Below are 143,342 nucleotides of genomic sequence, written 5' to 3'. Positions count from 1 at the left end.
GTTCAACAATGAACATACACTTCTTACAGCGAAAAAATGAATTGTATTAATAACTACCAATGACAGTTACCACTTTTTGAGCACTGTGTATTAAGCATTATTTCAGCACTTTGTATGCATTATTTTTTTTCAATCCTTACAACAAATCGATGAGAGAGCTGCTACTACTGTTCCCATTGAACAGATGATGGAACCAAGGCCCAGGTGTGACGGGACCTTGCCCAGGTCTGTGAAAATGAGCAAGTGGTAGCACCTGGACTACACCCACTAGCCTCAACCAGTGCTCATTACTCTTCAATAAATACAGAAACAGACTCAAAGAAATTGAATAGGTTATCCAAACAACAGAGCCACAACGATGGAATTTAAATTCGGTTCCGGCCCAGGGTCTGAGGGCCTCTCACTTTGCAGTAAGAGGCCCCAGAAAGTGACAAGAGCAACACAGTCAGCTGGGGCCAAGGCTGAGCCAGGGCGCCTCTCTCCCAGCCATGCAAGACAGGTGAACTGCTCTTGGGGAAAACGGAGGCGGAGGTTAAAACCAATGTCCTAATGTGAGAGGTGAGGTTTACACAAATCAATTATCTGCTGATTTATGTCTCCATATTCTATTCAGTGCGGAAAGGGACGAAATGGACGATGGCCAAGAGGCATCGAACAGAAGGCGAATGACTCCCCTCCCCTACGTTACCCTCGGCCACAGGTAAGGAAGACGCTGAGCTGTAGATCTGCAGGAGACACCACAGAGCCTCGAAGGTCACGGCTGTCTCAGTCGCTCAGCGATAACCCGGCAGAAAGGGGACACTTGTCAGAGGCACTGGGAAAGCGGTCCCCTTGATGCAGGCCTTACATGGACTTCCCCACAGACCCATGCGCAGCCAGCTCGTCCTAGTACGGCTTTTTCGAGCAACTTCTCATCCCACGAAGTCGTTTCACGCCTAGCCTTATGCCTTAAAGTATCTATGTTTTCATTTCAGAAATCTGACACTACTTGGTACATGCCCTAACACTCACATACAGAGTACACGTCACGTGGAGAGGGCAAGTGGCGCGTGAAGCCTCCATCTCCGGTGACGACGCCCGCGCCCAACATCCGTACGACAAACCACTTTCACACACGTATCTTACCTAACTTAGCATACGTGCAGCCTGGAGAGAATGAGAACATGTTACAGAATTGAAGCACTCTGTAGATTGTTCCCCTTGATTATTTACAAAATACAAATGTCAAGTTGAAGATGCTTCTATCAGCCTCCAAAACCCAAACACACTCATTTCTTGATCGCAAATGCTCCTTCCCATTAAAAAGCTAAGGTAGATTTGAGGACAAGAGCTTATTTATCTAATCTATCAGCCAGGCACAGAATACTTCAAATAACTTGTTCAGAAAATGGGGCCAATTTAATGTTCTGGTAAACAGTGCTTCCCAGAGTGCTGGGAAACAGAAAGCCCCCCTGCTGACGCAGACCCAGTCCGTCCACGCCTCCATCGCCCCCCACAAAGCCCAGCGCTCATGCTGAGGGCTGACTGCACGGCAGGGAGGCAGTGCCCACAAATGGAACGGGTGCCAGAGACATGCCCATCCTTCAGATGCGTCCCCCGGAAGTCATCAGTGTGACTGGCTACAATACGTGCTCATGTCCTCTCTTCAGAAACAATGCTTAGAAAGTACCACTAACTTTCCAAAACCACACGTTTCCCCATTCAGTTGTTAATACAGCCTTTTAATGAAGACTATGACACTTCAAAACACAATTCAACTTATACAATTAAGATTCATCCTTTGAAAAAGAAAACAAACATGAGGATAACCATCAGAACCTCAGATTTTTAAAAGACACCTTCCAAGAAAGTGGGACGGACACACATTTAATAATAAAAGGGTGTAGGGACAACCACCAGAGCTCTGGCCCAAGTCCACAGAGAGGCCCAGTGCCTGCGCTGGACAGGCCTTGAGGTTGAGACCAGAGAGGTGATACCTAAAGAAACCGAGAATTTAGAATTTATCAGCTTATCTAAGTAAGCTGAGTTCTAGCCTTAAAGAACACTCCAAAACACTAAGAGACACATAAAAATTGCTCTACATTCATTCCAGAACTATTGTTAAGAACATGATTCACTCGATGTGTGCATTTACTGACATAAACGGAGAGACATATTTTCTCCCACAGAAAAACATCTTTTCAAATTAAAAGAAAAACCACCCTTTCCAACCAGAGAATGGTTAACACCCCCTTCTGATTTTAAGACTTGACTGATCACTAGCCTGACTTGGACAAATTCTGAAGCCCAGATTCCAGAGCACAGAAGTCTCCGGAAAGGCAGGCGAGGGCTGCACATTTTTGCGCTTTCCCAGCTGGTCCTGGCACCGCCGCCCCGGGGACAGGCATCTGAGAACCAACGCACCAGGCACCAGACGACGTTTCCCGCCCACTACGTTCCCAGATTAACCAGCACCGCGCCTTCTCTCTGTCACTCCCCATGTCACTCCCCATGTCCTCACCTATCAAACCACCAGCGCAATCTGCACCCCCTCATCTCGAGCTCTTCCCCGGCTGATATGTGGGTTCCATGTGGGATCGGCACCTGTCTGATCTTCTGGTGCCAAAAGAGAGAGGGACCTAAAACCCAAGTTGTTTAGCTGTAGGCTACGAAATTTTCACCAGAAGTTAGGAGGTGCCCACCAGCTCACCCCGAAGATAAAATTCTGAGTTGTGGATAAAAATGCGAGCAACAACAGAGAACAAAGCTTCCGTCCCTTTTCTCGTGGCTGCGGACTGGCCCAGGCGGGTGGTGTGACCCCCATCTGTGGCTTCCTGCCACCCAGGCAATGCCTGTGTGACAGCGGCTCTCGGCCTATCTCTACCCTTCTCACGCCTCCCTCCAGCAAGGCGCCAGGCTGCTCCCCAGACCCCCGACGGAGCCCCCTCCCTCGTCTTCTCTCTTCAGGGTCTGCACACATCCCGCTCTGCAAACAGGGCCAGGCTCAGCCAGGGGCGGGCCCCCCAGAGCTGCCTGAGCCCGTGGGGGTAAGCCTGCCTGCTTCTCAGGGACAGAGCGAGTCCCCTGGCCAACAGACCGAAAGCCACCTTCTCCAACAGCTACACCAATAACAAGTTGGATCTTTTTCAGTTCATGAAAAGAATATTCCTTCCTTTAAACATACAAATTCAAATCTTTGAAAATGATATATAACTAATTAATGCATCAGACATACTATATGTCGAAAAATTCTCTTGAAATTTTTTTAAATTTAAAAAAAAATGGTTAAAAGGTCTCATTAGTTTTCACGACTTCTATCAAAACAAGACAGAGACGTTCAGTTTTCTCCTTACTTGTCATTGGCCAGATGATAAAAGCGCCTGTTCACACACCCAGTGCACAGCAGGGTCATAGCATCCAGGTAGGACAGTATCTTCAGCAAGATTTCTGAAGGCAAGCTGAGAGAGAAGGGGAGAAATCGGAAAAGTGAGTGAGTTTAATCTACAAGTAACCCAGAAAATAACCAGGTGGTCATCTCCAAAGGGAAGGTGATAAACAGAGCCTTCCTGTACAAGGCAACCTGCACCCTCACCTTCAATTATGCGACTGACATGCTCTGCTTATTAGGATTCTCATGACATAACCCAAACCAATACAGAGACAGGGTACAAAGAGCTAACTTCCTTGGCATTTTAATCATGTTCTCGCACTGAATCAAACAGGCAGGATTTCACTGCCTCCCTAATGAAAGTATTACTATTTGATGAGATAAACGGAAATGAGACAATGCATTCTTAGCTATCAATAAGAAAAATATAGAATCTTCCCTCAAAACAAAACAACAACAAAAAAAAACACTGTAAGTAGAAGAGGAAGTATCAGCTCATTTTCCACCTGACCGATGCCACTCTCTCTTCCTGTGGCTTCAAGCAGACACCAAGCCCTGCAAGGTTTTCTGAAGTATCTTTTTCTTTTTCATTTATGTGCCTAAATAAGAATGATGCTGAGATTCATTTTCAGTCTCCCATGTATTTCTACGATCTCAGAATTTTACAAAATGCTGAGATCGTAGAATTTTACAAAATGTAAGAATCTGAAAGTGTCTAGAAAGCATTAGTGATGACAGGAAGTCAAGAAGGGGTTCATGAACCTTAAGCAAAAGGAGCAATGAAGAGGAAGCTGTAGAAGATTGGGGGGTCCTCTCTATGTACTTCTGGCAGAAGTTGAGATCAAAGATGTTCTTAATTATTTTTCATAAAGTTTCCTCGAAGCCAGTGTAGTCAATGCCCACAGGCAGGCCGGGTTACTTCCTTTTGGTTTCTAATTATCCCATGCTGCAGCGGGTGGGCTAGGGGAGGTGTCAGAGCACGAAAATCTGCTTCGGGTCCACATGCCTCCCTGAGAAAACGGAAGGTCATCTGTGCGTTCATTTCAGGTCAGTAGCATGACAGGTCAGGTAGGAAAAGGTCCTTGTCCCCGTCCCATACTGTGGATCCACCGCGATGTTCCTGCACTTGCAGCTTTCTGCTCCCGGTTCCATGAGACAGCTCAACCCCCTTGCCAGGTCCCTATCTGGCCCCGGGCTCTGGGTCCCCAGCGTCCTTCCATTCCTGCCTCCCTCTCCTGTGTCATTCAAATCAGCCTCTAAAACACCCCCCCCAAATCCTCACCCTAAAATGACATTCACCCTGATCCCCCATCTCCCTCCAACCACCACAGGACGATTTCTCTGCTCCCTCTACTACTAAGCTTCCAGGGAAGAACAGAACGAGAGAAAACAAAGCCTGTCTACACCTGCTGCCTCCACGACCTTGCCTCCCACTTCCTTTCTGTTTGTCACATTTTGGTGTGAAATAAGACAGACAAAAAACATATAAAAGTAAGTGTCCGGCCCATTCCCACCCCGCTTGGCTGACCAGCTCTGCGGCTGCCCCCAGCCTCCCCGCCCTCCCTCAGCAGTGCAGACCCGACCGCAGCCTCGCAGCCATCTCTCCAGCCGCACACCACCCCACCTCACTGGTTTTCCCAGGCTCCTTGGTTGGTTCCACATGTCCCAGCCCCTCCGAGCCTCTCCTGAGCCCTGTCGCTCTTGCCTCTGCCCACTCCCCAAGACATCCGGCCCAGCCCTCGGCCGCAGATGCCTCCCATAGACTCGCACAGCCGCTGTCCTTTGGGCCTCCTGGTTCAGGTGTCCCAGGCCGCTGTGCCTCCTTCCTGTCCCGACCCCAGTGCTTTTCCATCCCAGTGAGTGGCATAGCTTAAATAGTTCCCTTAATTAGATTTCTGTTCAGCTTTTTATTTCTTTTTAAAAACCCACTACCAGCATGTACACTGTTAGCTGAGCTAGTTATGTTAGAGTACTAAAAGCCCAAAACTTGAAATCAGGCAACTTATGTTTTAATCTGAATTTTGCAATCTGTAGGCCACATGAGCCCGCTTCCTCCACTGTAAAGTGTCTAAGACAACGCCAAGCTTTCAAGGCTGTACACGGCGCTTAGCACATAGCTAGTGGCCCATCAGTATTTGTACAGAATGGATCCATAGGCACATCAGCATCAATTTCAAAGAGTAATTTAAAAAAAGATTCTACAGATCTTGCTGGTGAGGTCACAGTATAGAATCTTGCCATGACAAAATGGGTCCCCAAAATACTGAAAGCTAAGAAATTCAGAGACCTCTTGAGCTTTTAGAAGAAGACACTTTAATCTTCTTTCTCCTTTTTCAAGGGTCCTTATCAACTGGAAAGTGAATAATTTTGAAGAACATTTTTAAAAAAGGAAAAATTTACTTATCACTTTTAGAACTTTAGCTTCATAAAACTAGTCTAATAATGATGGTGGTGACAGGCTGATGACTCACATCAAATTCTCTGCGTTGTACATTCTTCCTACACAATTCTATTCTTAGAGAGCTCAAAATGGCAACCTGGTGTATGCGGCATCATAACTTTCTCTAATAACTCCATCCCTAGAGCCCCCAGAAAAGCGGCAGAAGACTCCTGCTACTGACCCGTCCAGAGACACGGAGCAGTGAGCCGAGGATCTCTCACGGCTCCTTTCATGCCTGGCAGACTGCTTCAGAGTCGTGCAGCCTGCAGCAAAATTGTCTCCTGGCCCTTTTCTGAAAGTAAACATGGAAAATGCAAATTAGTATAATGAACGCTATAGTGGCCATTCTGCTCCAAAATTTTAAAAGATTCATAAATTCCAAAGAGTATTCACTGTGAAACTCATCTCTGCAAAGGAAGGAAGGGCGGAAGGGAGGGAGAGGGGACGGGAGGGAGGTTGGGTGGGACTGGGAAATATTCAGTGTCCTGAGTCAGTGAGCCTGAAAACTGGACTTCACTCTGATGTGTTCTGAAACTAAAATTTAACACTTACTCTTATTATAGGCTGTCAGCATCAAAGAGGAGCTGTAAAATACATTTAATGAAAACGAAAGTGAAAAGATGAGTGTAGTGATGGGCCAGTTTCAATAACACAACAGAAACCTTATGTAGAGTAAAAAAAAAAAAATTGTGAGCTAAGACTGCCAACACAATCAACGACCCTACTGACCTTTGAGGGGTGATGACTGGTTCCAACTCTAGCTTTGGCAGTCATAGCCATAGAAGTACCAAACGCCCACAAGTGTTTCCTCATTTTAACATCTCACATTCAATGGAATATACTTTAATTGTCCATCTTTTTTTATTTTAGTGATACATAATAGTGAATCTTATAATCAATGGCTTTTATGATTAGTGAAATAGGGTATATAATATTTTATGCATTTAGTCCTTTTCAGAAGTTTCTAAAATAATTTTTTTATTAAAATCAGCCGTCAATACCAGTAGCATTCAGTGGCGGCTACGTAGGGCTCTGAAACACCCAGAGAGTCAGAGCCCACAGCCTCCACTTCTAGGCAGCAGCCTGCAGAGGCAGCTCCTGGTGGATATGCTTTTTCCCTTGGAAAAGTTTGGAAGTGGCTTCTTTTACCACACACACATCAATTACTGACCCTCCTCCCACCCAGCATATTTAAGGGACTAAAATCTAGAGTGCACTTATGCATATGCTCAGTTCACCAGCACCATCATTATGAGTATGTCATTTGTTCAACAAGAGTTTAACCAACATCAGTTTCTTCCATCACGCTGATTCCCTGAACACATTTGGACTAACATTCAAAGAAGAAGGATATGGGCAATAATTGGGGTCTCCAAAGTGGGAAGTCCCAAGAAGTTGGAAGAAAGGGCAATAATTTCTCTGGAAGCTGAAGAATGAAATCCACATAGACAGATCTGAACACAGGATGGCCCTCAAACCCTGCACAACCAGCACTTAGGAGGTGTGGGGACTGTATCACGCATGGACTCAGCATAGCCTGTTGCCTACTGAGGAGGTGGGCACACCAAGGTGCACACGTCAGCAGGAGTTCTAGTTGTCCAACATTGCCCATGTGCTGCTGTGCAGCCAATGAATTTCTCTTCCTTTGATAGAGTTTTCTTTTCAGAGACAAACATGATGGCTGGCACATGGCAAGCCCTCAAACATTAGCACACTGGCATCCCAAGTCAGAAGGTTGAATACTGAAAACCTTTCCAGATGCTGGAGGGTGACGAATTCACCAAGATAGGAGAATAGGCTGACTACCTATGCCTCTCCATTCCAGATTCAGCAAAAGGTACTCAACATGCGTTTGTCTTCTCTAACTAGTATGTACTCGGGAAATGCGAAGCAGTCAGGCTGACCCAGTGGATTTCAGTCTGTGCTCTGCAGAACAGGAAGGAGAGGAAGAGAAGGCAGGAAGGTGCTGATTTGGAAAGTTAGTAATGCCCCAGCCACCTTTAATCAGAGACTTCCACCAGTGCCATACATTTTTGTGCTCCTGCTGAAAAACATTTTTAAGCAAAGACTTCCACAGCAGAGAAGCTTCAGCAACACTGACTTCGCTCTAACAGTCATCGGAGGCAAACACCATTCCCTGCTCATGTTAGTTTCCTAGGGCTGCCTTAACAAAGTACCTCAAACTAGGTGGCTTAAAACAACAGAAATGTATGGCCTCACAGTCCCAGAGGCCCAAAGTCTAAAACCAAGGTGCTGATTTTACATAACGCCAGCGTGACTTCAATCCCTGCTCCATCTTTACACAGCCATACTCTCTGGGTGCATGTACGTCTCTGTATCTCTTCTTACAAGGACATCAGTCATAATTAATTTAGAACCAACTCTGATCCAATATGACCTCATCTTACCTAATTACATCTGCAAAGACCCTATTTCCCAGGAAAGTCACATCCTGAGGTTCTGGATGGACGAAGTTTAGAATTAGTGGAGACGGGGTACATCATTCAACACAATATACAATTTTTAAGTACATATTTTTTAACTTTTATTTGAGTGTAGTTGGTATACAATATATATTAGTTCCAAGTGTACAATATAGTGATTCGACATGTTTATATCTTACAATGTGATCACCCCACTAATTCTAGTGATCATCTGTCACCGTGCAAACTTACCACAATATCACTGACTGCGTTCCCCTTCCCCCGTTCACTCCCCGTCTCCTCCTCCCTCTGGTACCCATCCCTTTGGTCTGTTTCTGAATGTTTTTTTTTGCTTGTTCTGTTTTTTTAGATTCCACATGTAAGTGAAAGCATATGGCACATTTTAAAATGATTAAAAGCACTTTATATTTTAAGTGATTATTCTTGTAGTTCTACATTGACCTGTGTCACACATTCAAAGACAAAATACCTTCAGTTGACAGAGGCATCTAACACTTAAGTTTTAAGGACTCTCTATTGCTCTCCCACCAAATCACAGTATCCCTAAGGAGCTTCCAGCCAGTGCCCTGTCGATCCTGCCAGGGTGAAGGGTCACACCAACGAGTCTGTACCCACGCACTGTGTGAAGACTCGGGGGTGTCTCTCACTAAGGCCAACGAGTCTGTACCCGTGCACTATGTGAAGACTCGGGGGTGTCTCTCACTAATAAATTTTTTAAACAATATTTTTAATTAATAAACTCTGCTGTGGTTAATCAAAAATCAGTTTATAAGCACTACTAAATTGATAACAGCTTTTTACCATTATGTATTTAGTCAGTCAAAAGATGTCAAAAATAAAAAATAAAAACTATTATCCCAGGCCTTTCCAGGGGAACTGGTTTCAATCTAGCAAATTAGCAAAGAGCAAATAAATGATAAGGACCAGTGAAGGCTGCTGCAGATAAACAGGCATTCTCATTCATCACTGGGAGCAAATTTGGTGCAAAAGTATGGAAAGCCAAACCTGGTAGTGTATGTCAAGACCCTTAAAAGGCACATACATTTTTTAAGCCAGGGATTTCACTTCTAGAAATATATCCTAAGGTGAGAAAACGCACCCTGTGACTTCACTCAAGAATCTGTCTCAAAGTTGTCTCTTGGGGAAAAACACTAGAAACAATGTAAGGATAGGTTAGGCTCCCTGGCCTGAGTAGTTAATAGTGTTCAGCCAGTTAAAATGTCATTTCAACACAGGTGAAAGCGTTTGAGACAGAAACAAGTTCATAATGTCTCCCAGATGCCTGCATAAGGTGCTCCCTCGCCTCCTTCAAGTATTCATTCAAACACCACCATCTGAGAACTTTCGGCTACGCTCTAAAACTCCAATCACACGCAGACACGCACAAACTTTGAGCCCCTTCCCTATTTTCCTCCTTAGCACACATCACCATCCAACACTGCGCGTTCTACTTATCTACCTGGTTCACTACCACGGCATGTAAGCGCGACATGGGGAGGTATCCTGCGTGGGTTTTGTTCACTGCTGATTCTTCAGCACCCACAACACACCTGGCATGCAGACGGCATTCCGTAATATCTGTTAAATTCATAACATAGCAACTGAAAAAAGCAGGTTAAATCAGTAGAAACATATAGAATCTTATATAGTCTTATTTGTGTATTTCTCAGGAGAAGAACACATACATACAAAGAAAAGAGGTCTAGAAGGAAAGATAACAAGATGTTAACCAGTAATTACATGTGATTACAAGGATTACAAGGTAAGAAGGGGTTTGGATGATGGTTGCTTCTGAATGAGGGCTAGACAATTGAAAGGACAGAATTCTATATATTTTCTAATATTTAATATATTGAATTGTGGAGTTTTTTGTTGTTTTAATTTCAAAGCTGAGAATCCCATACACAAAAATGTTCGAAATCACAGTTTCATAGCACAATCCTTTAGGCATTCATAGTATTCTGTGAAAGAACAATTCTTTTTTTCTAGCAACAAATTTTGCCCGATCACTTTGAGTAAGTTCAATATTTTAATAATCTACCTCCTGGGCTTGACTTTTAATGCCCGCTAAATCAACAAAATAAGACCAAGTAGAAATTAAGCCAAATTGATATACTTTCTGCTATATTTCTTAGCATTAATAATATTTATATATATTCACATTTTGTGTTAAAAGGGGAACCACTGATTCCCTATTAAGATCGAATTTTTCTGCAGAAACATTAAAAATAAACACCTACTTAGACCATAATTGATCATTCTTAGCACCTGACTTTTCTTTACCAAAAAGAATGTATATATCCCCAAATCACAGGCTGACATGCAGGCTCCCATGAAAGGCATGATGACAGGCCCTCTAATTACATCATTTCACCAGGAAGTATAGTCAACTTACAAAGTAATAGAAGATTCATCTTATAAAAATCATTCTACTTCTCACTAACAGAGGACTATATGTAAAAGCTAATTTTAGTAGTAGCGGCAAATAAGTTTAAAGTTCAAGCTCCCTATTTAAATTTCAGTCTTCCTCTCCTACTTAAGAGAATTTCTGCAGGCACTGTCACAATTTTATTTGTCACAAGGCTTGTGGTATGTCTAGCATTACAGATATTCACTCAAGAACCAACTATTACCATAACACGAAGGGACAGGGCCCTGCCTGTGAAACCAGGGTGATGGAACCCTAGAATGGTCACGGGACAGTCTTGGAGATTCGGGAAAACAAAAAGTACTGAAGTGGTAGGTATTAGAACCCTTTCTTATGCTTAAACATAGGCGTTTGATATATTAGAACGCATAATATGCATAACCCTTTATACCTGTAAATCAAGACTTACAAGCAAAAGATAATCCTCAAGAATGCGAACTGCCCTTCGCGTTATCCCGTCACCTGGTGAACTAACTGGAATGCTGGGTACAGAGCTAGGAACAGCTCGTGATACAACGAAAGGGACCTAATGCGGTACCACGATGAGCGTGGATGCTTCGGACATGCTGGATCGTTCACTTTGCGGGGAGTTGGGCTGACGACCCTTTCCCGGCCCCTCCCCGCCCCACTCAGCGGCCTGCCCCGGCTGTCGCGGAGCGCCCCTCGGCCCCACGGATCCCCAAGAGACACGCAGGAGCCGAGCCTCTGGATCCCGGAGCGAGGATACCAGCGGCCCCAGCGCTTGGGCAGGGGGACTGGCAGAAGACGAGGTGCAGCCCGAGGGGTGGCCGTCCCGGGGGCGGCCTGCGTTTGCTCGGGGCGCGGACTTGGCCCCGGTACGGAGAGTGGAGGCACTAGCCGGGAGCGGGCGCACCCTGACCCAGCCGCCTGCGGGGCGGCCGCTGAGGGGCGCTGTGGCCGCGGCTCACGGGCCGTGGGCGGGGCGAAAACCACGACGCCCCGCTGAGTACTCTCCTCCTCTAAGTGACAACGTCACACGAGACCCGGTGATTCCCGGTGTCAGAGGGAGGGAGCAGCTTTGGGTGCGCGTCCCGGAAGCCGTGCCCTTCCGGGGCCTGCAGGTGGCGACCGTGATTGGCACCTGTCTCCGCAGGTGAAACTCGCGCACGGGGCGGGGCCTCCGCGAGGCGCTGCGCCAGGGGCGAGGGGCCACCCACGTCCGCATCTCCTCACGGTGCCTTCTGCCTGACTGAACGGAAGGACAGGGGCTGCTTCCCGGGGGAGCTACTCTCCAGGCGCCATGACTTGGGGTAACCCCATGTTTCCAAGTTGAAGAGACCTCCGCCGTCCTTCCAGACCTTTCCCGCACTGAAAAGCGCGGCGAACAGGGCGCCAGAGCGGGACCAGGGAACGTGAAGGGGAAAGGGCGGTGAGGCCGGAGCAGCGAGGGGCTCCCCTCACGGGGGCTCCCTGGGCGCGCACCCCCGCCGGGCGGACCCCACCCGCGGCCCCCCGACCTTCACCTGAACCCGCCGCTCCCAGGGGCCGCTACGAGGCCGCCGAGAGGCAGGTGCAGCGCCTGAAGGCCGAGGCAGAGCTGCCGCAGGAGCCGGCCGCGTCCGGTCGCCATGGAGACCCGACGCGGAAAGCCGAGGCGGCAGGACGACCAGCGAGAAAAGCGCGCCTCACCAGGCCACGCCCCCTGACGCCGGCGCGCTCCCGGACACGCGTGCGCAGAGGCGGGACCGAGGGCCTGTCGATGCGCTCCGGGAGTGGTTTTAGGGGCTGCAGGGCCGGCTTTTTCTCACGACAGGAGTCGAGGACGCCGTGCAGCAAGTGAGCCCCCGGGGCGCTGTGGCCACATGCTGGCTCTGCGGTAGTTCGCACTACTCTGTCTCGTTTCCTCGGGAGGAAACAAACGCAAAGGCTACATCATTTGCCCGTGAGGAACGACAGAGCCGCAGTCAGAGCTGAGAGTTCCCAGTTTACCCACGCAGCTTGCGATTGCTGATTTGACTTTTGCAAGTTCTTGAACTGTTTTCCGCCCGCCCTCGCAGGCGGCCCCGCCTCCCTGCCGTGCGCCGACTACGTGCAGCGCGTGCGTACGCGGCCTGCGCAGGGTCGTCTGCGAGGCGGCGCTCTGGCCGCTTTGCACTGTGGGAGATGGAGTCCTCATGCCCGCCCCGCTGCGGCAGATGTGCGAGAAGTGAGATCCTCAAACTACTGTTCCCTGGCCCCTCCGGGGCTTCCCAGCTCGCTTTGCAAAGGCATGGCGGGCAGAGCGCGGAAGTTAGCGTAGAAGGTAATCAAAGCACCTTAATTGAAGTGAAAAGAGGCCCAAAGAGGAGGGCACGTACACAGTGACTTCGGCCGTGCTGAATTACCGGCGTGAACTTGCCCACGAGTACACGTCCGGCCGGGTTTGTAGCGGGTGGCGAAGCTTTACTAACCGTCGTTGCCATCTTCCCTAAGCGGAGCGGTTGTCTGTGAACATGATTTATACTTTTCTGCGAGTTGTACAGTATACGGAGAAGCTGCACAGATCCGCGGGGAAGCGGTGGGTTTTGCCACCCTTTTTACTTAACAAAGCTTGCTTGAAGACTGAGCCCAGTTTGAGATGGGGGCTGCACGAGCAGAGCAGAACGGTGCGACCTAGGCGTATCCTTGGAGTCACCCAGAAAACCATCTGGACGCAGGGACAGAGCCCCCAGAGGGCGAAGGAGGACAGCAGCAAACAAGTGTCTGTGCACAGTCAGAGAGGGGAAACTGCCATCTCAATGTCACAGAAAGGTAAAAGGGAATTCTCCAGGGATGGTCACTCTTTCAACAAACGTGGCAAGAGTTGCCAGTGCCCTTTTATAGAAGTTCAGTGCTTAAGATGGGAAGACAGTTCACACAAATTAAAAGGTAGAACTGCAAAACGACTTAGAATCTGAGAATATAGATCTACAATTTTCGTACATCTGAACTGAAACTTGAAAGTTGATTTTGATATAACTGTTGAATTATGTCTAGAAAAATTTTCTCAACTTTTATTCTGGTGTGGAGACAGCTATATAAAAATTAGCCATTGTTTAATACTTTAAAATAGTCAAGCAAGTGGCCCAGATGTTATTTCATCTATTTGAATCTCGCGTTCACGCTTTCAGACATTAGTAACTCTGTGAGGCACACTTCCCCAGTTCTACACAACTGAAAGTTAAATACAAAAGTCCCTAATCTCAGTCTTCTAAAACCCACTGTTCTCTGGACAACCATTCACAAGGATTTCTTGAGCTTCCATTTTCTCTATGCTTAGAAGGTGAGCAGATGCTAACAGGTATGGCAAAGAAATCCTAAATTCTTTGAGAAATTGGAAAGAAAATCGATACAGAGTGTGAAACGGTGTGCTACAAAGAAAGAGTTCTAGGGCGCATATGATAAAAAAATAATGGATAGAATAAATAGAATTATGGAATCATCATCCATAAGGATTAACTCATGTAGATAATTCAGTAAACACTTCTCTTGAGTGGCTGCTATTGTGCCCACGTACTGAGTTGGACTGCACATAACGACAGGGTTGAAGGTGTCCCACACATTCCTTCCTGTGGCACATGCATAAGAACAACTGTAAAGAACTTGCCTGTAAAATAGGAAAGGTGAAATGTAATGTCAGAGAAAATCAGTTTTCACAGATGAGATAAAGCATTTTTATTTATTGATGCTTCATTTCACAAATAATTTGTAGAAAAAATAAGTAAAAAGGAAGCAATTCAGACACCCATGATCGTACCACTCAAAGGCAACTTAATATTTTGGTTTCTGTCACTTTAGCGCATGTACTTTTTAACAATTTTAACAAAAAAATTTAGTTTTTGCAATCTGCTGAATATGTCAAAAATATAATCTAGTGTTTCATTCCTAATAGCTGAACAGGGTTATGAGGGATGATTAAAAGTTCAGCATGAACAAAGAGCTCGTGTGCAGAGGTCTAAGGCACAGAGGTGTCAGACAGCATGTGGCAGGTCATCTGGGTCACAGTACAGGCAGGGCCTGCTGCAGAGCCCTGTCTGATCTGGACCTCATTCAAAGGTAAATGGGTGGCATCAGGTAAAACTATATGTCTGTTGTTGTTATAAACTCTTCATACTGAATTTCACAGTTTTGGATGTTAACTCTAATGGCAATCAGATCACTTAATTTTTGTTAACTTTAAAATGAAACATTCTGAGCAAATAAAAAATACCATTTGAAAAAAAAAAAAGGTGACTGGGAGGCATCAGCATTCCCCAACGTGGGACTTGCTGCCTCCAGAGTCCGAAGAGGCCATCACGCATTGCGGCAGGATGGACGGGAGCAGCGGTTTGTCTTTTACTTGGGATGGGGCGCCCCGCACGGGCACTGCTGAAAGGCTTGCAGGTGTGGGGGCCGGCCCTGCGTTGCTGCCCAGCCCATCCCCCACACTCGGAGCACACTTATCCTACCAAGCTTCCCAACACATGTGCCACTTGTTACCGTCAGCTCCAGCGTGATGGCATAGTGGGCAAATGTGATGTTTCACAGAACAGCGTTGCCCAAATCTCTGCAGTGATGGAAGTGACCAGTACGTCTGCTGCCCCAATATGGTCACCATGAGCCACCTGTGGCAGTTGAGTACTTACAATGTCACTTGTGTGGAGGAACTCAAATTTACTTAATTTTAAGTTAAAGTTAGGTTAATTTTAAAGTTAAATAGTCATGTGTGGCATATAGCCACTGTATTGGACATCCCAGATCCAGAACGTTCAGGTCACTTAAAACTGTATGACAGGGTGGGAGACTTAAGGGATCCTGGGCAAAACCACAAATGTACACTTTTATTATCTGTTTCATGTTACTACAAACTAGTACTGTTGCTTCTTGTCATTAGAGGCAGAAATTAACGCACTGTCCATGTCAGCGGCCGATGCCATGAGGCTGTGCTGATGAACTCACATAGTTACCCTCTCTGTACGGGGCTACTGCTCACTGAGCTAACAGTGCACCGGTGTCATCCTCTAGGGTGAGCGTATCTAGGGTTTTCTAAGAGAAGGCTGGTGAGTTACATGAGAATGTGCTGGGAGCCACCACCCCATATCTTTAGGCCTAAGAGTCATGCTAGCTCTGCCATCCGCTCTTAGATGCGACACGGTTTTGATTGGGTTCTGAGTCACAGGAGATTGGAGGACAGCTGCTCTAGAACACACATAGTCCCATTCGTTGGGACCTGAGTCCACACCCCACCGACTAGAAATACCAAAGGTTCTCGCTCGTGCCCTGCACTCCTGTGACTCGGTGGTGTTTTCTCTTTGCAGTGAAAGAAGCTGGAAGGGATTTTACCTACTTGGTAGTGGTGCTTATTGGAACCGGCATCACAGGTCAGAAACACAGCAAGTACGACGCCCTGAATACCTGGTCTTGCTTGTGCTTTGCTTGATCTTTTTCTGTGACTTTCAGGTGGCTTGTTTTACGTGATTTTCAAAGAACTCTTTTCTTCATCCAGTCCTAATAAGATATATGGTAAAGCCTTAGAAAAATGCAGGTCACATCCTGAGGTGAGTTTATGTAATACTACGTAATGCTTGAATTGTGATTATTAGCCCCGTGTTCTGTACTTGAAACGTCTCGATGAGGAGCACCCAAAGGCCCATGTCGGGGTGTTTTCATCCTAAGTGTAAGAGAGTCGTTTTACTAGTCGTCATGGATAATAAGTTCTTAGAATATGCCAGAGCATTAAACCCATGTGACAAGTGTCCAGTCTTTTTTTAAAAACCAGATTCATGACCTCATGATCACATAGTAATTCTTACTGAGAGCCTATCAGGAGCCAAGGACCGTGCTCAGTGTTTGAGTGGAGTGTCTTTATTAAATCTCACAGAAACCGTTTGTCTCAGGTACTGCTGTTATCCCACCGACAGAAGGGGACACCAACACTGAAGGGATTAAAATAAATGTGTAGGGCATAATTAAATGTCAGGACGCATCTCTGAAGAGATGAAAAGTTGCCATGTTATTCACAAACTCAGCCTCTTCTAGATCATCAGCGTTTCGAACAAAACGAAATATACAGAATAAACAGAGAGAGTGGGCTGTTATTAAAGTCATAACTTAATTTGCCGTCTATAAGAGCTCTATGAAGAATAATCAAACTTTAACAACTCAATTTTGTCAACGTTTATAAAGGGCCTATTCTTTGCCTAGCACTGGGCCCGGTAGAAAGGTAGAAAACCCTGAGGTTCTGATACTGATGTGCCCGCTCTGCTAAGTTGTTTGAAAAGTTGTTGTGTTTCAGCTGTACCGTTCTTAAATCTCTCTCATGTTATACATTTCTTTTTTATTTATGCCTGAAAAATGTGACACTAAAGATGCTCCACACAAAATAAGAAAAATTTTATAGACTACAGGCAATATTTTTGTTTGATATTAATTTTTTTCTTAAAGGTTCCAAAGTGTGTGCATTTTAAATTCAATAAAAATTACATTTCTACTTCATTATGAGTTTTCCCGTTAGAAATCATTGATTCCCAACTCTAGATCTAGTTTGTTTTTAAATTGTTTTCGTAGCGTTTAGTATTAGACCCTCCCCCCCATTAGATAAATTCCACTAAAAACGTTCAGCCATTTCACTGTTTGAACACTTTCTTTCATTGTATCTGGGTTTTGGAAGGGGAGTGGGACCAGCTTCACTCAGCCTACACCATTCCAAAACTACAAGTAGTACCATAAAGTTCTCGGATCAGTCCTTGCACAGAAAATATTTCAGTTATTTCTGGGATGATTTTTCCATGAGAGCTTTCTTCTTTTCATCATTGGAATTGTCATTTTGAATAGGTCCTAGGCTTATTGATTTTTTTCTAAAATAATCACTTGGTTTGTCAGAAAATATCTCCCTAGGAAACTTTAAAAACATGGCATTTACTAAATAAGACATTGTCTTTATTCTGCAGGTTATAGGTGTCTTTGGCGAGCCTGTTAGAGGCTTTGGGGAGGTGACAAGGCGTGGCCGAAGGCAGCACGTTAGGTACTGTGCATTGCTTGAATTTGGAGATCTCGGGGGTAATTTTTAAATGAAAGGAATTCAGGCCTGTGTTCTCTCATTTTTTTTTGACAGTTTTGTTGAATATGTGAAAGATGGGCTGAAACACATGCGTGTGAAATTCTACATCCAGGGCTCCGAGCCCGGGAAGCAGGGAACGGTGCACCTCGAGGTGAAGGAGGTGAGCGTCACGGTGGGCCTGGGGACTGAGTGCGCAGCTGCGGGAAACACCGGGGAGAAAAATGACACCTCACAATACTTTCTTTTTTCCAGAACCCAGAAAACGGCGAGTATGAATTTCGATATATATTTGTAGAACTTGAAGCCTATCCTGGTAGAACTATTGTCATTGAAGATAATCGATCCTAAGGTAATGAACTCACCGGCCAGCACGCTGTCTCCTGAGGGCTTTCGCATGGGTCGGCCCTCAACTCGGCTCCTCATAGCTCTTCTGGTCGATTCTGAATGAGACAGGAAAGCTCGTAAAAGTGAACGTGCCTGGGTAGTTGCTGGGCTTAGACAAACTGAATTACAGATTTCCTTGTGTAAAAAGTCATAAAATAGAGCATATTTTATGTCATCTTACTGAACCGTCGATCTTGGGCAGTATTTCTGCTCTACTTATATCTTTCATCGCAAGGGAGTTTTGTTAAAAATTTTACACCGTGTAAGTAAGAAAATAGAGTTCAGTATTCTGTGCTTTTTATGTTGTATAGCTATATAAAATCTGTGAAATAAAACTAACAGAAAGACGTGAGAAGCAGCTTCCTTCCATATACTTTGGAATCTGACTTGAGACGATCATTTAAAAATATTCGAGAACTGTAGGGAACCTGGTGGTGAGTACACGCCCTGCACAATGCTCCTATGAGTTCTGGTGATCTCTTTTCTCCTGTTTCCTGTGAATCGGAGGTGTCATGCGCAGTGGGAAGGTGAATGCTCTAGAGTTGGGGGGACCTGCCTTACTGTTGTGGCTTTATTAGGACAGGTGAATGAGATGCAGGCGCAAGTGCCTGGACCATAGGAGGCACCCATGGAGGGTCCCCACCCCCTTTGGAACGTGCGCTGGTACTTCTTACTACCAAAAGCAGCATGGAAATGAATGAGTCATGTACACACATCATGCCTTTTTTGGCTATGGACCCCCTGTTTTATCTAAAGTATTTACAGGGCATTTGGAGAAAAGTGACCTTAACTTACAAAGTGTGATCATTTTATCGTATCTGTATGAAGCTCTATATGTGCTGGGAAAGTTCTGAAAACGTCTTTATCTGTGGTAGCTTCAGTGGTGACCCCTAGAAAACACGTCCTTCTCCCTCAGAACATTCTACAGAGGACTTTCTGATATGCCCTTGACATTGTAGGATATTTGGGAGTGATGGACCCCCAGGCAAGCTATCTCCCCTTTTCAGTCCATCTCCCTGCTAGTTTGGTTCCTGCTTGAGCCTGTATTCATCTTTATGTACCTCCCATTTTATGATATACCCATGTCGCTTTAAGACGAGCTTATTGTTAAGACACTTTTATAGTCAGAAATAAAGCAATTATTTTTTTCCAAAAGGAAGAAAAATCTCGGAGGGTCTTCTGTACCACCATGAGAAATGTAACAGCGCAGTTTTTCGATAGCTTTGTTTTCCTTCCCTCTGATGTCACTTGATGCTGCACGTTCAGATTTCTTTTTTAAAAAGAGCTTCTTCAGTCAACTTCCGTGTCTGATTCTGGCCCCCGTTCATGGGCTCACTCCCATCTTCAAAATCCTTTCCGACATCCAGGGTCCACATCTAACTGTGCAGTACCCTCTTCTGTCATTTATGTGGATTTGGAAATAGTCATTTTCTTCCCAGGCTCACGTCCCTTCCTCCCCAGTGAACTGTTCTGTCAGAAGTCAGTCTAGAGCAGCGCGTCGTCTCTCGTTCCTTCACGAAATCGTTGGTGAGACAAGAGTTCGTCAGAGGTTCTGCTTCTAGCAAAGTGAGATTCCAGCCTGCGTGCCCCGCCCCCACAGCTTCCTGCCAGTAACCATCTTCCATTTAGAAACTTAAGGTGACATTTCTTCTGTGTCTCTCATCCAAATATGGTGTCACAGCTCCTGTCTCATGGCTTTCCACTTTGGGTCACACTTAATATACTACTACTTAATGTACTTAATACAGTATTAACGTGTTCCACCTGTTAGATTTCATTCATTCCACAAACGTGAGGACACGCAGTATGTCAGACCCTATGCTAGGTGCACAGAACCCTAAAACAAAAAGCAACAAGGGCTGTCAAGTGGGCAAAATAGAACAACGCAGTGGCTCTAGATCTGACCCAGAGGAGCGTGGCACCTGGCAGTCAGTGGCTTCAGACTGGAGGCACCGTTAGACGTGAGGTCGGTAGGTGGTAGGAGTTTACCAGGCCACCGAGTGAGGAGAGGACAGTCTCCGCCACCAGAGGAAGAGCTGGTGCTGAGGCCCAGAAGCCCCTACAAGCACCAGGTTACCGGCGTGGAGCACGGGACGGTGCTGAAGTCTCAGTGGTGAGCCGCTGCGGACAGGCCATCACCGGGCTACCCAAACTCACCACTGGGGGTACCGTGGAACCTGTGGGGACCCACCTTGGCCCCATTTGGAAAAGTTGAGCACGCAGATCTTGCATAATCAGGACTTCTCCCATAGGCGTCCACCTGGCACACGCACCTGGAGCCAAGTACCAGGTATGTAAGAACAAAAACCCGGGGAAGAGATTGATACAAAATACTGTGGTGCAGTTTCAGTCGGCATGTGCTATGGTCTTACTGGTCCCTCCAAAATCCATGTTGAAGTCCTTACCCCCAGGGGACAGTGTTAGGAAGTGGGACCTTTGGGAGGTGATAACTCTGTAAGGGAGTAGCACTCAATGGGATTAGCGTCCTTATAAAAGACGCTACCTGTCCCCTTCTGCCATGAGACACAGCAAGAAGTCTGCAGCCTGAAAGGGCCCTCGCCGACCAAGCGGGCGCCCTGATCTCAGACTCCTGTTTCCAGAACTGAGAAATGAAATTCGGTTGTTTATAAGCCACCCAGTCTGTGCTAAAAATTCTGTGATAGCAGCCAGAGCAGGTTAAGGTGACAGAGGTAACAGGAAATGTTCCAATATGCATGCATGTCACAGTCCTGTGCAGAGCAGGGACCTCCTCTAAGGAGACGATGTGAGGGAAGGGGCCAGTGACAGCCACAGCCTTCAGTGCAGAGGGATCTCAAACACTTTGAGCAAAAAAGGCAAAATGTGCATTTTGACATCATTTATATATAGAGTCCAGAAATGCGCAAAAGTAAGTATATATCTACACATATGTACATTAGTTAGAGATGCATACAAACACGACAAAACTCCACAGAGACACGGGAAGCTAAGCCCGCGTTCTGGAGAATGGCACTGTGGTAGGAGACGGGGTGGGAGGCGAGCTTCAGGGGGTTGATCACAGGCAAGTTCTCGAGCTGGATGGCAGGGTCCACGGCTGTCCATTCTATCTATATTATACTTGACACCTTCCGCTACTCATGGGCGATTGATTACCCAGAAGGTAATGAAGCTAAAGTTCAGGGTCCCTCCCCTCCCCAGACCCCAAAGCCTAGCACCTAATTTCATATTCATAATTTTCTATGCCCTGTCTTACAGAAGACCCCCAAATCTGAAGTCTTGGGGTCCTCAAATCTCGGATCCCCACCCCTTGCATTCAGCGATAATTTTTAAATGCACCGAGTACTCTCAATCTTAAAATGAGAAAATCTGGCCACTCACCCTACCAGGCTGTGTTCCAGGCCTGAGTGTATCCCTCAGCCTCTCATTAATGCTGATGCGCGTCACCCCAAGTCTGCATCAGCGGATACCGTATGAAAACCCTGGGTTTTGTTCTCTACTGTAACATCCTTACGTTACCTGTTTCTCTTACCGATGATGTCCTTTCTGTATTCTCAATTACACCTAATTTTATAATTTTGGTTACACTTTTTTCTCCTTCCTCTTTAAATTAGTTTTTAACCCATGTCCCACCCGTGTCCCCAATGCCCCCTGCTGTGTTAGCTGCTCCTAGCGGCTGTCCCTAGGAAGTTAGAATCGTCTCCTAAACCGAGTCTCTGCCGGCAGTGTCTCTGCAGTGGACCTTCGCCCCGCCCAGCACAGAGCCACTTCTAAAACTCAGATCTGACCCTACTGCAGCCTTCAGTGGCTCCCGCTGCCCTGAAAAGGTGCAATGCCCTCAGTAGAGCTCCGATGATGGAGTCAAATCCCAGTGTCCTGCCTCAGTTTCTCCCTCCCCAACCATGGCCCAGCCACCCCGGACAAGTTCAGACGCCACGGGCTCGCGCCTCCGTCCCGTCGTGTTCCCCTAATGGGTTGCTAATTCTGGTGGGTTCTGCCAGAACGTTCTCAGCCGCTCAGCGTTGTCTTAGTACTTAACGTCAGGCCGCGCGTTCCTTTCCCAGCAAGTCCGTCGTGGAAGCTACAGTTCATCGCATAAGGTTTCTTCTCTCAGAGGCATTTTCAAAAGCCTGCTACAGAATTCCATAAAACCCCACATAAAAACTGGGGCCACAAGACGTCTTCCATGGCCCAGCACATTCACAGTGCACAAAAAGACGGCCACTGGCCCACAGCCCAGGCCTCGTCCTTGCAAACCCGAAGCTCGCCGAACATGCTCACTCGGCCCCCCGGCTCCCGCACCGCCCATGGGGAACGTGGAGCTTATTGGTCCTTGGGGACCGGAAACAGGATGGCGCACGCCCGCACTCAGTCCTTCAGCACCTTTTAATGCCTCCTGGGTCCACTGGGACCCAGAGTGAGGACCGGGAGCAAGGAGTCACCACCCACTAGTGCACTGGAATCCCTTCTGATGCCCACTTAGGTTCGCCTCCCGCCACGCCCCCGTCATGGTACAGACGTGACAGGTAAAACTCCGCCGACGAAGCAGGAGGCAGAGACAGGGGACCCGCTCGGGAAGTCACTCACTGCTACTTCCGGCTCAGGCTGTCACGGAGCTGGCGAACACTGGACTCGTCACATAGGAGAAGTCACAACGTAGGCATGAAGAAGTCACAGCATGAGCCCACAGCCGGGGCTGAGTGGTGTCCCTTCCCCGAAACCGAGTCCTCAACGGTGCCAGTTCCAGGCTGAACTGGAAGACCCAGATGGACTCACCCTCTCAAGGTCGTCCACGCACTCACATTTTAGCCTTCGAAGGTCACGCCACATGACCTGGGCATTAGAGTGTGGACATACCTTCTAGAACCCACCATTCAGGAGGCAAACAAAGGCGTCTGCTAGGGCAGTGACTGGCTCAAGTTTGTCCCCTTCGTGTGACCTCGGACCCGGGTTTTGACCCCAGGCCTGTCAGATTCTCAAACCCTAGGTGTTTAACCATCCCTAATGCTGCCTTCAACCTTCCTCTCTTTCTCCAGAGTTCGGTTTCTGCATCTCTGTTTTTATAAGGCTTACGCGAAGTGTGAAGGTGTTTCATCCACAGGGCTATATTGCAACTATCGGCATATCTCTTCCTTCCGCTTAGGCTGTAGCTAGCGAAGGTATCATTTTCATTTTTGTGCCTCTAGTTCTTAGAGTATTTGGAAGATAGCGAGTTCTCAAAAAAGTTTATTAAATCCAAGCCTTCGAAACATCTCTGGTTCTAATGCACAGGCAACACATTATGCAGAAAGTGACTTAAAAAGCTGCCAAGTTCCTGGTGTGCCGGCGATTATAGAAAACCGCAGAAATGATGGGTGTGGTCCTGTCGCATCCCAAAGCAGCCCTACGTTAGTGAGCCAAAACACCAACCAAACACCAGAGATCGAATGCTTGGAGAGGGCTGAAACAACCCCAGGGGCCAGGGTGGTAGAAAGAAAACATACACTGTCCTCAGGATATATTTATCAGGAACCAAAAATGGTTTACGGAACGAACAACTTGTATGTCCTACTTCACCATGTGACAAAACAAAAATGCAAAGAAAAAAGTAATGTAATGTAACTGTTAATATGAAAACTCTACCTTAAGCAGCTCAGAACAACCATTCACACTAATCAGATACAATGGACATTCTGCGATTATTCATTGACTAACTGGAGTGGCATCCTGACCACATCTAGCTTTTCACCGTGTGACATGTGACACTCCTGGCAGTCGATTATTTATGTGTAGCTAGTAAGAAACTTACTCCCCAAATTCCCCAGAGAGCCAACCTGCGTAAGGAGCTCTGCCCCATTTTCCACCAACACCCCATTTCCAGGTCCCCACCCACCCGAGAAAAAGGTTCATCCGTGCTTCTCTGGTTATCAGAATACTAAGATCTCTGACAAATTATAAACACCTCTCCCTCTCCTCTTCCTGTTCTCTCCCCTTTTTCTTGGACTTTGTGATGAACTTTTGTTAAAAACAGTGAACAGAAATGCTAATACCTCATCGGGTGTTGAACGTGTATCGACACCATTTGTTACTTCGAGATCCGAGGAATTAAAAAGAGGGTAAAAGCAAGCACCCCGAAGTGACGGCTTCATCCGAAAGGCCAGTCGTGGAGTGGGGAATCCTGGCATCGCCCCTGCAGTCGGCACCAACAGCCGCGTGTGCTGCTCACACCAGCAATCGCCTGGGGGCAGGGGGCAGAGAAACACGTGGGGGCAGGGAACTGAGGGTCGATGGGTTTTCAACGAGAGTTACTTGCCCCCACGGCTCCCGCTGCATGGGCGTCCGGCAGTGAGGGTGCTCGTTTATTTAGGCAAAGTTGCCGGTACTGTTTTGGAGAGAAGTAAATGCTATCAACAAATAAATGCTGAGTGAGTCGTCTGGCTTTCTGCCCATAGAGGAGACGCTAAAGGAATATGTATTGATTTCTCAGTAAAGCAAACAGGACACCTTGTCTTTGGCACAGATGACGAAAATGAGCTACGTTTTTCCTGGAAGCTGCCGGCTGCTGTGTGTGATGGACTGCTGGTGAATGCTGCCAATTCAGACAAAAACCATAAACTTATTAAGCTAAATGTCACAGTCATTGATATCAGTTTGCATTTAGCCTATAGATACATGAAATGGACATAATGCATAAAAATAATATATGTCCTTTCAAGTAGTTTCAAATAACATAATTGGATTGTAATAGGTTCATTATTTTTCGTGTCAGAGTTATAAAAATATTTTTGTCCTTATCGAATGTGATTGCATCATTATTTGTGTTATTATTAATATCGATTGGTTTCATTTCTAATTTATTTAATCCAGAAGTGCCAGTGTGTTTGAGGACATTCTCGTCAACAGCGCCACCTGGCGCCTGAGGCTCTTTCGGTGCCCTTCTCGGGGGATGAGTGGGGACGCGGTGCAGCACAGGCTGGCCTGCATCGGTCTTGGAAGCGGTCTCGATTTGACTCCTGCGGTTGCAGCCCTGATGGCATTTTCATGCGGGCTGCTGGCATTCCTCCTATGTGACAGGGACCTGCACCCTCGAGTCTGACTAGAGACTTGGAATTCCAGGGTGTGGGGAGCTCTGAACAGTAGTTACACGGGGGACAAACACTTCGGTATCCAGACCGCTTCACACAGAAGCTCACGCGCCCGCCCCCAAATGGCAGGGTGCCACCTCTAACTCTCATTGAAAACCCATCGACCCTCAGTTCCCTGCCCCCACGTGTTTCCCCTCTGCTGTGTCCGCTTCTCCCCATCACTGGTTCTGCCTCCTACCTCTCCTCTCTCTCGCCTCCCTCCTTCCTCCTCCACCCTTTCATCTTCTCCCTAATCTCTGCTTCACAGACTGTAGAAAGGTCTATGCCTACCTACAGGCCGTCTCGATAGTCCTTTATGTCTGTTCCTTCTTGATTTCAGTCAGACAAGATAAATCCTGTGGGTCTCACTGGGTCAGAAGAGAAGAGTCTCACTGTTTGGAAGAAGCATAGAATTAGAATTAGAATTAGAAATGAGCCATTCCAGCAAGTCAGCGAAGGACGCAGAGAACCCCACCGACCTCACCACGGCTGACACGGGGGCCCCTCTCTTTCTTAGGCCAGCTCCTCAAATGTTTAGCTTCCTTTTTGCAATGAATAGGTCCAGGGACTGGGTCTGTTTTTCTTAAGAAGGAATACAGCTTTCCAATCAAGCATGTTCACTCAGGACTCAGACAGCCTTAGCTGAATTAAAGTCCAATCCTGCCTGCCACCGTGATAAGTGATTTACTCTACTTCCTGTAAAATGGGATCATAATGGTATCAATTTCATAATTTGTTCCTGAGATTTCATTGCATGTAAAGTGCTTAGGAGATAAAACAACCAGGAAATAAATTATAAAGAAGCATTCAAGAACGTCATCAAGGACAACTCAACATCTTACAGAGGGAGACAAAAAAGACTTGAATAAAGGAAAAGGCATACTCTATTCTTGGGGAAAAATATTAATTCCTTATATAGATCATCTTCCTGTGCTTTCAGATACTAAACAGTAAGTGAGAGAAATATTGAGAATAAGAGCACGATCTCACATGGGAGATTCAGAGTTCCAACTATTCCGGTAGCAAGCTCCAGCAGGTAGAAACAAAAAAAAACCACAAAGTACTAAAAAAGAAAGCAGTCAGAGAGCAAATAAGCACATGAGAAGATGAGCTACACGTCATCAGATAAGCAAAGCAGTCAGAGCCTGGAAGTCGTAGGACTGGGCTCTGTGAGTGACAGCGGCTGCAGAGGAGTCGGTGTAAAGAGAATTGGCAGGAGCCAACACCTCTACCTGAATGGTGTCTGTACACCTGTGACATCTCCGGTGGCCGGCATCTCCCGCCTTACTGCTCTTGGAAATTTTCAGGGTCTCAGCTCCACCGCAGGTGACCTGAATCAGTACCTGGGGACGTGGCCTGGGCATCTGTGTTTTGAAGTTCTCTGTGTAATGCAATATACAATAGGTGTCAAAAACCAATGACCAATGACTCAGATGGCACTTCTCAAACCTGTGCGGCACCAGAATCGCTCCAGAGCGTTGTGAAACCAGATCTCAGCACAGCACAGTCTCCTCGTGTAGGCTGGGGTGCGGCCTGCACCACTCTCTTGCGGCTGCCGAAACAAATGACCACCACCTGGCTTACGACAACAGAAAAGGGGACCAGAGGTCCAAGAACGAGGTGAGAGCAGGGTCATGCCCCTCAGGGGCTCAAGAGGGAAAACCACATGCCTCTTTTCACTTCTGGTGGCTCCAGGCGCCCCGGGCTTGTGGCTGCACGCCTCCAGTCTCTGCCTCCCGCGTCACACGGCCTCCTTCTCCGTGTGTCTCTCCCCTTTTCTGACACCTGTCATTAGATTTAGAACCCACCTTACAATCCAGGACAGTCCCATCTCAACATCCTTAATTCATCCACATGCAAGAGACTCTTTCCAAATAAGGCCACATTCACAGGGCGCAAATATTAGAATTCGGACATATCTTTGGGGGGAGGGGCACCATTTAATCTACGATGGGGCCCAAGAATCTATAATTTTTAAATGGATTTCCAAAGTCATATGGATGCATTGGGAGCTACCCACCAGTGGCTCTAACTGCCTAGCAAACTCCTCCTCCTCCGAGTGTCTTGCGTGTGTTCACTTGGTCTCTCTAATTGGGCTGTCCTTGTTACTGGGGACAGGAGCCTTAGTGAGGATTCAGCACACATACGATCGTGAGGTCACACAGGGCTGTCCTTGACAACTGTCTCTCCAGGACCCAGGCGTGGCCGTTCTGTTCCACACCTCTGCCTCTCAGGGGCCTGTGTCCATCTGCTCATGTGACAGCTCCGGAAATCTAATAAAACCTGGCACACAGGTGACTCTCTCTCTGAAGGTGATTTAACGTGCTGCACAGGTAAGTTATGTGACTACACCTGGGGAGAGCAGAGAACGTTGCCCTGGAGGCAGCTTCCGTCAGGCTCCACAGGTGCACACAGGGAAGCAGGAAGCTGAGGGTCTGGCACCTGTCCTCCAGCTGAGCCTTCTGGGTGCTCCAGGTGGAGGAAAAGCCGTTGAGGGCCAAGTGTCAGAAAGTAAAAGACTGTCAGCTATAACTAACAAAGCACTACAAAAAATTTCGACTTTAATAGTGCCATCTCTTTTTTTCCCTCTGAAAAAAATAAAAACATGGATGCTATTATGCCACAATTATGGTGCTGTGTAATATGGCTGATCAGAGGTTAGGGGCCTTGGTTATAAAACACCACAGGCACCCAACTATAGGTGACAGCTACAGTCACCCGTCTCTTCAAGGTTAAAACTGCAGTCATTTCTGGAGTTCAAAAAAGTAATTCAGGTCTTTTTACAGATGTCCCCATGAAGTCCTTGTGACATGATTGCCAGAGGGAAAGATCGCACATGATTCTTCTGCTTACCTGTGAGAGTCTACAAGTACTCATTGGCTACTTATGTAAATTATGACATTATGAAGTCGTATTCATAGAAACCAACAGTATGTTACAATTCACAGGAGACCAGCCTTCGATTCAAGCATATTTGCAGAAGGAGATTGAACTGTAAAATATGCTTAAAGGGTTTAGCTTTATCAAATTCTGTCTTTTGCTCAAAAACTTACAAAGCAAAAAGGTAATAAACCCTTCGCTCAGAAGCATTTTTAATCTGCCATTCAAACACCTTATTTGAAATTATACTGAGCAGAACTGTTTGGAAAACTATAATAGCTATTTTAAATAGTTTATATTTAAAACCTTGTCAGAGTTCGACTATCGTGTGAAACTACGGTCTGGAATTATCACTGGAAAGTAGAAGTGATTTCTTTACCCTAAGAAACCTCTTCTCCCGCTCGGTGCTCGGCACGCGGTGCATGGCACAGAGCCTTCTCTTCCATCATTACTGTTCGTCATCATGATTTCGGCCTCAGGAGTCCTGTTTTGTCCCTCCTTGTGATTATTTTCATGTGAGGGAGGATGTCAGCTGCCCAGTCTCAGAAGCTGTAGGAGTGGGGAGGTGCGATCCACGTCCCCAGGGAGGTGACGTCCCGTGTCATGCTCCCACTCTGTGTTCCGGACAAGACCGAGACCATCGGCCGGCAGGAGGGAAGATGCTCCTCCGTGAGGCTTTCCTTTCACGTGTGGCTGCACACACGTTGTAGAAATTATCAGATAACCTACATTTCCATTCTTTAGGGAGAGACAGTTTCTGAAAAACCTGGACAGTACAGTAAAAATCAAGAGTATTAAACTATAATTGTAGAATTATTAAACTTATTCTGGTCAGGTCGTTATAGGTACAGCTTTAGAGCTGGATAAACCCAGGAACGACATCCTCATTCTGCCACTGACTTGGCTGAGTGACATGGACAATATCATGTCACCTCTCTGAGTCTCGATTTCTCTCCAGGTGGCATGGGGACCAAAAAGTGTGAGGGTCAGAGGTGAACATGCATATCCAGCAGAGCATGAGTCAGGAATACAGGCAGCTCATAACGTAATCCAAAAATATCACTAATATCTACTTGCCTTTGCTCAAAAATAACTATTCACACCGACGAAGACTAGACGTTTTAGAATCAAATGCCACATTTTCCTATACGGTAGAAATTCATAACCATGAAAATTCGGCTTTGTTTTCCAGGGACAGTCTAACACACATACCCAAGAATGTAGTGTCAAAATGGCCTCTAACCACTAAGTCCCACTACAACAAGCCAGGATCCTCTGGTCCGGCTCCTGGGATGGGGGATTCCAGGACTGGGCTGGCAGGGTATGAGATGAGCCTGAAAGACCTTCTGCCAAAACACAGGGAAGTGTGCCAGGAATGATGGAGATGCACCAAAAGAACACAGAAGCCAGCCCGCAGGGGCTCCCCCTGGCCAAATCTGCACAGCTCGTGCCTCGAAGCGGATGGCAGTGGAGCGCAGCGCACTGCATGAGACGGGGAAGCCAGGCTGAAAAAAGCAAAGACGTTGAAAGCGTTGTGAGAAATGGGATTTTTAAAGTCTGAAAGTACCACCCCAAAGAGTCAGTATTTACTAGCTGCACAGCGGGCAGGAGTGACCTGGTAGGGAAGAAGCCGGCAGACCCCACCTTCGTCAAGCGCTGCAGGGGACAGTGTCAGATGAGGGGGCAAATGGAAGGGCACAAGGTCACGGCACCACGTCTGCGATGCTCCTGCCACAGACGCATGACGCCGGACACGGCCGAACGCAGGGACGCTAAATAACTGGCCTGTGACGTTCGAAAGTACCAAAGTCATGAAAGTCAGGAAAAATAAAATCCTGGGAAGCCATGCCAGACTGTGAGAGCCTAAAAGGACGCAACGGCCAGACGCGCCACATGACTCTGACGGTAGGTCACACCAGGCGGCGCTGGGGCCACGGCGGAACGCGACGGGCAGTTGAGTGTCAGCAGCAGGAGCGGGTCGGTGCCACCTGATGCCGAGGTTGCGGTTTTGTGTCGCAGGCGTGACGGTGCACAGCGTGCTGGGGCTGCCAGGACGAAGGACCGCAGACCGCGTGTCTTACACAACAAAACCGTAATTCCTCATCGTCCCTGGGGCCGGCAGCCCGAGGTCGAGGGGTCGCCAGGGCTGGTTTCTTCCGAGGCCTGTCTCCTTGGCTTGTACGTGCCGTCCTCACATGGTCTTCCTGTGCGTGCCCCCGTCCTAACCTCCTCTTCTTGTACGGACACCAGTCTGATGGGCCCAGTCCCCCGCGCCCACTATGACTTCATTTTAACTCAGTTAACGTCTTTAAAGACCCTGTCTCCAAACACAGTCTCACTCTGAGGGTTGAAGTCCTGGGGTCAGGACTTCAACATAGGGATTTCGAGGGGATACAATTCAGCCCATAAAAGTAGGAGAATGTCCTCGTTTGTAGGAAAGACACACTAAAGGATTTGGAAATAATGTGACATCACATCAGCAGCTTATTCTCAGACGATGTAAGAAAAACATTCTTTGTACTGCACTCACTTGCAACTTTTCTGTTAGTTGGGGATTTTTTCAAGAAAATTGATAAAGAAAAGTAGTCAGTGAGGGGCATTTAAAATTTTGTTAATAATTGGTGGGTCTACCAGAATGAGCTAAATGAGGCCATGACACTTTGAAATCTCAGCTCTGAATTTGTCCTAGCTCTTTCTTCCTATCCTTTACCAAGAAAAATGTTGCACTAAGCGGAACATTCTTCAGATACCGCATTATCAAATGTTGGCATGAATTCTTAATATTCTGAAAGAAAATGATCCTGGAAAGCATAAAATATTTACAGCCCGCTGTCTGTGCTGCCTCACTTGAGGAGAACTCTGTACACACATGCTCTTTAGCATTTGGGAACAGATGGCGGAGAGTAATAAAAAGACAGAAAAATTAGAAGCAGGAATCGGAGCACAATGCCCAGCAGAGGGAAGCCATTTTTCATGGGGAGCAAGAGTCTTTATGCTCTTGAGATAAAGAACATGAACTGGAATTGCAGTTTTAGTCCATCAGACTCTGTCCGTTACTCCTCTTAATTTTATATAAATCTCCGCTCCGTCCCCTAAAAGGTGAGTTATTACCCAGGGAAAGTGTCTGACTGCGCCTGGACATTATCATTCCATAGGGCCACTGCACAGGGCTGGGACACAGGCATCATGGCTCCGCACTCCTGCGCAGGACAGTCGACTTTCATGAAGAGACCATGTGTGCAGGCCCCTGTTCTGAATAATCCGTCCAAAATACAGCCACCTTCTTCGCTCAGCTTCGTTCTTCTGGAAGTTGCTGGCGGCGCCCCCACTGTGACCGATGCCCGCTCACTTCCGTCATGTCCATCGGACACCACCAATGACAATGACATTGTCGTCGTAATCAAAACCTGCTGTCGAAATTCCACTGTGACGTTCTCAGCTGCATGTAGGCCTCCATCGATCCGTCCACCTCGGCAAGACCGTGAAACGAGAACACACCCAACTTCGTAAATAGACACAGGCCTAAAAGAAGAGCCGCACACAGGCACACGCACGCCAGCTGTGCCCGACTTCCTAAGGCCACCAAAAATCCAGCGTGCCCTACTGCATCCACACTGCTTTCTGCTGCTTTTGATAGTAACGTATCCTTCCTGGGCATCGTGACAAATCCGCAGACCTTCGAAAACGGATCTTATTTGCATTAAGAGCGTCGCTGTCTTTTCGATGCTGACACTGCTGTCATTAGATTAGCAGAAAGCCCTTCGTGCTGGTTCCTTTGTCCCGATACCACTGAGAACTCCAAATACAGAGCACATCACCTTCCCCAGAGCACTGGTTGGGGGCAGTCACACCAGGGACGATCGCCTGGGCACCAAGTGTGCACAGGGAAGTTGGGTGAGCAGAAGCAATGCTCCTGCTGCCCTTATTGGGCCACTTTTCATAATAAAATTGAAGAAAATATTTATTTTCAAAGTCATAATTTTAAATTACATTAAATTAAATTTCATTTAATTCAATTAAAAGTGAAATTAAGTTTGTTTAAATAAGTATTTTTAAATTTTTAAAACCTTTTCCGAGATTCCATTTCCTCTAAAACCTACATATTTTCATCATAAGCCTTTTTCCAAACCTATAGTCGTACCCCCCGCTTCAACATGCCCCACGTTGCTTGGCAGCTACCACTCTGCAGTCAGTTAATTGGCAGTTCCATTCATGAAACCTATCAAACTTGTGTTTGCGGAATTCGCACCTTAAACCAAAGTACGCGAGCTTCGCCTGTGGAATAGAAGGACACAAGCCGGAGGGGAGGGGAGTGTTTTAGGAGACCAGGCACGCATCCCAGTTTCCCCAAGTCCCCTGCCGTGGAGCCGGTGACTCTGGCGGCCAGCGCAGGAGGCTCCAGGATCTCCCTCAAAAGCTGCCATTCTGCGGACATCTCGGGCCACCCCAACTCAGTGAGGCCGATCCCTGGGGCCTTTTCTGTCTTGCAGAAAGTTAGCAGAGCAGGATTCCTTCCTCAGGCTTCTCGGAAGCCAGGGCAGCAGGTTTCACTGCTGTGCTTAGTGATGCTGCGGGTCGCATCCACTAGGAAGGAGTACGTGCGAACCGCTTTCCTCCGTCCACTAGGAAGGAGTACGTGCGAACTGCTTTCCTCCGCTGGCCTCATTCGTCTTTAACGCCTGCCTGTAAGTAACGAGCTCTGAGTCTCAGAAGAACAAGAGACACCATCTTTGGGAGGCGGACCCGCTGGCTGCCGGGGAAGGGCCAAGTGCTTTCTTTTATTTGCTGCTTCTATTTACTGTTCTCCTTTGAAGAAACACAGATGTGCCAACTGGGGAGAGAGAGGTGCAGCCCAGGAACTCTGCTCTCCAGCAAACTTTTCGACTCAGTCTCTTTTAAAAGGCAAAACCCTGGACGAAACTTAGTGATGGCTTCTATACCATGGAATGCCATTAATAGTCACAGAGAGGTGTGACTCACACCTTTTAAAAGGCCTCATAGCGCAAAAAGTTTGAGGATGAGGGTTTGACCACTTCCATCAGCTGATGTCATCCCAGGTGGACCTGGCGCTTCACCTTCCGCCCAGGGCATCAGAACAGTCCAGAAGGGTTTGGGGGATTGTGGCTTAGGGTCAATTTCAGTTTCCTTCAAGGAGAAAAATCTGGTTATTTATATCAAATCATTAATAATGTTTGTTCTGTAGCCTAGCTGTTCTTCCTCTGTACATTTGTTTTTTAAAAAAAATTCATAGATTCCCTAATCCCCAGACCTTTCTGCTCCCAGTGTTGACAATGACTACCATTAAAATTTAGAAGCATGTTGCATATTTTTATTGTCACTGTTTCTAGGATGAGATTCTTTTCAGGTGTCAGAAAATAAAGCTTAGAATCAGAAAATTAAAAAACTGAAAGTTATTAGAGAAAAAATGAAAAGATGTTATTATTGAATAAATATTTGAAGGTAACGATGAAATGCCAGGAAAAACATATGTCACATGGTTACCGCGGCAATAAAGCACAGGGTTGAATTTATCACCACCATCTACTTCCTTGTCCGCTGTAGTTTCACAAAATATTGAAAAAGGAAAAACAGACAAAATACATTCAGCTAATTATTTTATCTCGGTGACTTTGAGGTCCTAATTATCTTGGTTAATTTTTTTAACTTCTAATTGGGTTCAACCATTTGATTTATACAGTGTACATAGGACGATTTTGTTTTTAAGTTGTCATTGTTGAGGAAAAAAACAGTGTTCCTAATTTCGTAATTGTCACAAACATGTGGGATAGAGTGGCCAGGGTCCGAAACACAGGGTGTCGGGGGCGTGGAACAGAGCAAGCCCACTGGCTGGCACCATGGATTTCTAAGGATACATACTACTGTTAACTGAGCTTTTAACAGACATAAACTAAGTGGAAGGCTTTATTTTCTGTAGCTTTTCATGAAAAGGAAAAAAACCCTAACATGTGGAAATAGCAAAAGAAAAAGCAACAGCTGTTCATTAAATGAATGTTGTGTATCCACATCAGGCAGGGGATTCTGTGCCAAATTCGTAAGTAATAATAATGAAAAAACGAAGAGAGTGGCATTTAAAAAGCTTTTCATTTTTCGGCAACTTGGAATTTTCTGCTGCCTTGGTGGACACATAGAAGATATACGAGGGGTGGCGGGGGGAGGGGAGCCAGTGACGCTGAGGCACAAAGGTCACAGAAAGACGAGGTGGCAAGAGGCTCCCGCTCAGCGCCCCGCTGCCCTGAACGCCGTCGCCCTGGCCGGGCGGCTCTGTGCGAAGGCGCGCACGTCCGTATTCCTCCTCCTCCACGTGTGCGCTGCTGGGCCCCTGGCCTTTTTCTCCTGACTGGTCCTGGGGACTGCTCCCCGTCAGTACTGACGGAGCTGTGTCATCCTGGCCACCCACTGCATGACGGTCCTTTGTCGGGACCATTCCGCTCACACACGTGTCCTTTGCCCGCCTTTTGCTGTTCCAGCGAAGCTGTGCTGTTTCGGCTTCGACGTCTCCCAGTTGGCGAGGCTGTTCGGAGTCCCAGCCTCCCTTCCCGACCCCGCACACCAACAGAGCCCTGGTCCTTCAGCTCTGCTGGCCGCCCAGCCCAGCGCCCAGTGCCACGCAAGGACCGCTCAAGAGATGGACACAGAGCGGCCCTCTGCTGCCATCTGATGACTGAGACTCCCCGGGGGGTTAAGAGCATCTCCACTCCCACCTCCCCCCACCCGCCATAGCTGAAAACGGCCAATCTAAAAATCTAAAATCAGAATTATTTTAACAGAATAAAAAAAAAAAAATGGTGAGATAAAATGATAATGTTCTTCAAAACATTAAGGATTGGTTCCTTCAGTGGATGGCGCTGTGGCTCCTCCACTATCAAAACGGGCCTTGGCTGGAGCTGTGCGGCGCCCAGCGGTGGGAGAACTGGAAGCTGTCTCCCGAGGGACCAAGTGGAGTGAAGCCCGGGACCCCACCACACCTCAAGCCAAGGTGGGGCGAAGCTCGGGACCCCACCACACCTCGGGCCAAAGTGGGGCGAAGCCCGGGACCCTACCACACCTCGGGCCAAGGTGGGGCACAAACAAGACACAGAGAGTGGAGACACACAAAGAATGGAAATGAGGGAAGGAGAGGGAGACTGTTTTCGAGAGCATCGTTTTCCAAAGCAACGGCCCACAGTCCACAGGGCAGAGATCAGCACGGCAGCAGACGAGGGACAGAAGAGACAAAGTCCTATGTGACCAGAACGAAAGCTCTATTCCTGTGACGCACCCACCCTCCACAGCCGGCCAGTCCCTGGAGGTTCTGGCAAAGGAGAGAAATTCCGTCGCACAGGCTCTAGAGGGCTCGGGGGAGAGCTTGGCAGGGAATGGGCTGATGCTCGTCGGTGGCCGTCCTTATGGACCAGGGTGAGGACTCAGATTCTAGCCTCTGGGAAATGGAGCGGTTAGCACTGTAAACACATGATTACATTTAGTACAGGGAGGTCGCTAGTCCTCAAAGTGGCATCTGTCGTCTGTTAGGGACTACGGGGTCTCAGCTTTGGGACCCATAAGTGACCTTCTTTCTTATAAAAGCAAGACGTACAGGCGCAAACTCCGATACTTGGAATGCCCACCCGCCAGGGGAAATACTTTCAAGCGAATCCACAGCTTCGCCTGGCCACGAGTATTTCAACGGCTTCGTTTCTTGCCAGGACTACAAATTATATAGTTGTTTGTTCTGCTTCTCAGTTTCGTCTGCTGTCAATTATTTGTGACCCTTGTAACACAGGGTTGTTGTAACCCTGTATCCATGGTGATGTACAGTTTCCATCAGTAGCATTCTTGTTCCATAATTATGTAATAACAAGTGTTTAGTAGAAGAATGTGCTAAAGTTCAGGTAAGAATGATTCATGCCCTAACTGCTGAAGCAGATATATCCAGAATGTTCCCCCAAATTTGCTTGCACAGTGTGTCTGCTAGGATGCTTTTTAATGTAACTTCAAGTTTGAATCAAACTGGCTTAATAAAGGGAGATTCTTTATAACCGAGAAGCCCAGCAGTGGATCAGGCTTCGGGTGGGGTGAAATGCAAGAATCCAGCCTCAGCAGAGACCGTGTTTTTCCAGTCCCTCCACTGGGCCTGCTGAGGGGTCAGCTTGATCCCAGGTCTGGTCTTTCCCAGACCGAAAGACACCTGCCGACAGAGATGCCTGGCTCCCACTTCCAGATGGAAGGATAAAGAACACCTTCGCCGAAGACCAGAGTTTCATTCTCTCTGCACCTGCTGAGACCGTGCACCATCCTCGTGCACGATCACTGAGCCCAGGAAAAACCTGGGACTGAATGGTTTAGAAAGAGGTTCTTGTTGACCCCTGAACCAACAACTGCAATTCTGCCTACAACTAGAGCTGGGATTGAGCCTACGTAAACTCAGACAGCTTGGTTACTAAGTCGTGGGGAGGGGAAAAGGGATCTTAGGGAAGCAAGTGCAGTTTGCCAAGTTCCCCATCCAGTTATTTTTCCACCGAATATCAGGAATACACGTGGCATGCAGGATCTATAGTCTTTGACCATATGCGGGCCAAAGTAAAAAAAAGTTTGCGAGCATGCAAAGCTTGATACGGTATTTGTGGAGGGCTGATGCCCTCTAAAAACTCATGTCCACCCAGAACCTCAGCATCTGATCTCATTCAAAAATAAGGTCCTTGCAGATGTAATTAGTTAAGATGAGATCATACGGGATCAGGGTGGGCTTTAAACCAAATATGACAGGTGTCCTTATAAGAGGAAAGGACACAAAGACACGCAGAAAGAAACGGCCAAGGGACACCTGCAGACACCAGAAGCTGCAAGAGGCGACACGGCCCTACCGATGCCGTGAATTCAGACTTCTAGACTCCAGAACTGTGAGCAAATAAATATCTAGTGTTTCAAGTTACCAAGTTGAATAAATATTGAAGAGAATAATATATAGATTGAATAAAGACTTGGAAAATCTTTTCTTCCAAAATAATTTGGAAATGGCACAAATATTAGCATCTGGGGAGTGGCTGAGAGAAATGAAAAGAGAAAAAATATCAAAAAGAAAGCGAGGAGGGGGCAGCGCATAACTGGCAGGAGACGCTCAATCAGCTGGAGCTTCTGGACTCGGGAAATACCTGCCGGAGCCGCCCGATGTTTATTAGGAGAAGGTTTCTTTCCAAGAACATAACCTGGCACTGCCTGCCTCAGAGTTGTAATAACTTTCTGCTCTTATCTCTAATTCGTCACCTTCGGTTAACTCCACAATAGATCTAACTCCGCATCTCAAGACGGCACGGAAGAAATCAACACGAAATTATTCACCATCAACACATCTGTTCTCTAAAAGTGACGATTCGAAATTTGGTCCAGTCAAGCACAAACGTAGGGCTGTGTCCACAGAAAACCCATTTCCATCTGCTACTGAAACAGCCCTCATAACACGTCCTGGGCTTTGGACGATAATTTCATTCGTTGTGATCCACCTGTACATTTCGAAATTATACCTAGTCGGTCCCCAAAATGAAGAATGTCTGATGGCTGCTGTCAGGTCCCTCCCCACTGTGTGTGCAAGTGTGTGTGCGTGTGTGTGCGTGTGTGTTTCCGTTTTGTTCAGTGAAAACCGTGGCAGACGATATTGGTGCCCACCCACATGCCCGCACTGTGACCCCGTTAGCGCCATCACCTGGTGTTGACTGCCAGCACCTGTAGGTGTTGGCAAACCACGGCTGACGGGTTCTGAGCGTCGTCCCGGCTTCTGGCCTTGAGAAGCTGGGTCTGTTTTCTACGGCTGCCATGACAAACTGCTATCGACTTGATGGCTGAAAAGTACACAAACGCATTCCCTTACAGTTCCGTGGGCTCACCTGGCTAAGACCGAGGCATCGGCAGGAACGCGATCCTTGCAGGGAAGGTCGGTTGCCTCGCCCATTTGGGTTGCAGCTGTAGGACCAAGGTCACCGTTCTCTTGCTGGCTGTCACGTGGGGGCCATTCCCACCTCACTCCTCGGGTCCTGGTCCCTCCCTCCATCTTCACAGCCCACAGGTGGGTGGGTGGAGTCCCTCACACACTCGGAATCTGTTCTCCTTCCTCTCTCTCAGACCCAGTCAGGAGTGAGTTTCTCGTGAAGGGGTCACGTGGTGAACTCCGCCCAGTGTCCGGTAAGTAGCGGCATCTGGTTTGAAACCCAGGTACTTCGGCCTCCGAGGCCACATCTGTAGCCACTCAAAGGCACTGCTTCCCTAACGACATGCGTCTGGGGCAAAGAAAACTGCCTTGCTGAGCCACTGGAGACAGAGGCGAGAAATCGGTACTGCTGGTCCTGTTTACCTGAGATGTTGACATTTTGTTTGTCATGGATATTTTGCACTAATTCTTATTTTTTAAAATATTTCTAAAATATTTTATTTATTTCGATTACTGTTTTTGACACAGTAAAAGTTACTGTACTTTTGTGTTGTTGACGCAGTGGTCAGAGTGTGCGCCTGAGGCGAGGACCCTGCTCCCCTCTAATCCAGGTATGCAAACCACCTGCCCAGGTCCGGACTTATGTGCTGCTCCGAGTCATAACATGATTCCACTGGACAGAAAATGAGGCATGAATCCAACACCGTTCCCGGTGTTCTGACACATCGGAGTGATCAGTCCGAAGAGGGTGCTCTGGTTTGTGCTTCTGGCGTCTCAGGTCGGGGGGCCTTCGTTCTGTTTTGTAAACAGAGGAACCGTATTCAGGATTCTTCGATACCAGGCCGAGTTACTGTGTGAGTTGACGCCACTGTCCAGTCTCCACACGGAGGGTGGTTCTCCCAGGCCAGCAGCCACCTGAAGACGCTCTGCCTCTTGAGCCTGGAAGCAAGCTTTAACCCGTCGGGGCCACAGAGGGCCACCCACACTCACTGTCATGAATTTCAGATTCACAGAATTTAGTCAGCCGGTAATTATTTACTCCATAAAGGTATTCTTTTCAGACGGTCGTTTCTTTAGCATGGTCTTTTAAAGATACTCGTTTCTTTAGTATTCGCATTATACAGCGTTCATTTAAATTCTAAGATCCCCTAGTAAGTTAAACTCTGAAGTTACTTACACAGCCTCCCCGTGTTCAGCGAACAGGTGAGCGCTGCGTTCTGCATTCCGCACGAGTCTGCGCTGGACGGGGAGGCCACGGAACGGAGAGACTCGATCCTCGTCTCTAAGGATCGGTGAATTAGAAGCATAACTAGTTCACGGCAATACTGGATGCTAAGGGTCAGAGAAGATACTTTTTACTTTTAGGAATACTAAAAACAAAATGCATTTTCTCCAAAAGCCATGCCACGTCCCCTGGTCCGGGACCATCCCTCCACTCCCACTTTGAGAAGCCGGTGCAATCCGAAACATGCCTGGTTGTCACCGTGTGTCCCACCTGGCGACGTGGGGTGTGTCTTCTCCTCTGTTTGGCATAACGGGAGCTGAAGGGGCCCTTAAACAATGGGGTCCGAACACAAGCCACGAAATTGCTGCCAGTTCAGAGGTCTGAGCTCTGCCCTTTGTCCCCCCTTTCCTCTGGCTCAGGCTTCGCGCCAGCTCAGATCAGAGAGCGGTCAAGGGCCTCCTGGAGTCCTTGGACGCAATCCAGCCCCCTCTGTGCCCAGGAGCTCCTGGGGCGGGAAAATGGGGTGCGAGCCGGTAAAGAAACACCTGACACCCATCCGATTCTTACTCTCAGCAGTCAAAGCCAGAGGGCTGAGGTGGCGTGCCCCACGGGGCTATACGCCCAGACCCACCCCAGACCCTCTGGGGGCAGAGGGAGTGTTTGCAGATGTAATTAACACGTAAATTAAGGTAGGTTGTGCTGGACTTAAATCCGATAACCCGTGTCCTTATGAGAAGAGGAAATAATGCACAGAGGGACACACAGGGCAGGCGGCGGGGATTGGAGGGGTGTGTCTGCCATCTGAGGAGCAGCCAGGATGGAAGCGGTACCAGAAGCTGGAGAAAGCAAGGACGGGCCCTCCCCCGAGCCTTCAGGGGGAGCGGGGCCTGCCCACCCCATCCCTGATCTGGGACCTCTGGCCTCCAGAACTGTCAGCTCTGAAGCTGTTGTTTTTAGCCACCCAGCCTTGTGCTTTGTTATGCAGTCCGAGAAACTCACACAGTAATAATCCTAGTTCACAGGCTGCTTGTGAAGATTGAACGAGATTACGTAAGGAAAGGCTTAGGAAGTATTAGATATCTTCCTTTTCTCTCCTCTTCCCCAGGGACTGAGCATATAAGTAGATTCGAGAAGCAGGGCCTTTGATAGCCCTGCCGTCACCTGAGAACTCAAGTAAGAGAGCTCCTGGCTTTGATTAATTTGATTCAAAATGCTCAGCCAAAGTACACACAGCTGCTTCTCCTGACATCTGGCCACCCAGGACGAATTCGTGGTCTGAGCTGGTGACTGGTGGCTTCCATGGGCCCAAGTCTTGGCCAGGTTGACATGGGAAGTTTGGTGATGAGTAGAAAAAAGCTACCGAGCTAACTGTCCAGATCTGTGATAGTAGAGGGACCTGCGGCCAGTCCCCTCCCACCTCCAGTAACAGGTCTGTAAGGTGAGAGACACTGGCCAGATGATTCCTAAGTCCCCTCCCATCTCTGGCTTCTGAAGCAGTGTGAGTCCAAGATTTGGGAGCCCAGAAACCCCAAAAGACCAGCCCCCAAGGTGGTAGCACCTTACAAGTCATGCTATTCCAACAAGAACAGCTCAAAACCATTTAAGAGTCACCTGTGTTGTCCTCCAGGTTTTAAGACAAAAGCGTTAAAATGCAAACGTATCCAAATATAAAAGGCACTAGTGAAAGCAAATGAATGTATCAGTGAGTAATTGTAGTTTGTTATGATTGAACAGTTTAACTTATAACAGTGAAAGTCTCCCGGAAAGAAAATGTCTCATGAACAAGAGTCGTGAGCATGATGCACACAGTTAAGTGACCGAAAGTCAGACAGAGGGCGCGTCCCTTACAGATTTCACTGCTGAAGGGAAAGAGCTTTTGTGTCGTTTTAATTAAAAAGAATAAAATAAAATAAAGAATACACCCAAATAAGTTGAAGTTTTAGATCCCTTTAAGCTTTGAAATTGTTTAATCAAACACCAGTGTGAGAAGAACGTTAGCCCGAATCTACATACTAGATAAAAGGTCAAGTACATTCTGAAAATGTCTCTAAAGGTGAACTATTCGGGAAAGATAAGTTTAACATCTCCTTACACATCTTTAGAAAACAACTCATCTTGAAATGTAATTTAATAGTTGATGAATATAAAAACGTCTGTTTTTGTAAATGACAGGATTGCCTTCTTATGTTTAAATAATACTCCATTGCATATATATCACATTTTCTTTGTTTATTCAGCCACTGACAGACGCTGGGGTTGTTTTCCTCTCTCGGCTATTGTGACTGATGTGGTGACTGTGACTGATGTGGTGACGTCTCTTCGAGATCTTGTTTTCACTTCTTTGGAATGAATACCCAGAAGCAGTAGTTCTTTCCGTTTCGATTTTCTGCGAAACTCCACACTGTTCTCCACAGCGGCTGCACACATTTATATTCCTGAGGGTCCCTTTCTCCCCGTCCTCGCTGACACTTGCTATTTCTTGACTTTGGTCGTGGTCATCCTAACAGCTGAAGTGGCGTCTCACCGTGATTTTGATGAGCATTTCCCTAATGATAGTATGTTAGTATGTTAAGCATCTTTTCACTTACCATGTCGGCGACCACGTGGATGGACCTCGAGGGCACTGTGCAAAGTGAAGTAAGTCAGACAGAGAACCACAAATACTGCACGGTCTCACTTATATATGTGGGTTCTTAAGAAAAAAAAAAGTCAAACTCATAAAAACACAACAGAAAAGGGGTTGCCAGGGGCCGAGTGCGGAGGGAACGGGGAGGGGGTGGGAAAGGGTATCGCCGTCCAGCTGTAAGACGAATGGACTGTGAGAATCTGATGTTAAACATGGTCGCCACGGCTGATGCCACGTACTGTGTAACCGAACCTTGCTAAGAGAGCAGAGATTCAGTTCTCACACAGAATAAAAGATAAACAGGCGAGATGATGGTCCATTAACCACATGGGAGAGTCCTTTCACAATATGTACACATATCGAGTCACCATGATGTACAGTTTAAATATCCGATGATACCTTGGTAAAGCTGAGATTCTAAAAAACGTGTTTTTAAAATATGTCTCAGTGAAAAAGGATGTTACACTCGGAAAGGTGTTTAGGAGGGTGGTGTGTGTGCCTCACAGATTCCGGAGACGAGAAAATGGAAGGTGAGGATTTGTCGGCTTGTGTGTTGCACACACGAGTGTCACAGTTATTAGAAGTGCCATAGGGACAAGCACGGCTGTGCCCTCGGAGCACCCAGGTCCCTTCACACTGACACCAGCTCACCTTCTAATGGCTACTTCAGTTGAAGTCAAACACAGCAGATATACGTGTCTGTGTGTTCAGCAATAAATCGACGCAGCACCTAACAAATAAAATCTCGTGTAAAGAGGCTTTTTCAGCTTCAAGTGTTAGAAACCAGCTCCAGCAAGTTTCCAGCAAGACGAAATTCAAGAGGCCCTGGGACCTGAAATGGGCTTGAACAGCCCAGTGCTGGGAGGTCACAGACGCAGCTGGGCCTCAAGGACACCTGGGGCCAGGCCTTGACACTAGCAGGAAGCTTCCTTGCACGTCGGCCCCGCTCTCCCTCGGTGCAGCTGGCTTCCTTGGCTGCCCGAAAACTCCTCCATGTTCCTGCTGGGGCCGGGCCCCTTCTCAGCCCCACTGCAGAAGGGTCTAGGACACCAGCACCTGGACAGACCACCAACTGTGCTCTTAGTAGGAGCCGGACAATTCCAGCAGAGCCACGTGGTTGGCACTGGGAGTGGCGGGGGAGGGGACCCATGTCCCCAAAAGAGTGGCAGGCAACACTTAGACACCATCATCCCCTCCGTGGCGGGGGTGGCTGGCGGAGTGACACCCATCACTCCCCAAGGCCAGTCACTTCCCAAGAAGCTGATTAGTGAGGCCACCAGTCTTAAGGACTAAAAATGCAGACCCTGCATAAGTATGAAACCGTCAGGGACTCTTATCACAAAGTCTGTCTGAAGCAGCTTTGCATCTTGCCTGTCAAGTACGACCAGATTGGACCAGTTTCACCTCAGCACCGAAATATGAGCAGCTCATTTTTTTATTTGGTATCCGCATGATAAGTAAGCTGTCTTGGAATGTTTTTTTTTTTTTTTTCAAGACAACTTCCTGGGCTCAGAACATACATAACTCAGTCTTCTCTACCTTTTCAATCAAATATGCTGGATGTTGAGACCAGCTACTCAGAAACAGCATCCCCACAATGGCTACTGAAGGCACGTCTAGCATTGACAGCTGTCATGACAAGTGCTGAGGACCCAGGGACCAGAGAGGCCAGGTCCTTCTTAAGGAGGCTCAGTCATTGTGTCAGTTAGCCTCTCAGAGCCTCGGCTTCCTCATTGGAATAATCGAGATTATTCACACTCACCTTCCCCGCTGTAATAAGACATATAGCCTACTTCCCACCACTCTTGAACACATCCAAGATTGGTTTTGTTTGATTAACTTTTTTATGTTAAACATGTATCACTCTGATTTATTTCTGTTTTGGAAGTCCAATTATGGCAAATCTTGTTTACCTGAAGTTTTCCACAATCTTAAATTTGTAATAATTGTTATAAATTCAAATAATATTTTAAATGCGACAGTTGGGACAGCTTATCTTGTTGAATTAGTTAATATTTAACCAACGATATCATGCCTTGGTTATTCTGAATAGCGGTTTAGAGTAATAACAGCAGAACCAGAACGACTAAGTCTTTGGAACAGAAGTTTTAAAAAAGGAGCAGTTTAAAATATTTTCAAGGTTTTCATGTGAATAAGGTCACTCGAGTATACAGAACTCTATACAATGGGGTAGGTTTTGACCTTGTTGATATTTTATTTTTTAGTCAAAACTTAGTAAGAAGTAATTGGTCATGGTCTTCTTGTTTTAAGAGCACTTTTGAACTTCCTGAGAATTAAAAATCTGCCCTACTTAAGTCACCTGAGAGTAAGAGCCAGGAGATTAGTAGGAATTTTGTCTTTCATGGCCTAAGACTGAGCACCCAGGAAACGCTTCTAGAAAATTTTACTGTATCAAGAAAGATGGCAGTGATGGGGGATGGGAGTTGGAGGCAGTGGGTGCCAGGGTTTCCTGTAGCCATTTACACCCAATACAATATCAGCAGGGCCCAAGTTGTGGGACATTCAGTTTTTCTTTCCAAGGAGCAAATGTTCTATGATCTTGAGAGTTGTCAACCAAAAATGAGAAATGGTATTTTACCAGGAAAACTATACTATTTGTGTGATATAGGAATATTACTTCTAAGTCCAGGACACATAATCAAAAAGGGGTACCATGTCCTAATGGTAGGAATTAAAAAGCCCAGAAAAGGCATGAGTGTTTGGTTCAGTAAACAGCGGATAGTGAAATTGGTCTTGTTCATTTTGCTCAATTCAACTCAGTGCTAGAAGCAAAAGCAGCGTAAGAAAATGAATACCCACATCCAACAATAAAAATGCTGAGTATTTAACAATGATTTTACCTAGTTCCTTACAAGCATTCATCAGTAAGGTGATAGAATTTTATTATGCTGCATGCATTCAGAATTAAAGATCTTTATAGGAGACATAAGTAAAATAATAGAATCATTACAAACTGTTCAATCTGAGCTAGTGCCTTCTGTGTAATTCATATTACTTTTGAAAATGCAATTGTGTACCAAAATAACCAGACATAGCTCTAACTGTGGAAAATGATATTATTTTTAGATCTGAATGTCCAATAATGGTCCTATTATTTCAATCCTGGTCAGTAATCCAGATTTAGAATACTTTCCACTCTCAAAATAGAGCATGTATTGCTGTGTGAACTACATCTCAACAGGGCTGTTAGAAAACTAACAGGGCTTTGACAACTGCAGACAAAGCAGACACACCTTCAAGAAGTGTTCCCTAAACTATGGCTCATTATTTAGGTCTCATCAGTCTAAACGTGCTAAAATTCCAGCACAGAATACGTACCTAGACAAACATCACCTTACTACCGAAACCCTGAGAACAGCTGACATTTACTGAACACTTACTGAATACCATGAAATGTTACAAACCTTTTACACAAACTGACTCACTGAATTTTCACGATAACTTTAAGAAGCAGATGCCATTCGTTCTCTATTTTATGAAGGAGAAAACTAAGACACAGGAGTTTGTACAAATTGCCCAAGGTCAGCCAGCAGGCGAGGGACAGAGCCAGCATCTGAGCTCAGGCAGTGTGGCTGCAAGTGCACGTGCCTGGTGCCAGTCTTGGTTCGGACAGCCCTGAGAACCAGGTATCACATTCTTGAGCTTGCTATTACCCAATCAGAGCCCACCGGGAGGCCCCTCGGGGGATCTGTGACCGCATCCCTACACACCTGTGCGTCCTTTCAAATGTCCACATAAAGATGCCATGGATAGGTGCTGAACTGGAGTCAGAGTAAGGGGCCTTGGAAGAAAGTCACCGTGAGACACCGGCGATGGCCTGCAGGGCGGCTAGGATACCTCGCAGAACCACCATCACAGCCTCCTCCAGCCCTGGGGACTCCGCGGACTTCCTTCCCTCCAGGTCTGCAGCCGGGCCAGGGACCTTGGAGGCAACATGCTGCAAGGCAGGACGGCCTGACTGGCAGGTGGCCTGGTGCTAGATTGGCCCCTCCACAGGTGGGCTGAATCCTTACTGTCCATGCCAAACACTCCCCTGGGTCCCGGTAGATGGAAGCGAGGCCTGCCTCCTCCCCTTTCTGGACCCCAGAGAGTGAATTCAAGAAGCATCTATGCATTCCCCTCCTCTGGCAGATCTCCCCAACAATCCGAGTGATCCACACGGTTCTGCCGCCCATCGCTGTGGTGGGTGAAAGCTTTTTCTAGAGTGGTTACTCGCCTGGACCCCGAAAGATAGACCAATGTTTAGCGGGAAGAGAGATCCCTAACCAGCCCTGATCCTCCTTCAAAATCATAATGTCAAACAGCATAAACCACTAAGAACACCTGCTTCTTCCCGCTCTGCTCTGACTGCCCGGCTGCCACACCTCACTGCTGCTTTCTCATTCACATCCGAACCTTCTCATGCTAAGATTTATTAATAGTTTACCCAACTTCGATGCCCCCCACCCAGGTGGTCAAACCGGGCAGGACTCCCCGGAAGCTTCCTGGTTGCTGAGAAGGTCGGTAAGCAGAGTCTGAAACACCGCGCTATGATAAGAGGTACAGAGAGCAGTGAAACGAACTGCCAAAGCCAGAGCTCTGGCACATGCGATGCTCCTGTCACCTTGTCCCCACACAGAAACCAGGCCACTGCCGCTGCTGAAAGCTGCGCGAATTACAAGGACGGGGACAAAACTGGCTCTGAGGACAGCAGACTTGAACAAGATGCACATCATTCTGCCACTTCTACAGACTGTTTAAAACACACACACACACACACAGGAAAGGTCCTCTCTCCTTCTGGATTGGCCCCTCATCTCTTGCTCTGAAACTTTAATTTCGTATAAAGCCCTTTCACTTACATCAATAGTGATGCAGTTGTAAATATTTAACTTGCAAATACTTTTTGGCCATTAAATTAGACTCTAGTATCTTAACCAAACAGTGAGGAAAAAGATAAATTTCCAAGGACTATTGTGGTTCTTATCAGTGACATCGATGTGAAATCTGTTCAGTGAAGAAATAATAATTTTTAAAAACGTGTAGCTTGGGATGATTTTTGTTTGATGAAAGCAGGGATAAAATACAGGATGCCTGCTTAATTGGAATTTCAGATAGACGACAGATAATATTTTAGTAAAAGTCTCAAATATTGTATACTATACAAATATTGCCTGCGAAGTATTCATACTAAAATAATTTATTCATTATTTACCTGCAGTTTCAATTTAACTGGGAATGCTTACTTTCACTTGCTAAATCTGGAAACTGTAGATTGTTTTTGTTTTGTCATAAAACATTCTTGACAGGTAGAAAGTACTATTGATAGCCTTGAAAACTAAATACTCATATATGTAAGATTCATAAAGCACAAAAAAAAACCTTTTGAGCTGAAAATATATTTTTATAAGCCAATAAGACGACACTTGCAAGTTAGAGTTGGGAGATAATTCAACAAAAGTTTTCCAGTCATTGAAGGTGAAAACTACCTAATTCTAATTGGTACTTTAACGTGGTTACAGAATTAGTGAATAATAAAATAGAATTTAAAAAAAAAAAATCTTGAAAGCTGATTTTGAGGAGAGCCAGATTTCCCTGGTGAGGAAGCTGCAGACTTGGAACAGGGAAGGGAACCGTGGGCGTCATCGAGGCTCCTTGACTCACGGGGGGCCCCACCGTTTCCTGGATCAAGAGATAGCAGCCTTCTCACCATCATGATAATTTTGACTCTCAGAAGAAACGAGAGATGAAAATCTAGGGCACAAGCAGTTTTCCTACCAGGGCTGGTTGAGAGAGGGATGGAAGGAGCATGTATATTCCAGCCGGGAAGCGCTGGTGTGAGGTGAAGTCACCGGGCTTCACCAGGGGAGGTGGCTGGGATGGGACTGTTCCTCGCACTGGCCACCAGATGGTGGGACAGCCCTGGAACAAGTGGCTGTTAGAACGTGGGGTTGGGGCGAGAATGGCCTTGCCCCAGGAATGGAAAACAGGATGAGACGAAACGTTCAGAGGCTAAATTTCCACACCAGGAAGTTATCGCGTCTCACGGCGTAGAGTCACGTCATTGATCCTTTCCACTCTTTCGGAAATATACATCGAAGGTGGCCTTGACTGATAAGGAGGGGTGGGTTTGAAAATCTACCTAAAACAATTTGCTTTCTACCTTTCTCTAAACTAGATTTTTCAAAAGATCATGCTCTGTGTCCCAACCAATACATTTGGAATTTCAATGTTATGGGGACAAGGTGAGCCTCGAATGGGTCCTGTCCAGCTTTCAATCTACTGGACTTGAGGTGAGCTGGTTTATGGGTGTCTCTGGAGCAGGGGTCTGAAGACCTGGGTGTGGCCCTCCCTGCAGCTAGAATTAGCACCGTGGTCTCTGCCTCCACTTCCTAACTGTGGGAGGAAGCTGTGAGACCCACTGTGTCAGCCAAGGTCCGATCAGGAGAACAGAGGCCATGCGGAGTGCTGGAGAGAGTGAATTCAATGCAAGGGGGTTTGCCAAGCAGGTGATAAACTCAGAAGCCACGCGGGGATTAGGGAGGCCAGCCAGAGCCTGCGAGACGACAGGAGGAAGGATGGAGGGAGGGGGGAAGGACGGAGGGAGAGAGGGAAGGGCAGTGGATGGAGTGTGAGGCCTACCTGGATACCCTGCAGGCCTCATGGGGAGGGGAGGAGTTAGGGCCACAGCGATGCCTTCTGGGGCTGTCATGGCAGCACGCCCTGCTTGTCCCCTGCTCTCCTGCCTGGTGCTTCCCGCTAACTGAACTTGGCCAGAGCAGCACACCCAGTATGGAGCCTGTAAGAGTCATCCTCAAGTGATACAGAGCCAGACAGGGAACAGGTGAGGAACAGACCCAATAACAAAAACTGCCAAGGACCAGCCCCCTGGGGCCAGAATCCGCACAGGCAAAGCAGGTTGTGCTCAAAAGCTCGGCTCGGGTGCGCACAGAGCTTAGATGCCTTTGAATGAGCTCATGTGACTCGTACATAGAACTACTGAATGATGCAGGAACCATCGAACAAGCAGACATCGACGTCAGATGAGGTGTTTGTGAATCCCAGCACGACGCAGGGAGCTGAGCATGGACTCGCTCTGGGTAGGGCTGGAGCGGGCAGGGCCGCCCTCACCCTCGCATGCACCCTGCCTGCCCCACGTGCCTTCAAGTTCACAGGTAGATTCAGAACGATACAAAGGTAAGTACCGGTCACAGATGTAAAACACCTCTTCTGTAACCTATGTGTATCATTTCAAGACAGATCAAGTCTTTCAAAAGATGTCACATTAACCCTAGCTACTCCCTGAGGCTGGAACAGTGGCAGCCAAACTTAGAAAGCTCAAGAGGTCGTAAGGGGAACGGGTCCAAAGAGCTGCCTCCATGCAGCGCGCCATCTAATTTCAAGAAAATGAAATCGCAAATATTACATCGCAAGGCAGATGCAGTATTGCCACTCCTGATTATAAATTTATCACTCCTTTCCTTTCACAGAGGACACCTGTCAACCATGTTTTTCTTAAACTGGCTTTTGCACAACAAAATGTTGCTCATCACCGGTCCATTATTTTACAATTGAAGAAATTTCGACCCAAAGATGTCACATGACTTGTTACCCAAGGTCATACAGTCGGTTTAAGGCAAAACCCAAATTAAAACCCTGCTTCTCCCAGTGTCTAATCCAGGGCTCCGTTTCAACCAGCGGTGCCTGCCAAGAACAGCAGACGTGCTCCCTCCCACGGGTAGCCCAGGAGGTGACAGTGAGGCAATAGCAAGTTCCTTCCACGTTGTCCCTGGAGGGCAGTCCGTCCCGCTGACCCCTGCACCGGTCCAGCCTGTGTCACAAGACATCTTGAAATAGCGATTAAAATTGCAACATACTGGACTTCAGATGAAAATGTGTTTGAGAGAAGGCCAGACATTGGATAACTAACTTTAGCTCTCATTTGGGGAAACAAGTATGTTATGTTGAGGTTCTACACATCAGGTCCATTTATCTTTTGTCTGCCTCTCATTGTGGGTTCTCCTGGGACATGGGCATGCCATGTCCCAGCACACACCCCAACCCATCGCCTTCCGCCCTGCACGACCCCCACCTGCACCAGGTGCTTGCAGCTCTGTATCTCTAGTAACCAACGGTCCCAACATACGGCAGCGCCTGAAAAATGTTTGCTCCATAAATGAAAGCATAAATGAGTGAAAAATAATGACCAATTATCACACTTTGTAGAGACTGACAGTGTCTCTAGCTTTAAAGATGGTGTGTCATGCGACACACTTTGCTGATATCATCCATCAAATAGGTCATATCTGTTAATCACTAAGAAATTGGATCAACAGTCCTTAATGTAGAATTCTAATAAACTAAGAGCTGACAAGTATAATTCCTAAAATATCTGTTGGAAGAATCTTTCTAGATGGATTATCGTTTAATGAAGTGTACTATTATACATTAGCACTATATAAAGTGCTAATATGAACACTCTTGTTTTTAATGCAGAAATTTTCTGAAGTGGGTTAATATACCCTTCGATATCTTGTTTTCAGTTTACTAAGATTTTATTAAGAGTTGTTTATTTAGAATATTATTTCCAAGTGGGAAATAATTTACATCATAGGAAATTATAATACTATTTTGATGGCATTATACGGAAAATTACAATATGAATCTTGTTTATAATCTAAGGGTTTGGCTATTCTTAAGACCAATCCTTAAAAGCAGGCATACTTGGCATTCGAAGCATCATCTTTCTTTTCTCCTGCCCACACATCATTAAAGGGGCCTTAGGCAGGGCGAGGCGAGGCGTTGGTCATTCAGGCTGTAGCCTCTAAGGGGAAGCAGTTGCAGTGAGAATGTTTTTCTCACCTGCATAGCAAACATGACCATGTCCCACATCCTGAGAAATCGAATCCCCATGCTCAAGACAAATGCCCCGGATGCCGAAAGCCGACTCCCACTGTTAAAATCTTAATACACAACGCCTCCCCGTGCGCCCCGTAGAAGGAAGATGTATGGATTTTAATAGCGACCCGAACTCCAGCCCCGGCGAGAACAGTGGTTGCTGAGCTGGCGTGTACCAACCATCGGGCTGTCCTATGTGGGTCTGAGCTCAGTAAGGAGCACGTGAACTTTTTTGGGGAGACAGAGTTTAAAAACAAAGCTCAGTGAGAGTGGCAGAAAGGTGACCGTGTTCTACTGACAACCGGAGTCTCATGAGATCTCCCTGCCCTGACAGATGTGAAGGGCTTGGGCTCTGAAACTGTCGCGGTGCGTGTCACCACATCGTCCTGCCACAGTCGCCTGGCGGCTGGGAAAGCACGGCGCTGGAGGCCTCCGCTACCCTCTGTGGGACCGAGGCAAGCCCCAGCTGCGCCTCCTTCGGCTCGGCTCGGGAAACAACCGGTAGTTCCTCCTGGAGCCGCTCCCACCCCGGCAAGGCAGGGGGCAGCGAGGGGAAGCAGGCGCTCCAGGAGAGAGGATAAACGGGGAACAAACATGTTTTGCGTAGGAACCGCACATATGCAAACTCTGATGACATCTCTTCCCTGGATGAGCGAATGCCCGATGAAACCATCTGATGACACGTGACGGGTTAACACCGACAGCTGCAGCTTCGCGTTTACTCTGCAGCTCACTGGGTGACATGAGCAAGAAGAAGCAACGCTTGAAACCATGCATGTTCTAACCGAGAACCTTCCTCCAGCCTGCAACCCTGCCATCGGTCTGACTGACGTCACCACACCAAAATCTCTCCGGCTATTCCCAAATAGTCACTTAAAGTTAAAGGAAAAATTGCACACACCTGTGTGGATCTTGAGGCAACATCTTCGTGGAAGGGCAGTCGTTGGCCATGATGACATTTAGAATGAAAGAACATCCATGTCAGAGACAGCCAACTCTCCTCAAAGAAAGGTCTCCGTCTCCCAGCCCCCTGTGCATGCCGACCTTCCCCACCTAAAGGGGGTCCCCCAGAGTTAACCCACTCCCACGGCTGACCTGGGTCCCACTTCCACAGGGCCAGGAGTTACCAGTAAGAGCTTTCCTCTGGGTCCCTCTCATTGAGAGACTCGACTGCCCTCACAGGATGACACTCGTTGATGAGAAAATGCTCACGACCCCAACATGAACTGTAAATGGAGACTTGTAAGCTGAGCTTGAGACGGGTGAGAACAAGCCAGCAGTCTAGACTCGACAGTATAAATCATACTGGGTGTCCTATCTACCCATCTCTACCTAATCCCGTCGCCGGATTAAATGTCTCTCTCATGTCCTCTGAAATACGTAAGGATCGACACCCACGACACTTCTGAGTCTGCCTCCTTGAGTGCCTGCACCCCCCTGCACAAACGGGTGGGTGTTTATCACTCGTTTGTTCCCAGCCTGTTTGTTTTACCTATACCTGTCATTGCATTTACACTATTTAATTGAAGATTATGTAACTTGAAAAAAACACATGGTTTAAAAGGAGAGATGTCCCCGTAACGATGGCGAAGGACAGGCTGGATGCTTTCGAAAGCTTGGATGAAGGGGTGGTTAGAAGGACCACTTAAGTGTGGACAAGACAATGATACGAGACCAGGTGGAAAGTTCTAAAACCCTAGGAATGCTGGAAGCTTCTCTAGGTTCGCATTCCACCTCGAAGCAAAAGAAAGACATTTTAAATGACGCCTTGTTGATGCTGTTGGTGGACTTACAGTCAAAGAAAGGCTCTTGACAAATGAACATTGAATGAACAAAATAAGTTTGAAGAAAATGATTTTCCGTCCCACCTGACTTTGAGTAACGCATCTGCAGGACGGCGCGGTGCGCCAGCCGCCCTGTCTCCCGCGGGGCCCAGTGCACCAGTGGGGAGAGGGGCGACAGGGTGTGGGGCCCAGACTGAACCCGAAATGTATGGGGAAGCAGCCCAGAAAGGATGTGACACTCAGCAGTGATGAGTCCGAAAAGTAACTCTACTCTGTGACTTCCCTAAAAGCACAATTTTCTCTGGTCTACGAAAACTTCAACCCAAAACGCTGCTCTAAATCGTATCTGCTAGGAATCGGGCGAGTTACTCAGTGTCCAGTGGTACACCAGCGACCCAGCTCACGCCAAGTGGAAGGGGGAAACGCTTACTCTAGTTTTGCTTAGTCTTGAAAGCTGAAATGATCACCATTTTCCCAGGAGAAAAAAGTGTCACTCGCCCCCCAACCCCACCCCAATCTGCGTTTAAGTTACAAGACAGGATTGTAAGGACTCGCTGCCCAGCGAGCTTCAGCGGCGGGGAGGGGTCTACAGGCTCCGGTCCGGGCAGGTTCGCTGCAGTCGCCAGACACTGCAGTGAGGTGGAGATAAAGAGTAACTCAGCGGAAATCCATCAAACTCAGGTCCAAGAGCACAGACCGCCCTGGCCTTCGGGCACGGGGCCCGCCTTTCCCTTCCATCTGTGTGCTCCTGATAACCTCTGCCCGCCCTCACCCCGGCTCTTGGACAGGCTCCCACAGGGCTTCACGGCCAACAGGGCCGGAGCGACGATCAGGGCTTTGTCAGACAGGATCTCTCTCTGCCTCCAGCCGGGCCGAGAAACCACCGGAGTCCGCACAGACCTGGGCTCCAGTGTATGAAACGCACGTCGGCCTCCTGGCTGCAGCTCTTAAAACTCTATCCTGAAGGCCGAGGAGACGCTCGCTGCATGCCCTCAGCACTGCCTTGGACTTCGTGCCTCGAGTGAGGTCAAAGCAGGATCTTAGTGAAAATGACCTGAGGATGATGTCGCTAATGAGAGATTAGAATGAGAGATGGGAGGTGGGAGACCAAATCAGAGCCTTCGGTCACTTATTAGTTTAGTTACTCGGTCAGCAAACACCGGCTATGTCACAGAACTGAAAAACGCTCCAAGGATACAGTTATTTCCAGAATACCCTCACGGCTCCAAGAATATTAAAACAAATCAAGTTTTCTCATCTAAAAATGACAACATGCCATTTTAATGAATAGCCTCTCAAATTATCCGGACCGGAGGTGAAATTTTTGCCGTTGCACGTTTTGCGTTGGATTTCTGGAGGACCTAAGCTACAGACAGAGCAGCTCGTTTCGCTTCTTTCTTCTTTAAAGGGAATGGTGTACACCACAGCCCCGTCCCTGGGGACGTGACTGTTTCTAGTCGACCCCTTGAGCCAACTTCGGCCTGGCCCTGGAGACTCCACCACCACCAGACACCAAGAGTCCGGCTGCCCACCTGCCCTTAGAACGGCCGCCCTTGAGGTCAGCGCCTCCGCGTCCAAACCTCACGTGGGCTGTTGTTCATACTGACTTCCATGACTTACTGGATCTTTTGTCATCAGCCTCCGCAGGAAGGAGGAGTGACCGGGGAGATTCCTAGCCTGAGAGGAGAGTGGAGAGAAGCAGGAAAAGAAGAGATACCCCTTTCTCCATTTTTTAGGACTTTCCCTGACAGATGCAAAGTTCGGCCAACGACTTGCGACTGGCTTTCTATTTTGATGGCAATGCTCACCGTGGACCATCAAAAACAAATAAGACTGTAATTCCTGTTTTAGAATTTACATAACGATTTTGCAATCCCTCAAATTCTGAGAACATTTGTTGATTGGTTGCAAAGTTCGGCTCCTGACAGAACCCTCACCACACCCCCATCACCACAGAACATCTTGTATCCTTTTCTCGGGACATCTTGTATGCTTTTCTCGTTTCCGAGGTTGACATCCAGGCCTCTGGCACAAAACACCTTCCTGTCCTGTCGCCCCGCCCACGGTCTATTCTGGCCTCTGAGCCAGAGGGCACATACAGAAGTCCAGCCCTGTTGAGGCCACGTGTTTTCACTTCCATGCCCACTCCCCCCAGGAACGTGGGGGAGCGGGGACCACGTCATCCCTCTTCGCCTACAGGAAAGCCTGCTGCTGCCAATGCTAATGACACAGGAGTGGCCCCTGACTGCTCTCCCAAGCAGCAGAGCTCCCCACCCTGATGGGGCCAAACCCAGTGGCGCCTCTGGATAAGGTGACGGAGCAAACACACATACAGGCAGAGGGGAGCTGGGAGACGGGGCAGCCCAGCCTCACAGACTCTGGTGCCTGGACGTGACGTGGCTTAGCTGCTTAGCTGTAAATACTGCAATTACAATTTCTTTTGCTCACACGTCACCCAGAAAAGCTCATCCTGATTTAAAGCAGCCTCGTCTCTAAGAGAGCCAGCTGGAGGACACGCACTACACGTGCGGGCCAGGCAGACAGAGGAGGGCACACCTGCTGGTCATTCCATTTCAGTGCCTGAGGGCTGCGTCCCCTCACCTCTGTGGGGCAGGGACGCCTACGCATGGAGGAGCACACACTGCAGGTCTGCATGTTTCAAGGATATCTCTCTGCTAACGAGTCTGCTGAATAAAACGTGTCAACCTCCTATCTCGACAAATGACCTAAAAGGCTAGGTTTGAATTTCGGACTTCTGGATCCCTCGAAGTCCTGTGGCAGAACTGGCGATGCTGGCAGAGCCAACCCAGCCCTGTCTGCCCTGCGTGGTGCCAGCTCCACACGGACACGGCCCGCGGGCTCAGCCTGCTCGCCTCAGTGGTCTACGCCCCTGAAAACCATGGGCTGGTGCATGGTGCAGGCTGCTCGCAGGCAGGGCGCCTGGAAGGGGGGACCCAGGCTCCAGGTGGGCATGTCTCCTCTGCCCCCAGACCCCTTGCCCCACAGGACAGGCACAGCCAGGGGGTCAGAAAAGGACCCTCTACCGTGGGTCAGGGCCCCTGCTGTCTAGGGCGAGGTGGCACTGATCGTGAACAGGAAGATTCAGAAAGGACAGTGCCCTCACTCACAGTCATGCAACCAGCCAGCCGGTGGCAGAGCCGGCTTCCAGCTGAGGCCTCGGGACTATGCCTTCCTTCCTCCCCGCCCCACCCCCACCCCGGCCGGTCGGTCCGTGACTCAGTACTTAGTGTGAAAGACTAGGCGGTTTTCCTTTTCACCTGTGCTTTATGGTATCAAAGATGCCTACCTTCCCCTTATTTAAAAACAGTGTTTAACTCAAGATAAAGCACTGACTTAAATGTTAAAGGCAAAACATCAAAGTTTCTAAAGGAAAACTAGGAGAATATATTAATTATATTAATCAGAAATTGCTTAAACACAAAGCAGTCAGAAAAGAAAAAATGAGTATTTTTAAAAAATATTTAGTGTTTCTAACTAAACAGTCTTTAGTTCAGGGGCAGAGGGGGGTTTTAAAACAAATCAGAGACTCGCAAGCCATGGAAAATATTAAATACAACTCACTATCCAGTTTCAATTCGAAACTGTGCTGAAGACTTTTCCTGACAGAATCCAATACTTAATATTTTGAAAAACATTTAAAAAATCAAGCAGCCTGACGTTAAAATGAAGCATGCAGCATGAACTTTGCCCAACATATGCCGTCAATATTTTAAAAATCGTGTCTGAATTCACGTGTGTGGCCAAACCATGGATGTGAAGATGAAGGCGTGTGGAGGATGGAGAGGTGGACACGTGTCACAACCATGGTCTTCATTATCCCCTACAAGAATTTGGGGGAAAAAAACTTTCAGTTGTCTTTTACAATTTTTCATCATGAGTTTAAATATTTCAATGGGCATAATGTTGGCATATTTTAAATATTGACATTTTAAAGGAAAGCTGGAACGGCACTTTTAAATATGCTCAGAACTTAAATATCAGAGCAATCTGCCATCATAATCGCCCTTTTGTAAACAAGCCTTAGCCACTCGCCATCACTGACAGAAGCCTCACATTGTCCCTCTTTCTCCTTGACCTCATATTTCCATTTCTTTTCCCCAGAATTTTACCCTAATGAAAAATACTGTTGTGACTGAAACTGTCACCCTATCACACTTCCCTACAGTAGAAATAGGTATAAACCAGTAAGATAAAAAAAAACTTTATGTTGATTTTCTTTGGACCCCTGATATCGCAAGAAAAAGACGGAAAAGAAGCCACACACTATTATCCGTCTGACAGAAGTCTTCCGGGAGAGTCCCACCGGAGGGTGGCATCCTTTCAAGACAGCAAAAGTATGGTAGAAGAGACCTCACTGAATTTAATTTGTCATCACCCCGCTGCTGAGAATGTATTATAACTGAACAGAAACCATCCCCAAACAGGCCTAACTGCCCTGCTCCTAGGCCATGCTTTGCTGTCACAAGAGACACACGTCAGAATAGGTGAGCACCGAGCCTGGGGACCTGAGGAAGTGTCTCAACAAAAGAAAGCCTTACAGACCCAAGAGTCCAGCCAGACTTTGACAGAAGTTCTCACGCCCTGGGGCAACGCGCCATGTTAAAATACAGGATGGGGAGATAAATGCCTTTTTTACTGAAAAGCAGCGCAGTTGTGAGTTAAAAGGGGAGTTAAGAAGAGCCCACATGACCCCCGGCCCTCTGTCCGGCAGGTCGATTTTAGGGAAGAACGTGCTAGAGTTATGCTCCCCAAACGGATATGCAGTCTCGACCTTCAGCACCTCAGAATGTGGCCATATTTGGAGATACATCGCTGAATACGCCATTACTTAAGATGAGGTCAGACTGGAGTGGACCCTTAATCCAATATGACTGGTGTCCTCAGAAGAGACAGACCCAGGGAGAAAAACATGATGTGACAACAGAGGCAGAGAACAGAGTGATGCGGCTGGACACCAAGGGACTCCAGGGACCGACAGGCACCACCAGAAGAGGAGGCAAGGGAGGAGCCTGTCCAGAACCTCAGAGCGTGGCCTTGTGCACACCCTGACTTTGGACTCCTGGCGCTGGAACTGTGACATAAAAATGTCTGTCAGAAGCAACTAACTCTGGTACCTTGTTCCAGTGGCCTTAGAATACAACTCCATGTCGGAACTCAGGGTGTGGAAGTCTATTCCCCTGACAGCATCCAAGTCCGCAGACCGCATCCAAAGTCTACCCTCCCTAAGAGAACCGGCTTCCAAAACTCCTGCTAGATGTTGCCTAGACACCGAGGGAAGGCAGCTAGATGCCTGTCCCCAGGAGATGCATGCAGAAAGGGGAGGGGGCAGCAGGAGCACCATTTGCTGCATCTGCTCCAGCAGGGGACTTGGTCCCAGGAACAAGGTGGCTCAAGCTTCTGGCAGACTCTCCTAAATGACAGCTTCGGCTTTGTGCAATCTTTAACCTCTCCTAATGGAAGGCAGTAGTATCAAATCTTTCCTTGAGATTCTGGCTGCACGAAATCGGTTAAGGATATGACATGAACCATGCCTTTCTCCTTTATACCACATTGTTACCCAACAAATGAAGAAAAATTGACAAAGCAGCAAATTACAGAATCAGCGATAAAAGTGTCAAAGCACAACTGTTTATGGTTCTTGAAAACAAACGGAGGTAATTAGCCCAAGTCTTAAAAACCATTTACAAATCAGTCCTTTCAATCGTCAGTAGGATAGAACACATCCGCTTCATTTCAAAGCTGATTTAGGAGCAAAGTTTTGAAACGTACTAAAATAGCAAGCTTTATCGCTAAAGATCACAACCCTAAAAACGGAAGTATTTACACAGGACCCCTAATAAGTATTATAATTAATTTTGAAATATAAATTGGCTTAGCAACTCCAGGTTACAGCTCTTCGTTCTTCAGTCTTGAACGCTTTATCTAACTGCCGGCCCGGAGCAGTGTGAAGGAACGGGGAGCAGTGAGGTGGACGGGCGGTCGACGGCAGCAGAGGCAGCAGGAAGTCCTGCCATCGCCCGGCTCCGTCAGACAGGCGGACGCCGTCCCCGCCTGCGGGCCTGGTAGGACCTGACGGTGGGAACACCTTCTCTGGGATTGCAGTGTGCACGGACCCGGTTTGTGGCTGCCCCGTTATACCGCCCAAGTGATTCCTGCACACGCTTCGTCCGTGATGACATGGGAGCTCCGGGCACAGGACGTGACCTCACAGGTCAGTGACACGCGTGTAAACCCACAGCAGTTCTTACAACGAAAGGAAACGTGGAGCCACGCAGTCCGTGGCCGGGGGTTGGGGACCCCTCATGCAGGGGTACTGCTACTTGAAAAGTGAGTTTTATTTTGGGAGGTCCATGGGGTGGCCTTTGGGTTGGGCTGTCGGTGTTGTCATTTCTATGGTTACAGAGCTGGGCCTTCTCTCCCGTCACTCGTGGCTACCTACCTACCTATTAACATGACTCATGGAAATTACTAGAGACGGTGTCTGGGACCCAGTAAGTGCTCAGAAATGTTAATACAAATGATAGGAATATTATGTATAAACGCAATCACCATGTAAGTGGTAATTACAGTACCTTATAGTCATCTAAATTTCCACTAACAGAGTAATACGAGATTAATGATAAAATTACCATTATATTCTCTAGTATAAATGAAGTATATAGTTTAGCAAACTAATCCAATTTCACAACTAAACTTTGTCTAGATATAAATAAAATGGTAAACTAACCAAAAGAAAAAATGTCTCACCTGGCATAATGTTAAACCTTGAATATGCTCAAGAAAACTTTTTCGCGCAGCGGCCTGTTTTGCGTCTCTGCCGTGGCAATGTCACATGCTCTCCATAAGCAATGGCTTCGGTGACAGAACTAAAGCACTGAGCTCTTGCTTTAATGCCTCTGGTTTTACTGCTTTTCCCAGACACACCTTCTGTGACGATGCTGCAGAGCGCATCCTGAGCAGTTGACTGACAGCTCTCCCACCCTAAAAAGAAAACTGAGGAACTGGACATGGAAATCCTGAGCCTGAAAGCATCAAAAAGCAGAATGAAGGTCTTCAAAGTCATTTTGAGTTCACTTCTGAGCTATCCGGGATTAAACAGTCATGACAGCAGGTGTGGATCAGAGCCTACTGGCATATGTCAGTGGATGAACCAAAACTCAGAGGTGTATGTTTATGAGCGCTCGACTCCATGACAAGAGGCATGATTTTGTTCTAGAAACACGTTTATTAAAACTTAAGTATTCCTTCGCAAGATATTTTGCCATGTGATACAGCTGCCCTTCCCTACCCCCGACATCCACCCTAACTTGACGTTTCCATGACAAAAAAAAGGCAAAAAGTGATACATGTCAATGGTTATAAAAATGTATACTCTGTAATAATAAAACAATTCCTTTCCAATGCGTCTTGCTTATTTCTGAATAACTTCTCTGCTCGTCAGTCGGCTAGCACGCCAGTGGGAACTTGCACAAAAGTAGCTACCTACCAAGTGCTTGGTGGCTCTGCCTTACGCCTCCCGCCCCAGTCTCCCACGTTTGAAAGACAAAAAGCGTGGGGCACAGAAAATAACCCAAGGTGAGGGAACCAGCTGGCCACAGCCACGCCAGAATCCCTTATGGCTCATCACCACCAGCTCCATTTCTTAAAATATTAGATTCCAAATGTCTCACAATTGCTCTCAAATTTGTGTTTTTACAGGTTAGGAAATCAACATTTCCTTATGACAATGCAGAAAGTCTTCACTTCTGAATGAATTTTTAAAATTTTAGAACCTGTGTGACTGATAACTTCTTTAGAATGATGGTTTTAAGCTGAGAGAAGAGACAGCTGTAGGGTCCTCTCCTGGTTCACGGGCTGGCTTTTTTGTTGCTGGTGCTTTTTAATCGAAGGAGAGAGGGGTCTCTTTTCTACGTCTGATAGGCCACATTCTCCTTTTATCATGTACTTCGGGTAGAACAATTATTAGAAATCTTTACACTATTAATTTCTGGACCTTTCTTAATTTCCTTGAAAAAGAGATTGCATTGGAAATACGCAATACGGGTTGTTCAGCTAGACGTTCCCTTCCTCACGTCATCCAGACTATGTGGGCCTGAATGATTAGCATATGGAAGGACCGCTAAACAATCTGAGATTTTAAATGTGAAAGACAATTATATACCAAATAAGACAGGCACACATGGTAGTATCTTTTAAAAGTCAGATATATTTTTAGAAGATCATACTAACAACAAGTAAATTATGTAGTCATGGAACATCAAAATAAAAGTTGATGAATAAAAAGGCACACTGCAAAAGTTCACGAGCAGAGAGAATAGAACAGTTCTTTTTGGTTTGTTTCTAACGTAGGAGGAAAGGGAAAGAAGTGTATTACAATTACGTTCAGGTGAAGGTTTCTGTCAGCTGAAACAGTTAACTTGGGCTTCATTCTCCCTGGTCTAAAGCAGTCTTTTCTTTCATTAGCTTCTGAGGATGTAGCTAGTCTTCTGCCATGTAGAAGTGATACATCAGGGCAATTACCAGCACCGAGATGGCCGGGATCACCCAGTTGGTCCACCAGCTGGAAAGGAATAGCAATGATGCTTGCACAGTGTTCGATGAGGGGACTCGAAATCTCTGTTCCTCCTAATGCCCGTGAAAATCGCCACGGCACGTTTTTATTACCTCTCTAACCCCTTCGGATGGAAAGACAACTCCGAGTTGCTAAGAGCGCTGCTGAGCTGGTATGCTGGCAACTGCTCTATCCTTCCGGCCTCGTGAGAAAACTGACGCCCCTTCCTGTTCCACTCGAACCTACTTCTCTAAACTTACACAAAGAGCTATGAATCATCCCCAGAAGATGCCACCTTAGACTCATGACTTAGCGAAAGGACGCCAACTCTGGGTTACATGTCACAAGTTCACAAAAGGGAGCATTCCTCACAGGTTTTGTTCCAGCTCCGCACATTCGTTAAGAATTTACGACAGCACGAAAGACACCCCAGCCCTTTCCTTCTGTTTTGGGAGAGCTACAGACAAGCTCCACAGCCAAGGCTGAATCCCGTCCCCCGAACTTTGAACGCTACGATGATGAAGATTGCTACCAGCACCACAGCTCAACATACTGTGATTCCGCGTTGAAAAACTGAAGCTTTGCGCGTGCATGGTAGATTTGCCACGTGAGGAAACAGCGTGTCCAAACCACCTGATCTCTGGCCCATTGCTGTCAATTCACAAAAATCTCTAATTGACATGTTGTTCCATGCTGAGGCACAGAATTTTTGATCTACTATAAATGACAGATCAAGGGTCGAGTCTAGGACAGAACTGGGTAGATCTTCAATTCAGATCTGAACCTATAATTTTTTAGAAAAAAAATTTATAGGTTTTTAGACTCTGAATAAAGCCAGATGACACCTCTGCACGCGTCCATTTCCTGTCATAAACTTTCCATCCTTTACCCTCTGCACACAATGACCTGCTCAAAATCAAGTTTAATACAGAGATTTAAATGGTAAAAAGATTCCAAGTGTAATTCTCTCTTGGTGGGTTTTCAGTTCCCATTCAGAAAACTGACATGACAGTGAAAAGCGAGGTGGAATGAACCAGAACGCCGACAGACGCATGGTTACATTTGCCAGGGAGAAACAAAACAGGCGGACCTGTGTGGTTTGGAGCGTGAGTCCAAAACATAGATATATAAGACAGCAATTATACAAGTCACACGGCAAGATATTTGGCCATGTGATACAGCCAAAAATGTTCATATGGTCTTGGACTAAAAAAAAAAAAAAATCCCTAGAACAAGTGATTCACACTACCCTTGGATTACTGGGCTCCATGTCAGGGCCAAGGAGAGCCGAGCCAGGCTTACGGATGCAATCGCTTCAACTGGAAAACTGACTGTGTATGACACGAGGGAGGAAGTAAAATGTTTGCTTGGAGACTGGAAGGTCAGGCAGGACATCGGCCTGCCCTGCTGCTCTGGGGACCGAAGAGAGGGGACCTCTTCTTCTGCTCCTCAGGGCAGATGCGGCCAAAGGGTGAGATCTAGGGTCGCCTGAGCTGGCCACCTCTTAGCTGCCTGACAGCTGAGGAGGGAACGCCCTGAGCAGTCTGGGCACCCAGTGGAGATGACCCTGGATGTCACTGAGGGGCCCTCGGGTCAGGCCCGTTGTCCAGCTCTGACCCTATCAGCCTCCTGCCCACAACAACGCTGTGAACGAAAACGGCCACCTACCTGGAATTCGAGTCAACGGTAGTAAGAAGAGTTTCCTGAAACACAAGAGAAGAGGTGAGGTGAAGGGAGCACCTGACCAAACGCCTGCTTTAAAATAAGACCACGACAGTCTGCTCAACGCAGGCTTCAAAAAGACATTGAAAGGGAAAGTTCCATCATGAACTTTTCTAACATAGTCTAGATAATTTGAAAGAAAATGCTAAAAACGAACAGGCTACCTAAAATACCCTGCACACAGCAGGCAGGCACCTAAATACTTCAACGTAGAGAATAAAAACAGGTGTGACTTATCATACACACGACCCCAGCACTACCTTTAGGAAGAGCCATTTACTTCAAGACTGAATGAAACGTTCAATCAAGACATCAGGTTATTTCATTCAAACCTTATATGAAGTAAAAGTTTGCCCAGATTATATTAAAAGATATGTCAACTAAAGAGGAAAAATTAAGCCCTGCCATTTAAATGACACAACACTCTGGACGACCTATCCTGGACTTTAAGTATGACCAGACAGTTCTGGAAAGACAGTGGAGGCCTCGGAAACTGGCTTCATATTGTCTCGGCCAAGGAAGCTCCAACGAGGATCCCCCCCTCACCCCCCTGCCGGGGTCTCTCGCAGCTATGGCTGCTTTACCTCCCAGGAACTCCTGAGAGCTCCTCCCCTCCAGTGCCAGGAAGCAATGATGGCTCTGGAAACATACGCACTTCCCCGAGCGGCTCAATAGCTGAGGCCTCATGGAATGTAAACTTTCCCAGGCTTAAAGATGTGTTAAGAAGCGGTCTTTGAAATTCCACACCAGCAGAAGTATTAGTGCCTCAGAGGAAGGTAGCCATGAATAAGCCAGCAGCAGCCGAGTTTTATCTCTGCAGTTTCCCAAAGCACAGAATAACCAACCATTAGCGAAGCAACCAGCGCGTCAGGGCCTGCAATGAGGCAAAGCTCCACACAGCGAGGCATCGAAGCAGCTCCCACAAAGGCAGAAGCCTCTGAGGGGAGAGCAAGCAGAGCAGTTCTGAGACCCACCAACCTGCGGACAGGCCTTTATGATTCCTGACACAGTAGAGGGGGAAAAAGAAGTCATTTAAAAAGCAAACTTCACATTTATCATCTTTTAAAGCAACGTGAATTCTCGGAGACTACAAAACATATTCACAACTACTGCAAGATGATTTTTCAAATTTTGTATCTTATAAATAAAATTAACAACGATTCTTAGAAGCAATTGGAAAATGCAAACATATTATTTAGCTGTTAGACATAAACTGAAACACAACCGTTCGAGGTAAAATATTATTGTCGCACTAGAAAGTTAAGCCTGAAATAGTACACAGCAGGCAGACGCATTGGTTATTTCGTTATACTGAGCACGTGCACGTCACTGAGCATGCTGACAACTCCGTATGGACACTCAGCGGGCCTGTCCTTCCTCTCCCCACCTCGCCCCCTGAGCCTGACGCTGAAACCCTGCTGTGTCGCCGCCGTCAGCATGACGGTGATCTTCCAGGGAGCTGGATGTAAGAGATCGCATACGTTTCTGACTGCTTATTATCTGTGAGGCCTTTAACCCAGGGATGCTTGTTTCAAATACCACTTGGCACCGGGACAAAAAAGGAAACGCTCTTCCCTGTCCGACGCCCTGAGGGGCCTAACCTGGGTTTTGGCGTGTAACTAACCAACGTGTCAGCAACAAGCAGGGCAGAGACAAGGTCTTCGTTATCTCAGGCTCTGCCACCTGGTCGTTCCGTGACTATGAGGGGTTCGATTTCAAGTAGGTTACCCATTAACTCAGTACAAGATAAGCCCTATAAAAGTAGGCAAAGTCCGTCAAGCTTTTGCAAATCAGAGTCACCTCACTTATAAGTTCCCCTAACTCGGCTCACTCCTGAATTCAAAGGCTTACCCGGAAATATCACCACCAGAGGGACGTCTTCCGTGCACCTACATAAGCTTATGGCCGCAACCACCAAGCCCGAATCGGGAGTCAGCCGTGGTGCTGCCATGAGCGACCCTGAACAAGGTCAGAGCATCACTGTCTCCGCTTTCCCTGCATTCCACAGGGATAAAAAAAAATCTAGAAAAGTGGTCACGTATTTCCTTTCACTGTATTTGCTTACGACCTCTAAGAAAAAGAGCAAGTTCTTGTCCCATGTTCTGCTCTGATGTGAAACAAGTCACATGTGTTCTCAAAGCAAATAGAGAAGAGTGTCTTTCAGAACTAAAGCAGTTCTGGTAAAGGCCTTGGCCCTGACTGGTGCTTTAAGTGGTCGTGGTAAAGGCCTTGGCCTTGACTGGCGCTTTAAGCAGTCAAGGTAAAGGCCTTGGCCCTGACTGACGCCTTCTACTGGTTGGTACCTGGTCTGGGACACAGTCAGACCTATATCAGATCTAAGTTCACGTAATGAGCCTTATGAAATCCGTGTTTTATAACAGCTGAATGATTTGCACCGAGAATATTAAATACTGAACGCCTCACAGGAAAAAATATGCCTCTTCCCTGACAGACTCTAGAGAAGAAGCAAAAACCTCATGCATCACAAAATTTCGGCGGTCCAAAAAGTAATCTCAAAAAAGGTGCTAACGGTGTATGAACTAACAGTAAGGGTTCTACGCAACTGCTGCAGAAGTGACTCAAAAGTCTGAAGTCCACTTTTCATCTTCCAGAAGTACTGGGTCACCAACACTGAACTTAAGCTTCCTTGGGTAGGAAAAGGAGGGAACGTGTATGAAGTCGCTTTGTACGAAAAAGCATCACGCAGACTTTTCCTGTACCATCTGGGGTGCCGGGGTTAAAGGGCCTTCCTGTTGGATTAACTGCTCGATTCTGTCGTAAAGACAACGTCCGGTCAGCAGCAGCTGGCAAATGAGTTCGCCAGTTCTCGACACGGCCCCGTGCAGTCTTGCTATCGTATTTTCTCTAATAAAACCAAGAGCATAAACTGAAATGGAAAAATTATACTTTCTGTTGTTTGTTTTAAGCAAAACTTCTCCGGCAGTTCTTTAATTGCTGGCCAGGAACTACTCTGCCTCCTGTGCTTTTCAGGAGCTTTGGCTGCTGTCACCCATTCTCACTCTGGACCTATCGTCAAGATCAGTAGATCATGAGATTAGTATTACTGGAATTATTTTCCTTTCCTAAGGAAAAATGCATCGAAAAGTTATGAAATAACATTAGATTCATCCAGCAGGTATTTACTGAACGTCTAGTATGTCCACAGAGATGAGGGTGGGGTCCTCACAGCTTTAAGTAGTAAGACCTCTGCTCAATCAGGTTTTGAGTTCTCTGAAAATAAGTGGTGTGTCAAATCTTTCAGGTCATAAGCATAGCACTAGTTATAAAAAGTAGCTCTTTACAAGGTATCCTTTGCCAACTAGGATGCAAACGTTATTTTAAGTATGGAGAGTCTTACGGGAGAACACTACCTAGAGAAGTACAATGACTGGTCCATACGAATAAAACTTGCTGAGCCACCAGGTCACATATCCACCTAACCTAGAAATGGCTGTGCTGGCCTCATCGTGCCAGTCAAAGACCTTGCTTGCCCTCCAGTTTGCAGGTATGACATGCAGTGACAAAAACCATGGCCACCAAGACACCTGAGATGATCACACTTACCGTAGGCTTGGTTATCTTTCCTCTGTCATCCTGCAATAAAAAATAAGGCACATTGTGGAATGAAAAAACATCTACAACAGTGCTCACTTTTACTGAGATCTTGAAAAAAACATTACTGCTCAGTAATTAGCATTTTAGGTTCATCCATCCAGGTTGTTAAGCATGAAGTTTGATCCACTGGGCTTGACTGCAAAATTAATAGCAGAATAAAAAAGTGCTGAGCGGTATTTCGATGTAGAGTTCCAGCCTGGGGACAGCACTCAGGATCATCACACAGACACAGGCTGACGAGCATGTGCTTTTATCAGACTCAGATCCTGACCTTTAGTTTAGGGATCAGCTGAGATCTAATCAGGTTCTTCCCTTCTATCCTCTCAAATTCGCTTTGAGATGTACGTGCACATGTGTACATGCGTGTGTACATGTCTGCGTGCATATACATGTGTTTGGGTATTACTGGTGTGCTATCCGCAGTGAATTCCAGCAACCTCCCAACCGCAGGGTCATGATCTACTTAAACATCTGGCTGAGGTGGTCCAAGATGAAGCACAGCCAATGGCTGACCAAAAGTGAGCCTGGCAGGCAGCTGAGGCAAAAATGCTGCCGTCGCGGCCTAAAAACCCACCTGCTCTGCCCTCACGAGCTTCGGAATGAAAAAAATAAGGATAGGATGGAATGTCTCAAGGGCAGGCCTCTCTGATTACAGTAAAAGGACTTCACTTTGGTGACGAATGAAGATAAATATATGTGGAGGAATAAAGTCTCCCAATAAATGAAGCTTATTTTCTCCACGCACCATCATCTCCTACCACCGAGAACACCAGCTCCCCACTCAGCGGAGATTCTTCAGAAACGGATTCCCACCTTCGGGCCTTCCCGAAAGAGCCTGCTATAGCCTCTCCTCCAGGTGCGGCCACCACAAGAGGCAGCAACCACGTGCAGCAGAGCTTCTCGTGTGGGTTCTCGGGGTTTCTCGCCCGGGGTAAGGCTCTTTACTGTTTCCTGTTGTTCCAAAGCCGGTTCTAGCAGCACCTGACTCCTCCTGGTAGGCTACTGGCCCTGAGCCTGAGCTGGGGGAAGGGACAGCAGGCACAGGCTCTGCGCACAGAGGGGACGACACATGCGAGGAAGCTGCCCATCTGCTCAGGTGCCGGGGGCACCCTGCTCCTTCCTTCCAAGCTTTTAGCTACTTTCCTGATAACTTCACCTGACAGACTAGCAAAGTTTTACATGGATCATTTAAAAATGCCATAGAAGAACCTAAATTCATATCACAGCCTGGCTTTTATAAAAGCTAAATTAGGTCAGTGTTCTCCCAAAGTCAGTCCACGAACTGGCACCGATGGTGATATTCTCAAAGGTCTGGGGTGATATGGGAATAACAGGGACAATGCATGGGTTTTACAGAAGGGAGAGTCTATTCGTTTAACAGAGCTGGCATTTCTTAAAAATTTAAAATCATTTTTTAGAATAAAATATTTTCAAACTAACAAAAGTATGAGGGAGCTTCTTATGAAAAATATTTTGGTCAAAAAAAGAAAAAAAAAGAAAATTATGCTGGGTTTAAAATTTGCTACTAAATTTTCTAAAATTTGTTACTCTGTGACACTTTCTAAAATTTGCTACGCCGTGACACTTCAGAGTCTGAAACACAGTGTCCGTGGGATGTGGCTTTGGGGTTAGAGGAATCTGACTCTAAATGCCAGTGAAAAATGCAACCAGGCAAATGCAAAGAAATTTCTGGGCAACTTGTTTATGACAAAAATGGTATTCTGAAATCGGGAGGAATTGTTTTTGCTTTATATTAAATTTGCATGTTTATAGACCTGGGTAAGGCCAAGCTGTAGCCTTAAAGAGAAATAGCTAAAGGCCCCCCAAAAGGTACTTACTGGGTGAAGCTCCCCAATGATAAATGTTTTAGACATTTCTCTCGCATCTGAAGAGTGCCCAACGTCCTCAAAGTCCTCGGTAGCGTCACCCCCAGCTTGTTCTCTTAAGACTTCTTCCCCGCCGGGATGCTGTTCAAAAGACAGACAGACATAAAAAAACTTTTTTCTCCCAAGCAAATGAGGTAAAGGAAGTGGCAAGTTTATTTAACCAAACAGGATACTCCAGGAGTCACGGGTGACGTGACTATAACTCGTCCACGATGCAGATGGCAACAACATACTCCTGTGTATTCAAACTCCTTCTAGAAAGTGCGATAAAACTCTTCCCAAGAGTAAAGTGTCTGCTTCTCCAGATTATTCATGGGGCAGACCTTTTTAATCGTTTAGGAATGTCTTCTTTGCTTTTTCATAAAGCTCTCAAAATTGCTCTCCTTAATCTTTATCCAATCTGTTTTTTCTTGCGTCTCATCTTTTTGACTTCTCAGGTCTGAGTGGGAACAAGCACCATTGCCCCTTAGATGGGAATCCACCTTTGGCGAGCACTCTCTGAGCCTGCCTGCATAGAAGGGAGCAGCCTGCGGGCAGTTAAGCAAGTCCCCTGTGCCTTGCAAAACTCACCTTCTAGCAGGGAGGAAAAGAGCAGGTGCAGTAGTGACTTGATCGAAACACCACCACAGGGCACATCACTGACAGGCAAGAAGGAAAGAGTTCAGTTCCACATGGGGGGAGGGGTGGAAAGAGCTTTTTGGGTAACCAAGGCATCTGGGTGCTCTTAGCTGCTTTAACTGGTAAAACCAGGGCACGCCACAATGCAGACAGGGGAGAGGGACAAGCGAGGCCCAGTCATGGATGTGGGTGAAATAGTTTAGAAATTCTCAGGAAGGGAAGGGGTTCTCAGTCAATTTAAAAAAGTGCTTGGTTACATCATCCTAAATGCTTTTGCAGGGGAGAAAGAAAACCTTCTTAAATTGAGCTTCAGTATTACCTTAGATCAAATACACCCCGCCCTTGAGCAAACCACCTATAAGTGTCCCACGCCTGAACAAACCATCCTCTCTGTAGTCTCTTCTTCTTTTCTCCCAATAACAGAAGACATAAAGGCACATCGCATTTTAGAAAGGTGGACAATTTTTTTGAAAGCTGTTTCTCTTCCTCCTTTGTTTAAACATATCTAGTGCTAAAAGATTTACTTATTTATTTTCTCTACTATTTATAAAAGTTGTCTGTCTACATTATAAAAAAATTGAAAAGCAGAAAAAAGAAAATAAAAATCACCCATAATCTTGCCATCTAGAGAAACCTGAATAGTCATATGTATATGTGTGAATGATTTTCAAAAGGAAACATTTGTAGACAGTATGGCTAGCAGTTACTACCACAAGAAATTGGGAAAATAACTGTGCTTATCACATAGTTTCTGAGGATTAGATGTGTTGATATATGTCTGGCACATGACATATGACCAGTAAATATTATCCAGCATTTTTATTAAATATTTTCCAAAGTCATTATTCCTCAATATGGCTTTTTACAGGGCTATATAATGTTACGCCTTGCAGGTATTTCCAAATGTATTTAAATGTCTTCTCTGGGGGCCTTCAGAACAGTGGAAGTCCACTTAAACAAGCCTGGGAGACACCTGGTGGCCTCAGCAGGTGGCAGACTGACTTGCAAAGCTAACGAGAACTTCCTGACGCCCCGCGAGGCCACAGCAAGGAACACATGGTCTCCTGACCTAGAACGGGCTGTTTATGGTTGGCCATGAACTGAGGAGCACACAGCCAACATGGGAGATGTAAAGTGACTAACTCGGCCGCGCGAACTATGTAAACGCACAGACCGTTCCTTCTGTGTGGCAGCCTAACTCACAAGATCCTCCTTAACTTCTGGTTCTTGCCAAGGATACGTGAGTACAGACAAACCCCCAAAGTAAATCGCCGTTTTCCAGTTACAGCCTATCTTCAAAGGAACATTTCAAATGAGGTTAAAAACATAGGTTGGCCTTTTATAAAAAAAAATAAAATAAAATTAGGCAAGTTTTAAAAATATAGCATTTGATCTTTAAAGTGCTAAAATGGGGAAAGTAAATACCTATCTATCCATGATTTAAACCCTCCCTAAGCCATTTGTGAGGTGGTGTCCTAAGGAAAAGAGAATGAAAGAGATAGATATTTTGGCTTATATTGGTTTCACTGACCACTATTTAAGAAAAAATATAGTATAGAACAAATGAACTGATGCTAAGATACTTTTGACCTACCCCTGGGATTTTTTAAATAATTAGTTAGAAAAACAAAGCCTAAAAATTGATTTTTGGAACAAAATAACTCAAGTCTGATTATATAAGAAATGAGAATGGCTTACTGCAGCTCCTAATATTATCCTTGAAAGATATTTATGACAGACAGAGAGAGACACACTGCCAGGTAAAGCAAGTCTAAATCACGATGGTTCGAAACTCGGCAACTCATCTGTCACTCTTCTCCCTGTTGGCAAATCTATGCTGCTGCTTTAATGAGATGCTTCGCACCTTAAGACTAAAGGGAGCGTTCTTCCTTACCTGTCAGCACTAGTAAGTGACAAGGACAAAGTGGGAATGCTGGCGCTGCTGCCATCTTGGTTATTCCCAGAGATGGAATATGGCTTCTCTAAGACTTCTGTCCAGAAACGCTCAGAGAACGTACGACTATCTCTCAGGCAGGTTACAGCCTTGGGGGTGGGCCAAAGAAAAGGCAAGGCTTCGAAAAATGGTGGAATAGCAGGTGACCTCAATTATCTGAGGGTCTGCTGAAAGATCAGGAAAAGCCCAAAACGCCTGGTCACGCGGGGGCGAGATTAGAGGCAACACAAGAAGTGAAATCCTCTGAGGACTCTGGCCAAACTTGGGCGTCTGGGCCAGGAACATGTCCTGGCGACGTATGACTCCCAGGGTGTCACTCAGGCCCGTGTACAGGCAGCAGCTGTAGAACCCAGAAGGACAGGAAGGAGTGTTGGGGAGACGGTAGGGAGGACAAGGGGAAAACAAGCGTGTCTCGCCAGGCGTCATCCTTCTAACGCAAAGGCTCCCATTTTCCCAGAGGAAGACCTGGTTTTCCATTTGGGCTCTTATGTGCCAAAGTCAACTCACTCAACAAACATACCCCATGTGCTGCCAGGCGCCACATGGCGAAGTGCAAGGCTCCAGTGAGCCAAGGTCAGGGCTCCTACAGTCTCACAGGGACCCCGCAGGAAAAGCACACGATTGCACAGCCCAAGTGAGCACGAGTGCTCTGAAATGACGGAGCAGGGCCATGAAGAACACGGCCCTGATGGCTCAGGAATGGCTTCGCTGGGCTGAGGTGCAGAGCGGGAGTCGGATTAGCCCAGGGCGGGACCGAATGTCGGAAGGTCTCATAGTGGAGGGAGCATGCGAGTCCGGGACTGGGGAGGAGGGGCGAACCACACAGGCCTGGGGCCTCTTCAGTGACGCTGATCTCTATCCTGTGAGCAATGAGAAGCCACCAAGAGGATCTAAGAAGAAAGGGCGACAAAATTAGATTTAGTTTAAAAGTAAACCCAGTCATCAGAGTGGAAAGCAGACATCGGGGCAGGAGAGGGCTCAGGAAGACCCCTGCTGAGGCCATTACGCTCGTCTAATCCAGGCCAGAGGTGACGGTGGCCTAAGGAAGACAGGAGCAGCCGTGGACGAAGAGGGTGACGGGTCAGAGAGAACAGACGAGAGACGACACTTCTTGCTACGTGAAGATAGTGGGTGTGAGACAAGATGCATCATGCTGACTCAGAATCTGACTTGCACAATCGGATGGATGACGGTGCCAAAGGCTGGGAACAGGGTCCTGGATGGAGACCAGGTCGGGGGAGGCTGCCTGCTGGAGCGCATCCGCCTGCTGAGCCAGTAGCTCCCATGTCTGTTTATGTGAACAACATAAATCATTCATTTTATGGCTTAATCCTCCTTTCACAACCACTAAAGGTCTGAAGTGGTCTCGTCAGCTCTTTCAGTTACACTATTAGTGAAAGAATTATAGTTGTAATCGTACTTGAGAATTTGAGGATTTACCGAAGTCAAGCGTCTGCCAAATACATACAGAAATAAGAGAAATGCAGATAACAAAAAGTGTTAAATGAGTATCGATGAACTCAGGGAAGTCGACCGAGGAAGACGGCCGGTGTTCACTGACATGCCTCTTGCCTGGTCCCGAGGGAGCTGAGGTTGCCCGCCCCGGCCATCAGTCATTCCAATTAATGGCACTCACTGAGCCTCTGTGGGGCTCAACAATCTAAAAGGTATACCCTGCTCTCGGGAAAAAAAAAAAAAAGGGGTAAGAGGTCGAAAAAGGAAAAAAATATTACATACTTGATAAATTTTTCTTGACTGGACACCAAGTAACCATAATGAATTGCACAATATCGACAGTCCTTTGCACAATGCTAACAAACAGGAAAAAGTTCAGATTTTCACCTCATCGTTAACAGTACCGTGGTCTCCAGAGACATCAAACAATTAGAGAAGTGTTAAAGGATCATCTTAATTTATCTTATGTTTAAATAATTGGGCCATTTTAATAAACATCTTAAACAACAATCCAGGCCCCATTAGGCTAGAAATTGGATCCGCAGAGTGGATGAAGACGGCACGCTTGAGGCCAGGAGCACGGAGCGGGGCCAACCGGCGGAAACGTGTGGGAGAGCATGCGGTCAGCGAAGAGACAGACGCGTCTGAGTGACACAGACTCCGTGCGGCATGTGAGGGCTCATCGTGCATGCCCGCCTGACGGGCCCTGGGTGCGTCTTGGGGGCAGCTTCCCTACGAGTCGGGGCCCCTGGTAGAGGAGAGGGGCTCCCGGAGTGGGCGGGCCAAGAGAACACAGGGCAGAGGAAGGAGGGTTGGCCTTTCTAGGCCTGACGCCTCACTGTCACCTCACTGACACGGCTGAGACCACCTACTTCTTCTCCTCCTGCCCTTGAACTCGGACTTCCGCTGCTGGCCCCCTGCTCTCAGGCCTGCAGACTCGAACTGAATTACACCGCCAGCTCCCGAGTCAGCCTGCGGACGCACATCTGGGACTCCTGGGCCCTCCTAGGCCCTCCTGATAATAAACCTCTTCCCATCTCCACGTGGGGTGACATGCGCCGTCTCCAGCTGGGACTGTTTCTCTAGGGAGCACGGACCGAATAACGCAGGGGCTTGGGAGCCGGGGTGGACCAGCAGGCAGTAAGGAGCTCCCGAGGGGCCAGCCGCCGGAGGGCAGATGGGCTCTAAGTCAGGACGGGCGGAGCATGCTGCAGGCCTGCAGCAACCTGCCCCGAGTGGGCCACACAGAGCCTCGCCAGTCCCTCGCCTCCCTGCCACCCACACCCCACACAGGCTGCAACTTTACTAATAAGGCACTTTGTGATTCCCGAAAGTTCTGCCGCCCTCCACCTATTCTGTGGGCCTGGCATCAAAAGCTCAAGCGTGGCTGGAGATCTAGACTCAGAAGGGTGGCCTGAAGGTGAAAACCCCCGAAGTTCAGGGTTTAAAAGCACCTTCTGAGACCCAACACCCTTAAATCCACAGATGGAGGAACTGGGACTCAGAGAAATTAAGCCCTAAGTCACACTGACATTTCATGAAAGAAACAGGCCCAGAACCCATGGCTGACTTAGTCCAGCCTCTCCTTTTTTTGGAACATGCAAATTAAATGACCGTTTTTATGTTTCTGAACAAAATGACTTTAGAGAGGATGCCTTAAAAATAAAGTTTTTTGATACACTTATTTCCCTTTTGAGATTTAGAAGAGATATCTCTCACTTCTTCTAGACCCTAAGAAACTGTCATTGCCCTACCTTCCTTGCCCTACTAAGAAAGACTCAAAGGACGGACAGACTCACTTTCTCTCCCCCTCCCCCTCTCCCTCTCTCTCTCCTATCTCAGGGATCTATCTAGCTAGAAAGTTGTCCCTGTAAAGAAACTCAACTGCACTACAATGTCACAATATGCACCAAAGTCCAGTTCCTCTGAGTGCTCACTTAAACTAAGCAAAAACTGACAACAAAAAGCGCTTTGCACTGAAATGTGATGTTGTGGGACCCAAAGTCCACCGGTCCTGGAGTTTTAAACACAATCTTTTAATCTAAACATTCAACACTGCCAAAAAAAGTGGAGTGAAGATTGTCTGTAAACAATGACTAAGCAAAATAAATAAATAAATAAATAAAGGTAAAGAGATTATCTGCAATAGTTGAGCAAAAGATGAGAACAACTAAAAGAAGATTGCAGACCAAATGATCTGCACAGGATTTAAAAGTAAAATAACAAAGGAGCCTGGCCACGTGTTTTCTCTCATTTCCAGACGCTAGTTTTCTGAGGAGGCAGAAAACGACGGCCCAGGAGCTGGTGGGATTCATCAACCTCCCTTCTGCATGGCCCCCGTGGGCCCCACGGAGGAGCCACCTCTGCACCTGCACTGCCCCGGGCTGCACGTGCCCCTCTCTCTGAATTCTGGAAGCCGAGTGCTCTGTTTTTCATTTGTTGTTGGACTGTGGGGAAGCGATTAAAAAGGAGCATTAAGCGTATATCACCTCCCGACTGCTTTATAAATAACCCTTTCCCATGTCGTTTATCTAAATGCTAAATCAAACCCCCCGTTAGTCGCACGTTTGGCCCTTGCTCACTCGAGCCCCTTTGCCTCTGAGATGCCTGCCTGACCCCCTCGCGGGCTCTGACGGCTTCCTTCTCACACTCCCCAGGTGCCCATGTCACGTTCTAGAAGTGACGGAGTGCCCTCCAGTTGGCATAGCTCCTGTGCCTAGGCAGCACTGACCGGTGGGAAAGGCACAGGCCTGGACATGCCAGAGCCTGAATCAAGGTCTAGCCTGTCATGCCTGAGCAGATGACCCAGGAAGGTGCTGGACTTCCTGAGCGTTCATCAAATACCCCACCATCTTAAACTGCAGAGAAGAGTGAGTGATATCATTAGAGAATGCCTGGCCTATCCGACGCATGCAGGCGATATCCATGCAGGTCCCTGTCTTCCCCATCGCCACTGGATATCACCACAAAGGACCCTGTACAGACCCGGCTCGGGGCCTGACCCCTTTAAATCGCTGAGGGCTAAGTCCAGCACCAAACCCCAAGGGACTGCCTTCCTTCGACCTCCAACTTCATCTTCAACTGATTTCTATAGGTTAAATCAAATAGCCTGACTCTAAGCCACAGCAGAACTAAGTAACAGGAGTCAACAGAAACAAGATAGCACAACGACAATGAATGTCTAGGGAGATAGTCCTCAAAGGTCGCTGGGATGAGAACAGATAGGTAAGCAGCTGTGAGCCTGAGCTGGCAGTTCGCCTGCAGAATGTGCTTCGATTCTCTCTCTTTGAAAAAAAGAGAAGCAGAATTCTTGGTTACTTTTAGAGTTGAGATAATAAACAATTAGTCTAAAATGTACCACAAATCAAAGGTAAGTTTGCATTGGCCACTGACACGTTTAATTTTACCATGTCTCTACTCGTCTCGCTAGCTAATATACAGCGAGTTTGTTAACCGGAGGCACGCCTAGTCAGGCAGTCTTTGAGCCACCGACTGCTTGTTTTCCAACATAAACAAGCCTCGCCCTCAGGCTCCCACTGGATTATTCTCATCAGGATTCGAGCATGTTATTTCTCCTGTCTTTACATACTTACACACTGTCTCTCACACACTCTCACACACCCTCTCTGGGCTCTACTTCCCCCTCTGGGCAATTCCTCGTTTTTCCCCTGTGTAGGAAAAACCCTGAAAGGGTTAAGCCTGCTGTCTTCAATTCGCCTCCTTCATTCTCTTTTAAATGACTGAGTGACCAAAACTGCTTCTTGCTAAGGTTTCCAGTGATGACCCTTGTGGGTTCTCAAGCCTCCTCTGCTTAACTTATTCACACGAGCAACGTAGGCAATGTGTCTTAGGAAGACTTTTCATGCTGCTTTCCAGGATGTTCTCTCCCCATCACCCCATCGGTCACACTTTCGTGCCCCGCTCCTTGCTCCTCCTTCTCCATGTGGGAGTGCCCTGGGGCCCAGCATTCCACGTTCCTCGGCCATCACAACTAATGTCATGACTTTAAAAGTGCTGGCAATATCTGAATCTTTATCTCCAGGTCAACAAGACCTCTCTCCGAAACTTGGATTCTTGTATCCACATCTACGTCACAGATATCTAAAAAAGTTTCTCAAACCAAACATTAACGACTAAACTGACCTTCTCTCACAAGACTTGCCCCATCGTCATTCACTCCCACCCCATTTGATGACACTTCTATCCAACCGGTTGCTCGGGTCTAAAACCCTGGGTCTCACTTGACCCTTGTTTCTCTCATCCCTACACTGAATCCACCAGGACATTCTGTGGGCTCAACTTTTCTAATGTGGTCAGAATCAGACCAATTTTCCCACCCCTGTTGCCTCGCCTCTCACCTGATGTCCTGGCCCCTGACGATGTGCTCCCATCCCAGTAGAGTGACAACTTAAGTGTCAGTCAGACCACGTCACTTTGTTATTTAAACCTTTTCATAGCTAACCACACCACTGATCTAAGACTTAGGATGCAGCTCCGGTAATCAAGAACCTGTGGTCCTGGCAGAGACATGCCAGAGAGCAGTGGGGCGGAGCAGAGGACCCAGGGACAAACCCCTACAAAGGCACCCAGCTGATTTCTGACAAAGACAGAAAAGCGATCTGATGCGAGGACGGCCTTTTCAACAGAGTTCGGAGCAACCGGACATCAGGAGTCAAAAAAGTAAATCTTGACCTAAACCTAACACTTTATACAAAAATTAACCCCAAACACATCACAGATCGAAATATAAAATGTAAAATTTTTTGAAGAGACTTAGGATTAGGCGAAGAGTTCTGAGACATGATAGCAAACGCATGATACGCACAGGAATAAATGGATAAACTGGACTTCCTAAAAATTAAAAACTTTTCTTCCTCGAAAGATCTTCTTAAGAGAACAAAATGACAAGTCACTGACTGGGAGAAAATTTTTGCTAATATACCTGACAAAGGACTTATATCCAGAATATATAATGAATTCTCTACACTCAACAATAAGGAATCAAACAATCCAAACAGAAAATGGGCAGACAACTTGAGCAGACATTTCTTCCAAAATATGTATAGATGGCAAAGAAGCACATGAAAATAAGGTCTAACCTCACTAGCCAGTAAGGAAATGTGAATTAAAACCACGGAGAGAGAGGACCACACACCTGTTAGAATGGCTATGATTAAAAAATATATGTCTGCTGGTAATTGTATACCAATTATATTTGGGAAAAAAAATCATTAAAAACTACCGGTGATCAAACGCTGGTGAAGGTGTGGAACGCTGACCCCGTTGCACACCGCTGGTGAGGTGCACAACGTACAGGCACTCGGGGAAGCACCCCGTCTTAAAGTGAAACATCCGCTCACAAGATGGCCCAGCGGTCACCCTCATGGGTCCTGGTCCCAGGGAATAAGGGCTGACATCCACATGAAAGCCTGCACACGAGCCCAGCAACCATTGGAAGGGACTCGGTAGTGACTGAATAATTAAGCTTGTGAGTGTAAACAAGTGGAGAGTCGCTACAGAAGGGTGACTGGGCTGCAGCTTATGGGTAACGGCCCCAGCTGGAGAGGCCTTGGCGCTCCTCCGGGGTTGCCGCACGCGCTCATGCGGGAAGAGGAGCGAGCAGCCTGAACAGGTCTCCAGGGCATCGTGCTCGCTGAGAAAAGACGAACTCAAATGACAAGACTACAGAGGTGAACAGTAGGTAAGCGCTGACAGGGGTGGGGAGAGGAGGAACTCCCTTGTGATGACAGAAGGTTCTGCACAGGTGCAGTGCCACAGACCGGGACACAAACACACACTGAACACACGGCAGCCCGCGGGGACTCCCAGAGGCCCTGGAGGCCCTGGAGGCCCTGGCTCTCTGTGGGGCTCCGGTGGGAAAGGCACGCAAGAGCCCCTCCCTCACCCCTACTTCTCCACTTCCTTCCTACTCACTTCATGCGTCAGTCGAGTTCCATGCTGAGGCTACGTCACCATGTGAACTGTCACAATAAAGTCCCACTTGCTTCTCAGTGGTCAACCATCTGGGACAGAATTCCAGGCAAACGTCTAGGGACCAAGAATAGATCACATCGTACTAATACAAGTATGTGCCATTCGTGAACAAAGAAGACAGTGACAGAGGACGGTTGTGTCTGTGTCCTCCGCCGTCTCCTCCTCCCCCCCGCCCGCTGAAAGGATGTTCAGGACCACCATGTGCCCAGGCAGGCAGGTGGCAGGGAGAGGCCAAGGGCCCGCTGTCAGGTAGAGAGAAATCTGCTACCGACGGAAGGAAGTGCAGAGACGTGAACCAGGGCGATGTGACAGAAAAGTCCTCTTTCCCGGAAAAGACACTGAGCTGTGACTCGAAGAGGGTGGTGACCAAGCGCATGGGCACCAGGCAGAGGCTGGAAACACAAAGGTCTTAGGGCAGAAACAAGCCTGACTGGTCTGAGAAGCAGAGGGCCCAGTGATTGGGCGGGGACCAGCGCAGGCAGGGGCCAGTAGCACAGAGTTTGTTAAACCCGAGGGGGCTGAGATTTTACTCTACGTGCAAAGGGAGGCCATGGAGAGGAACTAAGCAGAGAAACGACTTTCCACAAGATGAAGTTTTTTGATTTTCTTCCAGAAATTACATTTTTAATGTAATAACAACATACATTACTCAAACTAAAAACTCTGAGCAACCAACCATCAGTCTGCTGGAAGCGGCAAACCCCTGCAGACCCAGTCAGGACACGTGCTCCGAAGGGCACAGGACAGAGGACGTAACCTAACAGCTGCTGGTATGTGACACGTGCGACAGGGAAGGACCAGGCAGACAGGCAGGAGCAGGAGGAGGAGGAGGAAAGGCTCTTCCCACGGTGGTCCCCAGGGGGCGATATTTAAGTGGAATGGAGATGATGGCAGATAAGGAAAGAGGGTGTCACTCACAGAGAACAAGGACCCAGGGGCTCAGCGAGGGGCGGGCAGGGGTGGGCAGGGCATCAGCTGGACCCAGGGGCAGGTTTTGTAAGAGTAGCAACCACATAGGATTTCCATTCAAAACAACCCCTCCCAGGCCAGTCCCTTCAGTGGCTTTTTGAAAACAACATTTAACCCCCTCACACACACCTCACCCACAGGCAAATGATCTCCTTAAACAACACGACACTGACTCTCAAGGCCACCGGAGGCCCTCTGTGTCAGGAACAGTCCCTGAAGACTCCGCCATGAAAAACTGGAATGGCTGCTTCCTCCACCTTCCAGGCGGCGGCACAGTAAAACGACAAAGGTGGCGAGAACGGCACATTTCTGCCCTTTTCCCTCCCAAGGCTTCCCTTCTCCTTGAATCTGTCCATCCACAGCTTTCCTTGGCGTCCTCCCTGGTTCCTGCGGGGGAATTCCAGATACGGGGGAATCGCAGAGCGAATGACAGCACATACGTGCCAGTGGGGTGGCCTTTTTCTTTGGAAGCTACACTTGTTGTCTTCAAAACGCCCAAGGACTCTTGGCCGCTGAGTCACAGGGTCAGCAGGTGGCTCAGATGGGGACCCCGCGTCCTGGCTTTGCTCCTTCTGGCCGCACTTCCTGAGCAGGTCACGGAACCTCCTGAGCCACAGGTTTCTGACCTGTGAAGAGGAGGCCACCACTGCTACAACCTGAGAGGACTGCTTTGAGGATTACAGGACAAAAGCGAAGGAGGGTTTCATGCACGTAAAGTATTTGGCCTACTGTGTGGCACGTACTGAATGTCATTTGGCATTCAGGGAGCTTCCGCTGTGACCACTTCTATGATTAGTCCACTAGGAGGGAGGACGAAGGACCTGTACCAAACACTTTCTGGAGAAGTTGGAAAGAAGGAAAAGCAGGCTGGACATGGTTTGTGTCCTGGCCAGTTTCTGACTCTGCTTTGCACTGAAAGCAACAAGCAGCAGCAGACACGCCCAAGGCCTTTGCTATAAAAGAGCCACTGGCTGCCACCCGCTGCGAGCCAGACACAGAAAACCCCTGGCTGGGCCCCGAAGAGTTCATGCTGCCCCCTGCCTCCTCCCAGCATCGGCGCGGGTCAACGCCATCATTCTCGGCATGACATGCTCATGGGCCAACTAGAGGTACAATTCCACGGATGTAAGAAAGTGACTTTTTGCCATCATCCATGAGACGTCAGCTCTCACAAACCAGAAGTCACTTACCAACGGGTTGCCCAGGCCATTCTACTGACCCAGCCTGAATTGACTTCTCCCACATTTTCGACTCACTCTCTCGGTCCCACTGGGGACCCGGTAAAACACACAGGCAGCCTGTTAATAAATACACAGCACAGCATGCTCCCGAGAAAACAAAGTTCAAAGGTAACGGGAAAAAGCACACATTAGGATGCTGTAGAGAATGCCTGAGCCACCGCTAAACCCTCGCTGAGTCTGCTGCCATCTTGGGTCGCTCTTCCGAGCCCTCAGAAACAGACCAGCGCTGCTGATAATAGCTCACGTTGGGGTAAACAAGGCATCACTTGCTGCAGCTGCACTTTTAAGAGAATTTATGTTAACGAGGCTAAAACATTTCCTTCCATTTCCCTTTCTGACAGAAACACACATCCAAGTAATTCAGAGGAGGAGGTAGGGAATCACCAGGTCTCCCAACGACTAAAGAGAACACAGACCTGGGACAGACCCTCACTGGTGTGAGGCCCTTGTGAGTGGTCACTGGTACGAATGACGCGGGCAGCTCAGGGACATGCAGCAAATAAGAAAACGGCATGGCCGTTCGAGATTCTCCTATGGAGATAACCACAGGTAGAAACTCAAACGGAGTGTGCAAGAGGGGGAGTGGTTCCGTGCTGCTGGAACTTTCCTGCAACGAGGAGGCAGCCAGGGAAAACAGGGCTCGCTGCCACGGAGCAGGCAGAGCGGGCGGGCCGATTCCGTAAAGCGGGTCATCGCACGGAGAGTGCATCTAGCGTAGTCTGGACAATGTCCCCCGCGACGTTTTTGGTGGTCACCTCTGCACAGTGGAATTCCGGGAAGCTTGGAGAGTCTTCTTTGCATGTTTCCACATTGTCCGGTTCCTTATGATAACCACGTAGTGTTGTTTTCCCCCAAAATAATAAAGCTGCACTTTTAAAGCTCCAGAAAAAAGATGGTATCCCACTATGCCCCACATACATTCCTGAAAATTTATACTTCAAGTGACTATTTGTATTTTGAACCATTTTTGTTTGCTAAAACTATAATCTGAGTTGAGTTCCTACTAAATAAATATTAGACCCACCTCATAACAAAATCATTATAACTATCTGTAAAACTTTAACTTAAAATATTTACATACTTTTCCAAGTATTTTCATATACATTGTTCCTGCCAACGTTCACAAGCCTGAGGTAGATGCAGGTGACAGAACGTTCCCTACTGAAGAAGGAAAAAAATGACAGAGAATTTACCTGACTTGCCTGGGTCACCTCAACAATAGGTCTAAGGTTTAGATCTAGTTTTCCTCACCCCAATCCAATACTTTCCCATGAACGTCTAGTGGGGCAAAGGTTGTTCAGACTCCATTATATTAAAAGGTATTTATTGCTAGTCTTCTGTGGTTTTGGAGAACTTTTAGAATAGATACCTGCATTAAGTAGAAATAAGCATCATGTATTCCTTGAGTTACCCAAGCTAGCCTGCATACTCTGTCCTCCCTTCCTTAGTTTCCATCTACCTTAAAGATAAATAAAAAGCAAAAGTTAGCAATCTCCAGTGTTTGTTTTGAAACATTAAAATGAAGAAAACAAAGTAGCCTCACAAGCACTCTTAAAACCTCTTCTCAAAAGTAGCAAAAAGTTACCAAAAAAAATTTTGTAGAAATATACAAAGCAGCCCTGCCCACAGGCTCACATTCCCTGGTGGCCTAGAGGCTCTGCAGCTGGTTTACCCACAATGCCTGGGCCACCTTCACCACCCTTTCCTCCTATGGCTTTCATAATTTCTAGTTTTATTTGTCAAACTACATATGTTACATAATAACATTCCTATTTTACATTGATCAAAGACATATTTGCAACTGCAGCTTTTTAGTGGTATGAGATTCACAATATAATCAAACTTCCTTAAAAAAAAGCAAAGGCATTGAAGATTTTAGCCCTCATATGGCAAGCCTATCGAGGGTCCCAGGACGGCCATGCTGGGGCAGGAAGCCGAAAGCCTAGCACACTGCATTACGCAGAGATGGTCACAGAAAGTGAGAACAAACAGTAAAGACAGCACGCTGAACACGTGTCCCCAAAAGTGGAATCAGGCTATTGTGGGAAGGCTGGCACCTACGATGGCCGGCTGGAACAGGCCGGCAAGCACACTGTCACTCTCGTTGGTCCACAGCCATGGCGTCAGCCGCCTTCTTCTTCTACCTCAGCCCACGCCAGGCTGTGCACCAGCCTCGTCCTCTCCACTCCCGCCCCTGCGGACTTGAGGCCCCATTTACTAGAGAGCCCAGCCTGAGGCTCCCGCTGCCCTCTGGTACAGCTGACCGGCTTTCTATGTCACCATTCCTGTCCGCAGCACTGCTTTATCATTCCTCTTCCTGGAATGGAAGCTTCCACTCGGGTTCCAGTCTGGTGAGGGAGAGAGAGGCTCCTGGAGCTCAGCAGATACCTCATCAACTAATCAAAAGGGAGGGCATGAGGAGCAGAGAGAGCACATGAGCCAAACTCCAGCCCCAGTGGGGTGACTGCAAGGAGGGCTGTGCCCAGGACCAACTGAGAAAAGCAAAGCGTATAGGAACCACTGTAAACTGGGTTTTATCTATCTCATTATAAATAGTAGTTTTTTGCTACCACACTATAAGTATTAGTTATCAAATATTAGTGATAAACTCCTTTCATTACATTTTATTTGAGAGGCCTTCTCCCCAAGCTACTTTCAAAGATAGTACTGAAAACTGAGTGAGAAAGAATAAAGGAATCTGTTGTCAGCTAACTTAGCCACTGACCGCCTTGTTTGCATCTCTTGCCCCTTTCTTGCCTCAGAAGAATGAAATGTAAATGATTTATGGTAGGGTTTAATGATCTTCTCTATCTCCTTCTGAGAAATTTACCCTTAAAAGTTATATAAAACAAATTTTAAGGTGGGGATTTTTGTCCCCAAGGGGACTTTTGGCAATAACTGGAGACATTTTTGGTTGTCACAAGTGGGGAAGGGGGATACTACTGACATCTGGTGGGGGGAGGTCTGGAAGTCCTCCTGTACAACACAATGTTTAGGACAGAATAATAGCCTATTATTCATTTATAAAGACTACTCTTTATTATTTAATAGACAGAAAGAAAAGAAAGAAAGGGAAGAAAGAAAAGAAAGAAAGAGAGAGGAAGAAAGAGAGAGAAAGAAAGAAAGAGAGAGAAAGAAAGAGAGAGAAAGAAAAAAAGAGAGAGAAAGAAAGAGAGAGAGAAAGAAAGAGAAAGAAAGAGANGAAGGAAGGAAGGAAGGAAGGAAGGAAGGAAGGAAGGAAGGAAGGAAGGAAGGAAGGAAGGAAGGAAGGCAGGCAAGCAGGCAGGCACGCAGAAGGGATCTCAGAAACCCAGAATAACTCATACCGGGCAGGGCACAAGGGACAGCTGCAAGCAGACGTTTAGAGTCAATTACACCTGATGTTACAATCAGGGTCTTTAGTTCAAGAAACTCTAACAGCAAATAAATTGAAGTTCAGAAGAAGAGACAGTTCAAATGTGACTCCCAACCAGAAACCACTCCTAACTAAATTGGGACACTATTTTATCTTTTGGCACTCCACCAAGTAACAAGTTCATAATAAAATATCTTGGTAATAAACTTCAACATTTTTAAAAGCAGTTCAAAAAAAAAAAATCTCTGCAAAACAAAAGTCCCAATTGATTCAGCTAAGCTTAGGCCTCTTTATCTTAGTTATTCTGGCAAATTATGTAAAGAATTCCCATAACATTCTCCTTTATTGTCTGGGGAAAGGTTAAGTGTTAAGATTTATGACTGAGACTCCCCCATAGTGATAAAACGCATCCAGAGGTGGCAAAGAAAATCCCCTTGGAATTTACTGCAAAAGTCCTAACCTACAGCATAGGATCTTATAAAAGGAACGTTTTCCTTTAAGTTAAGCAAAGTTGTTTTAAAACTTCCAAAGTTGCTTAAGGAAGGATCAAGTTCCACCGTTAGCGTTTTTACTACTCTGTCACTCTTCCTTCTTCATCGAGGCCAGCCACACACCCACACCCACAGCCCCAGGAGTTCTGTACTTTATTTACCTCGCTGTAAAGTCCCCATTGGATTCGTTAACAATTATTGAGTGCCTTCTAGATGACAGCGGGTGGGTGGTGGGGTGGGCCTCTGGGAGCTGGGAGAGAGCGCGTGCAGCCCACACACTCTCACCGCGGAAGAAACTCAGGGTCCCCTCCTGCGGGATCCCACAGCTTGCGAGGTGGGTAGTCTCCAACCGGCTATCAGGAATCCACTCGGGGCATAACTGAAGTGGAATGACCCCTGTCCCACCCACATGGAGGCTGCAATCCACGCAAACTCAAGGATAAAAGAGATCTTTCAAAACCCATCGGCGTAGCTGCGCCCTCTGCTAGGCAAGCAGCTCCAGCCGCGATTTTGCTTCCCACCGAGTGCTGAATGGTGCTCACCCGGCCGCCGCGCTAGCCTAGGCGCCTCCGGTGGCTCCCAGGTGGGCTCGCACAGGTGTGCAGGCTCCGGAGGCGCAGACGCGGAGACATTCCCAGGTGTGCGGACACAGGGCGCAGAAACTAGGATTGACTCCGGATGTGCTGAGACAGGTATGCACAGAGAGATGTGAACACTTGGGGGCGCACACACAGGTGTGCCGGCGCGGGGACCCGGCCCAGGTGTGCAGAGCTGGGTGAGCAGCCTCGGGCGCGCACACAGTGCCGCGCACGTCAATCCTGCGGCGATGCGAAACACCGTCACGGCAGGGAACCCTCAAGCCTGGGTCCGCGTCGCGCCTCACCAACTCACCTCCTCCAAAAATTTGGTCAAATCATACACTTTCTGGTGCAGGATCACCCAGGTGCTCTTGCTGTGGTTGTGTTTCCGGATCTCTTCCAGGGTGTAGTACTTGACGGTCTTGTCCGACGCCTCGGCCATTTCGGAAAGCGGCGACCCTCAGGCCCTGCAGACACCAGCGGAGCCGGACGGAACAGAGCGTGCACTTTAAACAAGCCAGGGCGGGATCATTCTCGCTCCCGGGACCGGCGACGGGAACAGGGCGGCCGGAGCCACAGAGGGGACGGCCAGCGCACGGCCTCCGATGATTGGCCAGAATCCGTGTCACTCAAATGGCCCGCCCTCCTCCGACCTACCCCCAAAGCGCCTCCGCCCAAAGTGGCTGTTGATTGGCTGCAGAAGATGCCCTCCACGATCATGACTTTTGGAGCGCGCGGGGATGGGGCGAGGCGGGGCTTCCCTTGCACCTGCGCAGAAAGTGGAGCGGGGGCGATCTAGGAGACCCGGCAGCGCACGTGCGCGGGAAGGGGGAGCGCGGCGGGGTGGCTGTCAAAGGAGGGTTCACAGGGGCCAGCGCAGAGTCCACTCTGTGCGGAGCAGCGACCTCACGGCAAAATTGCCGCTATTTCCAATCAAGTCAGATCAGCCAGACCTGTACGTTAATTTGGCCTTTCCGCTGCAAATCTCAGGAGTAAACTGTTAGCGTGACGTGAAACAAATGAGCTTCGTGGACGTTAAAACACGCAGTGCCGTCAAGTAGCCTCGGTGAAACAAAAGTGCTGCCCAGAACAAACTGTCACTCTAACTTTGCTTGACTACGCCCATCCCTGCACAATCCCCAGGACGGCCCATTTCTCAGGAAAAATCAACCCAGGGGGATTATAAACGTTCTAATTATTTCTGTAACTGGTGTACTTCTCTGTCTTCGCTGTTGACCACTGTCTAAGCGAGTTATTGTATTAGTGTCTTCTGTCTTGTGTATATCGTTAAGGTAAATCCTAAATGATTGGTAGCACTTGGAACAGTCTAGAAGAGTACCTCCCCAGTGGGCACTCATGTGAAGGTTTACAACTGTTTGAGGGGAAAAAAGATGGAAAAATTCCAGCATATTAAAAAGTCATCTGATATGTAGTAAGGCCTTTTTCAGCAATGCTAGTCAATTCCAAAAAGAGCTACAGGGCAGGCTGCGCGTGTAGGTCATCCTCCCAGAGGCTGAGCACAGTTCTTCCACTTTTAGGTGCTCGGTGAATGTTAGTCACTAACATTCCCCCTCTCCCTTCTGACCTTTGTAGGAATGGCCATTGAGAAGAAAACATTTTCCCAAGCATTCCAAATATTCTTTAGCCTTTTCATAAGATGGAATACATGGACAAATATTGAACTAGCTCTGCATCTCTGGAATAAACCCCAGCTGTTTATAGTACGTAATACTTTTTTATGTACTATAGTTGTTTATAGTACATAATACACATTCATAAGTATGTTGAGCTTTTCTATCTAGAAGATATTGGTGTGTAGATTTGTTTATGCATTTATTCGTCTGGTTTGGGTACCAGAGTAACACTGCTTCTTAGAATGAGTTGGGAAGTATTCCCTTATCTTCTATGTTTCCGGAAGGGATCATGTAGAATTGGCTTTATTCTTTAAAAGATTGGAGAATCCTCCAGTGAAACAATCTGGGCCAGCAGATATCTTTTTCAAGAGTTTTTAAATTATGAATTTAACTTCCATAACAGTTATAGGACTACTCAAATTATGTTTGATACTGGGTGAGTTGTAGAAGTTTGCATTTTTCAAGGAATTGGTCCATTTCATCTAACTTGTCAAATCTATGTGTATATAGTTGTTCACAGTGGCCTGTTACTATCCTTTTGATGTCTGCAGGGTCTGTAGTGATATCCTGTTTAATGCCTGATACCAATAATTTGTGAGTTCTCTCATTTTTTGCTGTCACCCTTGCTAGAGGTTTGTCAGTTCTATTGATCTCCTCAAAGAACCAGCTTTTCTCTTTTGTTTTTCTTTTATTCAATGTTATTGATTTCCGCTCTTTATTCATTCCCTCTTTCTACCTTAGTTTATTTTTTGCTTTTTCCCTCTAGTTTCTTGAGGTGGGAGTTTATTGATCTGAGACTTTCCCTCTTTTCAAATATATGCATTTAGTGTTATAATTTTCCTATACATTTTAAAAATAGTAAACCAAATTATACTATTTCCCTAATGGTTTCAGGACTGCTGAATCTCCAGATGTGACCTCTGGCAGAGTGATTAGTCTCCTGAGTAGATGGCTATCTCTATAATCCAGTGTCAAGACTGTTTCAGACATCACTCCCAGTTCCAAATAACTCTAGAAGTGGTTAAAAACAAAACTTTGGTGCCAGTGCCTGAATCCTATTAGGTGTGAGGTATCAGATGTATGACTATGAGCTAGTCAGTTGACTGTTCTAAGCCACTGATTAGAAAATGCTTAGCACAGGGCCTGGCACATAGAAAGCAATCAACGGATTTTAGCTAGTGTTATTATGATGATGATTCAACAAGATTTCCTTATTCTAAAACACTGGTATGAGGAAATATCCTATCAGGCAGGTGCTCCAAAGGGAAGTAAATCTAGGTAAATTTAGAAACAAACCTGAGAAATTAAAGGAACACAAACACTTACAAACTCCTCCTGACTTCCCCTCCAGCAAAAAAAAATTTTATCAACATTTAGAACAGTGGTCCCCAGCCTTTTTGGCACCAGGGACCAGTGCTCCTATGAGAATCTAACACCTGATGATCTGAGGTGGAGCTGAGGTGGTGATGCTAGCGTTGGAGAGTGGCTGCAAACACATGCTTTGCTGCTCACCCGCTGTTCACCTCCTGCTATGTGGCCTGGTTTCTAACAGGCCACGGACCAGTACTGGTCCGGGGCCCAGGGGTTGGGGACCCCTGATTTAGAAAACCAACTCTACTTCTAAAGTTCCTCAGGTAAAAATACACCATAAAAAGCATTCAGTTTTCTCTTCCATTATAAGACAGAAAGAAGCAAACATTAGGTTGTTCAATTTCTTTTCTAATTCCTTCTGCCACTTGCGTCAAAGACTCACTTGAGCAGCTCTTTCCTGCCCACTGATAGTTATATTTGCCATTATATAGTTATAACCACAGAGCTGGTTCTCTCAACAAATGGATATTTCTCAAAGATGGACTCCAATTCAAATATCTACATGGATAATTTGCATATCGATGTCTTCTAAATGTTACCATAGGTTATCTTTTCCCTTCCAAAAATACCTATATTTCTAGCATATATAACCTAGTTGATTTCTAAACAAATCCATTAGCAATAATTTCCAAATTTTTCTAATTTCTTAAAATTTTAATTCATTTAAAAATAAATCACGTATGAGCCGCCCCAGGCCTCAGCCCTCCTGAGCCTCTGCTCGCTGTGGGCTTGTCATGGAGACCGCAGAGGCCTTTCCAGCTGGTACTGTTCAGCACCTCAGGCTTCACTGGCCAGTTTGTGATTGAGGAAGTGGCCCAGGAGCAGGTGGAAGGGAACTCCCACCTGCTCTGGGTGGTGCAGGCCGGTCCCAGTAGAAGCTGCAGCGAGTGCTGCAGAGGGCTACCTGAGGCTGGAAAGATCGACACTAGCACTTGAAGTTGGAATGATGATTCGTGATATCACTACTGCAGCCTCACTTCACGAAATGGCTAAACGGGCAACAGTCATCCTCAGTCGTGTAGGTCCATATTGATTTCATGGAGAACATACAGTAAAAGCACGTACTGAAAATGGAACGACCTGTATTGATACCTCTGGAGAACCTCAGCTTCTGGAACTAACATGTTAGAAGTATCATGAGAGAGCTGCAAAAAAGGGAGTTTATATCACTGGAAGTGGTGGCTTTGACTCCATTCCAGCAGATCTGGGAGTAACATATGCCAGAAATAAAATGAGTGATCCTTGGCTATGCAGAGTTTCATGACTGTACATTCAGGACCCAAGGGGTTGTGCACTCCTGAGGGTACCTGGAAGTCAGCAGCTTATGGTTTTGGAGGTCACAGTGATTTGAAAGAACTACGAAATGAGTCAAACCTGAAACCTATCCCAATTATTGGTCCAAAACTGAAAAGAGGGTGACCAATTTCTTACTGCAGAGAATTCAGCAATTATTCCATTCCTTTCTTGGAGTGGATCTGTCTGTTGTGAAGCAGGCTCAGTAGTAATTGCATGAAAAGTTAGAGCAACCACCTGTTCAATATGCTGCTTACAGAACTGCGGGTGGCTCTACCACTGTCATTAAGCTGATGTTTGCGACACTTTACTCTTTGTGACGTTTGGCATTGGAAGGCAACTTATCATAAAATTCCTGTGGCTCTTCTCCTTTGGTTATTTTTCAAAACAAGGTCCAACACAAACACAGACTGATGCCTCATCATTTACGATGATATTCTGAGGTCAAAGAGACAGCCAAGGCTTTGATATTGACAAGAACAGAATTTGTACTCAAGTGAAAGGACCAGAGGTTGGCTTCTTAGCCATCCCCATAGCCATGGTCCTAGCAGCCATAACTCTTTTGAATGCCTCTGACCTTCCTAAGGTGGGCGGGGTCTTCACATCTGGAGCCTCTTTCTCCAGAAACAAGTTGACTGACAGACTCGACCAATGTGGCATTGAATTTAGTGTCATTAGCAGCTCTGAAGTCTAAACACTTGAAGAACTAACCACAGTCATAAAATACATGAATTAACAGCTTTTTGATTTTTGAAATTTTTCTCAAGCCTGTCTATGTGTGGAAAAGATTACTAAATCTAAAATATGTACACATTAAAAGCAGGAAATTATACTAGCTGACCGTAACTTTCAAATCTTAGCTGATTTTGTGATTTTATTGCTTGTGGAGAGAACAAATATTTGACTTTTTCACTGAAGAATTCATGTTCGATTTTTAAAGTGAGCTGGCAGATCTGAGAGTGGGATGGGGGTCTCCAACCGTGCTGCTGGCAGATCCCTTGATGAGGTGCTGGGCTAGTGTTATGTGTGGGTCTTTGCCAAACGAAACTGCATTTTTTGCTGTTTTAGTTTAGTTTTTTACTTATCTATACTGACTGATTTTGGACTTACCTAAATTGAATAATAAAGGATTGTCCATCAAAAAAAATAAAAATAAATCAAGTATGACCTAAAGTTGCTTTTACCCATGCATATTTATAACACACCAGAATGTCAGTTGAGAATCTCTGATCAATTGCACTGCAGAGGCAGAACTGAGGAACACAGAGCAATGGATAGTATCTGGTCACAAAGCTAAAACGAATGTCTTAAGTTCATTGCTGACGTAGGGTAATTTTCCTCAATTAACTTCTGATACTAGGTCCTTCTGTAAGTAGGAACAGGCAAATAAAGAAAGTAGACGTTTGATTATTGGACATGGTTGCAATATTAAATTTAGTTTTTAAAATCTCATTTTGTCTCTAGCACAAGTAAATAGAAAAAGAGTGAAATGGTGTAGATAAGGAAAATTCCAGATAAGCCTATTTAACTCTGTAAAGGGTTCAAGGTTCCAGACAGTTCCATGAAACATAGTTGATGGTGTTATCATTAGGTCACTCAAGTCAGAAGTTTGGGAACCAACCAGGTCACCCTCAAAATTGAAGCCATCACCGAGTCCTACAGATTTTTCCTCCTAAACATCTCTGATCAGTGCTCTCCTCTCGTCCCTACCACCACTGCCGCAGGGGTGCTTTCCTGATCATCTGCCTGCTTACGATAACTTCCCAATGGGTTCTTCTTGCCTCTATTCTTGAACCTCTCAGGCCCATCTTCCATAGATGTAAAATTAACATCTGATCACATCACTACTTGCCTAAGGCCTTTCAATGTCTTCCAATAACTAAAGTTCAAATTCCTCACCAGAGCATACAATATTATTCAAAATCTGCCCCTCCTCCTACTTTCATTCTTTGTCATTAACACATCAAACCTTATAGCCTAGCTATTTTTAGAACTCTGGAGACAGAGCAGCCTTCCCTCACTTCCACACCCTCACTCAAGCTCTCTTCACCTTCGAGTACTTTCTTACCAACTTTCTCCCACTTCCTTTATCCTGGCCAAGGATTCAGGACCTTTCTGACCCAGGAGTCAACTCTGGAGGAGGCGCGTGCTCAGCACACCTTTCCCCTCCCACCACTGCCCTCTCAGTAGTCCTTGCTTCCCTGACCCTCGCTGTCACGCACTCCTGCATCATTGGTCTGCGTATTTGATCTTTCTTCCCGGGGCCTAAAGTTCCTTAAGGGCTCGGATAACCAGTCATGGTGCCTGGCACTCAGTGCATGCTCAATAAACACTTTTACCAAATAACAGTATGTGATACAGAAGATGGTATGGAAGATCATAATTATACTATAACCATACTTAGCAATATGGATTTTATTTATTTGTCACTAGCAAAAGTACTAGACAACTAGACAAAAGTACTACAAAAGTACTAGACATCTCCTAATGGCTAAACTTTTCTTTCCCAGTCTAGGAATCAGGGGGAAAGACAAGATAAATGCAGCAGTGGCATGAAAATTGTTTAAAATGAACAAGTGTGCAGATCTAGGCCCAATCCAAGGTGCTCAATGCATCCACATATGAGTATAAGTAACCCAGATGATGGTGCAGACAGTAGAGTTCTTGCAAGCTGGGGAGCTCAAAGACTCATGTCAGAAACACAGCTACCTACCTGAATAAAAATACATCTGATGGAGGGGCAAAGGCATAACTGGAAGGTCACCACAGCAAGAACGTATCTTCAGACCTTCAGACTGAAAAACAAAGCAGGGAACTTCATCAAATATACAGAATTTATGTAGGGTAACATACTTACAGGGATGTAGGGTCAGAGTAGACACATGACCCAGCAGTTCTGTGCAAATTATTCTCAGCTACAGACTGCTGTGGCCATAGTTTTTATTAGCATAATTCAGGTACTAATGATTGACAAGACAAAGGGACAAAGAATACAGTAGCGCCAGGGGCCATACCTCCTGGGTCTTGTGATAGATGATTGTTTATATTATAACCAGTTTAGTAATTTATCTCAGTTGTTATGCCATTCCAGCATTTACTAACAGAAATATTTCTGGCTACATTTTAAGAGACCCAGATAATTATCAACTAGAAGGCTTTGGTATGCTTGCTAAGAACAATGAGGTTGGTCAAAGGTCACAAAATGAAATCTGAGACACAGAGACAGAAGTCAAGTTTCGTTCACATCTACATCTACACAAAATATCATCGAGGACCTCTGAAGTTGACACTAGAAGGAAGTAAACATTAGTTTCTGGGATACAACTTCATCCCCCACATCCTTCTTTCTCTGATCACTGATATGACTCCCACCACCCACCACCCACCACCACCCTGCTCTCTCTTCAACACTCTGGCAGAAGTGTGGATAAATACCCCTTTGTTTTCTTCCCGCAGAACCAGAAAATTCAAGTGGACTTTGCTGAAGGATAGCAAAAAATAAAATAAAATAAAATAAAAATTTCCACCAAGTAATTATTCTAGAGCCTAACATAGTTTATGCACCTTTCATAAATGAAGTGGTGATACCATCCAATTCAATAAGTCTGATTCTCAAATCTCCTTAAGTGATTGTGAGGTGCACACCCAGTGAGGGACTGTCCCTCTAAGTCTCAGTCTCCCTCTGCACAGTTGAGGACAGCTGATAATGCTCCACTTATAAATACAACCTTAGACATCTAAACTCTTCAACTTCTAGGCCAAGGTGCAGGCTGAACCCAGCCGCAACTCTCACGGAAGTCTTGTCGTCATTATTCCAATTTCCTATCTAAAGATCTGACTTGTCCTCAGGTAACCTTTCTCAAAAAGGTTCTTGCCTAACCACAAAATATGGCCTAATCTTTGCATGTCTCAACAGTTCAAATATGATTTAACACAATGCAACAATCTTATTCTTCATATAAGGGATATACAGAGTCAAACTGGTGGGTGGCATCCTTAAGAAGATCCTTTGAATCTTGAACGCCCTTGAGTGAAAGGGAAACACAAATAACTCAAAGACCTGGTGACTGAATAAGACCACCCACAAGCTCATCAGCAAAATGTAACCTGTGAGGAAAGATTTTCCCTGGATGAACACAGAGTGAGTTTTTTTATTAACCAAAAATTATGATGTAATGTTTTATACACATAAATGAATGTGCATGTTTTAAAGTATAATATAAGTGAACACCAATGAATCCTTTACTTGACTCAGAGACTATGGACTCTTCTCATCTGCCATCCCTCTGCCTCCCCAAAATCATTATTCTAAGATGTTTATCATTTCCTTGCCTGTGAAAAAATTATTTTGCACATATGAACATATCAACAATTTCTTGTTCAGTTTTTCATGGAAAATGCTTTATAAAAAAGAGATCATAGTGTATGTAGTCTCTCCATTCAAAAATTCAAATTTTTTTTTTTAATTCATCCATGTTGAATAAAAGGGAATGCAAAATAAATGAACAAGGATGCTCTTAGCAGCATTCTTCTAATAATCCCAAACTGGAAGCAATCTAATTACCCATCAACCTTACAAAAGATAAGTAAATTGAAGTATATACACACAATAGAATACTTCTAGTAATGAAAACACTGCCTCTCTCAACAACAGGATGAATCTCATAAATATAATATTTACAAAAAAGCTAGACACTAGAGAGTTCATGCTGTATGATTCCATTAATATGAATTTTCAAAATAAGCAAAATTAACTTGTGTAAGCAATTGGCTACCTTGGAGCAAGTTGTTAACTGGCTGGAAGAGGGCTTTTGTGCTTTTTTTCTGTGACTGTCTGTCTTACTCTAATTGACTTGTAAAAGTTCTTTATATAATCTGGAAACTAACCATTTGTAGATTATATATGTGAAAATATATTCTCCAATTTATAGCCTGTATCTTCACTTTCTTTACTTTTGAAATACAAGTTTTTTCAAAAAACTATCCCTTTTAAAAACTATCCCTTTTTATTACAGAAAAATTCAAACATATACGAAAGTAGAGTGGATACAACGCATAAAAGCACAAGTAAAAATATGGAACATTTTCAACATTTATCAAAACATGGCCAATTGTATTTCTTCTTTATCACCTTCCTCATCTCACATGTGCTTACTCTAAAACAAATCCTAGATATATTATTTTACCAATAAATATTTCAATGTCTCTAAGAATTTTATATTATCAAAGTAATATTCTCATCTAAAAAATAACTTATTAGTACAATTAAGTATACAGTTAATATGCAAATCTTTCAGTTCTTTTATTGTTTGTTTATTCAAATAAAGATCGAAATAAAGTCCATATGTTTTACCTTGCATGTGACTAGAACTGAACTATTTCATACCTGGGTGTTTGGTGCTGTAGTATAATTAAGAACTTTAAATATCTTTAATTCTGCCTTGTTAAAATTATTGTTGAAGCCAGAGGCCATAAGCTCAATAGCAGAGATATCAAGAACATGAGGTAATGACACAGGTGCTTCTCAAAATGAAGTTGGCATTACCCTTATTTAAATAGATCAGAAAGGCTAGCAAATATCTACGGTTAAAAAATTTAAATTGAATCTATATTTTTTTAATCTTGTCTTCACACAGCTTTTCCCCATGTGTATATACAAAGTGGGATAAAGAGCTTTTCTGTAATCATTCAGAGTTTGTTTTAATAATTCCAATGACTACTGACAAAACCTTCAGACTATGAATGTTAAGTTTGGGATGTTACATTTGTGAGAATGGTAGTTTCAGAAGATAGCATTTTGTTCATTAAGTAGGAAATTATTTTTGTCATAAGAGGCTGATTTTGCTCACCAACCTTGTGACAATTAATCACTTATTATGATCTCACAGCTGTGGTTCTAAGTAACCAAACAACATATAAGTATCTAGCACTTTCTTACTGAGTTAGAGGGCTATCTAACCTCTTTGCCAAAACTTTGCAAATAATTACTCAAATACTTTAAGGGAAACATTAAACACACTATGAAATCTCATACTTTCAACACATAACTTCTGGAACCTGGATAGCTGTAAAGTTGGAAAGTGGCAAATCTCTTAATAGAAATTTCTTGACAGTTCACCTTTGTGGTTCCTCCCCATCTCCTCAAACTTGTATGGGAGTCTCCCAGGATTCTGAGTAAGGACCTCTTTTCTTTCTACTCACTCTCTTAGAAATCTGACCTGGTCTCGTGGTTTTAAACATCAACTATGACATACAGTTCTTTTCCCCAGAACAACTTCTCAATGTCGACACGTCCAAAACTGAATCCTTCTGATCTTCATCCCCAAGCACGCCTCTCCCACAGTCTTCCCCTTCTCGGTTAAGAGCAACCCCATCCTTCCAAGTCCTTAGTACAAAAACCTTTACACTTGACTCCTTTCTGATCCCATATTAAGCCATATTCAAAGCCTATTAAATCTAACTTCAAAATATCTCAATAACCTTATCCCACCTCATGGCCTCCATGCCACTACCCTGATCTATTCCGCATCACCTCTCCTCTGAATAATTGCCATTGCGTCCTAACTGCTCTCCTTCCTGTCCTCTGTCCCCTTCAGATGATTCTCAGCATAGCAGCCTGGGTGTACCTATTACAACAAAACACGGCTTATCAGGCCTAACTCTGTGTTCCGCTTTAACCTATCCGGCCCCATGTCTGTCTGATTCTCAAAATCCTTAAGTGATTGCTACTTCTCTCCTGCATTGCAGCCAGCTGATCACCCCTCTGCCTCGGGCCTTTATGCCCTCTATTCCTTCTTGCGATGTTCTCCCTCTATATTCGCATGGTCGCCCCCTCCCACCTCCTCCATGTCTTACTCACGTCACCACGTCACCTGCTCCATGAGGCCTCCTGACCTCTGTAATGGCCTCTCCCAAGACTCCCTGTCTTCAAAGCGTCCATCATCATTTACCATACTAATACTTTGTTCATTTATCTTATTATTTGCCTGCCCTCCTCCCCAGTAAACTGTCAGCCCCACAAGGGCAGGGAAGGTTGTTTGCTTCACGCTCCATGACTAAATCCTAGACAAGCTCCCGGCACACAGCAGGCGCCTAATAAGTATTTATCAAATGAAAACGTGGCGCCTGTACCCCACTTGCATCAGGCTTCCCCTCCACGCCACGCTGCTGGACGTTCCAGTCATGACAATTTGCCAGAATTTTCAGGCGAACACAAAGAGTAGACTTCCGCACCTGAGGTCAGACAGCCCGCCAGCAAGGTCGGTGCAGGATTTTGGTGACTACAACTCTGCAGGGGCTGTACTGCGCAGATGCAGCTTTCCTCACCCTCGGGGACCACAAAGCCTCCTGGCCTGGCCCCACTGGTGTGAACCCCAACTCCTCTCAGGGAACTGCAGGAAGCTCTCAGCAGCTGTCAGCGTCATCAGCGTGAGAGAAAAACGGGCACGCAGAGAATGCTGGGAGCGTTCGGAGTCGGCCAGGATAGCAAGGCATGCCGGGAGCACGTGGTGTGCGCGGGGCATGCTGGGAGCTTCGGGGCTCTGCTGGATTGCAGGGCACGCCGGGAGACTGGCGTGCTGTTCCTGCTGGCACTGCGCGGGAGGGTGGTGAAGAGGTGTCTCGGGAGCGAAGACCGGCGGGCGACGGTCCCACAGAGGTCAGGCGGCCCCGGAGTCGCGGGCTTGAGGGAGCCAGGAAAGGAGCGAGGAGGGCCGCTACAGGCGCTGCCGCCCATCCCGCAGCTTCCTCACCGCGAGGGAGAAAGCCCGCGCTTCCGCCTCAGGAGCACAGCTCCGAAGGCTTTTGGAGTTTTACAGAACATTTTACGGGTCCTTTCACTACCATTGGGAAGCAGTTTCTGTAGGGAAGGAGCCAGCAGGTCCCCATTCCCGCACCCCGACAGCTCGGGCCTGTTTCTGTGAGGGACGTGCGGGGTGGCCAGGGGTGGGACATGACTGCGTCTGTGCGCGGGGATGAGAGCTGCTCCGAGCTGTCGGAACGGGAACAGTCGGGAGGGCCACTGGTTCCAATGTGTGGGGCATCTTACTGTATGGGCAGTTTACAGACTCGCCCTTTGAACTCTCTGTTTAAGCTAAATATAGCCCTCGGGGATGTTCCCACCCGATTCCAGCACCGCAGGAGAGAAAATGAGGCCGGGAGAGGGAGAAGACTGGCCTGCTGCCCGTGGCAGCCTCTGCGGAGCCAGCGTGAAACTCCACTTCCAGCCCATGCGTCTCTGACCCAGGGCCCTCGCGGAGGCAGTTGTGAATAAAGGCCGCGCCAGACGGGCTGACAGTTGCTTAGGCTTCCGTGACTCCGGGGCCTGGGTGCTCACAGTTTGGTTCTCTGTGGGTTCTTTGAGTCCTCAGATGGCGAATTTGGTAGATGGCTTGTGGTTTATTGGTAACGCCACCAGGGCAGAAGTGTGGTGGAGCCGTTCTCAGAACTAAGTGTTAACAGTCCATCCATATCTATTAATTGGGCTTTCGCCACGTTTTGAGCTTTATAATATCATTTTGTGCAACCGAGGGGAAAAGAACGATTAATCTGCAAGCTTTGCTAATTATGAACCTAAAAAAAGGTGAATAATAAAATAATAAAAGTGAACAAATTCTTGCCTTTTCCTGAACAGATCAGTGTTGTTTTCGTAGTTTTCTCATCAGTCTTTGACGACGAACAAAAGAAGGGGGAGACTGCTTACAGGAATTTCTAGGTAACTCTGCCACAAGATATTGAAAGGAAAAGTGAAAAAGTAATTTTAGTGGGAAATGTGTTTTAGAAATGAAAGTAGCATCACAAATCTTCACCCATGTCTTTGAACTATTTTCTTTAAAACACAGTTTTACCTCTGGACACAACCGTAATCAGTTCTGTGTGCTGTAAATTTTATCGCGTTCATTATTGATACCCTGTACTAAAGTGCTTCAGAGAAAGTGAATTTGAGACTAAATTGTGAAGTAGGTTGTGTTTGCTTCGGAAACAATCCTTTGCACCTCATGTTTTTTTTAACTTTCACAACAATGAGCAGTCACATGGGAGAGGGAGTGAAAAAGCAGCTACAGAAGGAAGGAATATCTTTATTTTTAACAATATCAGAAATCATCCTGATTAGGTCATTAACACCTTGTGTGACTTTGTGTTAACCATTCTAAGAGTACTTCCACTTTTGAAAGAACCAAGTGTCCTCTAATGATGAAAATTTTAAACAATGTGGTTCTTGAGTGAGGTAGAGGCATGGAGGCCAAAAGGACATGGTCAGCATTCCACAAATGGCACCATAAAGGCATTTGGTGACTGAGATCAGACTTAAGACTGGTCACACTCCAGGTTCCTGGGCTGATGTGTGATTACTTCCTGAAAAGAGAAAATATGTTGATGTTAAAAAGTTTAAAATACTAGAATCTGTTTTCTTCCCTTGGTGTATTTGTGCACTTTAGAGAAATTGAGCTTAAATCGGTTACTTTACTTTTACATTCCAGTTTTTTTTTTAAGTAATAGATGAAATAGACTTCAAAGGTATGCTCTGTGAATTATCAACTGGAAAATGTGTCCCAAACAGAAGTGTTAAAGCCATATAATTAGTTGAAAAGGAAGCTAGATACCAATTTAGGTATCAGTAAACGTTTTCTTTCATGTAAAATGATGAAAAATATATTCCTTAACCTTTAATTACTTTATAGAGATAATCTGAAACAGAAGACTTTGCTACGTATTTTGGTTTTTAAAAAATTTTTGTCATAGGAAAGCATTTGTTTTCCTAAAACCAAAATCAAATTTAAGAATAGCAAGGACTTTAGAAGGAATTTGTTAAATAAAGACAATATGGTAGAGATGTATCTAGTACCTAGAGCAGAGTAGGCATTTCAAAAAACAGTGCTTGGGTTTTCGTATTAATGGAACTCAAATCATTCTATTCATGATATAAAACTGCAGGTCCGAAGTTCTAGATTATTTTTTTTGGGTGACGAAAGTGTTCTGAAGTGTATTATGATGGTTGCATAACTGTGACTGTAGTAAAAACCATTGAATTGTACCCTTTCAAAGAGTGAATTGTATGTTATGTGAATTATAGCTTAATAAAACAAGTATCAAAATAATTCTAGATTATCATTAGAAAATCTAAAAAGGAAAATGTCAGTGATATTTGCTGAGGTTTGCTAATTTGTTTTTATTATCTAATTTCAACACTATTAAATATTTTGTGATGAGTTGATATTGAAATCCTATTGGTAAGATAGTTTACTGCCTTTTTATGGCTGTTTGTTTGCTTGTTTTTAAAGGCCTGATTATTGAGACATCCAGTCAACAGGAAAATATGAATGACTCTAGGCAGCCGTCACTCTTTTTCATCACCCTTCCAGATTTACACAAACTCTGTGCTGTCAGGATAGTATTGAGCAATAGGATGGCAGATACAGAGGTTAGGAGTACACAAATGAAGATGTGCAGGTAAAAAATACATTTTATAAATAACGGTTTCTATACTTCTTGAGACCTGTAAGAGCTGTTTTAGAAGCATCTCCTTTAAAGCGTAAAACTCATTAACTTAATCTGTGTATATAATTTCTAAATAAATTCAGTTTTGTTCTGACCAGGTATATAAGATTGCATTTAGGGAAGGATTTAAAATACCTGAGATAGAATATCCCACTGTTGAGTTTTTATATATTTGTAACTTCTTACATGCTCATTTTAATTTAAATTTTGTATAGTCATTGATGAAATAAATCAGGTTCCCCAAAACTTAAAAATAGTCATTAACAAATATTTACTGAGTACCTGCTGTTTATGAGGCACTTTAACAGATATGTAAACATTTTAGATTAATAAAATTTCTTAATTTTCAGGTCAATATAAGAATATTTCTGAAGAGTATTTTTCCAACAATTATCTTTAAATATCTGACCCAAGATAGTCTGGAAAAGTTTCGTTGAACCCTAAAGTATGACTACTAAGGACTCAACATGCATTTGTCTCTTAAATTGTTTGAGGCACTCAAATAAAGACTCTAAAAATACATGGCAAGATTATATCTGTAACTGAATATTTTGGAGAGGAGCAAACACTTAGAAGATAGCTAGGAGCCAGAAATAAGAAAGACACTTCTGGGGTGTTCTCCATTTTGTTCTTATTCACAAAACTTTGCTTTTCCCTACTGTATATTTTCCCACCTAAGTGCATCCAGGAACCTCTACGCTTCCTGCTTAGGTATAATTTGATATCTACTGAGCATTTACCTGTGACTCCTTTGGGAAATAAATAGGTGGAAAACTATATGTGAGATTTTCTGCTGTTTGCCCTCAAAATGAACGGGGCCATCCATGCCCACAGAGTGGGATGTTTTGACTCATTGTCCCAATAATTGACACAGTGGCTGGAACAGAGAAAGCAGAGAGCTGGCAGTGTCAGACAAAGGCAGGTCTTGCAAAAGCAAGCACCTGTTACACCAGGGTTCTGACAAAGATAGGGCCACCAGAAACAGGTAATCTCACCTCACTTTTTGAGGTAACCCCCTGACACACACACACTTATGGTTTTTTAGATTAGTTTCCTTGATGATTAGTAACTGAAAATTTTTATATTTCCAACTCTATTCTCTTTCGTATTTTTCTCACTTTTTCCTCGACCTTTAATGTAAAATCATTGATGGTAATTTGAATTGTGATGATTTTCATTTTAAGTTCATTTGACTCTTGAGTACTAAATTGAAATCACTACTCATGTCATTCTGACTTGGAAAAAAAATTCACCTTTGAAAGAAAAAAACCTGGTCAGTAGTTCTAACATTGAAGTTGTTGATAACTCCACTGTAGTTGAATCCCAGACTGTTGCCTCCAATAACCCCTGAACCACTTAAAAGAAAAGAAAAGAAAATGGAAGAAACAGGAGTTAAAAGATCTGGGTTCTTCCATGTTATGACTTCTGTAAGGACAGAAATGGAGTTTTAAAAGAGGAATTTAGGTTCACAGATGAAAGAGGTTAGGAAACTCAGATGCAGGGACAAGTTTTCATATTAATATCAATATCTAAAACTTAAGAATTCTCTTCATTCGTACCTTGCCTGAGTGTCTACCGTGTTCAAACTACCATGCTAAGTGTGGGGAGAGATACAGAAATCTATAACACAGTCTTTGCCTAGGAGAAACTTAAACTTTTAATTGGAACTAAGAGATTTTTAAATGTTCCAATAAAGTAAAAACAGAAAGTGGGCAAATTCACTTAAAATTAATACATTTCATCTTCACAGGCAATTGCTGTTTTTGCACCAAGATATCCTTACATCACCTGTGCCTGGAATATTTAACCAAATTTGGGTGGTGATGGCGGTTAGTATTTTAACATTTTATAAAGTATTATTACTAATTATTTGGGGGCAGTATTGATATAAACAGTAATTCAGGTATTAATTATAGCTCAAATTGAAAATGGTTTATGAAGACAGATTATACTGTGTTGTAGTGTGATTGAACAATTAACAGACTTTAACTTTGATGTACTTGATACTTAAAATCCATTTTTGTGGTTTTAATTTCATATTAATTTTCTCTGTCATAAATGTTAAGATAAAGACTACTAGTGAATAAAATGTTACAGCATTACATTTTAAGATAGCAAGGATTAATTCTTTTCTCATATTGTGTGTGTTCTTAATGTAAAGGAAGAAGTTTCTCATTCCAGCAAATCTCCCATTGTTTTTAAAGAACATACATAGGTCAACTTTTTTTAACCTGGAAATTTTATTTAAAAAAATTTTTACACTAGTAAAATTAGAACAAGAAATATGTTTTCCAGTGCAGTAACTGGAAATGATAATGAATTGCCAAAAATCTTCATAAAAATACTATCCTGAGATTTTTTCTTTTCTTTTTTCTTTTTCTTTTTTTTCTTTTTTTGTTTTTTTTTTGTGGTCAAAAATCTTTCTGAAAAACCTCCTACTCTGAGATTTTAATTCCCTGGAATCCAGTGAAATCAATATTTATGAACAGTGCTGATAAGCCATACAAAATCTTCAGGTCTTTTATTTTTCTTCTAGGTTATATGGTTATATGTCCAACTTTTTTTTCTTTAATGTAGTTTCTAAGAAAGACAAACTGTTGGTGAATAAGTAGATACTCATACCTCTTATTTGTGTTCTTTTGTACCTGAAAAATTTATGGAACAAGAAGGAGATTATTTTAGAGTCCTAGAAATTCAAGTATCCTAATCTTAGCAAGAACAATAAGAGGAGAATAGCCATCTAAAAATATGTTTTGGTTGTTTACAAATATATTACATGCTGTAAAAAAATTACGAAAATATTTAAAGTAGAAAATGGGATTATTATAAATACTGTTTTAAACTTGCCTTTCATTTCGCCTTTAACAGCCTCTCCTGGATACTATTCTGTGTCAGTACATATATCTTCTTGTTTTTAAGGCTGTGAAGTATTTCATTGTATGGGTATAAAATAATTTAATTTTCACTGTCTGATGCACGTCTGATTTTCTAGTTTTGTGCTATTATGTTTGTAATTTTAACAAATAGTGTTACATTTTAACAAATAGTGTATGAAAGAACCTATATTTCCACGTTCTCACACTGGATATTCACAGCCTTTATATATCTGCCAATCTGTTAGGTTAAAAATGGTATCTTTTATTTCTTTCATTGGTGAGTTGGAGCACCTTGGCCTTTTGAATTTTCTTTTGGTCTTCCACTTATGTCCATTTTCCTTCTTTATGAACTTACTGTATATTAAGAAAGGTGTTAAAGGTGTTAAATATTTATTAAATGAAAGTGATTGGTTTCTTCCTTCATATGGTTTTTGGGTTCATGTCACCCCCAGAAAGGCTTTTCTCATTCTGAGGATATACCCACAGATTCTATGTCAGGGAGAGAATGATCATCATGTGCTTCTCCAAGGCTTAGAAGCTGTTAGGATTATAGCCTGATTCTGTGTCCTCTGCTGTATGATTAACATCTTTTAGGTATTGATTTATTTAATATATTCATGTTAAGTCATTTTTATAAATGTGGATTTTTGTTATAGATACCATTTTATAAAGCTGGAAAACTTAGTGCATATATTGAAAAATATGAAGCTAAGGTAAGTTTTTTAAAAGATAATAATTCCAGATGCTGTTTATATTGATTTTTGTATTCAGCTTCTTTTGTCAGCAAACAAAAATTGGAGCATAAGTTGTTGCTACGCATGCAAAAGAACCCAACAATTTTTTGCCCAAGCAATTCTTTTGTGCACATTTAGTGAAGACAAAGGGGAAGAGGCTTAATTTTTGTTGGGTACTTTCTTACAGTAATTTTATGTGGCATAATGTTATTTACCTTCCAAGAGGTAAATATTCCCATTTTTACAAATGAAGAAAATAAAACTCAGAGATAAAAATATTGTCTGTAACAATATAGTATAGGAACAAAACAGTATAGATTCTATTCTACATAGTGATGAGTTTCTGGATCTTCACAAGGAAAATATGAGTACATGGGTTGAGCACCTCCAGTGTCTCAGTTACTCAGGCCATGGAGACTTGGCTGAAGCTCACTTCATGTCTCTGCATGTGCATCCTTTGTTATTCCAACGGATTGATGCTCAATCTTTCTTTTCAGGGATACTTCCTACATAATAGTCATCATAGTCAGCAGATATGTACTGAACATTTATAATATGCTGTCTAGGCATCACTGCTGGCCTCTATTCCTAGATCTAGTGGGGTTCGGGATAATGAGGTTTCTGGTCATCTCCAACAATAGCCAGAGGTGCTTTCGCAGTTTCCTGAGAAATCTCTTAATTACCCGAAAGCTGGTTTCAGCCATTAGTCATAATCTGTGGGACAGCTAGGAACAATATCTAAGGGTTTTAGTTAAATTTTCTTGCTAAGACAAATCTGAACTATGAGAACCAAGTTTACAGTATATCATTCACCTAGAACTAGAAACTAGGTCTTCTAGAAATCCCTACAAAATTATGTTCTTTATTGTGAAAACTGTTTCATGGTTTAGTGGAGACCCTTGTACTGTCTTACTGGTTGGCTCTTGGAGAATTTAATCTTCTTCTTAATATATTGACTTAAATGTCAAAATTGTATTGTTTTTTGACAGATGTGTTACAAAAAGTAGATATGATATAATTTCGAAGATGAATTCTAAAGATCAAAATATTTTGAAGCATAAGAATAAATAGCATTTCAGTATTGAGTTAATCAAAGAATATTTATACCAAGTACCATCATTTTAATGTCTTAAAATTATAAGAAAAAAAAGAAAAATTAAGAAACATATATCTCACAGTACTTATACACTAATAAAAACACAATTTGTGATCAATTTACTTCCAGTCTTTTAGTTTATACCTTTGACTTTATCACGGCAAGTTGTCTCATGTTCAAAATATTTAAAATCTTTTTGTTTATACTCTTACTCTTTTTCCACTTACCCAGTTCCTCATTGTTATAAGTAAACTTGCTTTGTACCCTCACTAGTCTTCCAGATCTCAAATGTCTTATTGTTCATGACTTTCTTCCCTTAAGGAGCCTTCACGATGATGCTCAATCTTTCTTTTAAAGGATACTTCCTACATAACAGTCACCATAGTCAGCAGATATGTGCTGAACATTTATAATTTGCTGAGCATTCTCTTGTTTCTGGAGTTAAAGTTGTGAACCAGATAAACTCCCTGTCCTCAGGAATCTTATAATAGGAAAAAAATTTCTCAAGTTTTTGGAGTTTTTGTGTAAATTTTTATTATTTCTTCTATAAGTGTTTGTTAAAATTCACCAAAAAAGCTATCTGGGCCTGAAGTTTTCCTTAAGGTAAGGTTTTTATCTACAATTTCAATTTCTTTAATAAATAAAGTTATCTTTTTCAAAGAATATGGCCATTTCATCTAAGTTGTCAAATTTATTGGCATAAAGTTACTTGCAACATTCCCTTATTTTCCTTTGCTGTAGAATCTGTAGTGATGCTGCTTCTCTCATTCCAGATAGTGGTCATGTGTGTCTTTCTTTTTTTCTCCCTGATGAGTCTTGCTAGAAGCTTAATAATCTTGTTGATCTCAAAGAACAAGCTTTTGATTTCCTTGATTTTCTCTGTTGTTTTACTGTTTTGTATTTCCTTGATTTTCATTTTAGTCTTTATTATTTCCTTTCATATGCTTATTTTGGGTTTAGGTTGCTCTTTTTCTAGTTTCTTAAGGTAGAAGCTGAGGTCATTGATTTGAGAACTTTCTTCTTTCCCAATATAGATGTATTTAGTGGTATAAATTTCCTCCCAAGCATATGTTTTGTTTTGGTTTTCTTCAGCTCAAAATACTTTCAAATTCCCCTTTGATTTTTTTCCATAATCTGTGGGTTAGAAGTATGTTATGTAGTTTCCACATATTTGAGGATTTTCCGGGGATCTTTCTGTTGCTGCTTTCTAATCTAATTGTGGCTAGAGAGCATGTTTTGTATAACTTAAATCTTTTAAAATTTATTGAGGCTTGTTTTGTGACCTCGAATATGATCTATCTTAGTAAATGTTTCTTGTCTGCTTGAGAAGAATGCATTCTGCTACCGTTTTGTCAAGAAGTCTACGAATGTTAGTGTTGAGTCATGTTGGTTGGTGGTGGTGTTAAGCTACTGTATTCTCAGTTTATCTTGTTCACCTATTGTATCGATTATTGAGGAAATCTGGTACAGAATTTGCCCCCAATTTTAGCTGAAGCGATCAGCAATGCCATCTTTGTCCTGGAAAGCATACAGGTTACCAGTCATGTTTATGACTCATGTTTATGAGTTATAGAATTGCCCCAGACTTCCTCCTTGCATGCCAAGGCTGAGTGTGGACTTTGATATCCTGCTGTGTCTGGTTACTATCTCGGGCCAAGGAGAAAGTAAGTATAGAATCAAGGAGAAAGCCACTTGGCTTTCTAAGGTAGATCCCGAGAGATTATGGGATTTGTTCAGCTGCTTGTGTTGGGGGCATGTTTGAGGTCCACATTGCAGGCTGGCTTCATCCTGCTGCTTAGAGTTCTGTCAATAGTAGCCTTAATTAAATATCTGTGAGACAAATTGAACAGATTTGATCTTGTCCCCTGCCAACAGATTAATTACTTGCATCCTGGAAAAATTTACCAGAAGCCAGAATGGTATAAAAATTTGGCTCTTCCAGGAACCCCCGTCCTGCACCACAGCCTGGAAACCCTCTTCAGTCAGTATACTGGGGTAATCATAGGTTCCCATCCCTTAGGGATTGCTCTTCTTTGTTGCTTGATGTCCAGTGTCTTGTGAACCATCGTTTCATGTAACTCACCCAGTCTTTCAATTGTTTCAAGTGGGAGGATAAATCTGAATCTTATCACTCTCATTGGTCAGAAGCAAAAATCCTAATTTTACAGATTCCATACAAGTAGAGATACTTTGCTGGTTGCATGTGTGCCCATGTAAGTATTTCCATTGTTTTCTGACATTGAACTAGAGAAAACAATAATGAAAAGTATTACAATATAGTTCTGGTCTGGTTTTTTCCTCTGTGTAGATTAGAATACAAAGTAAAGTTTAAGGTTCTAGCACAGGAGCTCAAAAAGTTTAGGTTTATTGGCCAGGAGAAGCAGGAAGAATTTGGCTGCACGACTGTAGTCATGGTTTCACAGTGACTATATTTTAACACTTCTTTAGCTTTGGAACCAGATAGGGTTAGCTGTATTGAAGATGGTAACTTACATCCAGAATAGCCCCGTTTGTTGAGTGGTGATCTGACCACACAGACATTTTCTGTGAGTTTATAGGAACATACTGATTACTGTAAATTTGCCCGTATTTTGTCCTATAATATTTTTAGGTGGAGGCACCACAAAGAGTAATTCCTGTGATTCTTCAAAACTGCCTTTCGTATACACTCACGGCTAGACTTGCTCCAGCCTGGAATAAAACTGGCCATCTCTTAGTTCAAGGTGACTATCTCTTTCAGTTATTGTGGTTTTCTGAACTAGATTATTTCTATTAATGCACATCTGTTTTTAATTTCAAGATATTATTTTTAGTGGGTAGTTTTTAAAGCATAGCCCCAATCAGACCTTCTCAAGTCCAGAACGACATAAGTGTCATCTCCTTACTTTGGGATGATATCCAGAGACCTGCTGATGTTTCTTTAAAGAAAATGTGTTTATTATGTAATACTTGACATTTAGAGAGAAATAAATATAAGTTATGGAGCATTATAATAAAATGAACACAAATCATCAATATTTTTAGAATCAAAAGGCTGTTCTAGTTTTGTTTTGAGGTTTGACCATTTTCTAATTATTTTATACCAGGAAGTAAATAATTGAGGGAATGATTGGGTATTTCTGTCTTTTTAATTGAAGAGATACTTTTTGAGTGATTATATTTTTTCTCTGAGCTGTCTTCAGATATTCCTTTGTGTAAAACCATATTTAAAGTATTTTTCTTAACCGATAATTTCACATAAAAAATTACATTTATTATGATTTATGAGTAATAATAATATTCCATGTCCTATCAATTTTTTAAGGAAGAGAGTTTCTTTCTCAGATGGGAAAGCAAAGAGCTGTTGGTAAGTAAAAATGTGTGTCAATAGATAAAACATTAGTATAATCAATAGTTGTTTAAAAAAACTTACAGATTGTTGGGTTATTATGATCTTGATAAGGTTAAATCAGAATTTAATTATTTTTTAATTATTTATTTAATTATTATGATCGCAGTTTCACCAAGGAAATTACCTCTGGTTCAAAATATATATTCTACCTATATGAGAAAAATTCACTTCTCTTAATTGTAATAAAAGCTCTATTTTTTTATTTTTCCACTTAAAGAAAATTTTGACTATGGGGTTTAATTCTTTAGTCATTTATAATGTGTAGTCTATAATGTATAGTTTATCATAAAAAATTTTTTAGTACTATTGTAAGTAAAAGCTTTATTTCTTATGAGAACATCATTCTTTTTCTCCTTAAAAAACCTAAAATGACACAGATGATCTAAAATACACAGTTTATGATATGGTCCGATCTAAGTCTTTCAGTGCTATGCATAGCTGTGTTGCAGGTGAAGTTTCTACACAGTAGTTTAGAGATAGCAGATAGGTGGGAATCCTAAACGCAAGCACACGTCACTAGTCATGGCAGCTTGCCCCACCACCAGGGCACAGCCTTGAATTCCAGGCTAGCCTCTGCGACCCACGACTCTAGACCTGAATTGCCCTCTTTGCACTGTTTTACATGTAGTCGGACAGTGGCAATCACTGTAATGTAGCTCTGGACAAATGACTTCATTACCTAAATTAGCTTCATCCAGACACTATCAGGAGACTACAGCTGTCAGAGATTATAGATGACAGTTTAGGAGAGCAAAATTCCCCACTTCTGTGTTAGTTTTTTTTTCTTTTCATTTTACTGAATGTGTATGCTGCAGCAAAACCGACAAATTGGAAGGGTATAGCTCATTGGATTTTCACAAACTAAACATATCTTTAAAACCAGTTCTCAGATGAAGACACAACTTTATCAGTGCCTGAAAAGCCCCCTCATGCTTTCTTCCAGGTATTATCTCTTCCTTGGGGTCTTCAAGATCCAGAGTATGTCTGCCAGTATATTTGAGGGCATTGTTAGTGACAGACTGCCTAAGTCAGAATCATGGCATAGTACCTCTCCTGAGTTAAGACGACAGTCTTCATTTTTCACATAGAGCAGATGTCAGACTTGTAAAAGAGACTTGCTGAGTTGTCCTCTCAACTGTAGGATGTCTCATTTTTCTTATTGTAACCCTGTCTTATGACATTCTTCCCAAAACACGCACTCACATATCCATGTCATTTCATGCCTTTGTCTCTTAGATGTTTCATCTGCAGACTGTCAAATATTACATGGTGATTGAATTTGACCATGTGTGGAAAAAATATCCATTCTTAACTGAGTTTCAAATTTGAATAAATTAAAGTAATTTTTTTTGTTACTAAAATGCTTAATTTGATAGAATCAAGTAATAATTCCAGAATGTTTACAATTATTTTATTTTCAGTATTAAACATCAATGTAACAGAAACGCAAGTTTGTCTAAGTATAGAAGCTTATACAATCAGACTGCCACCACCTGAGGTACCACATATTTTGATTTCTGTAATTAACTTTACTATATTTACTGTATACTTAATATATTTATTATTATTACAAACACGCTAGTAGGTTTTAATTTTTAACAAGAAGAATGATAAGGTTTTTTTATTTTCAAAATCCATATTAAATTCTTGGCATGTTCATATCGTTCTGAACCTATTTACTCAGAGAAAATATTCTAACACAGATTTAACACAGATCTAATCATACTATCCCCTTGCTCAAAAATCTTTTTAAGTAGCATTCAATACTCTGCACAACCCTTTCCTGCCTCAGCACCCGCTTCTTGCCTCTTCTTTCACTTCCAAATATTGAAAGCAGTCTCAGCCCATGCTAAATGTAATATCCCCCCATCGGCATTGTTTGGATTTTTTTTTTTTTTTTTGCATCTATTTTTTATGCTTAACACTTTTTGCCTTTGTAGTAGAAGGGTATGTATCTTTTATTTTGCTAATTCTCATAGCACCCACCATAGAACCTTACACTTTAATGATAACTCAATAAGTGTTATTTTTCTTCTCCTATGCCAGTGGTTCTCAACAGAGTGGGGTAAGGGAAGATGAGTGCTTTTTCTCCCTATGAGACATTTTGTATTGTCTGGAGAAAATATTGGTTATCACAAATGGGGAGGGGTGTGTTGCTGCTGGCATTGAGTGGATAGAGGCCAGGGATGTGGCTGAACACACTAGACTCCCAGGACACAACCCCAGCCCCATCCCCACCCCAACAAAGAGTTATCCCGCCCAGAGAGTTAACAGCCTGCAGACTGAGAAAGCCCAGGCATAGGACAGATAACTCCGCCTTTCCTTGGAGCACCCCTGACTGGCCACTCTTCCTGCCAGCCAGCTCCAGTGCTACTCTATTCATTTTTCTCTTAACTTTAATTTTTGATGACATGTTATGTTGAGGCAATAGACAAGTCAAAGATGAATCAGATCTACTTTCTAGCCAGTAGGGAGGCTGAGCTGCGTTTAGGTAACTGAAGCGGGTGGCATGAGGGGAAAACCTCATCCTGATGAGGCGCCTCCCCAGGGCTCCAAACCCAGTGCGGTCTCCAACCACTTTTAAACCTTCACGCTCCTCTGCACCATGCTCACATACTTACTAGTATTTTTAGAGTTATACACCTCGTTTTTATATCCCCAGTTTATATGAAGCTTCTTAAGGACTAATTAATGTACCTTACTGCCATTTGATATTTTTATAGGTAGTTCTGTTTTACATAACTGAGCTTAGAACCAATTAGAGATTAACAAAGAAGAGTAAGACATATAGAGATCAGAATGCCACCATTATTAATAGGATGAAAATATAATCTATCACCCAAAATGGACACTTTTGAGTGGGAAAGAGACACTAACTTAATGGAATACTGGTCCAGCATGTATGAACCGAGATATGTTAAAAATAAAATCAGATCAATTAAAATTGTGAAGAGTTTATTGTACATAAAAAAAGTTTGTGAAGCAGGAGTCTTCAAACCAATAGTACTATGAAGCTCAGAGGTGTGTTGTTACAGGTGTGTTGTTTCGTTTGTATAGAGAAAATGTGGAAACGATTTAGCTTTATAATGATTGATTATAGCAATGGGGTTTTCCAAATGACAGAGAATTGATTAAAAGTGATTATCTCACACCATTTTGGAAAACAACATGTTTATTTATTATTTCATAGAGACATTTATAAAATAATCTAAGTTAAATTTTGCTTGCATTGCAAAATAAGATAGATTAGGTTTCACTTACATGGTTTAACTGGTTTTGTGTGCTTAAAGAATTTTCAAATTTGATCTCCATTTTATTTATTTTAATAGATATGTAGTCACACTATTTATTACAGAAAAAGGTAAACAAACAGCTATTGGAGAATGTGGCTACCTGAACCTTAGAATTAGGTAGATTGACCCACGTATGACCGTAATGGAACCCGCAGGCTCCCTTGAGAGATCAGGTACCATTCCCAATGTGGCAGAGAAAATGCAGAATACCACTTTTTGCCAGCAGGCCGGCTCTCAAGAGAAAGAGGAAGGATTTGTCCCAATTTTACCAACGAGATAAGTCAGCTCGTCTGTGCTAGGGAGGAATGAATGAGGGCACAGCAGCGTCAGGACAGTGGAGCTTTTACAACATGGACACAGACACCAGGAGTGAGGAAGATGCACTTCTCTTTTCTGCTCACCATTATACACTCAGTACATATTCATTCAGTTCGTTTAAATTGATTTCCTGAATTACAGTTTGTCATCGGCACCTCTGAATCTCGCTTTCCTTAACATTTTTGATACGACATTTTTCACATCGTGACTGCTATAAAAATTGTTCATGCGTGTCTATGAAACAGTACAAAATAGGAATCTTGATTTGGAAGATAAGGAAAGTATGAAATACTTCATACACTGCGTGGAGGAGAAACAGGATGAGCTGAAACATTGCATTATGTCAGTGGTTATTCATGATCTCATGTAACTTAAGCCTTTAAAATTACTTTATAATCGTGCGTGTACAATAAAAACTGTGTTTTTTAATGTTTCTTTTTTTTTTCCAAATTCTCTTGATTTATGCATTAAAATCTTACTTCTATTAAAAGCTAAGAGAATTTGATATTTCTCAGAGTATCATAAAGAATTTTGATACTCACAAGAATGCTGTCATAGAGGGACATTCGATTTTAAACAACTGGTGCTACGTTTTGCCAAGGTGAGATTTCAATGTGTAGTGTCTAGGGGAGGTCCAAAGTATACTAGTTTTCTCTCACTTTGCTTTAACATGGATGTGTGCAAAAGTATAAACCATTTTTGCGAATTTTTGAAACTGAATTACAGCTTACAAAAAGATTGAAACAATATTGTCATAGAAGCCATCAATTTCCTTTATCAGATTACTAAAATAATTTTATTTACATTTATATTTTTATTAGATCTAGTTTTAAAAAGTAAAATTTCTAGATATCTTATGAAATTAACAGCTAAATATAATAATCTCAGTAAAACCTTGTAAACTTTTACATTTAATTAATGACTCATTATCATTTGATATGATCTAAGTTTTAAGTTGGTGCTAACTTCAGGGGAAAATGGCTTATCATTAATAGAAATAGGACTATTGGGAGGAAATTTTAACCTGCTTTACAAAAAAGAACTTTAACGTGCATAATTTAATCACTGAAGCAGGAAAGAGGTAGTTGGGGAACATAGATTTGACTCTGAATCATTCAACTCTTAAACTTTTCCCTAGTTTAACAATTACCAGGCATCCCTCTGTGTGGTAATGTTTCATTAGTCATTATTTTATGTTTGGAACTGGCATATTGTTTGTGTCAATTCAGTTTAGTTTTTCATAACAATTCTAGTGCTTAAAATTTAATACAATATGTATTTGGAACTAGGAGCAAATGATTATTTTATTACTTATGTGTAGATAGTTGTTAAATCTTTTTGAATACTTTCTAAATCACAGAGTTAAACTATGTCTAAGCATAGGCTAACAATATTTTACCACTCTTCTTTTTCATAGTATGAAAATGGGAAAGATACTAAGTATTCTTCATACGGCACCCCCTGACTGCCCTTTTCGCTCATATGGAGATTTCCAGATGCACTGGGATGACTTGGTAAGGGATAGAAATATATATTCTATAAGAAGTTATTTGATTTTGCTTCATATAATTTAACCTAAGTTTAGCTTTTCCTCAAAAGAATTTCAACTTTGTTCTTAATTTTTAGTATGGCTATAAACTTCCAGAAGATTGTGGAAATATTAAAATATACTGCAACATCTACTTCAAAATGATAGGAGAAAGGAGCTTTACATATCCTTTATGCACCATTTGTGGCAGGCACACTCTGCCCGCCTTCTGATCAGTTTTTCCCTTGACCCTAATGTTGTCATGTTCGATCTTTTCTGTGTCTAAATGAAACTACTTTCCTTTCTACTTCTTTTTACCTGCATGAGTGTTCTTGTTTTCCTTAGAATTTTCATGTTTTTATTTGAGGGTAAGTTTAATAGTGATATTCTGCTCCTTAACACTACTGTAACGACTTAGATAACAAAAACAAAAACAAAAACAAAAAACTGTACAATAAATGGGAAAAAAATGTTTGTAATTCCTGGTAGGGAGAAAATAATCATAGGACTCTCCTTAGGCAAGGGCTCCCTCCAGTGGCACTTTGGGAAGAAGTAAAAGAATTCATTGTTTAACAAAGATGTTCCTTTTTGGAAGATTATTTTGTTTTACAGGCAACATTTTGAGGATTTGACTTACACCTAATGCGCCCCATTGATTTAAGAAAATATCTTAAGGTTATTTTTTTTAATCTACACATGAAAAGAGCACAGATGCTCAGGTGAAACTTCAGCCATCATACCGATTTCACCTTTCCTGTCTCTGTTCTGACCAGCTGGAGTTTCCACGTAGAAGAGAGGACAGCCCTCTACTCTCTTTCTGTAGGCTGTGTTTCCTAACCCAGACCTTAATATGAAACTAAAGTTGACAGATAGCAATTATTCCCTTTCATTAGATGTCTAGTCATTATTCCCAATCTTCAGAATATTTTTCATCAGAAAAGTAACTGCTTTCTTCAAAGAACTGTTTTTAGAGCATGAATAAAAGCTATATGTATCATTTCTCTATATTGAGTTTTTACTGCTTTCTGGAGATACAAACTCTTTATTTACTATAAACACTTTTATAAACTATAGAGGTCATAGCGTCTTTCTTATAAATAATTTTTGGGGTGCCTGAGTTTGCCTGTTTATATAGAAAGCAGTATAATAGGGAAACAATGAGTCGTCTTGGTTGCACGTATTAAACTAGAATAATGATCCCTGTGGGAAAACATGCTCTTTAGCTTTGCACTGTGATCTTGGAATGATTTGGCTTGGAATAAATAAGCGATAAATCGAACAGGATTTAGATATGTGTGCCTTTTTAGCAGTCACTACCATAATGCTTGTTCATTTCACAAAGATCGCTGACTCCTAAGTACAGAAGTGCTCTGTTGTCCTTTACCGCCACTCACATACCCTCTCAGTTGCATCAGAAGCCAGCCCATACAGTTCTTTCCAAGGGTAGATTTGGAAGACGTGTTGAAAAGTTTTCTTTCAGATTTAAAATCTAAACTGCCCCACGTATGTGGATTTCCCATAAAAATGACAACGAAACCCTGCTACTACACTCAAGAGCTAACTAAACCACGTGTACAGGTAAGAGACTTGTGTCCAAAGTGCTTTTGTAGTAATGGTTTACTAGTCTATTTCTTCTAATTTTATGTGTGCTCCTGGAGGCTAGAGATCATGTTCATCTTCTTATCCCAAGTGTCTGGTACATAATAGGTGTTTGTTAAATATCTTTTCAGTGAATAAATGATCTTAAAGATAATTTAGAAACAACGCCTCATACAAATCCAGATTGACTTTGAACTTCTGCCACTTCGTTTAAGCCTCATTGATTGAAAAAGGCTCTGAATAATTCCATTTATAGAAATTAAATTAACTCAATAACATTTTTATTGCAAGATGATGTGCTAAGTGAAATCTTATTTATGAAAAACAAGTAACAAGCAATACCGATGAAGAAAATATGATGTCATATCTTTACACTCAAATAAGATTTCTTTGTCAAAAGAAAACAATTTAAAAGAAAATTTTCGAAGAACAAATCTAAGGAAATTTAAAATGTAAAATTTTCAACAATATTATATCTTCGAAATGATAAATAATTGTGTTTTGATCAAAGTCAAAAGTTTGAACAATTTGAACAGTTTGAGATATAATTGAATTATGTGACTATTTCTGCGTCTGCTCAGTCTCCTGTCTTCGACTTATTAGTGTGCCCTGTTTATTGTCGTTTGCACTGCTCCAGCGATTTCAGCTTTCATATGGTATTGACTTGCTATGGCTCAAACACTATGCCTCATGGCATTCTTTCAGCTTTTGCTGCCATGCTAATTGTTTCACTCTCTATAATCCCCAGCTATAACCCACCGAGCCAGTGTGATAGACCATGTTCATCTTTTCAGGCCAGGCCACGTCATCTGCCACTAGTCACCATGTAGATTTAGTAGTATTGGGTGGGGTGCCAACACCATGTATATGTTACGTAAAAATACGAAAGCCTTGATGTCAGGGGCTGTGGGCAAGGCCATTTCCTTAGAAGGGAGTGCAGGTGAACAAATCCCAACTACATCTTTATGGTAATGAATCTTAAAATTTTGCCCAGATATATCATTTTTAAAAGTTTAATTGCTGGCCAAGTCTAAGCCTGAGGAATTTAGAAGATGTGTCATTACATCATACATTTTTATCAAACATATTTATTGACTGCTAAATATTTCCAGCCCATGTCTGTTTCAGAAATAGTGAATCCAGACAAGTACTTGTGAAAATTTGCTCCTTAAATCTAAAATAACACTTAGTTGGAGATTCTGGTCTTTATATTGCTCCTGACAGTTGGAACCCTGACAGTAAAAATTTCTTCCCCTCAGTTTTATTGAGTGCCTTCTGTGTGCCAGCTGCTTTTATGTGTATTAACTCATTTAATCATCAAAATAAACTCTTGAAATAAAGAATTGTCTTCTCAATTTTGCAGAAGAGGAAACAGAAGCTCAGAGCATCCAAGTAATTTAACTGTAGCCATACTGTTAAATACACTGCAGAATGAGGATTGAAACCCAGAGTCAAATTCTTAATCTGAAACTGGAAAAGGTTTAGATATGTGGTTAAGACCCCAAACTCCAGAGACAGGCTGTCTGGATTGGAACCGCTTTCTACTTGTATAATCGTGGGCAAGGTGTTTGATCTCCCTGTCCCTTGGTTATTTCAGTTGTTAATGGAGTGGGGTAGTGGTGATAATAATGGCACTTGTCACCAGTTGGGCTCTCTGAGGACTGACTGAAATGGAGTCAAGTGCATGTGGTATTGGGGAGTTGCCCTTGGAATTAATACCTGCAGAAGGCAAGGAAGGAAGAGAGATTGGGTGAAGGGAGAAGTTAAACGCAAAGCAGGTGCCAGATAGCCTTGGTCAACCTTCTAAGGATTTCCGAGGCTAAAAACAGCCCTTCATGGTGGGTCTGCATTGGCTGAAGTAGCCAGGCCTTATACCCCCTCTTCCATCTGTCATTGGATTTGGGCCACCCTGAGACAGGCGTGTCCTGGAACGAAGGGTGTCTTCAACTGAATCAGTCCTTGTAGGGGACGACTGCAAAAGGTGCCTCCTGTGTCTGCTGCCAGCACTCTGGGCAATGGGCAGCAGCCCTTCCTTGAAGGGGATCTGGGCAGCATGCCACCATGTCCTTCATAGGGATTTTATTTGTGTGTTAGGAGATTATATGATACCTGGAACAGTCCCTACGCTTAGCGCTCAGGAACTGTCGGTTCCCATGGTTGCTACACCATGTTAGCTCTAAGATGCATGTAGTATTAAAAAACATAAGTTAAAAAAGTGAAAAATAAATTGATAAGATTGTTTGATAAAAACTCAACTTACTTAAAAAAATTAGCAGATGCACTTAGCCAAACTAGTTTTTTGTTTTTTTTTTAACTTAGGGGAATTCTCAAAGACTTAAATTAGTATATTTAGTATAATGAACTCATGCCTATCATCTAGTTCCTCCTTGACATATTTTTGAGCGGAAGTAATGAGTATTTTAAACAAATCCCAGATATTTCAAGACTTTAGTATGTGTTTCTGCCTTACAAGAGCTTTTTAAAAATGTATTTAATAATAATTCCTTGATATCTGATACCATATCATACCCCAATTCCCCACTGTTTGAGAGATTTTTTGTAGGGGTTTTGTGTAAATCAGAATCCAAGCAAGGGCCACATCATTTTATTTGGTTGTTGTACCTCTTAAGTCTCTTTTATTCTGTAACACTCTAAACCTACACCCCTTTATTTATATCAGTTATTTGCTGAAAAACTGGATCATTTGCCCTGGAAAATGTCCTGTATTACAGATTTGATTGATTGCTGCTTCGTATCATGTCATTTAAAGTTAATATATTCTTCTAAACTCCATATTTCCTACAAACCTGTGGTGAGATCTAAGTGTAATTGAATTCTGGTTTATTTTTAATAAAGAAACACTCGGGTTATGCAATGTACAGGACCAGATTATAATAGATAAAACATTCGATTGGTCATTTTGGTCAATCCTCAAGTTTCATTTAATCATTACCTTAATTCTAGGCCTCCATTAGATATCCCTGCAGATCTAAATATAGGTTTCCCTCTCTAATTTTGTGTTAATGTACAAAGTTATATAAATTGTATATAAAGTTCTAGAAATTAAAAGTCAACTAAACCACATTTGCCAGTAACACCTGGCAGAATAATGGTAATAATGTGGTAAGGCATGTTTTTTTGTTGGGTTATGACTTCACAAAGCTTTAGTTTGTTGACCATTTAGGTATTTTAAGTTCTGTAAATTATTTATGATCTCATCTGTTGTTTACAGAGGCTCTTTTTGTAGTCTTATAAATTTGAATATAACCGTAGAGGTTCATCCTTTGGGCTATTTACTATAGTTTAGAAATTGAAAGAATGAGTAAATAATACATTGACAAGCTAGGGGGCAGAACAGGCTCCTGGAGATTATTTCCGTCAGGTATATGTTTCTGAGAGGCGGATGGATAAAGGGGAAACAGGGTATGAATATAAGCATAATTTGGGTACATATTCTAGATAAGTTTTATGTCATAATACAAGTAATCTATTATATGAATCTACATAGAATGAGGTGGGGTTTTCTTTTTTGGTATCTCAAGTAGTAGGTATGTTGTTTAAAAGTTATTACGATTTATGAAACCCCAGAGTCCAAAAAGATGGCTGTTCTTTGATTTTCTATGATTGATTTCAGCTTAGTTCTTGAACCCTTTCCTCATCTAATGGAAAAAGATTCCACTTAGACACTCTAAGATGACTCAGTCAATTCTGACAAAACATCTCTTTGAGGTGGATTTTCATGCAGAGTTCAGAATTGCTTTCCTCCCCATGACAGCATCTCTGTCCAGGGGAAGTCTGTGGAGGGCGAGGGCTGCGGTGTGTGCTGGATGAAGCACGTTTGATGCGCTTGCTTACTGTGGTCCGCGTCAGGGGAATGAAGGCCCTGAGCTCTGTTTGCAGGCACCTACAAAGCTGGTGTGCAGACACTCAGGTTTCTGCTGACTCTGCACCTAAAAACCAGAGGTATTCATGATTAAACTTTTCAGCGGAAACCACAGAAGTGTGGCTTTGCCTCAGTTCTTTCTTCTGAATATTGTATGAATGCGTCTGGCTGGTTGATCCTAAGTCTCGTCTTCAACCCTAGCTGCAAAGGAGATTTCCAGGCTCTAGAAGGAACATTAGCAGGAAGGCGGGATGAGTGTTGAACACCAGTTCACCATGTCCATCACAGTCACAGCTGCATTGTGGAGGGGGCGGAGTAGAGGGAAAGGGGTTCTGAACAAGACAGCAGCATGAGCACATTTGGAGGACAGCGGGTAGCTTCTGTAGTTGATTTATATAAAATTTAGAGCATTTCTTCATCTTAAACTATTATCATGAAAGGATGATATCTAAAGAAGGATACAACCCATAAGAAATACACATATGTCCTCAAGAAGGCTCGTTCTTTTTTTACCTGTTTTATATATGATAGTGTTACTTTATGTTCTTATTTTGATGCTATTTTAAATAATTTGTATTCCATTGTCGTTATTATATTTTTTAAAGTTCTTAATGTCTGTCCTTTCAGGAAAACAAAGTAAAGGCACCCAATCTGACCTCTAAACAAACGTTCATGTCCTGTCTGACCCAGGCCCCTTCCACACGACCCTCCCTGGCTCAACATCTGCCGAGCTCAGTAGCCATGGACCACAAGGTGGAGCGTTTGGTCAGCCAGCAGAAGCCCTGCATGTCCTCAGCTCTGCCCCTCCAGCTGCAGTCCGTTCAGAGCAGAGCTAAGTCCCTATCTGACATGGCACCACAAGCTCACTCGGAAGTGCCAAAGCCTCCCAGAGGAGATGATCCTCAAGTCCAAGATGAGAATTTCAGCTCCCAAAGTAGTGTTGCCCCTCAATTCATACCAGTTTTCAAAAATCAGTCTTTACAGATGAACAAAAATATCTTAGAAACTGGCAACCTGAAAAGAAAACAATATGTTACAGAATCTAAGTTGTTTTCACTTAAAACCAGTGTGATCCAGGATGACAAACTGAATTTAAATCCTGCTAAAAAGAAAGGATCTAATCGTAACACTCAGATGAATGCTAGAAATTTAAACCAGAAACCTAGACCTCTGCAAAAGAAAAACACCGAATCCTGTGAAAATATGACAAAATCTCCACCCCCTAATGGAAAATCATCAACTGTGAATATAAATGAAAGTAAACAGTTGTCTGATAGTTTAGGATTTCAGACGTCAAATAATAATTTAGGTTTAATTAAAAGTGCCATTGACTTCCAAGTGAATGGAAAAGAAAATTTAAGAAGCAAATATGTAACACAAATGTTAGGGAAAGGACACGAGCCACTAACAGTGAAAAGACAACCATACATTTTTGAATCAGACACAGAAATGGAAAATGCCCCACTGCCACAGCAACAACCAGTAAATCAGACTGAAGAAGCTGATGTCAGTTACCACAGACTGATTATAAGCAGAACAGCTCACAGGTCTAAAAGAAAATTATGTCAGGACACTTCAAAATCTTCAAAGAAGCCTCATTCCAGTAATACCTGTCGTGAGCAGTCCACCTCTTCTAGGAACCAGGTAAAGAAAAAACAATTTTAATCTGGGGACATTTATCATATAGTAGACCTTTAAAACCCCCTAAATAAAGATCTGAAGGATTTGCCCAAGATCCTCTAGGAACACATTAAGAGACAGAGTGTGTGCCTTAACACAACTGCAGGTATGTACAGTTACTTAATTAAAAATGTGATTTTTAATCTGATTGCAGATACATGACTTGGCCAAATCAAAACCTAAGAAATCTCTCATCATTCCTAAAGCTTACAACATGGACGCGAAAGAAGGCAATGTCCATCAGGTAACTTAGGTGATATCTTTTATTTTTAATTATATTATCTGAATTGAAATTGTCCAGCTTAGAGACCTCCAGCCTCTTGATAAGAAGGCGTTACTCTTAAATTCCTTGAAACCTAGACTCAGCAAGGAAGTAGGAGATGTTGGGAACAGTACAGCCCTTGTATAAGGACTGCCTACAGCAGCTGTTGCATACAGCAGTTTTAATCTGGGGATATTTATCGTATAGTAGACCTTTAAAACCCCCTAAATAAAGATCTGCAGTCCGTTCAGGGCAGAGCTAAGTCCCTCCCACTCTGTTCCAGGGTCTTTGCAGACTCAGAAGAGGGCACGGGAGCAGCAGCAGATGCCTAAAGCTAGACGATCCACACCCGCTGAAACACGCACCTTTAGGGAATCTTAAGATAATTAACCTTAAATAATGTTTAACTTAATATAATCATTAAGTTAAAATTTACTCCAAAATGTTGCAGTGCTGGCTAAAATTAAGATTTAGCTGATAATGCTGGCATTAAATTCACAAAACCATGTATCTGGAAATTACATTTTATTCCATTCTGCCATCTGTTCTAAGAACAAACATATCGCTAAAATATCCACAAAAACTTTTTGCATAGAACTATGGAAACACATTGAATTCAAATTCTTTATAAGCAAACTAGAAAACATTGTCTTCTTTTCTCTTCCAAATGCTATTTCTGTAATTAATAGAATTTGATTTGAATTAACCAAAAGGTACTTAAGTCTGTTTCTATATATTTTATAGTGTTGTGTTTCACGTAGTTTTTCACATCTTACATTTTAATGTACTCAGTAGGTGGTTAAGGAAAATGTATATACTAGAATGCCTTAAAATTTTTCATTTTCATTTTTAAAATTATTCCAGATTTTATAATTTTTAGATGTATAACACTTTCCCGCTTCGAATTACTTAAGACCTAAAAAATAAAAGGCATTCCCATCACCGAATGACATAAGAAAAATTATAGGATATTATAGAAACTAATTTCCCTTAAATATAAATTAATATAAAGCCCTATAAAAAACAGTTTTAAGAAAAAACGTTATTAAAACTACCTATAATTCCTCTTTGCAGAGATAGCCACTCTGAACAGTGGCCGGACTCAGTCACACACTCCCGTGAAGTGGGATTAGGCTCCATAAGCTGCCGTGAGACCGCCTCTTTCACTCGACAGTTTTCTTTTCTTTTCCATGGTTACACGGTTCGTTGCATGAGAATATGCTGCTATATTTAACTGTCCCTACTGATTGACGCTTAAGTTCTTCCCAACTTTTCACTTTGGTAACAATGTTATATAGTCTTGTACAGATGTTTGCAAAGTATCCAATTATGTAGTAGTTTTGTTGAAAATATCTTCATTTTGCCCTTGTTATTTTTATTGAAATTTATCTGAATTCATTATTTTTATTATTGAAATTTTCAAACCATGCAAAGTACCGGTAATAGTGTAAAGAAAACCTCTAATTACCTGTCGTCCAGCTTCAACCATCATTAATATTTTGCCACTCTGTTACATCTATTTCTCACAGATGTATTTTTTCACTGTACTATTTTAAAGTAAATTCAATTCAGCATATAATTTTACCTGTAAATGCTTTAGTATATATATCTTTAGCGCGTAAGGGACAGCGTATTTTTAAAGACAAAAAGAATGTATATACACACATTACATTTGGAGGGCATCTACCGGGTCTTTATTGACTCACTAAATATTGCTTTAGTTTAACAAACTAACAGAGAGCCCTCAGTAAACATAGGACCTATTTCACAGAAGAACTGGAGCCTTAAGCCACATAACTAACATGTTGACATGGAGATTTATTTGTTTAGACATCTTCATTAAGTATATGCCATGTGCCAGGCAGTGGATGAAGCTTTGGGTTAGCGAAATGACAAGACTGCCTTTGGCCATGTAGTCTGGTCTCCAGCAAATCCATTCTGGTTTCCTGGCAAAGATGTAGGAACATATATGTATAGAAGCAAATGTCAAGAATGGCCTTTTGGTCTATATTACAAATAAATTATCTAACATATAAGAAGAAAGAACCAGAAATAGAGCTTCTCACTAGTATTCTGGCTTTCGAACATTTTGGATGTTTAATTTGCAAAATGTGATGTAATTTTTGTGGTAAGATATTTAAAAGAAACTGAAAATCCTCATTAATATTCCACTGAAATAATCCTTCATTAAATTAACACACACACACACACACACACACACACACACCCCAGAGAGCCATGTATAAGTTGAACTTTGATTTTTTAATGTGATGTACTGTTTTTGCTCTTTCACTAAATCATTGCAATTAAAGGCAAAAATGAACATGAGCTCAACTTCAAAACTGTAAATATAATTCTTGCTCTTGAAATTATGCCTGGTTAGTTAATTTACCATATACCTTACTGTAAAGCATTTCTGTTTTCCAGAATTATCTCTTATTTTATGATTATTTGACCATTTTCGGAAGTGGTCAAATAATCATAATATAGGGAAATACATCTAGTTTAAAGCCCATTTTGAGTGTGCCTTTCACATTCTAAAACTGCTGTGATAATCAGTAGACTGCAGTAAAGAACAGAATGTCAGTTTGTTTTTGAAGCTCTGGTGCAAATATTTGTTTGTGAAAGTACAATTAATAAGTATATATGTTTAGTCACTCAGTCATCCACAGCAGGTGCTCGTCCTCTGCTTCATGTATCCCGAGGCTGCCTTCCTGCTACTCACCAGTCATCATACCTTAGGTCATGAAGACTTACATTGTTACACTAGGCACAGTGGTTAAAAGGTGAGTCCACTGCTTGCGTGGTGTGGAGTGTCTCCCAGTTCTTTATATAAGTAATCTCGATAGCTCCTCCTCCACTTCTAAAACTGAATTTACAGTATAGCATATCATTTAGATAAACGTTGACCTACATGGCAAAGCCTGCTCATGTTAGGATCAGTCTGTTTTCTGGTGTTAAAGAAAGTTTATTTTCCATCTTATAATAGTTATCCTAATGAAAGTTAATCCCCTAGGAAACACACACATACATATATATACATATATACACAAATACATATGTATATATGTATAATTTATTATAGAGACACATGGACAGATTGATTGGTTGTTTATTTACTATCCATGCTCAGAGAAAAGATTCTAGACCAAATTACTGTGGTCAGATTCACTGGAGAACTCCAGGAAGATTTTGGTTCATTTTAAAGATTATGTTTTTGAAAGCCATAATAATTCCAAGTCCAGTCAAGGAAAACAAATCGTAATTCCTTGTTTAAATTTTTGATGATTTATATGCATTGTGGGCACCCCACTGCCCTGCCCCAAAATCATTCTTCACATTCCGATTGTATGTTAGTTTCTATAACCATTATAATTTTAAAACCATAAATAAATGATTTTATGTTATCCAGAATCTTAGATCAGCCACTGCATTTAAAAACCTGTGGCAATAAGCCAAACTTAATGCTACAAATCATTTTCATAGAAATGTAAAAATGCCTGTCATGTACAACTCACATTTTAAATTTCACAGTATTTGTTGCTTACTATATTTGTATTTTCATATTATATATTATAACCATTATATTAGACATTATATATTATCTGTATTTGTTACTTACTATAAAAATAAGTTTAAAAATTGGATTTGTCTAATCAGTTCACTAACCAGATTTTGCTGTTTTTCAAATCAGTCATCATCTGGCATTACTTGGTAATTGACAATATATTGGGTGGCTGTTGATATTTAAGAAGGGTCAGTATTTATAAATGTTTATAGATGTCATGGTCACTATATATTGATGCTTAAATTGTTCATGTTGTATCCAACATAGTGTCTTATTTTAAATAAAAAAAAATAAATGTATTTCATATAGATGTATTCGAGGCGATGAGAAGTAGCCGATTCTGGATATGTCGTGAAGGGCAGAGTCAGCTGGTTAGGGAGTTGAGAGAAAGAGAGGTGTCGACGTGACTCCAGGGTATTCGGCTTAGCAGAGTTGTTTCAGCCGTGGTGAAAAGGATCAGGCTTTGGGCTTAGGGGAGGGCTGGGCATCGCCGTTGGATTTGACCAGAGAAGCAAGTCTCTTGAAGCAGTGAAGCCAAAGCCTGCTGGGTCAAGGGAGGGGCGGGAGTCACGCGCGGAGACAGCTCCTTTGAGGAGGGCCGTCGGTGGACTTCACATTCACCCCTAATGGCATCATCCTTTGACCGCCCCCTTTTTGAAACGCTGTTCTCTTCCATCTCTGGACGCATTTCTGTCTCCCTTACTGGTTGGCATTGAGTACACATGGCTGAACAGTAGCCATGGCAGACACATTTGGGTCACAGGAGGAGAGGGCAAAAGGGCATCCAAAGAGAAGAAAGAACATGAGCAAAGGCATGAAGAGATACACAGACAGGACGAAGACTTAGGTCTCGTGACACTCAGTGCAGCATTCTTTCTGCTAAAACACATTGCTTCACGTTTTCAAGGACTCTTCAATGTGTGACATTAAAGAAGGATTTCAGGATACGTCTGCGTGATGATTTTCATGGGTATCAGGAGTCTCCGGATGTTACAGCCGCTTCCACCACCTTTCTTCAGACTGGGAGTCTTTCCTTTACGCTCCCATTTCGCTCAGGGAATCTCGGGGTAGAGTGCGAGGGAGTGGGGGTGGTATGCGGAGCTTACACGTTAGGAAAAGCCCATCGAGAATGGAGGTGTGTGGGAGCGGGGTCCTCCCCGTCCTCTTTCCCATGAGCATCACTCCTCATCTGTGCGGGGCGGCACGTGCCTGCAGCTCTTCCCGGCTCACAGCCCCGAGAACTAGCTGAGAAACCAGTGTCAATTCTCACAGCTGCCAGCAACAAGGCCTGTCCTCTCAGAGGTCATGACCAAGTGTTCCAGACCCCAGTGCTCACACATGGCCCCTGCTAACCATGCCCAGGTCATGCAGTGCTTCGTAGATGAAGCCACAGGCTGCCAGAGCCCTCTGTGCCCCTGTGCAGCCCATGTGGTCTCCCACCTCACAAAACCCCCACGAAACTCAGCACACTCGCTTCTTCGGCACCCAGTCAAGAGGCAGTTAGTGGTCATGGCCTAGACCCTACAGCGCAGCTGTAAAACAAAGCAGCTTTATAACGGCACAGAACCGAGCAAGCCTGATGTCTCCCAGAGCAGTGTCTCCTAAGAGCTAGGTTCGGTCCTCTGTAAGCTGGAGCAGGCCACTGTGTGTGGGGCTGCTGAGAGGAAGCAAAGGAAAGCACTTTTCGTCTTGTTTCTCTTTCAGCAGGTTTACCACCTTTCATTACTTCGCTGCCTACTACTGCTCCGTGGTCCCTAAGGAAACAACTAGATGAAATGGAGAAGTAAAACAACATACAGTGGGATATTCAATACCGCAGGTTGCACGGAGCCGGTCGGGTCGCACAATGATTAAATTTAGCTCTAGTTGACCTGATTTCGAGCTCGGGGGGCTATGAGAGACAGCACGCTTGTTCTGCGTTATCAGAAAATATTTATATTGAAACATGGTTTTGAGTTTCCCTGCCATGTGGGGACATTAACGCACAACAGGCAGATTCCCCTTTGACAGATCCCTGGATGTTGTGTGTGTTCTATCAACTTGGCAAAGGTTTTCTCTGGCCCATGGGAGCATTAGCCCAGCATCTCCGGCTGCTCCCCTGTCCACCCACACAGGCGATCTGCCGCATCTCCGCCTGTTGCACTCAAGAGAAGGGCATACAGTTCCACCTGGGTGTTGGGTGCCACAATGCTTCTGACAGGCAGCTCCATTTAGATTGAGCCTCCCCAAACTTAAGCTTTGGATATACTGCCTCATTGTTTGGAAAGAGGCCCCAAAGCATGGAGCATCTGGGTAAGTCAGAAGAGAAAATTTCATACATTTAAAGTTGATTATCTAACAAGGCTGTGTAATTTCTTCCTGGGGCAAGGGAGAATAGAATTTCCAAATCAAATTGGTCCATTTTGCCTGGACCGGTTTTAATTAACCACCAATTCTGCTGGAGAGTATGGAAATAGACCAGATGTCCTCTCAAGGTTCCTTCAGACCTAGCCGCTCTTTGCTAAATGACAGACTGCAGGAACAGAAAGAGACCTTGGCCGGCGAGTCCAGTTCCTTCACTTAAGAGAGAGGAAACAGAGGTGTGTGGAGTAAACGCAGTTCACTCTCGTACACACATACACATATACCCTTATACAGTAGATTCGAATATTGTATAGTGACAAAATCATATGGATTCTCTTTTGACTTTTTGCTTTCGGACAACATGTTTTGAGGTCAACTATGTTGATGCCCTAGTTGTAGCTGATTCATTTTTTTTTTCCAGATACTACCCCATTGTGCGAATATACCATGATTTAGTTTTTCTACCGTAGATGGACTGTGGATCATTTACAGCTGGCATTTTTGTTTATTTGTTTTGACTTGTTTTGCATGTGATTTTGCACATGTGCAGGTTTCTCAGACTGTAGAGTTGATATGTGAAGAGAGAGCCAGCTTTAAATTGGAAACGGAACGTTTGAGCCAAGTGAGGCGGAGGCGGTCGTGTGAAGATTGGGAGCAGAATGTTCCAAAGAGAAGGAACAGCAAACACAGAGGCTGCGGGGTGAGGGACCTTGGAGTACCAGAAAAAAAGGCAAGGAGGCCCGAGTGGCTGGCTAGAACAAAGCACACGTTTGAATTTTGAAAAAGAAAACACCTGTTTCATGTGTTCAAACACTTCTGAAAGGAAATGCATCGGAGCCTTACTGACGGTTACTTGCTGTGTGGTTCGGGGTGCTCCCTTCCTTCTATATACTCTTTTTAAATCTCTAAATTGCTTATAATGAACACGAATTATTTGTATTATCAGAAAAAAAGACATGTCATTTTTTTAAAATAGATGGAACAGAACATTATCTCAATCAGACAGCCATTTCCTTTTGCTTGATATGTGCAAAACTATCACAGGAGTGATACTATTTAGATTTAGATTAATTCCACTTTTTTTTTCATTCTTACCTGTTAGGTATGTTTCACTCAGACGTGTGCCAAGTTATTGCTGATGCGCTTTGTAGGGCACTAGGCGATCACCCAGATGCTTTTAAATAGTCTTGCTAGAAGAACATAGCAGGAACACTGCCAGAGTACTTCGCCCTGGACCTTTCTTAGTAGGAAGATGGTGAAATGGAGGCCCTAGAGCCTTATAGGGAATCCTGGGAACTCATTTAATTGAGAAATTGCAGTTTCAAGCAGTTGAAGCCACAGCAGATCAGCTTACTCGATGGTGAGTATTTAAGTAACTCCTGGAGCCAGGGTAAGTATAGGCTTTGCAGGAACCACATGGATCCCCAGATAGAATGCCGGGCCGTTGTTAAGTTGGAAGAGCAAGCAAATGCCAGGAAATAACCAGTGTTGACTGCAAGGTGTAACCCAAAACTCCTGACCTCATCGACCTGTAACCACTAACCCACTGGCCATATTTCCACTAAAATAGGGTTTCATTCATTTGTCAAATGTTCATTTAGCACCTACTATGTGCCAGGAACTGTGCTAGGACCTAGATAGACCTTACCAGTTTTAAAGACCCAGTTGCGCTCCTCCTATCCGGTGGGACTGTTAAACATCTTGTTGTGACAAAACGTTAACGGCTACCACAAAGGAAGTACAGGGAGAAACTGGGAGCTATAGTGGGAGCAGAGCTTACAGAAAGGAGAGAAGGGTAAGCTGGGATATTTCTGTGGGTGGGACTGCGCAGTGTAGGCTAGAGGGAGAAGAGTGGTCTGGGCAGAGGAAACTGTGAGAAGCCCCCGAGGAAGGCGTGATAACTCTAAGGAAAGAGAGGAATCAGTAGGGCTGGAATGCAAGGAGGAAGTAGTGAGCCACGTGGCTAGACGTGGAGGTATTGGAAGAAGGCAAGACTGGTTGGACGCAGGTTTACTTAGGCTGTGGTAGTGATGGAGAGAAGTAGACTAAGAAATATGAAGGAAAGAGAACTGACAGGACAGTGATTAACTGATATGATAGAAGATTAGATCACTGATGTTAGATCTTTCTCTTTTCTAAGTGCGTAGTGCTATAAATGTCCCTCAAAACACTGCTTTAGCTGTATCTCACATTTTGACATGTTTTCATCTTTGTTCAGTTTAAAATACTTACAGATTTCTATGTAGAAGCTTGTCATTTAATTTCCAAATATTTGTAGCTTTTCCAGGTATCTTTCTGTGTTCACTTTCTAGTTTAATTCCACTTGGTCATTCATTTTAAACTTGCTAAGGCTTGTCTGCTAATGCAGTATACGGTCTAATGCTTGGGCCATCCTCAGCCCAATTGATTGGTTTCCCTTTCCTGTTGGACCTTACCTTGCTTTATCCGTCTTCTTCTTCTTTCTCTTTTCTTTCTCGGTGGATTCTCCTCCAGTGCAGAGAAGTGAAGAGAAAGTCAGGCCTATATAGGTTTCTTGCAGTCTGGGGATCTGTTCTCAACACTGCCTGTGGGGAACTCTGCACCCGCTTAGAAAAATAAGCAATAAAATATTGGCATGGTGAGCTCTAAATCCATATTTGGAAAAGGAAATTACTCTAAAGAATCATGATCTTCAGAAATGTGACTCCAGCCATAATAATCACAACCTCTATGGTGTTATACAGAGGAGTTTAGCTCCTTGGAGCCACAGACACATGGTTTCAAATATCTCCTTCCCAGAAGAGGGCCTTTCCCCATTGGGTGGCTTCCCAGGAAAAAAAGAGACATTTGGCCTCGAAGGCAAATTTAACCTCTTATCAATTAAGAGGCAGGAAAGTGCAGGAACTTGAAAATTACAACTTTTTTTTCTCTTCATTAAGGATGTACATACCTGTATAATTTACATAATTTATATATGTAAAATCTTGGTGTCTGGTCTTACCCAGGGCCGTTGTGTGTTGTCACTATTGTTCGGTGAGGCAGGGAAACATGTAGTAAGCTGGGAATCGTGGATTCCGCTCGCTTTCCATAAGCAGTGAGGGCATTAAAAATAACCTCCAAATCCCCGTGGGTGCGGGCTCGTTTCTAATGCCAGCTCCTGCTCCCTGTAACTTCTGCTCCTTTTCTAATTATAATGGCATCTGGAAAGCGGTTCAAGTTCTTACAGCATTGGAATTCTGGTGGATTTTGAGACCCTTGTCCTTTCTCTTGTTACAGAGCATTGGACCTTTAGTCAGATCATAGATTCCCGTGGGAGACACGGTACAAGTCCCTGAGAACTAACGATGGAAGGAGCAGTTGATAAAAGCAAGAGGAGATTCTGGAGTTGGTAGTCTGAATTCCTGTACGTCCTTAAGGTCACAAATTCTCAGGCAGTATCTAAAGGGAAGAAAAACAAGGAATCATGTTTTCCTGTCATTCAGAATTTTGTACTTTGAAAGAGGAAGGGGGCTAAAGAAAGCGCTGTAAAATGGGTTAAGAAGTCACACGTCGCCTGCAGCAACTTTATTACAAAACAGCCTGAGGGGACGTTTCTTTCTCTTTCGAAGGTTGTTTTTCCTTTGGCTACTCGAAACCATGATGTCTGCCCACACTCCTACGCTGGACATCTCAGCCACATCTGCCCCCATCTGAGAAGCTCGCATTTGGGCCATTGTCGACATCTTGAGAAGTTCCGGCCCTCGCCCTCTCTTTTGATTGATTCCGTTTCTCCGTCAGGCTCCAGTTTTGAATGCCACAAGTCCTGATCAACCACAGTCCAGTGGGGCGATGTCCTCCATGCTCGAGTCTCTCTGATGAGCACTGGAAACTTCCATGTGCAGAGCAGCTGCCAGGCCAGGGCAGTGACCCGGCTTCTCTTCAAACGACTCCCTGTCACTCTCCTCAGACGACCGGCCAGTTCATGTAATGTTACCCAGCAGTCACCAGCGGCCAGCAGTCGCCATGGCCCCAGCCGCAATCACCGAGGACTGATACTCAAGTTTTCTAACATGAGATCGTTATCTAAAGGTCACTGTCAGCCACGCTCACAGTTCAGAGTTCTCCATTTTGGTCTGCATTTGTACCTTAAAAGTTTCTACTGCCTTTCTGCTGAGCCGTCCTTGTCTGCTCTCCAGGTGGGTTCGGGAGTTTCTGCTGGCACAAGGTAAGATGCTGTAGGAACGGGACGGTCTAGTCTAAGATGATTACGTAGCAGAAATCCAGAAGAAAACATGTTTTCAAGAAAGTAATGGTGGAAATGACTGGCTAGGCACAGGGATCCAGCAAGGCAGGCCGCTGAGTGTGCGTCCTCAGCCTTGGACAACAGTCATCCGCCCAAAATGCCAACAGGGCTGAGGTCAAGGGACTCTGAGCTAAGGAAACTAAGGCGTGCTTTCTGCCCTCATTACCCAGGGGCTACAGCATTGCAAAAATGACATTTCCTCCCGCCCAGAGTTACAGCAAAATGAAGCCTCTTCCACAGGATATATTTTCATGGGGCAAAAACATCTTCCACACACAGCACACCTAATAACGGCTAACGATTGGTGCAAACAGTTATTGCACTCGGCCTGCCTCCTGCGACCTGCTTCTGTCTGCGGCATTTAGTGCTTCTCTGTGAACTCGAAGCTTGAGAGCCTTGGGAAATGGGTGGGAGAGGTAGAAGAAGGATGTTTGCAAAACTGGTGGTGGAAAGTGACAGGTGTGTTTGTGGGCAGGCCAGGCTGTCCAGGTGAGGGCTGGTGAAGAGACGTCGTAGGAGTCAAGGTTGCAGAGGGGGCTGTGGTCCAATTAGGCCCTTAAAGGGGCTTTGGACTTTAGTCATCACGATTATATGGTAATTAGTGAGCATTTGGCAAGTATTTTAAATAAAAAAAGAGAATCATGTATCCATAGTAATCTATAGTCACTCGTTGGACAAATGTTCGTTGAGGGCCTTTGTTGAAAATTGGTTCATTATGGAATCATGATCGTAGGTAAGAATTCATATGGAATGTAATCCAGGGCCTTAAAGGCCCTCAATATCCTGAGAACAAATAAACCTATGACTTGAGTGAGCTCCCAGAGCCATAAGAAGAAAAGGTAAAGTTTTCTTCCTGTAGCTGGGAAACAAACCAGTGGGCAGGGGCTCTGGGCCGGCGGGGGAACGCGATAAAGGTATGTCCCCGTGCTGGGGTTACTGGGAAGGGAAGATGGTTACTATCCAGTGTGCTCGTCTTCCTCTAGGTTTTCCGTCCACAGAAACAGCACTCAGCGGTGTTGGTGGTGTTTGCTCAGTCACTGGAGGCAGGTAATCCCATACCTGAGCCTCGGCCCAGCCCATCTGCATCCCTGTAGGTCTGTGACAATTGCTTTTGATTGGAGAGCGATCAACACAGGAGAAATCAAAACAGACCGCATGTCACCTCTGACTGAGAGTCCATTCATCTTGGCAATGGGTGCCAAGTGAGAGTTCCCTTCCTCAGGGCTATTTTGGACAGGGATGACTTCTTGAATGAGGTCCCAAGGCCATGTTCATCAGAAACAGCTGCCAAGAGCGGCTTAACGCGAACTAAGTTTCCTTGAAGAGGCTGAGCAAACATTGCTTGAAAAGAAGACCCTGTTTTACTGCAGAAACAGACTGTGACACCAGTTAAATCCTGAGAAATTGTGAAAATCCTAGGTCTCATTCCCTTCCAGGATTCAGACTGGCACGGTAAAGGGTAGGAAGGGAGCAGTGCTCGCCAGAAACAGCTGCCAAAAGAATTTCTAAAGGGACGCTGCCAGCCAGGGTGTCACCTAACCTGGCAGTCCATCTGCCTTCCTGAACTAACACAGGTGAGAGGCCCAGCTCGGGGAGGCCAGTCACGCATCCAGGACATATTGATTGGGCGTCTCGTCATGTGACAGGCTCTGGTACACCGTGGCAGGAAGGCTCATGTGGGTCTCCCCTGCAGAGCCAGTGCTCTGGCAGCCCCCGGCCTGTGTGTAGCTTGCATCACCCCCAGGAGAGGTAGGGACCTTGTGCCTGGGGCCACCAGGGACTGGGGTCAGGGATGGTACAGCTGAGGCCCGAGACGTCACATCCAGTCCTCAGTGTGCAGAGGTCTAGAGGGCCGCATCATAAGCGGGGACCTGACCAAGACCAGTCAGGGAGGCCCTGGGAAAGCAGACTAGAAAGTAGCTCTCCCAGCCATGGACAGCCGCCCAGACCCAGCCGCCCAGACCCAGCTGAATCCTAGGAGCACCATGCACTCCCTCTAGACCAGCTGGGGCTCCAGAAGTGCTGGGAAGTGATGAAGCACAGGGCCGACCCGGGAGAAAAAGAAGAAAGAGAAAGGCTTCAAGTCTCCAACACTGTATTTTCTTCTTTCTTAGACACGTTTGCCCAGTTCCGCGTTCTCCGGGCATCTTCCTAGGTGCCCTGTTGCTTGCGTCTCTTGTGGGAGCGTCCAGGGAGCCGTGGGGTACTCGGGATTCCTGTTTCTGTGCTGTAGCCTCATGCTCCCCAACTCGAAACACCACAGCTAACGTAGCAACGACCCCAGCGCCGCACCCGAAGTGTTCGCTAACGTTTCACTGAATCTTACCTTGATTTCTCCAGCACCTGGAGAAATGAGGAGCCTGGGGCAAATAACGGTTAGCAGGCATGTGGGCCTTAGAGCCCCTGGCAATGGGAAAAGCACTTTGATGTGCTGCAAAGGTATTTTATTTTTAGCCGCTCTCCTGCTAGAAGGTGGCCCTGCTCCAGGGGCCACATCTGAGTGACTCCCGCGGTCCCACCACACATCTAACGAGGTGGGAACTTGGTCCAGGTCCTTCTGTGGCCTTTGTGCATAATTGAGAGGGCACATCCTCGGCACAACGCAGGGTGTAGGCCAGTGTCGGGGGTTACCCTCTGCCACTTTGCACTCCGTTAGCAACCCTAGGAGACCCTTGGCCCTGGCGGACGTCACAAGTGGGATGCGCGAAGCGCTTGTGGTGTTTCTGTGTGACGTGGCGAATCCAGCTTCCTCATGCTTTTTCATCTCGTTCCACAGCCTCCGAATGATGCTGCTTAGAGGGCCGTGTTCTGTTAAGTGGTAAAGAGTGTCCGGTGCAGGGCTGTGACCCTCTTCTGCTGTGCAGTGAGGATGGCTGCGGGCGTGAGGGGTGCCCTGGAGGCCCAGAAAGAGCCCTTGGAGGTGCCAGGGTTTCTCAGCACCCCCTCCCCCAGTTTAAGGGGGGGGAGGGTAGCGCTTAACTTAAAGGAATGCCTCGCTAATGGTGGGATTTCTTGTACCCGCAGAGTGGGGAAGGTGGAAAGAGACACCCTGTTCTGGAATCTCAGCCGGGAAGTTGCCCCCGAGACGAGACCGGCTCCCGCAGACTCCTCGTTGCCCTGCAGCAGGGTGGGTGTCAAGCTCGCCCATCTGCCTGGGACCCACACTTCTTACAAGTTGGCAGGTGCTGCTGAGGCGGCCAGCCTGGGCTCAGGGTGCCCTGGGACCCACGAGGTGGGCGCGCCTGTCCCGGGTGACCTCCGGTGGCCGCTGCAGCATCTACACCGCTTCTCTCTGCTCACCGGGCCACCCGCTCGTCAGTTGCAGGGTTTGAGTCCCCCCGCCCCGTGCGAGCAGCAGTGCCCGCCCCACCCCCAGGGTTTCTGATCGCTGTCTTTAAGGTGATTAAGCGAAATCATTTAAGGGGAAAAAAATACTTACAAGGTAGAAAGAGAGACTACGAACTGCTTTGGGTTTTGCTTTGAAAAAGAATTCCTGGGCTTTGAAACTGCCACCTTTAAGACGGAGTAGTGGGGGCCCGTACATTCCTGCGGACAATCTCGAGCTACCCAAGCAACGTGTTCTTTTTCTGCTTCCTCATCTTAAAATTCACACTTCCTAGACAGCCACCGAGCTTATCTTGTCCTTCCAGCCACGGAAGGACATGAGGAAGATGAAAGGGCTCAGCCTAAAAAGGAAACGTGCAGGTGCGGGGCGATGAGACATTCTAGCACATTTTTGTGCTCAAAATAAGCCAGTTCCAGACTGCCCCACCTGCCCCAAAACTACTGTCCGCCTCTGCCCACAGCGGCATTTAGGGGAACAGAGGCAGGAGAAACACTTCCCTCCCTTTCCTCTCAAAAGTGCTGGAAGGTTTCTCATGCAATCGAAAAATGCAAATATAAGGTGGCAGTTGATGATACAGACATCGAGGTAGAAACCACGGAGGACGGAGAGGGGAGGCGGGCTCTCTGAAGACAGGCAGCCGTGGCCCTGCGGGGAGAATCAGCCAAGAGAAACTTCTTATCAGACTCAGTCCATTAACCCCTGACCAGCCGCCCAGTCATTGAAAGCCGCGCCTGCTCCGGATGTGGGGGCGGGAGGGGCAGAAACCAGAAGGGTCAACACAGGCCTTGCCTTCGAGGTTCTGAGGGACACAGGGAGAGGTGGTAGGTAGAACAGTGGCTTCACATGGATGCCACCATCCTAATTCCCAGAAAGTACGAATACATTACCTTGTATGGCATAAGGTCCTCTGCAGCTGTGATTAAGGGTCTCGAGAAGGGAACATTACCTTGGACTATCTGGGTGATCACAAGTGTCCTTTTAAGGGAAAGAGAAAGGCAGGAGAGTCATGTGAGTATGGAGCACAGATGAGCGAGAAGGGAGATTGGATGCTGCTGGCTTCGAAGATGGAGGGGAGAGCCATGAGCCAGGAAATGTGGGTGCCCCCAGATGCTGGAAAAAGCACAGGAACAGGTTCTCCCCTTGGCCCCCGGGAGGAACACCGTCCTCCCAACACCTTGACTTGGGCATGTAGGACCCATTTCAGACTTTTCCAGAACTGTAAGATAATTAATCTGTGTTGTTTAAAGTCATTAAGTTTGTGGTAATTTGCTACTGCAGCAATTGGAAATTGATACGGAGGGAGAGGGAATTAGAGAGAAAACGTGAAACTACCTGAGTCCCCGACACCCAGCCCCGGAGCAGGACTTGGGCACAGTAGTCTGTCCCCACCTGCAGCAGGAGACCTGGGCTTCCATTTGCAGCCTGCCCAAGGGTTCATCTAAAGTTATGGTCGGTACCTTCACCGCCGGGGTGACCACAAATCTCTAGGGGATGTAAAGGCCTCATGCCAATCTGGGTAGGTTAATATCGAGGAAATTCTAGTGCGGTGTTTTTCAGACCCTTCACCCTCTATGGACATGGGATCTGAGGAACAGCCGCTCCAGTGGAGAACCGCCTAGAACCCCCAAGGGGCAAGGCGAACAGGCTGTGTACAGCAGAGAACTGGGTTAGGGACAGAGAGATTTATGAACAAGAGACACTTTCCAATAATGCGGTGAATACTGCAGGAACACAAGCCCTATATTAAGCATTCAGAACAGAAGAAATTGATTTAAAGCCATTCACCGAATAAGCCAAAAATAATTGCCCCAGAGGCTTGGCACAAAGCCAACGCAAGCACAGAGCAAAGCCCGCAAGAAACACGGGCAGCCTAGATATGCATTTGCTTTCAGATTTGCAGCTTACAGACCAATCGAAGCTGGTCCTCCCCATCCGGCACCCTGTTTAGAAGGAATCCCAGAAAGGAGGTGATGCACAGCCCCCCAAGTGCAGGTCAAGAGGAGTGAAGAACTCCCAGCGGCCCTGAACGTGGCCTCGGTTCCACCAGATTCTTTATGTGCCAAAGAGCTGCCACCCGTCATCCACTTCGGAGGCTGCCGTGGCAGTGTGGCAACAGAGGACAGGGTGCCGTGGGACCACATTCTCCCCACCACCCATTCCACATGTGTGCCGGGTGCCATGCTGGTGGCGGGGATGCACAGGTGCACGCGGCAGTTCCGTGCGCTCCTGAACCCCAGCATGTGAGGCGGGGGTAGGAGGTGGAATGGCTGGGAAGATGTAGATAATTAAATACAGTCCAGCACTTGAGCAGCCGCTGGTCTGGTCTTGCTCAGCGGGAAAGCTGGGCTGCAGTGTGCAGGCTGACAAAACCTTGAGGGTGGGTCGGGGAAGAGAGTGTCGGTTAAGCTTAAGAGGAGATTTGGAGGGGCTGGCAGAGAAAGATTGGGGATAAAACAACTGCCATCGGGAAAAGAATCTTGGAGAAACAACAAAACTGTTTTTAAGGGGATTTAGGAATTCACGTGATTTGTGCTAGAACATCCTTCTCCATCATTCAGTAGGATCAACATTCAGGGTCCATGCTTCTGGAGTTTGGCCAGGGAGACTTTGGGATGCAAAGATATGCACGTGTAGCAGTTAACATTCAATGGGGGCTGCATATAACAAAAACGCAAACTAATGATGGCTCAAAGGACGTTGATGTGTGCAGCTGACCCTTGAGCAACCCAGGTTTGAGCTGCACAGGTCCATGTGCACACTCCCGTCTGCATGTGCCCCAGCCTGGTTCTGTGTAGCGCCGTCCCCTCCGAGGGAAGGCAGTGAGGGTGCCTGTAAAGCTGTCACTAGCTTCAGGGTGTTCATCACTGCATCCTAGAACACCGGTGTCGTTTTCTCTCCAGCTGCTTACGCCATGCACATCCTCTGCTTCCCACAGAAGGCAATAAATACACCATTTCAGCTGAAATAATTGAGCAAATCAAAAACACACAATGCTACCTAGGTTTGCAATGCACAGACATCTATTCCTGTGAGCAGAGGGAGAGAGAAGAGTGAGAACCAGATCAGGTGCTGCATGTACCTGGCCGCCCGCGAACCAGCGCCTCCTCCCCGAGTGCACCTGAGCACCGTCCTAAGACCTTCTCTTTTGCTTCCTAGGACCGCTTCATTTTCTTTGAACAATACAGATGCAGAATTGGTAACGAGGAAGTTCTCGCACCATGAAGACCAAGAACTTTCTACCTCGAGTCAGATACCATCTGCACAGTCCCGCTCAGAACCCAGCACCATGCTACGAAGACCAAGCACCGGGCGAGAACACACCCAGCCCACGGGCCGGCCTGTCAGCGAGGGCGCCATCTTGGAAATGGACCTTCCTGCCTCTTAGGAGGGCCGTCCAAACCCTAACCCACAGGATCTGTGAGCATAAAAGAAAGGCTGGTTTTTATGCCACTAAGTTTGGGGTGACTTTTACACAGCAGTAAGTAGCAGCAATTGTGAGGGAAAACTAACGTATTTATGTGCTCACATGCGTGAACTTTGTAGGTCTCTGTGCTTGGGTGTGTCCTTTTATGTCCTTCCTTAAAATTATGTGATTTTCTTCATAAAGGTGTTAGATTTATTTCGAAATACTTCCTTTGTTGCTGGCTTTGCCGTTATAACTAGTATCTATTAATTAATTTTCTGACCATTTGTTGCTCTTAGCAAAATGGTTAAATTTTTTATAATTAGTTCTTAATCAATTGATGCTTTTTATTCTTTAATACTTCGAGTTTTCTATATGATAAGTTCTTTCCAGTTTTCTACATGCACAATTATATAATCTAAAAAATAATAACAGCTTTATTTCTTTCCATTTTGATAACTTTTCTTTCTTTGTCTTTTTTTATGCTAGCATGCTGGCTCACAGTGTGAATTTCTTTCTGCCGCGCTATTTCGTTTTCGGTTTGCCTTTCCATTTGCCTCCTTTCTTCTCCGTTTCCATTTTCTACTGGATCTATCAACTTGTCTATAGTTTCCTGATTGGAAAGTTATCATTTCTATTTCTATTCTATTTAAACATGTGCTCTTAAAAAGCAGATTCTTTTAAAAGCATCGATCAGTATCTGGCAGCTGCCTCTCCAGTTACTGCTGAATGGTCACAATACCCAAAGAAAAGTGATGGCCGGGATGGCCTCTGATTAGTCGCCCTGAACTCCCAGTTTCAAATGTCCTGACAAAAAGTCTGTGATGCACCCCCCCTTAATCTCCCACTAAACCGCTGGGGGGTGGGAACATGAATGTTGACATTCTCCTTAGTTAAACTGAACAAACACAACTCGCATTTCCTTAGAGTCTCATCCAAGTGGTCAGAATCTGTTTGCATGTTTATCGTGGAGACGGAAGACTAGATTTCTGATTTTAATCACAGGGCGACAGTTCGGCTTCCTCTCCACAAGATCTGGTGGACTTGTATCTCCTAATTTAACGCCTTTAAATTTTCGTAGCTGAGCTAAATGCCTTTCTCTCCCTCACGCAGTAGGTTTCTCCATCACATCGTTTTGTGATTTGTTCTTCCCACTCAAAATTAAATTTCATTAACATTTTTATTATTTTCTGTGACAAAATAACTCTCTCAGAATATCTGCATTGCCAATTCCCTCCCATTTTTCACATTTTTTTTCCTATTATTTTAGTTCCACCCTATTTTTAAGTTTCTCCAAGTTCGTCAGTTTTAATGAATTGGGTCTTACATCATCCACTGTCTTTCAGGGGTTCCATTCACTTCTCATTGGATGCACCCGTTAGAAATTGTTTCAGAGAGGGCTTGGCCTGACAAATGTCTTAGACTACAAATGTCGTTGTTATCTAACCCTCATTCTTGAATGGTAAGGTCACTGAGTATAGAATTCACGCTGAAAGTTATTTTCTCTCAAGATTATTCGTTAGTACTTATTATTGCTGATGTGAAATGTGTCTTGAGGCTAATTGTCATTCCTTTGTGAAGGATCTATTATTTTTCTCTGAAGTTTGTTTTTCTTTGTTTTTAATATTCCATAGTTTCATTACAACGAGTCTACGTAAGGAATGGTTTTTATTTTTCCTATTCCGGAGACTGCTTCTTCGACTCAAAGATTATGTCTTTCTGAAATTCTAAAAATTCTCAGCCTTTATTTCTTCAAATAGTTCACCTTCTCCATTCTCTGCTTTTCTTCCTTCTCATTTCTGAGCCAGTTGTCCTATCCCATGGACATGTGTTGCGAGTTTTCATTCTGTCTTCCACGTTGCTTAGGATCTCTTGTGTGTTTTCCTTCTCTTCAGCTCTCTGTGCTGTAAGGTGACGTCTTCGGATCTGTCTTCCAATTCATTAGTGACCTCTTCAGTGGCATCTGGCTTATTGTGTTGCCATCTATTGAGTTTTTCATTGGAACAGCCATATTTCTGATTCCTAGAATTTCTACTCATTTCTTTCTAAATCTTCCTGCACTTGTTTTATTGTCTCCCTCTCTTTTGAGATTTTGAGCATATTTATGTTGACGACACTTCCAGACTGCTCCATCATTTGTGCTTCCTTGGCGGGGGGTGTTAAATCCCAGCTGCCACACCCGATCACCCTCATGTGGTAGTTTGTTTTTTCGCATGATGCACACAGTTGGGTGATGAAGTCAGCTGTCTCCACATGTAGTCCTGGCTCTGCTCTGGGGTGTGGGGACATCCCTCAGGGCTCCCTGGGTTTTACCATTTCTGGAGCAGGTTCACATGTTAATTTCTCAGTTCAAGGTTTCTGTACCTCATAGGTGATGTGCCTCAGATCCTACATCTGCAAGTGACCCAGAAGTCTGCTGACTCTATCCAACCATGGCTTAGAGGGAGGGGCATGCTTTTGACCCATGCCCCACCCCCCGCAGTCAAATGAGCAGAATTTCTTACCCCTGATCACAGATGGGGCAGCCCTCCCTAGCTCCCTGAAAAATGTTAAATTCCAATTCTGCACTGAGCGTGGGGATGGGCCAGGGGAGAGAGGTCGCCCGGGGTCTCAATCCCTTCCTTCTTGCAGGTAGAGGCAGAGTTCTGAGAGCCCCACAGGCCACTGAGTTTCCATCCTGGTTCTCAGCTATGGCTTTGAGCTCCTTTCACTCTGGCACTGGGGGATCTTCAATTCGGATCTGAACTTCCAAATGCCTTGTTATTTTATCGAGCTTTTTGTATGTGTTTGGAGCAGGGCCACTGTGTGAGGACGAGGGCTCCCATATCAGCGCCATCCATCCACCATGCCATGCTGACCGTGGGGCAGAAGCACACTGTGCAGTTAATACAACGATCAGTCCAGCTCAACACAAAACCCCAGGCTCCCGTCCTAGTGCCCGCCGGACCCTCTTCAAGCCTGGCCACTGCCAGCGCTCCCCTGGGCCACGAGGAAGGGCCGCTTCTGCGTCTCTGTGTTTCGGTGTCCAGCCCCGCGCCTTGCCCAGCCTGAGCGCCCAGATCATAGGGTGCTGCTCTTTGCTTATGCTTCACAGATATCTCTTCAAATTCTCAGAACTTCTAAAAGTAAGTATGTTTTTAACCCCCACTTGAAAATACAATGAGATTAAGTCACTTGCCCAGCCAGGGTCACTTGGCTAGAAACTGGCCAAGCTGGGAATTCTCCCTGAGGGCTGTCCAGTCCAGTGTCCACCTTTTTGACCCCAACTGCACTCTAGAGCCTCCCAAATGTTCGCCGAACAAATCAGTTTAGAAGGAAGGAGACTGTCTGTTTGGCCTCGGTGGTCAAATAAGATTAATGGGTGGGAGCTAAGTGGAGACTGATTTTGACTGATGAGGGCTTTTTATACCAATTAAAACATCCGAGCGGCCTCCTCTGCTGGTCGAGGTGACCCAGCGCCTGGGTAACCTGGCTGGGAAGTTGCCAGAGGGAAAGAATTCCAGCAATTCCATGAGCCCAGCGATTGGACTGGGTGGCTTTAGGTCCTGCCCGCCCCTGGGGTCTGGGACTCCAGCAAAAGCTGTTTTCACATCTATTCAGGGCCTGCCACTCACTGGACTAAAATGCCTCCTTTGATCTAATTGATGACCCAAATAGCTTTAAGTAGCTCTCAGCGGGTGGCCCATCCATTGTGCAAGGAATCCAGGTCCTGGAGCTGCTGCGGGGGGGTTTCTTTCACTGCAGCACTGCTTGGAGGCCCCAGGCTCAGGACAAAGGAGATATTTGGCTGGTAGGGCTCCAGTCTGTCCCCACAGGGCAGCCTCAGGACCTGGCCAGGAAGCCGAGGGGAGTAGACCTGAGAAGGAGAAGGAAAGAGAGGAGGGATGAGGGGCTGGGCTGGACAGGACTGAGACAGAGCTTTATTCCAGCAACTGACTTTGGTTACCTCCCACTCCAGCACTGCAGAAGCTCATGACGCATGCGCTGACTCGGGCTCAGCTGCCAGTCAGTGCCCCGTTGTCCCCCAGTCCAAGGGCAATTACCTCCTTGTCCCAGGGCCCACGAGGCTGGCCGTGCCAGTCTCCCAGGGTGAGGCCTGATGCCCACAAGGCTCGTTAACGTGCAGGGCTGCCAAATCCAGCTCCGGCAGGTCCTCTAGAGCAAGCCCCATGGGACAGGACCTTAGTGGGGGCAGCTGACCGGTCCTCCACTGCACCCCATCCGCCCTGGCTCAGTCTCATCCTAGGTGCCTTCACCCAGCCTTTCCCGGGGCCCTAGGCTCCGTCCTTCCCCACCCCCCCCCCAGGGGCCTCACCACTAGAAAGGCTCTGTTCCTGCCTCTCAGGAACCCCATCTGGGTCCCCCATAATATGGGCACCCCAACCCCGCCCCAAGAGGGCAGTGAGTGAAGAATAAGCAAAAACAGTAACAACAACTGACAGGTAACAGCACCAATAAGGCCTCTGTTGCTGATTATCTGTAGAGGACTTTGAAGGAAGGAGAACTAGAATTATAATAATGAACACGTGTCTGTCACTGCTGTAGTTTTCCCCATAATAACCCTGAGGGCAGTTGGAAAGTGCCTGCTCTCCCCGGGAGCCCCCCAAGGAAGCCTGCACGTGAGGGGCCCCATGGAAACCCCAGGACCAGCCTGGTTCCACACCCACCCTCTCAGCACGAGGAGGTGTGCTGGCTGCAGGGGCGGGTGCTGAGCGATGCTGCGCTTGGGTCCTAGGAACCCTCCTTCCTGAATCGGCACAAGGGTGGCGGCCTCAAGGGTCAACGCTGGAAAGAGGGTAACACAACGGTCTGAATGCGCGTGTCCCCCAGATCTGTAAGTTGGAACTTAACCCCCAAGGTGATGGTATTCGGAGGTGATCAGGTCATAAGCGTGGAGCGCCACCCCCCGACCCGTGGGATTAGTGCCCTTATGAAAGGAACCCCACGGAGCTCCCTGGCCCCTTCCACATGGTGGGGACACGGTGAGGACATAGTGTCTATGAACCATGAAGTGGGCGTCCCCAGACACCAGCTCTGCCGTCCAGCCTCAGGACTGTAGGGTCAGCGTCTGTTTCGTGCCCCCCTCCAGCAACCTGAACAGACAAAGGCAGACAGAAACTGCTGTCCGGATTGCGTTATCCCCATCATCGCTCACCTTCGGATGTGGGGGACACCCTGGAGGCCTGTCCCCAGCTGCGTAAGTGCTGCACACGTCCTCTGTGCATTGAGCCTGAAGTCCCAGCATCAGAAACAGCTTTCTCGCGTCATCCTGAGCCCAATGCCGGCACAGCCTGGGAAGAAGTGACCCGTGGGTACAGTGGCCCACACAGCTCCGGAGATAGGAGCCGCTGGCACGAAATGGACATTGATTCCGATGGCTTTGCGGGGAGAGAGAGCGAGACGGCATTCGTAAATATTCTTCGACCTTGTGACCAAAGGCATCCATCCTCTCAGGGGGCGGGAGCGGGGTAGGGGGTGGGGAGGCATAATCTCGATAGAAATCATTTCTTAGCCACAGGTTTTCCTAAAGAAAAAGGCACAGGTCTCCTACGGTGCACCAGGCAGAACTGTGGGTCTTCCAGCACACGGCACCCAGCCCACCCCCAAGCCGGTGTGGTCCTCCCTTAACCTGTTCCATGGGGGACCAGGGTGGTGCTAGTGAGGGCAGGTGCTGGGGGCTGGGGAGGGACGGAGCCCAGGGCCCCAGGAAAGGCTGGGTGAAGGCACCCAGGATGAGACTGAGCCAGGATGGATGGGGTGCGGTGGAAGACCGGTCAGGGGCTTTCCAGGGGCCCACTTACCCACAGCATTAGGGCCTTTTCCTCTCTCGAGGTCCCACCCCGCTCTCCCAGGGCCCCAGTGGCCATAACCCCCTGGGGTTCCTGTCTTGGCTCCTAGCGGGTCCCATAGCTCATTTCTCTTTGGAGAGCTCACCAAAGAGCACGTTCCCACACACTCATCAGGGCGCAGCCATTTGTGTTCACATCCGGTCCAAGCATTAGCAGCTCAAAGGAGTTTTTCATC

At 44.9% G+C, this 143,342-nt stretch overlaps 4 protein-coding genes, 2 long non-coding RNA genes and 1 pseudogene across 12 annotated transcripts in view; 4 read left to right on the top strand and 3 right to left on the bottom strand.

The window, feature by feature from the left end:
* FBXO15 (F-box protein 15) overlaps window positions 1–12,626 on the bottom strand; it is an 88,911-nt gene extending 76,285 nt beyond the window's left edge. For 5 of the 6 annotated variants that reach the window (XM_039839663.1, XM_039839637.1, XM_039839643.1 and 2 more), the window contains exons 1-3: window positions 12,164–12,626; window positions 5,989–6,099; window positions 3,333–3,437 (exon numbers count right to left, since the gene is read on the bottom strand). In XM_039839663.1, coding sequence (XP_039695597.1) covers window positions 3,333–3,437; window positions 5,989–6,099; window positions 12,164–12,270 — 323 coding nt within the window. In that variant the 5' untranslated portion in view covers window positions 12,271–12,626. Of the gene's footprint in view, window positions 1–3,332; window positions 3,438–5,988; window positions 6,100–6,359; window positions 6,379–12,163 lie in introns of those variants that run through there. The other variant, XM_039839667.1, reaches the window with a different exon arrangement.
* Window positions 12,627–12,652: 26 nt separating this feature from the next.
* On the top strand, window positions 12,653–18,454 carry TIMM21 (translocase of inner mitochondrial membrane 21). Its single transcript, XM_039839680.1, has 6 exons — window positions 12,653–13,430; window positions 15,956–16,018; window positions 16,098–16,195; window positions 17,588–17,661; window positions 17,752–17,857; window positions 17,950–18,454. The coding sequence occupies exons 1-6, from the start codon at window positions 13,133–13,135 to the stop codon at window positions 18,043–18,045; spliced, it is 735 nt and encodes a 244-aa protein (XP_039695614.1). The 5' UTR covers window positions 12,653–13,132; the 3' UTR covers window positions 18,046–18,454.
* On the bottom strand, window positions 13,104–16,098 carry LOC120584107 (uncharacterized). The gene is made up of 2 exons (XR_005647963.1): window positions 15,131–16,098; window positions 13,104–13,614 (listed from the first exon to the last, which is right to left on the bottom strand). It is a non-coding gene; the product is annotated as an uncharacterized LOC120584107 (long non-coding RNA).
* A 36,449-nt stretch (window positions 18,455–54,903) lies between the features above and the next one.
* On the top strand, window positions 54,904–59,914 carry LOC120584104 (uncharacterized). The gene is made up of 3 exons (XR_005647962.1): window positions 54,904–58,167; window positions 58,616–58,724; window positions 59,432–59,914. It is a non-coding gene; the product is annotated as an uncharacterized LOC120584104 (long non-coding RNA).
* Window positions 59,915–60,699: 785 nt separating this feature from the next.
* CYB5A (cytochrome b5 type A) lies at window positions 60,700–85,514 on the bottom strand. Of its 2 annotated transcripts, none has more exons than XM_039839701.1 (5): window positions 85,256–85,514; window positions 68,240–68,368; window positions 66,351–66,380; window positions 62,739–62,767; window positions 60,700–61,079 (listed from the first exon to the last, which is right to left on the bottom strand). In XM_039839701.1, the coding sequence occupies exons 1-5, from the start codon at window positions 85,382–85,384 to the stop codon at window positions 60,992–60,994; spliced, it is 405 nt and encodes a 134-aa protein (XP_039695635.1). In that variant the 5' UTR covers window positions 85,385–85,514; the 3' UTR covers window positions 60,700–60,991. The 2 variants fall into 2 exon arrangements, with proteins under 2 accessions (XP_039695635.1, XP_039695625.1); XM_039839691.1 differs by having other exon boundaries at window positions 60,700–61,073; window positions 62,733–62,767; window positions 85,256–85,511.
* A 1,484-nt stretch (window positions 85,515–86,998) lies between these two features.
* Window positions 86,999–90,574, top strand: LOC120583458 (saccharopine dehydrogenase-like oxidoreductase; annotated as a pseudogene).
* A 6,120-nt stretch (window positions 90,575–96,694) lies between these two features.
* Window positions 96,695–121,566, top strand: CUNH18orf63 (chromosome unknown C18orf63 homolog). The gene is made up of 13 exons (XM_039838937.1): window positions 96,695–96,897; window positions 101,488–101,566; window positions 103,270–103,326; window positions 107,055–107,166; window positions 107,748–107,789; window positions 109,256–109,332; window positions 111,937–112,046; window positions 112,863–112,959; window positions 113,072–113,157; window positions 114,368–114,551; window positions 119,083–120,099; window positions 120,290–120,379; window positions 121,472–121,566. Exons 1-13 carry the CDS (start codon window positions 96,695–96,697, stop codon window positions 121,475–121,477), a joined length of 2,160 nt encoding a protein of 719 aa, XP_039694871.1. The 3' UTR covers window positions 121,478–121,566.
* Window positions 121,567–143,342: the final 21,776 nt, after the last annotated feature.

The sequence above is a fragment of the Pteropus medius genome, unplaced genomic scaffold (assembly GCF_902729225.1).
Source record: "Pteropus medius unplaced genomic scaffold, Ma_sr-lr_union100, whole genome shotgun sequence".
In the NCBI taxonomy this organism is placed as follows: Eukaryota; Metazoa; Chordata; class Mammalia; order Chiroptera; family Pteropodidae; genus Pteropus; species Pteropus medius.
The sequence above is the reverse complement of the archived record's forward strand: the minus strand, read 5'-3'. Positions and strand labels throughout refer to the sequence as shown.

Coding starts and splice junctions, on each gene's coding strand:
- TIMM21 (XM_039839680.1), top strand. CDS start 13,133: ATGATTTATACTTTTCTGCGAGTTGTACAGTATACGGAGAAGCTGCAC. Junction 13,431..15,955: donor CATCTCAATGTCACAGAAAG/GTAAAAGGGAAT, acceptor TTCTCTTTGCAG/TGAAAGAAGCTGGAAGGGAT. Junction 17,858..17,949: donor TGCACCTCGAGGTGAAGGAG/GTGAGCGTCACG, acceptor TCTTTTTTCCAG/AACCCAGAAAACGGCGAGTA.
- CYB5A (XM_039839701.1), bottom strand. CDS start 85,384: ATGGCCGAGGCGTCGGACAAGACCGTCAAGTACTACACCCTGGAAGAG. Junction 62,768..66,350: donor GAAAGATAACCAAGCCTACG/GTAAGTGTGATC, acceptor CTTGTGTTTCAG/GAAACTCTTCTTACTACCGT. Junction 61,080..62,738: donor CTTACTACCGTTGACTCGAA/TTCCAGGTAGGT, acceptor ATTGCTATTCCT/TTCCAGCTGGTGGACCAACT.
- CUNH18orf63 (XM_039838937.1), top strand. CDS start 96,695: ATGCTGGGAGCGTTCGGAGTCGGCCAGGATAGCAAGGCATGCCGGGAG. Junction 107,790..109,255: donor GGGAAAGCAAAGAGCTGTTG/GTAAGTAAAAAT, acceptor TTTTATTTTCAG/TATTAAACATCAATGTAACA. Junction 112,960..113,071: donor AGATGCACTGGGATGACTTG/GTAAGGGATAGA, acceptor CTTAATTTTTAG/TATGGCTATAAACTTCCAGA.